The following is a 144,179-nucleotide window of genomic DNA, read 5'->3' as shown; positions in this document are numbered from 1 at the left end:
ACAGGCATACAAAAATTGTAAAAAATGTTATTTTGGTATATATACCGTGTATAATATATATGCATTAAGTAAAAAAGAGCTATTTTAATTTTACAAACATACACTCCTATTTTATTATATGGGCAATATAGAAAGAGACAAGAAAAAATATGTAATATATTTAATATCAGCATTGCATACGATACGGGTCGCTAGTCTCATTATAAAGATCAAATCAAATCGTTTCCTAATTCCTGAGGTCTTACTTAGAGATATTGATGGCAAAAGCAACATCATCTACTTACCATGATTTAATCCCAGATCAACGTAGCGTTATAAGCTCTCCAATACACCAAAAAGACGATTAAAAAATCCACATTATACGCAGCCGTTGTATTCGATCCCTCTGTACGTTTAGTCCGTAAACAAGAATATGATCAAATTGAATTGTAATTGAATTATTTGTTGGCATTTGTGAACCTGTTTTCAGCCAATATTTAGTGCTACGGTCAGTGGTACTCGGCTTCATTGAATTGTTGTTATTAATTGAGTTATTTCACATCGCTTCGAAATTGTTTCATCGGTATATATCAAACTTTTAGTGTTCAAAGAAGCGTTTCATTGTTTTGTGTACTCGTATGTGAAATTGCAGAACTGAATACTTGAATGTGTAATTATTTATTTTAACATTTTAAATATACAATTAACGTTGTAGATTAACTATCGATTTTTTAAATGGAGTACTTACAATAGAGACTGAATTTTTTAATTCACAATAAATACCTCTCATTTCTTTATCAAACATAGATTTCATATCGTTATTTTCAACCGACTTCAAAAAAGCGGAAGTTATCAATTCGTCTGTATTTTTTTTTGATTATTAATTGTTTTTATTCAAATTTAATTACTAACAGTAACAACCTGTAATTATTCCATCGTTAGGCGAATCCCCCCCTCTTTATTAGCAGAACGTGGATACACGTGTGACAGTGTTATTTATAAGACATACAGGTTTTTCAAAATGTTTACTTATTATCGAGTTTGAAATAAAATTGTAAACAAGTGAAGTAAGGAGAAGGGAGAGGAGCCTTTAGCCCAGCAGTGGGAATTTACTGGCTGTTCTTGTTGTTGTTGGCAGAAATTATAAATATTGAAAAAAACTTGAAAATCATCGACAAAGTGTAGAATACGCCGCTTCTCTCAATTGTATTACAATATTCTAGAATGCTTTGCAATTCCGAAGCCCGGCTGAAATGCATTAGGAAAGAAAATATAAATTGCATACTTCTTTGTTTCAATATGCGATATATTTTATTTCGCAGTTCAACGGAGCTTCCATTTTGTTTCCGTTGCGTGTTAGCAGTTCGGAAGTTCTTTATTACTTCGAATATCTCATACAGGCTGCTATTCTTTTAATGTGCAATGTTATATATTTTACTTATCTTGCTACTGCAGAGTAACAGAGAACGTTAATTATAAAAACAGCAAAAACAAATGCATGCAACTGAACAAAAAAACATTATGAAACTTTTAACATTACTTGCAGGCTTAAAATTTGAATCTTGTTCGAGCTAAACAGATTTTACTTCATAAATATTTTCTGTTCTTATTATGTGACTATGATTTAAAATATACTTAATAATTTATTCAGTAATCTCCTCACAATAAAGCAATATCCGTTAATGCAAAAGATCGTCGGTGAAAATTAAGTGTCTATATAAAATTGGAAGAGGTCATGTAATGGATTTTTATTTAAGTTTGTAATACTAACAAATTGAAATTCATTCATTCAATATAAAGCAATTAAATTAGTTGATAATTAAATTAATAACTAATATCGGTTCTGAAAACTACCGGGTATTTTTAGAGAAGAACCACAACATTGAACACATTTTTAATAAAAATAAACACCTAATTATACTATATACTGTATTTTCTTACAACGTGTAAATAAAACCTTTTCATAAAAATAAATGTTTCATTTCACATTTTTTTCAGTTCGAATGTGGCAACATTTATATTTTGTAATATTCGTAATAACGAGATTTGACGTATTATTTAACATCGTGTTATAAAACTTACTCAGTGAGTTTAAATCTGACATTGATTTGTGTCAGGTTGGACTGGTTTCAGGGTTCTGTACGTAAATTTAAAAGGCACCAAAGGCCAGAAGAAAAATGAACAATTTACGATATAAATTACCGTAATATTCTTTTTTACTTTGCTTTTAACTTAATTTTATTTAAAAAATGTGACCATAAATTATCTGTTCTTTGTTTGAAATTATTCAAATAGAAACATATTACAAAAAGCATGCCGAAATCACATCTTAATATTGTATTGAGCGTAAACCATCTACATTGTTAGACTCGCGCTTGGCCAATTTTCAAAGAAGCTTACTTTTATATTTTTTTCAACCACTTTGATTTTAGTCTCTTAACTTTTCAATCATGCTAACATTAAAAGGAGCCAGACATTTTCTGTTTTAGGTATTTGCGTAAAGTTAATTTGTTCTTGGAACATCGGCTTTTTTATTCAAAAAGAGGTTTTACTTATTAAATATATATTATAACATAGTGTAGATATACAATTAATTTGTTATCCAGAACTGGTTTCAAATGAAGATTTTATTCCCATAGGATACATATTCGTAGCACAAACCTTACGTGCACGCTACATGCACTCTGATTGTATACGTCACAGTATTGTTTGTTTGTTTTCTAGAATTTCCACAACACATAAATATTTGTTTGGTATCGCAATTCGAGTGAAAATCATCGCTATGAATATTGATTCATCAAGATTGGACAACATTTATTCCTATAGTGCAGGATCTGTTTTAAATGTGTGCAAAAGGTTATTATATAATTAGTAAGTTAATGGGTTAGAATATTCCATGAGTGCCTATTTATTTATTTTTTTAAATATATTATGGAACCAATCACAAATTGAATCTTTCGCCGATTCTTCACAGGTATTTTTATTTTCTAAATCGATGTTTATATATAATTTGACAATCAATGAGTATTTTTATGATTTGATTATAAAATGTTGAGAGGTTTATTCGATTTATAATAGACTTAACTGTTAATAGTAGGGGCAGATATAAGCGAAGGATTTGGTTACCCTTATTGACAGGGCTGGTATTACGTTGAAATTTAATCTCAATCGTTATGAAACACAAACAAATCATAAATTGACAATTTCGCAAGTTATTTATCTTTAGCGTAAATACTGAACCATTAATAATTAGTCATTTAAAGTGATATAAAATAATAAAAAATGTTGTACCTTTTGCTTACTAAAAAGTATTACGATTTTTTTTTAATTTGAATAAGGAACAATTAAGCCCACGAGTATGGTATATCTGCACCAATTAAAATAAGTATCGACAAAAAATATTAAACGTATTTAATTTGTGTAAGTAATGGTTTAATAACTAATAAGTGAAAACATGTAGAAATAAAAAAACTATAAAAAAGACAAACGACAGGACATTTCAAATTTTGATATGACTGTTGTTTCAAAATAGCATTTTTTATCCATAATTGTTTTCATCTCATTTAAAATTATCTAAAATCTTAGGTATATTAATTAATTTTATTTCCTTTTTCCATTGTGTATTTTAAATGATAAATCTTTATTTACTCGTTTAAAAACTGTATGAACATAATTTACGACTTTACAGGTAAACTTCAGAATAACTGTAATCAAAATTCGTTGCATTGCTTCATACATATGAAACGTGTCACAGTTGAATGTCTTAGATTTGGATCGGGACAAATATATGCAAACAACGTACCAAAGCTCGCTCCCACTAACACGGTGTGATTAAGATTCGACTAATTATACTGCAATGCATGTCTCCGTACGTTGCATAAGAGATAGTCTTGAATGCACAATTGTTCTAAACAAACCATTCGTATAAGAAAATGCCTATCAAATGAATGTCAATCGTCTATTTAGGAGAAAATAGTTGAAGCAAAGGTACAAAATTGACCACCTAATAAGATTCATATATATTTTAATTCAATTAGTTTCTTTAAAGGACTTTTGCATTTTTATTCTTTATGATTTCGTCCGGCTTAAGAATTTTATTTACTTCCCCATCGCAATGCCAACTACCGACGTTCAATCTAAACCACCCATCAACACAAAAGCACTGAAAAAGACATCGGTTCATCCGTTTTGAAAAGTTTACTTATTACATGAATATATTAAAACTAAAAGTTAGTAGGAATCAAGATTATGTATATGTTATTATTTCCCGACGTTTTGAAAATATTTATAAATATTAATTACCTAAATACACTTTAAAAAATTCTAATTTGCTAGGACAATAGTACACTTGCCTGGTAGAAAAACGGGTAAATAAGAATTGTCAAAGACAATGCACAAATAAACTACTGACTCAAAGATTTTTAGGGTTCCGTACGTCTGAATACAAAAACGGAACCCTTATAGGATCACTCGTGTGTCTGTCCGTCCGTCGCTTACAGTCAATTATCTCCGAATCTATTAGACCGATTAAGTTGAAATTTGGTACACATATCAATTCCTGTAATCCAAATACAGAGGTGTGACGTGAGCAGATGAAATCTGTATATAGGGGGTCATTTTTGGGGGGGAAGGGGAAAAATAAAAAAAACAATTCTGAAAACTGCATCGCGTGGCATATCAAATGAAAGGTCTTGTTGAGAAGATCTTAAATGTATTTTTTTGTAATTTTAAAATAAACAGTTTCCAAGTTATTCAAGAAAATAGACGAAAATTGACCATTAAATGAAATAATGAAGACATAAAAGTGTTATAGTATGAATCGTTTAGAAAAAATTAAAATAACATCGTACGGAACCCTCTTCACGCGAGTTCAACTCGCACTTGTTTTTTATTTTTATTTCGATAGACTGCCTAAAAAGACAATAGTGCTTTTGTTTTTCACGTTTATCAAATTAATTTCTTCACAGGTTTACACTAACTTAAAACAATTAAAGATTGTACTTATACAACGAAGATACGTTCTGGCGTTTAACGTTTAAATAATTTTATTTGTGTTATATTACTGTCTTCGCAAATTAATTTGTGTTTGTATTAATACTTTTTGTTTGATTTGTGTATTTTACTTGTGAGATGACGTCAGACAGAGTAGTAAAGAATAAAACAATCTGCGTCGACCACGAATAAAATTGGGATAATGGCATCAGAATGATATTTGATTTGTGTATTCTGCTTGTGCCTTAACAAAAAAAAGTAATAATAAAGTATTATAGTGTATATAAACTAGCTTAGACTCGCGGCTTTACCTACATTTTAGGCTTCGAGTTAGGATTTATTTACAACGAATTTTATCAAAATCGGCTCAATGACGAAAGCTTTACAGACCGACAAACAGGGTTACTTACTACGTATTACGTAATAGCTTAATATATCAAAAAATCAAATGAAAAGTTACTGATATCATATTGCTCGAAACACTTTTAATTTAAAACGGTTTTGTATTTTGTAATTATTATTTTACATACCAATTAAATAACATTAAGAAATATATCATTTATTATCTGTAGGTTTAAAGCTATTATTAATATAATGATATACCCAAACAGTATTAGAAAATTGAGAAACAAAAACTTAAATATAAATCTACAAAAAAGTATTTATATGTATTATATGTATGTATGTATTAGTTATATTTTACCTGTAGCTCAACTAAAGTCATCTAAAAATAATAATTTTGTAAGTAACATATAGTGCTCACTTCACACCAGCTTTGTAGTCAATTAAATTGACTCCTGTTATGGAACGAGCGTTCTCTCATGAATATGGAGACAGGAGGACGAACGCCTCGCTACCAAAATGTAAGCCAATTAAAATCATCTAGTAGATAATAATTTAACATTACGACCGTCTGCGAACCTGACAGCTTCAACGGGAATATGTTAATCTAAAATGAAATATATCAGATATTTGTCTGTAATAGTTTTTTGGGTAATATTTTCGATTGGAAAATGATTGGGATAATTCTTGAAGAACATTCGTATGGAGAAAAGATGAATAATATTTAATTTGCTATTTCTTCCAGACAATTCAGTCAAAGAAAAAATATTAATATCGATTCTGTATAAACGGATGATTAAGTCATAGATGTTTCAAAAGTTATTATAATGCACTAATAATTAATATGAATTTCATATAAATAAAAGTTATTAAATTTGTATCTCCCCACTTTTGAGATCGTACACATTTATAGACTTTACTAGCTAAACCTACGGCTTTACCCTCGCAAAATTTACTAAACACAAACTTCCACTCCCCATTTGTCGCCCTTAGGGATGGAGTTTTCGTAAAATCCGTTCTTAGCAGATTTCAACAGCCTATAATGAACCTCCCTGCCAAATTTCAAGTATGTAGGTGTAGTTGTAGATTTTTCATATTTCATGATTAATCAGTGAGCTGTATTTTGCTTTAATATATATAGTATAGGTATATATGTCGAGGCAATTTAATTTATTCTATATTCAAGTAAAGAATAATAACAAAAAAGTATTCCATACTTTTTTTGATTGAAATATGGAAGGTTTACCTATAGCACTTAATTGTATATTAAGGACGTAGTTTATGTATATCCGATTCATCCTTGTTCTCAGCGTTGATACAGGAACGACGTCACAATCTCAAGAGATGGATTATAGTTTGACATATAGGGAAAGGCTTATATATGTATGACCTTCCACCTAGCAGCAATACTTATTATGGTTGTGTTCACGTTTGAAAGGTATGTGAGTCTGTGTAACTATGGGCACAGCGGGAACATCTTAGTTCCCAAAGTGGCGTATAGGAGTTGTAAAGGATGGTGTTGGATACTGTCAGAAGAATCAATTGCCAGTCAGCCTAACCACTTTTTTATGTTGTAGGTAGGCGGACGAGCATATGGGCCACTTGTTGGTTAGTGGTCACTATCACCCATAGGCAATGACGCTGTGAGAAATATTAACTATTCCTTACATCGTCAATCTGCCACCAACCTTGGGAACTAAGATGTTATGTCCCTTGTGCCTGTAGTTACACTGGCTCACTCTTTAACGATGATGAGTACACAAATCACACAATTTTAAGTAAATAAAAAAAATCAACATTTTTAGACTAATTGGTGACAATATAAACATTACCTGTTCAAACTAAGCCGCCTCTAAATAATGGTTGTATGCTTTAGAACAGCTGAACTAAACTCGTCATCAGATAATTGTTCTCTTTGATGCAACACGAATATAAATTAGCTATAGTAGGTAAATAGAAAATCAAAGGAATTTCAACTGCAATGTTTGTAACAGTTGTGAAACGAACAGATGCATAAATATACATCCTGTCATCCAAAGCAGTAACGACAAGTTCAATATTATGTTTAGCTATTTATTTATTGGCTACTTTTAGGTAGGTTATTGGCTACCTCTACATTACCTCTACAATTTGTTTTCTTAATATAAATTACATTCAAAACCTAGTACACCAATGATGTTGTAGTAAACAGATATGTTATTAACGCGCAAAAAGTGAAGACTACAAAACGTCCTAATTGGGACGTTTGCCTTTAGTTGTTTTACGTAGTAATATGGTATAATACATCATAATTACGTAGTAATACGTTTTGTGTAATTAAAACATCTAGTTATCCCTTTTACTTATTGTTTTTATCAAGCTATCCTTTTTACTTTTAACGAAATGTAAAAATAAACTAAAATAAACGATCCCCGGCACGGCATACTTTTTTCTGTTGTTTAGTATGGATATAACATATCTGTTTATTAGAATATCATTGTAGTACACTAAAAAAAGATGATAAAATATATAAACCGAAAAAAAAGTTAGAAAAACATTAACACGAATATTATATTCTTATAAAAACAAAAATATATTATGAATAGCAAATAATAAGGACATCACAACGTCACAGTCAATTGCTTCTAAAAAAAAGGTTGGATGCGGTGCTATGTTTGAAGCCTTATACAAAGAACGTCACGAAAAAATGGATCTAACTCCAAATTTTTTGTTTGACTGACGACTCAATGTATGTTAAAGTAATCAAGTATGACGAACATTGTAACGTTTTTGTGATTGACTTACGGATTAGAAATATAAAAATACATTAATAAAACTCATTCGAATCGAATATGTTAATTTAAATTAATTCTCAAATGAAGGTATTATCTATTCTAATACTGACTGATTAGGGTCAGACCTCTTTGCGTTGACACATGTAATCTTCACAGGCTGATATAAACCTTTATTATTATTTGATATTAAATGTTACCATATATATAACATATATTGACAAAGATTTAATGACTATTTAAATTGAAGGTGTTATATAAAATTAATAAATTTTATATTAGCCACTGCATAAATGTGTTGGATATAACTCAGCGGTGAAATAAACTCCAAGCTCATTATACAGTAGGCTGTTTAAGGTATACATTTTAGATCAATCAATAAACTGAAAACAAATGATAAACTAATTTCTAAAATAGAGTAATAATAATAACACCAATCTCCATACCTATCTTTAAAAAATTCCGAATCTTCCACGCGAACTTTTATTCTAAATCTGGACCCTCTAAGGTCATTAATTTGCAAAAGTTTATACAATTCTCTTTGGCTCATTAGCAAAGTTTAATACCGATTTCCATATTTCTTACATCAAAAATGACAATTTCCATACAAAAAGTCATCCCTCGTTTAACCCTTTTAAAGTATAAATGCTTATCTATATTCCATAAGACAAGCTATCATAAAAATCATCCTCTGCGTCTAAACCTTAGGACTTAGACAGTACGTCAGTCAGTTATTGCGTTCAGACATTTCTTCTTCTTTAAAAGAGAGATGGACTTCCTGTAAGTTAACAACAACATCAACAATAACAACAGCCTGTAAATTTCCCACTTCTGGGCTTAGGCCTCCTCTCCCTTTAAGGAGAAAGTTCGGAACATATTCCACCACGCTGTTCCAATGCGGGTCGGTGAAAATCCCATGTGGCAGAATTTCTATGAAATTTTGAACGTTTCAACCCGTAATAATTAACTAATTATCATCTGAACTCAGATGCACACGTTTCTAACGACTGGGCCATCTCGGCGAGTCTGTAAGTTTAATTAAAAATAAATAGATTAAGACTTTTTCAGTGAGATCATAAATTTCATTAGTATATTCCATTTGCTGATTAATGGTTCCTTTATAGATCATCCCTATAATGAGCACAACTGAACGAGATGAACGAATGAGTGGTACACGTCACCGATCCGACAACAGTAATCCATTCAATTAGTTCGAGATCAGGAGATTAATATCAGCATTAAACGAATTATCGATAGTTTGAGAAGCACTTTGATAGAGATTTAGTTCGTGTCAACATTTCTAAAATAGGATTTTGCTGATGGAATTAATTCCGTAATTCGAAAACGGAAACTACGATTTACATAGTACATATAGTAAATAATTTTTCATAATTAATTTAGTACTAAAAAAATCACTAACATGTATTTGCAAATATTTTTATTACAGCTAAAGTTTTCTCTTTTTAATGTAGTTTTAAAACCAGTGGGAACTATAAGTTAGAATTTATTCTATTATATTTTGAAATAAAATTACTCGTTATTAAAGCCTATTTAAATACTTCAAAATATGATTCAATTCCATTTATATTTGATCAAATTATAGCTAATAATAACTAATAATCAAGATTGAATTATTTTTTTCACATGATTAAAAAAAATAATGTACCTTTTATACATCAATAGATATTCAAGAACTTATCACTCGAAAGGATTCTGCGAGTAATTGTTATAAATTAGGAGAGCGTCGTAGCGTCGAGGTATTGTGAAGAGCATGAGATATGGACCGCTAATCCCGCTTTATGTCATCAAGATTGTCACCTCGATAAATTGTCGCAGTAGAAAGTTCCATTTAGTTAAAGACAAGCCTTATCTTTGTCGATAAAGTTTCTTCTATAACGAAGCGTCCTTGTGGCTGGACATGGCCTTGCATAAATCACGTTTATAACATCGATGTAAACAAACAAAATTACCGTTGTTTTCACTTTTACATGTAAAAATATACTGTGAAGATGGTATTGATACGATATGGTTGTAAAATGTGAAACTTGTTTTTATTTATATTAATTTAAATTTTGATTTTTTTTTAAATGTTGAAAAGGAGTAACTACTGAGTTTCTTGCCGGTTCTTCTCGGTAGAATCTACTTTCCGAACCGGTGGTAGCTTCACTTAATTGTTAAATGACGATTCAAAAGTATTGTAAAAGCCCACTTGATTAAAGTTTATTTTGATTTGATTTGATTTAACATTAATCTAAGATAAAGCATTTCTTAAAAATTCTTGGTAATAAGAAAAATGTAGGTATGTTAATTTTGTTATGACATAGGTTGGCGAAATAGCAAATGGGCCATCTGATGGTATGTGGTCACCATCGCACAGAAACAATGGCGCTGTACGAAATAAAACCAATCCGTACATCGTCAATTGCGTCACTAACCATGGGAGTTAAGATGTTGTGTCCCTAAGCTAAGGGCTTGTAATTATACTGGCTAATTCACCCAGTGCCGGATTTAGGGAAGGGCAACCGGGGCAACTGCCCTGGGGCCTCCACATAAGTCGGGGCCACAAAAGCTTAAGCTAATCCATTAATCCATGATATAATTATTAGGATCTCCACGCTCCTGTTGGTCTTGGGCCTCCACTGCTTTGTGGCCCCAAGGCCTCCAGACCTTTAAATCCATCTCTGAACTCACCCTTCAAACCGAAACACAATACTGTAATAATACAGTAGGTAGTATCTACCCGGACGAACTTGCACAAAGCCCTACCAGCAATTAAAAACACGTTGACTAAGAAATATGTTATCTTATTAATCTTTTTCAATACTAATTGAAATAATACAGCCGAGAAAACAGACGATAAATTTTAAGTAAATTTTGGAACAGCTGATCAAATATTACAGACGGTAGCCGACATCTTTGAACATAGACATACAAAATCAAAATTCAATTACGAACAGAACCCATTGTGGGATGCCACAATACGTTGACGCATTGGCTCCGTCTCATATCAGGGAAACAATGTTATGGGCGGGTTTCGTATCGGAAAATGTTGAAGGGAACAAACGGCCCGTGTTCGCCTCTCATTTCGGAACAAATTGCAATTGCAGTTCAAATATTTAGACCTAGGCATTATAGTGCAGAAACATCCTTAAATATATAACACCTTGTCTAATTGTCTTTACTACGCGCAAGGCATAAGGATTGCAATTTAATGGAAAAAAATAAGGTTGCAGTTTAACAGAATTACTGCTAGAATGCGACTATTTCAAGCGACCGTGTTGTATTGTAAACATTCTTAATTTTTATTCGTATACTAGCGACCCGCCCCGGCGTCGCACGGATGCAATGCTGAAACTAAATACTACAGAATCTCTTACAATGTTCACTTTTTCTCAATCGTTCAGTTTTTCAGTCATTCTCTACTATATAGTTAATGTTTAATACATGTAAACCTTCGTTTTTAATCAATCTACCTATTAAAAAAGACCACTTCAAAACCGTTGTGTAATTTTAAAGATCTGATCATATATAGGGACAGACAGCGCAATGCGACTTTATTTTATACGACGTAATGATAATTAGTCCATTTTTATTCCTTAATATACATAATGACATTTAGGGACTGCAAATATTATTTGTTTTAATCCCAGAACTGTACAGCAGTTTAAAATAAATACAGGGTTAGGGAACATATACCCAGTGTTTAATCGTTTTTGTAAACCAAAAGAAAATAAAATCTATTTTCTTTTTTTATTAATACATTTTTTTAAATAAATTTTTGAAGTTGCAAATTTGACAAATATTGAAAAAAAGATAAAAAACGTGATAAATCAAAAATGGCTCATTTTTGCACCATGCATATGGGGATTAAAATTATTGCAAATAGTCTCCTATCACCTCTTAACGGGAATATGTCAAATTACCAATAACCCTGTATATTGTAATCTATACTGGGAACAACTTACTCATGAAGCTCAATCAGTCACGAGATAATATAAAAAAAGACGAAATTGTTTAGAAATTAAAAAGTAGTAAAAGAAAAAAGTCAATATTTGCGAAACTAACAAACATTTTGAATTGACGATCATTTAAATTTCTAAAACAGTTTGTATGTATATCTGCTTAATTCCGATCTGCAACGAACAGATCACAACTGTTTAAACCACTACGTAGACTTGAGAGGATATAACAAAAATTTACATGTATAATGTTCTTTACAATTCAAGCTAAGGTATTTCGACATACAGCCAACTAATAAAATCACGATTCATAATATAAGTGAATTAAAGTGACGTGTAACAAAACATTAATAATACAATGAACTAAGTATTCTAATATCCCGTTCAATTACTGGTGTGTAATTTATATTTTGTATTTGTATTTCACATCACGCAACTACTACCTATTTATCCTTAATACTAGATTTTTAAGCACTCACCAACCGTGCAAGGATTTAGTAGGAATTATAAATTAATATTTAAATTCCTTATTTAACCTCCTCGGAACTAAGAATATTTTAATTAAGGATTTTATGTAAAACCTTTTTTAATTAAATTAATAATAATAGCGTTAATAGAATATAATCAAATACTCAAATCAAATACTTAAAAAAAAATGGGCTTGGAAATTCTGAATTTCCACACTGTTGTGTTTATTAAAAACAGAAAAATAACAGCCAGCAGATTAACTTGAGCCTTTTTTTAATTTTTACTTTTTTTTCATTTTGCTTCAGGCAGTATAATATAGATAGTGAAGACTCGTCATGAAACCAAAATTTATAATCAGTCAGTAAATTTAACATTTTTGTAAAATGAATGTTAAAAAAAACAAATAGAATATATTAACTTTTCTTATAAAATAAATACTAAGTAAGATATTATTTTGATATTTGTTTTTTGGTACTAGTTTTGAAAAAGCTAAAATCATTTATCTTTCAACGTTAGTCAGGTTGTGTAGTGTTTTTAGATGCGTCCACCATATTTTCTTTAATCATGCCAACCAAGAAAATTTTATTTTGTCTATCCATCAAAATATAGATATATTACTCACAGTAGCAATTGATGCCTGTATAATATATATATGTACCTGTACTACATTAAGCAATATCTGATTTTTGTCACAAATTATGGATTATTTAAAATAATTAAGGCGTTTTCTAAGCAATTACATTATAAACAACGTCATACAACAATTTTAAAACTTCACTTTTATTTCGAACAACTTAATAAACGCTTGCGACGGCCCTGTTGACATGAGTTACACTGAAAATAATACAACATAAGTCGCAACCTCACCAACCAATCACAGCATCCCGTGGGAGATAGATATCTACTGCGTTGACTTACAGCAAAAGTTTTTACAAACCGTGTTATGTGGCGATGTCAGAATTTTTACTATACTGTCTACACCACGCAAGGTCCCAGGAGGTTAAAAAACAAAAAGTACCAATGTTGACAAATTTATCCGTATGAACCTCTGATCTAGAACAAAGAATCAAAACATTATCGTTTTATATGTCATACTGGCTGTGCCAGCGACCTTATACGCGTTTGAATTTAACAAAAACAATATATTGTAGCCTATGTTACTCCTTATTAAATTAGTTATCTGCCCGTGAAGGTCCCGTTAAAATCGGTCCTGCCGTTCCAGAGATTAGCCGAAACAGACAGACAAAAATTGTAAAAAATGTTATTTTGGCATACGTACCGTGTATACATACATACATGCATTGAGTAAAAAAGAGCTATTTGTATATTACAAACAGACACTCCAATTTTATTATCTGTATAGATATAGATAAATAATATATATCGTATATAATCGATAAATAAATCGTAATAATGAAGATACATTTGATATTGCTCTTAATGTTTTAGTAACCTAACTGTTGGTCTTTTTACGATACTTATATGATTTCGGTATAACACAATATAGCTTAACCCGTGAGTGTCGTAAGAGCAAACTAAAGGAATTTTCTTAAGTGTCTTTATCATCATAAAACAAATGCTACTACCCACAAGGGGCAAGAACCAATCCAACAGTGAAAGCATTACTAAGGAGAACTAGGGTGCCTGACCGCAACCGCTGGTCGTTAAAGTCTGCCAAATTATTTTTATGCTATGATATAAAACGTGTTGACTACATTGTAACTATCAGGGGCAGATATACATACAAAAGGGAGTTATGCTACTGACATAATAGATGCACTAGAATTTATTGTAAGAACACAAAACAGTTTTGTTTTTTAGGTAATACTTTGATTAGTAATCATTACGTTCACTTAATATGTACTTTAAAATAATTCACTTTCAAATTTTTTAATTACTTATTCATTACAAAATAACAAATTACTAATACATTATACAGATCTAATTTATTTTTAAAGCTCATCATAAAATCGTTAGTATAATTCTTATTCAAACCAATATTCAAAAACAATAAAACCGAGCGACAAACAATTTGTTAATTTATTATCTGTGCCAAATGAATGCTCATTTGGCCTTTATAAGAATTAGAACGACGTAATAAATTTAATTTAAAAATACCTCCAACATTTCTATTTCTACTAAATACATTCAAGTAATTGTTTCCCCGCAGCCTCCGGCGTTTTTAATCTAGCGTCTTCTGTAAGCTAGACAACGTTTATTACAAAGACTTTTGTGTTTTATAACAATCTAATAGAAAATTAAAAAGATGACAAGAGATTAGTTGGAGAATGTTCTGTAATGATTTAATTCGCTAAATCCTAAGTAATTACGATTTTTTATACTATTAGATAATATTTTATGTAAGCGCTTGGATCACTTTATATTACATTGGATTCTATAGGATTACATTCTTAAAATATAGCAAAAACCTTATCATCATCATATCAGCCGTAAGACGTCCACTGCTGAACATAGGCCTCTCCCAATGACCTTGACCGGTGACCGGGCCAGTAACCAGCGATACCGGACTTGACTAGATCGTCCGTCCATCTCACGGGGGAGGGGCGAGGCCCTACGCTGCGCTTGCCGGTACGTGGAGTCTCTATCGGCCATCAGTCCTTCGAGCAATGTGCCCGGCCCATTGTCACTTCAGCGCGCTGACTCGCTTCGTTACGTCGGTTACCTTCATTCGTCTATGGATCTCCTCGTTTCTGATCACCTAGAGAAACGCCGAGGTTAGCCCTTTCCATAGCTCACTGAGTGACTATGAAACCTTATATACAAACCAAATTAAAACAATAATAATGTGATCTTGTATCACAAAGGTATATGTAGATATCTTATATTCGTTTTATATAAATGATGTGATAAACACAATAAGATTATGAATGAAAAATAATACATATTACAGAAACTGTAAAATTCCCTCTGCTGGGCTAAGAGGGAATCATACAGTCAGCCAAATTATAAACACATAATAAATGAAACTTAAAAAATCTCTGGTGCTTGCATGGGTTTGAATTCCCAATCACCGGTAATATGTTTGCGTTTTTACCACGGTCAGAAAATATGAAACCTAAAACATTATAAAACAGTGTTTAGTCAAAACAAGTAATAAAAAAATATAGCTTGGTTGGGAGAGCACAGGTAATACCAATCAGCTTCACACGACAATTTTAGCCGCAGGAGCACAAACGGTCATTCGATTAGTGTCGCATGCGTTGCGACGTTCGCTGGCATAAAATGTTAGGCTCTCGCGAAATTTATTTGAAATCGAAATCGAACTCCCCTTTTCCATTTAAACGAAATTAAAAATAAACTTCACCTTTTTTTTGATAGTAGACTACTAATGTCATTTTGAGAATGAAAACGGAATTGAATAAAATTTACTTTTTCTATTAAGATAATTTTTTTTTTAATGGATACGTTCATTATCTTATTAAAAACTTGTCATTTTTTATTATTTATTTAAAAAGTGATTGAAATGCCTAAATTTAAAAATTAAAAAATACAGCTCGAGAACACTAATACTACGAATAACTTTATATTGAATAGCTAACAAAATATGTATTAAAATATATAATTTAATATTCACATTTCGAACGCAAATTTACAAGACTAGTCAATTTTCTTCTCTGATGAATACTTAATTTAATAATTAATTATCTTGTATTTGCAAATTTCAATCTAGAATTAAGTTATCAAATTTATTAATAATTCTAATAATAAAATATATTTGGGACTAAAATAAATTATTATTAAATTATTACTTTCTATTATAAAGAAAATAATTATAGGATACATAATTTGACTTCATAAATATAAATTAAAGTTAAAAATAGATCGAAACATTGCTTAAATAAAACGAAAATACATATATTTAAAATTATCTGTTTACAGAGTCTTAATGTTTAGAATATTCATGAAATAAAAAAGGTCCACCTTTACATAAATACATATTTTAATCCACAATACCCTCGTTTGAAGAAACTTTCCAGTATTAAAAGTTTGTATGTACATTTGTCATTAAATTTTATCAATGTTTTTAATAAATTACTTGTTGAATGAAACTTCTTTTTCTTTTTTTCAACTTTTCAAAAATCAAGTAATTTAAGAAATTTAAAACTCCAGACAACAACATACAGTATCATTGAGGCATATTCTATAGATAAGTAAAAGCATTAAATAAATACAACCAATCGTACAGGAATTCGTAAAAAAAGTCTAAATAATTTGTTTGAAACGAATGAATGGTAAATTTTAATTAACTTGAATTTATAGTATTAAATACTACAATACAATACAATTAATGAAAGAATGTATTCAAACTCCACAAGGTATTTGATATCTATATAATACTAATTTGTCTAATTATAATAACGCATTAAGCTACTTAGTCAAACAATAGCATCTAGTTAGGTAGTATTGATTACCCTAATTATAAATTATTATATTGATAAATAACATTTATGGTAAACGGATCTATATGCTCGAATCTACTAGGATTTAAATATCTTATCAGATGTGAGTTAGTACTGAATTTAAAATAATTATCCAAGCTTTTACCAGCGCTATATAAATTAAGCTTTATCTCACACACACACAAACCGTCACCGTCCATTTTACCGCCGAGGAGTGAATTAAAAAACTATTTGGAGATGGACTTCGTTTGACTCAAACTATTTCCATACAAAATTTCATCCAAATCAGTTTAGAGGATGAAGAGTAACGAGGTAACAGATAGACTATTACATTTTTACAAGTATAAATATAATAAATGCTGACTTTATTTATTTGTTTGTATTAGTACAACAATCACAGTACAAGAAAATTACGTTTCGAAATAATCTTAACAAATTCTCCACTATTAACAGGCAGTGTTGGTGTGTACGTTACATATTTAATACTAACGAAACAATAAACATTAATTATTTGAGTAAATATGAACATATTGAAAGAAATACAGTTTGGAAAAAGGTAACGTATTAAAAATAAAAACTAATCATAATAACTACGTTAGATTTCGTTCACATATTGGATACATAGACATTTGTCTTTATTTCCCTTGGGAATACTACTAATTCTTGGAATGAAAACAGAACATATGAGAACGAAGGTGAAGGTGAGGTGAGGGTATATCTGGTAAAATATTTTAACGCTGAGATATATGTATATGTAAGATTTTTTCTGATATTCTTTTTTTGTTAGGACGACACAGTTAATCAAACACAATAGAGTTTTCTCTGTAAGAAGAGAAACGACATTTAAAACTTTTTACAATCACGAGATGCTTCTATATTATTATTTTTCATGGCTAACAAAATTTGTTTGTTATGTCATGTGCGTTCGATGACGGTTGATGTTCGGAATTCAAATTTCAGATTTTTTTTTCTTTACATGTATTATATGACGTAATTATTATTCAAAAATATTAATATGACGCACATGTCATCTATTGCATTATCTGACAATTAAAAGAATGATACTGTCGTCTTTAGTACGCTTGAGTGAAGTAGATCGAACTACGGCGACTTGATTAGTGGTTACGGGTTGAGTGCTGTCATTAGAAAAATAAAAGAATTATCAAAAATAAAAAAGACAATAAACGATTTTAGAAGAATAAAATATTATTTGATTAGGTACGATGTTTCGTCCATCTAATTAAAAATCTGATAACGAGGTCCCATTTCCCTCCCTTAAATATATTGTTGGAATGAACGAGCAACATCAGAGTTTCGTCACACAATTCCCTTTAAAAAAAAAGGCGGGAGTTTTGTGGCAGACTCCTTTGGATCGCCATTATGATTATTACTTTGTAGTGTGATTATTGATGGTTATTTGTGTAAATGTTTTTATTTTGTGATAGTTTGGCTGTTATTGTAAATTAAAGATAATTGTTTTAGAGATTAGTCTACTTCCTACTTCTGATTCTAAAAATATTATTTACGCAATATCTGTTAACGTTCAAAGGAATTCCCCTTCTAAAATGATGTAAGGATATAACTGAACAAAAGTGTGAAGTGAATTTTAAAATATTTGAAACTCCTTTAAATTCAGAGTAAAAAGCGAATATTTTCTATCGCTCAAGTACTTAGCAACGACGCGTTTGCCTCATGTTCAATATCTACGTTTGAGTAACAAAAGTTTTGCGATGTATGCAAAAGAATTTTCGATTTCAAGTGCATTTATTTCAAGTGTTCCTTTGATATAATATATCTTTCACTTAATATTTGTTATATGCAAAACAAATATCTGTATATAGGTAAAATTAAATTTATTCTAATTCGGTTTTTTAAAAAATATTAAGCTCAAGTCAAAAAAACATTACTCAATATATTTATACTCATACAACAAATATACTCAATACAAGAAGATGTGAATGATAAAAAAAAATATGAAATTAGTGTTTATTGACTGCGTTATCAAAAATAATAATAATAATAATAATAATAATAAAGAAGTTTATTCGCCAAGCATAGAGGATGTTAACAAATTTCTTACTACTAAATAAAAAAAACACAGAAGAAAAAACAACACATTAATCTATGCTGGTAAAAAGGTCGTAGACTCAGCTTAAAGCTGCTTTTCAGTCTGCACCTACAAACAAATGCTGCCAACACAAAGTGTAAACTAGTTATTTTATACTAACAAAGTTTAGAAGAAAATAAATATAATATATATAGGGTAACAAAAAAATTGTGATAAATTTGAAGTTAGTAGTGAGCTGCGTGAGATAAAATTTTGTATTTAATGTAATATAATAAATCATATAAAATCTTGTAACAAAAAACAAAAAAACTGTCTGTTAATGTACAATTTAAAGTAAGTATAGTAATGGAATCATGTGGGTAGTCTCGCGTTTAGCCAGTTTGACTGCGACTTTTGATATTCAGTAAGCCATTTTTTGCAAAGTTTCCGAAATGTAAAAATAGATGAGACAAATTTAATCGGAGGTGGAATATCGTTCCAACATTTTGATGCTGCAAAACGGAAACTACCTCTAAATGATACTAAGCAAGGACGGGGTACAACTACATTTAAAATACGGGAGGGGCGGTGAAAACCGGAATCCATAGAATTTAGCCAGTTCAATTTTCGGGCTAAATAAGGTGGATACTTTTTCTTTTTCAGACTATATACAATAGTATTCAATTTCAGAATACGACGGTGCTTCATATTTAATATATTATAACTATTTAAAATTGGAGTAATATTGGATCCACGTGGAATATCATAACAGAACCTCATACAAGAGTTCTGTACCTTTTGAATCTTAGATTCTGTTTGTTTTAACAGACAAGGTCCATAAACTACATCGCAATAGTCAAGATGTGAGAGTACTAAGGAATCCACCAGTCTTCTTCTAACAGCAATACTTAAAAACGGCCTAAATTTGTAGATCATCTTAAGGGAGGCATAACTTTTGGCAATTTTTTCTTGAACATGCTCCTTAAAACGTAGCGATCCTTCAAATAGTACACCGAGATTTTTAACTTTAGACACCTCTTCGATGGGGCAGTTGTTGATCAAAATAGTAGGATTGCTTCGATGGATTACATCTATTTGTCTTTTTGTGCCAAATATCATAAAAGTACACTTTTGTGGATTTAAAATAAGATCATGATAATTTGACCACATATGAATTGATGCTAAATCTTCATTTAAACTGTCAATATTTTTAGTAAAATCTATATTTAAGTTTAATTTCATTAAAACCTGTGTATCGTCAGCATACATATGTACTAAAGAAGATTTTGTGTAGTTAATTAAATCAGACGTATAAACAGAATAAAGCAGAGGACCCAAGATAGATCCTTGCACCACGCCTCTAGTGATACTTAGGGGACTTGATCTAGTTAATTTACCATTCCTATCCATGCACTCTACGATTTGAAAACGGTCTGAGAAGTAATTTTTAAACCAATTACATACGGGCTCATCACATCCATACATTCGCAATTTATTAATTAAAATATTATGGTTAAGGCAGTCAAACGCGCGACTATAATCTAGTAATACCAAAACACACGCACTGTTATCATTTGATGCTGACAAAAGTTCATCGACTATATATAAAAGCGCTGTTGTAGTACTATGCATTCTACGAAAACCAGATTGTTGAAGTGGTATAATATTATTGCTTTCAAAATAATTTGATATTTGATTATATACTACTTTTTCTACAATTTTAGATAAAACCGGTAGCAATCCTATGGGTCTTAGATCTTTTATAGTTTCGACACTGGCTTTCTTTGGAAGTGGTTTAATCAGGGCTGTTTTCCACTTGTATGGGAATTCGCTGTTAACTACCGAATAATTCACAATATGAGTTATTGCATCCAATGAATAAGGTAATGTGAGTTTAATCATTTTTATGCTCATACCATCAACTCCCATAGCATTCGAGCTTATAGAATTTATTATTTTGAGTACATCTTCTGAAGATACTTTATGAAAATTAAATTTTTCTTTGGACTGATCAAACTTAATAATGTAATCATTATTAATATTTTTATTACTTCCAGTAGTTGGAATTGTTTCTATAAAACTTTTATTAATTTTATCTGGATCGCAAAGATGAACTGGTAACATATTATTTTGTGATGAAGAACCTAGTATTGTTTGCAGTTCTTTCCACATTTTGCTTGAGTTCCGGATATTTTGATTAATTTTGTGAGTAAAATAATACTGTTTTTCAGTACGCGAAGTCGAAAGTACCAGATTTCTATATAATTTATAAGTATTCAAATCACTATGATTATTTGTTTCCTTTGCTCGTTTACACGCGCAATCTCTATCAAGCATAATTGATTTTACGGTATTTGTTATCCAGGGAGTTGGAGGAGCAGTAAATTTTTTAGTTTTTAAAGGTACAAAGTGATCAAATAGACCGAGCATCAAAGATGTGAAACAATCCACCATATTGTTAATATCTTTTATTTGGAGTACCCATTCCCAAGGAGTTATTGAAGAAGCAAATTGATAAGTTTCAATATCAAATTGATCAAATGGCCTATAGTTTACAGTTCTTATATCTGTTTTGTAAATTTCAATCGGGAAACTGGCTTGAACAAAAGCGTGATCACTGAGGTCATCGTTATGTTTTAAAATTACTTCATCTGGATTTAGTTCAACACTACAACAAATTACATCTAATAAAGAACGACTATGAGGTGTTATACGCGTTGCATCACGGACTATCTGTTGTAAGCCGTGCTCGGATAATAACTGTTGAAATTCCGATTGATTAATGCCATCCTTACACAATAAATTGATATTGATATCACCTGTGACAAATATATAATTATAAGTTGGACCTATTACAGATAAAGAATTTTCCAATTCATCCAAAAAAACTTTAAAACTACACTTTGGGGGCCTATAAAATACACCAACTGCAATTTTATGTCGAAAAAGGTAGAAAAGAGTAAAAACTTTAGGGAAACTTTCCAAACTATTGTCAGCTTTACAATTAATTCAACATTGGGCGATCTGACGGTAAGTAGTCACCACTGCAAATATACATTGTCATTAACACTTCAACCATTCCATGGCTTGCCAATGCGCCAACCAACCAAGAGAACGAAGATTTAACCATAATGCCTGTAGTTCCATTGGCTCATAACAATACTACATCTTAGGGATTTTTTTAGTAGAATGTAGGTATGATAAGTACACGTTTATACTTTATTCCAACCATAAGAGGAGAGAGAAGAGAGAGGATAAGTTAAATAAAAAATATTTAACAGCTAATTGACGCGAAATAATTGATCGAGAACTTGATTAATCTATAATATTCTCTGTGGATTTTTTTAAAAAATGTCGCTACGAAAGTCAACAAAGCTGTTATCGAAATTTTTGGAAGTAAAATTAATGTAGTTATTAGTTTTTAAATGCAATAATAATGTATTACAAGTTAAGTTATATTAATCAAGAACACTTAATAGTGAATTAAGAGTCGGGATGGCCCAGTGGTTAGAACGCGTGCATATTAAATTTCGGGTTCAAACCCAGGCAAGCACCGCTGATTCATGTGCTTAATTTGTCTTTATAATTCATCTCGTGCTCAGCGGTGAAGGAAAACATCGTGAGGAAACCTGCGTGTGACAAATTTCATAGAAATTCTGCCACATGTGTATTCCACCAACCCGCATTGGAACAGCGTGGTGGAATAAGTTCCATACTTTCTCCTCAAAGGGAGAGGAGGCCTTTAGCCCAGCTGTGTTAATTTACAGGTTGCTGTTATTGTTGTTGTGATAGTGCATAGTAGGTATGAGTTGTTAGTAAATACGTATATCTAAGGTTTGTTAATTTTTTTTCCTACTTCAATTAAAATATGTCCTAACACCTTATAACCTCCAAAACCACAAAACCTTTTCCGTTTTAACTATAGTAGTTTTATATATAACAACTGTTACATTGGATTATAAAATAAAGTCCTACCAACGCGTCTGCCTGCGATAAATTCAAAAACTACCAAACGGCTTTTTACACGGGTTTCCCTAATGGACTGGGTTATTCATGAGGAAGGTTTAAGTGTAAAATTCATTACGATTTTTTGTAAATTGACAAATATATGATCATTGAAGCTGTCGGAAAAGAATATGTCGATGAATTAGATACATTTATATTACCTACGTTATAAGCATTTACAGTAGTCAGACTAGTTGCTAGTAAACGTGAAAGTTTATAATAAATAAAATACATATTGGACAACATCACTTACATTACTCTGGTCCTAATGTAAGTAGCTAAAGTAGGTACTTATGTCATGGAAAATCAGTAGTAACGACAGTATCGTAAACACCCAGACACAAGACAACTTAGAAAATTTACGAATTTTTCTAAATCGACTCGACTGGGAATCCAACCCGGGACCTCGGAGTGACGTACCCATGAAAACCGGTGTACCTACACACTACTCGACCACGGTTTATAATAATACACTTTTGCGTTATATGGAGCAACGCCGTGGTCTGTTATTAGTGCATAGTAAAATATTCGGTGTAAATCTTTTACGTCTGTCAGTGAACAAAGTCTTCGGTTTCCTCGCTCGTTTTTTATTTACAGCCCATTTAACGTATAGCTTAGTCTTATATTATAGCTGTTACTCCGATCATAAACATGTAACGCCCTCTATAAAGTTTACTGTCCACGTGGCCCACATAATGGAAACGCAATTTGTAAGGGGACAATTTATGTACTTGTGAAATGAGATGAAAACAGCGAAACACGAAGAGGTGCTTTGAATCTATGACTTTTGATTTTTTTTTATAAAATAAACAATTTCAATAGTCACTACTGCCATAGACAATGACGCTGTAAGAAATCCCAACCATTTCTCACATTATTTATTTAATTCTTGAAAACTAAGATATTATGTTATTTGTACCCGTATCTACAAAACTAACTCATCCTTGAAAGCAGAACTTAATAATACGTAATTCAGTTTGGCGTCAGAAAATGTGATGAGTGGTCTACTCGGACTGTCACAAAGCTCTACGACCACACAAGTAAAGTAATGTGCTCGTAAAAATCATTTGAATTATTAATTATTAAGACGTAGTTCACGTTAAAGCAATTGTTTTGTTACATCGCGCTGAGCTGTAGTGTTAATATTTTAGAAGTGTGAAACGGATGCAGCGAGGCGGTTTCTTATGTATCTTCAGGGTATTTATCTTTATCTCATGAAAATAAGACTTGACTTCGCAACAAAACCACTTTATTTGTTCAAAATTCTACTCAATTCTACAGTTTTAAGCTTTGTTTTGTCACTTGTTGTCCATGCCGACTTTGTTTAGATATTTTTTATTTTATTTTGTTGACACCGACACTTTATATTAGAAGAAATATATTGAGTTCTATAAGCTCGATGAGCTGTTTAGCGCAAAATATTCTTTCAAATGCGTTTTTTAAATTTTGGGTTTGTTAGTAAAGAGACTTATTAGTATCGATGCTAAATACATTTTCAATCAGATATTGATTTTTAAATGCTTCTAGATGAATACCTTTATATTACTAATATTCGTTTTTCTAAGTAAAGTAAAAAAATGGTTTAATATGTATTGTGGATGAAGAGTTACATAAATCTGATATGACATCATTTTATTACAATATAAATAATAACGAAAATCCGTCGCGATGTTTCTCGGCGATGTCACCATAAATAATTTTATGCAACTCGCTTCAGAGAGAACGAAATTGTCAGGAAAGTAGCTGAAGCGAAAAACGACGAGATTCAATTTCTTTCAACAAAAACACGAGTTCACAGTGACGTGCCTCACATACTGCATGCTTACAAGAAAATTTAACCTTTAAGTACTTTTTCTTTGCCGAAGGATAGTCAGTAAAGAGTTACTAACTATCTCTTGGCCAAAGTTATCATGGTGGCATAGTTTCGTTTAGTGGCATCAACAACAACAACAGCCTGTAAATTCCCACTGCTGGGCTAAAGGCCTCCTCTCCCTTTGAGGAGAAGGTTTGGAAAATATTCCACCACGCTGTTCCAATGCGGGTTGGTGGAATACACATGTGGCAGAATTTCTTTGAAATATTGTCACATGCAGGTTTCCTCACGATGTTTTCCTTCACCGCTGAGTACGAGATGAATTATAAAGACAAATTAAGCACGTGAATCAGCGGTGCTTGCCGGGGTTTGAACCCGCAATCTCGACTCTTAGTGTCATCGTTTGCCATCAAAAACAAAAAATGAGGTTACCAAATAATTAAGAGAATGCATTTAATAGTATAAAAGTAGAGTTAGCTCTATAGCTCGTCTTTTAAGGAGATGGTGGGGGTGCATGATCTAGCACATTGTTCTAATGTGTATTCAAACACATATGTGTTACATCATCGGACACATGCTTGCATGCCATTCGTGATGTTTTCCTTCCCCGCCAAGGATAAGATAAAGTGCGCTTACCTCAAGATACTCTTGTTCAAACTAGGGATGTTCTGTATTTGATATTTCAGATCTGCATATGAATAGATACATAAGAAATTATTTCGATTTATCCTTTTTTTTTTATAGTTTCAATTACGAATATTAGATTATTTAGAAAACGTAAAAGCAAAAATTAACAAGATGACGGTTTGATTTCATTTTTAAGCTGACATTTGGTATAACTATAAGAAATGAAAAACAAAAACTTTGTAAAGCAATTTTATGTACAACACTAAACAAAAAAAATCGGATACCCAATAATTTGGGTTACGGTTGCAAAGCTCCATAACATACCTGATTCTAACCACTAGACCATCCCGGTTTTACTTCAATGAATACTAAGAAGCAAAGAAACAGCCTTTTAATATATTTTTAATTTCTGCTTTGTACAAAAACGTGCCGTGTTTCAGTGCGCTCATTGTATTTTAATTAACTCGAGGTGTGCTTTCGTAATGTATAGTTTTAATTAAATAGGAATGTATTATACAGCGCGTTTCAGCGAAACAAAAATTTCCGCCGTTATTTTTATAGATTTATGCTAAAGTAATTTAGTTCCAAACTGCAGCTTGCCCGAGAGAACGGTATGCGGAAATATTGATAGCATCCAGCGTGTAAAGCAGTGAAGCGAATATTAACGGAACAGTTCTTCTATTCGAATATTTTGTAGTACAAAAGGTAAGACTTGTATACTGGCGACTTGGACCGACTTCGTTCGGCTAAAATATTTTATTTTCAAGGAATTTAAGCTTCATGTAACAAAAAAATACCATGCATTTTTGTACTGGATTACTGCTTGTATTGTGGGTTCAAACCCAGGCAATCACCACTAAATTTTAATGTTATTTGTGTTTATATGTAGATTAACTATATCGTGTTTATAATAATTTTAAAATTATTATAAAGAGTGTCCTATATGTGTCTAATTTCAACGAAATTCAACCACACCTATATTCACCGCCCCGAATTGGAGCAGTGTAGTGAAATTCTAAACCTTCTCGTCGAAGGGAAAGGAAACCTTAGCCCAGTCGTGGGACATTCATAGGTTTTCAATTTACTTCTATATTAACTCCGTTAACTGAATTTCAGCCAGTTTGAACAAGAATGAGTAGTAATGAACAATAATTATGAAAAATAATATTATATTAATTTGGTCTATTCTCGATATAAATAATAAATAGGACTACAAGAAAGTTTATTAAAAATATATGTACCACCGAAACGAAGTAGCTTGACGATATTCGCTATGAAAACTGCTCTACTACTTATGGATTATCGTAGTGAGGCAAAGGTGTACTCTTTACTCGCTCAAATGGTTCGTATCTACAGGCCAAAGGCTTTTACATATTCGCTGTTCCTTAGCAGCAGAATACCAGGATGCTCACAAAATATTTGTGGACATATAATTTTATAAATTATATTCAGTTGACCTAAGGTTGTGGGACAAGACAAAAGAAACCGAAATATTAGGAACTTGTTATTAATTAAGTACATATATTATAATATCGCGGATATATTACACTATATATCTATGAGACATTGTGCAAGTCAACAAATCTTTCAGTAAAAAGCTGTCTTAATTTTCATTGTAATATTTTTTTTCTTTGTTAAAACCCTATTTTTGTTGACTGTAATTTGTTCACACTAATAATAACAACGAACAATAAAAATTATATTTGTTACTTCTTCAAGCTAAATAAAGTAATTCTAAAAGCCATTTCCATAAAAAAGATTAAAGAATACTGTATTTATTTGCTCTGTAAGTTGAGATTATTGAAGTTTATGTATAGTGCTACACAACTTAGATGTAGCATCGGCAATTTTAATACAACCGATTACTGCTGATTTATACAACCAATAGAAATAGAATAGCTCCCCATAGCGCCTTTAAACGCTATTTGTCGCTATAGATTCTCGTGAAATCGATGTGTCAAATTGACGAACATATATATAATAGTTACTAGCTGACCCGGCAAACTACGTACTGCCACAATCGAAATACTTAAATAGTCCAAATGTGATGAGCATAGAAACCATTGCACACAGCAACACTGGTGATCTAACAGTAACAGTAAATAACTGATAAAAGCGACACTATCAATATTTTTTTCTATATTTTCAATGACACAGAAATCATGAGGTTGTGTGATAAATTACCATGTCGCTATAATTAAGTCCTTACAATATAAAGTTTGCAAAACCATTTATTGTAAACTGGCTATACCATAAGTTTTAATTTGAAACTCATTTGCAATACAAATCAATATAATTTCACTAAATACAACATAGATAAATGATATAGGTGGTCAAGTTTTACTATGGTGATGTTGCTTATAATATTTTGAAAATATTTTCTGACTTTTATTGCTCATAAATAGTCACGATACAACAGTTATATAAATTAAAAATTTAACAAAAAGAAAAACCGACTTCAAACAAAACAATATTTTTAAACAAACTAATATGCACTAAAAAGTAATAAAAATAATTGCGTATTCAAAATATTTATCAGAGTCCTCCTAAATAAAATAAAATGAAAAGCATTAGAGTACTCAAAAGTCGATTTACGATTATATTAACGTAGTTTTTGTTATTAATTTGAGTTATTATTACAATTATTGTTATTGTTGTTGTTGTTATCGAGTCAGTATATTATCGTATAAAACCGAGCCAGCCAAGAGCTGACACCGACTCCAAATATGACGACCTCCGTGGTCGAATGGTGTGTACACCGGGTTTTATGGGTACGCCACTCCGCGGTCCCGGGTTCGATTCCCGGCCGAGTCGATGTAGATTATCATTAGTTTTCTACGTTGTCTTGGATCTGTGTGTTTGTGGTACCGTATTTACTTCTGACTTTCCATAACACAGTGCTTTAGCTACTTACATTGGGATCAGAGTAATGCGTGTGATGTTGTCTCATATTTATTTATTTAATTGACCTTAGTAAAAAAACTTTGCAAAACAGCTAATGTATGTCGTACATCATAAGGTCACACATCATGTTGAAATGCAGCAACGAACGTAAGCACATTAAAATTTGACTAAGGACAATAACCCACCTACCGCACCCTCGCTGTAAGCTGTTTAGGAGTTGCATTGATTATCATATTCGACTATGACTTGTTGTTGTTGACTTGTATTACTTGAACACGTTACGAAAGGTAACTCAAATGTCCAAATAACCCATATAAGATTCCGCCGAGTATCGCTAACGTGTTCCTCAGAATTGAAGAGTTTCGTTACTTACCCATGCTCAGAATCTACTAACTTTCACCCCTTAACAGTACCCTTGAAGTATATCCTTTCTAATAAAAAAAGAATCATCAAAATGGCTTGCGTGATTTTGAGTTATTTACCTATTTATCGCGCACAAGCTAATGCAAATTTAAGACTTATGTGGTTTTCATATGGATACCATCATCAGAATTGGATTAAATTAAAATGGGACCACACGGGACCACAGTTTCACTGCGTGTAATGGTTTAACATCTGCGTTTTTTTGCGACTGGAAGAAATTATTAAATTCGAGAAATAGATGTAACGAACTCATATGTAGCTCACCGCATGGACCATGTATCATATTTTTAACGACAACGTGAAATAACTCTGGATCAAGAGGTTGATCTGGAGTTTCAGCTGATATAACGTTATCAATTTGATCCGGAGTTATTTTAAGGAACTGGCAAATTAATACATGTGCATTAATCAATCCCCTTTTTTGCTATTCAGTGGAGTACATATGGCACCTCTCCAAATATACATAATTTTACAATTAATTCCATAAGTGTTTCAATTTTTTCCGAAAAACACGTTCTGTTATTTCATGACGATCAGTTGTCGACTGTTCTTTAAATAAATTGTTTTTAATATCATCCCATTGCGGATTACATGTAAACGTAATGAACAGATCCGGTCGACCATTTTTCGTACATAAGAAATTGCGTCTTGTGCATATTCGCTCATATGCCGTAAGCAACTAATAAACGAAGATGGCAATATAGTCAATCGCACGATGTCATTTACATTAGCATCATTCGCTATCGTATCTTGCAAATGAATATATTCTTCGGATCTTAATTTTGCTTGGTTAACGATTAAAATTAGGACGGTCAGTTTCTATTTTGGCATACATATCAACGATGTACTGATGATATAGTTTACTACATCTCGAGATATAATTTTGTGCTAGTGGACGAACTATCAATTGATACGAATAAAAATTCATGACACTAACCTTTATTATGCATATTTAGACATGAACATAAATGCGCACGCTGAACGTTTAAATGTTTTTTTTTTGAAATAATAAATTGAATAAAACTATTTATAACGGATGAATCGCGTATATTAATTAATTTTAAACATCCCGACGTTTCGAGCACTTTGCAGTGTTCGTGGTCACGGGCAGACTAAGATGACATTTGTCTATTTGAAGAACAAAGGAAATATTATTAACAACTACCGCCAACGATTTCTCAATTGATATCTTGAGTTATAATAATAGTTTGAGTTATAATAATTAAATAAAAGTAATAATATTTCCTTTGTTCTTCAAATAGACAAATGTCATCTTAGTCTGCCCGTGACCACGAACACTGCAAAGTGCTCGAAACGTCGGGATGTTTAAAAATAATTAATATACGCGATTCATCCGTTATAAATAGTTTTATTTAAATGTGTAATCATCGCGAAAATTTAAGACAACATTATAATAAATTGAAATAATACGTATTACCTATTGAAACTGGTGGATGAGTGTACTCATTTTTAATTAATACTTACTTTTATTTTGATAGCACAATTCCCCGTCTAAAAAATCTCCATTAACAAAATGACCCGCCATTTATTGAATTCATTTGTTACAAAAAACGTGATAAATGAAGAACCACTCGACCGATTTTGTGCAAACTTCACATAAACCATCTACTAAATAGTCCGAACAACCCCTGAAAATTTGGTAAGGATAGGTGAGCCCGTTCTTGAGTTATAAAGTGACATCGAAAATGCCACTTATTTTTATATATATAAATTCGAAAAATAGATGTAACGATGATTTAAATAATGCAAAATATTTTTTAAAACATCAATGTTTTACTGTCTAACATCGATAACCATAGAAAATCAATGATAATTCTCTAATAAATCTATTTCTAAGGAAAAACAAAGTTGTTTTTTTTATTATATTCCTAGCATTTTTATCATACTTACTCACCTTCTAAACCTTCCCTGGACTTCCACAAATAATTCGAGACCAAAATTAGCCAAATCGGTCCAGCCGTTCTCGAGTTTTAGCGAGACTAACGAACAGCAATTCATTTTTATATATATAGATTACGTTTGTGTAAAGATCAAAGTCACATAAGAAATCAATATTGATAATTTGGGATAGCGTACTTAATTCGGATGTGATCAGTATTACGAATTTTGCTACACCTAAGTTGTGTCGTACTATAGTTTTTTATTTTAACGTCTAATACTCCAGTCTGAATACGATTTCAAAACATTAGTAGTTTTACAGCGACAAAGCGCTTTAAGTTGTTGGAGAAAAAGGAAAAAAAAACATTCGTTTGAACTTAGCGCTTCAAACGTTTTTTTTATTGCAACTTAGTTGTCTACATGTCTCGTGTTGCAAGAGGAAAAAACTTTTAAACAAAGACGATAAATACAGACGGTAGTACGCGTTTACTTAAGCTTAGCATACTTATGGGGTATTTACTGTTCATCATCAATAAGTACGAGTTGTTATGCGAATTGTTGTAATCGTATTTTATACAGAGATACTAGTAATTAAAAGTAAAAATTAAAAAACTTTTTTATAACATTTCATTAGTAGAAATAAAACGTACCAACTTAATGCATTTGTACAGGCACAATCAATAAAATGATTTTATAAAAAAAAAAAAACAAAGAACGATTCCAAAAAATATGTATCTACTCTGTTGTACATACTACCGCAAATTCTATATATTGTTGTGCCCATAAATTATTCGTGAAATCACCTTGGAACTATACTGCACCGAAATAAAAAAAATCCAAATCCGACTTAAATAAAAAAAAAATTGTGTATAAAAAAACCTACGCATAACATTTGTTATCATTAAAAAATGTATAAAGACGAAATCAGAAACTTTTTTATTGATATCCGTTGAAAAGTGAATGTGTCGTAGTCAGTAGACCTGAGGCTACGACATGACATGTAATTATAACACTCTTTGCAATATTTATACAAACATAAACATAGATAATTAATCAATTGTGATGTTAGATATTATTATAAGAACATAACTCATCCTTTCCAATATAACGTCAATTAATTATCTGTGAGCATTTTTCAATAATAATTAATGACTTCACAGATAAAAGAATCAAAGAGACTGTATTAAAAATCTATTTAAAAAAAAGAATTGAAACAAAAATGTCATTAACCTTAACTTGCAGTTTTGTATTAAATGACATTTCTAGCTTTTCTGTACTAACTTCGCAGTAGTGTTTATTTTATTGCGGTTGTCCCGAACAGTCCAGCGCAAACTGCCGGTTAGTGGGAGACTACCGACACCTCGCACATTATTTCAGTAATAGAATTTACACTGGAATGTGTGTTTCTGCGACTAAATGTAAGTTTCAGTTCGCTACGGACCATAAAATGAAACTTATGTCGTGCGCCCGACACTGTGTTTGGCCAAGTCTTAATATATTATTCTCACACATTTAAATTACGTCACTTCTGTCATCAATTATTTTTCTAAACAATTAATAAGCAACAAACATGTTTAGAAATGATCATGTATACTAATATTATAAAGAGGAAAACTTTTTGTTGGTTTATAATGAATAGGCTCAAAACTACTGAATAGATTAAAAAGTTCTTTCACCATTCGAAAGCTACATTATCCACGAGTAACATAAGCTATATTTATTGATAGGAATCCTTACTACAACTTAATAGTAAGTAACGTAATACAAGGTGGTAAAAAAGATCATGACCACCCGTGCGAAGCTAAAACAGGCCGCTAGTACTAAAATAAAAAGGTAAATTTTGATTACAATTTTTTTTACCCAATTTCTTACTAAAGCCACATATCCGATTAATATGGAACTTCTATTTTTATTTAATTAGTAGTTTTGGGACGAGCAGACTTAATATAATGTTTACATATAAGTATTTTTTTAAAGGTATAAGCTCACTATGTCATCGTAATCTAAAAAAAATTTAAATATAATGATTGTTTACGTACCTAAAGCCTAACCGTCATTTATTTTGAATAAATCTAATTGAACACAATGTTTAGGAGATTCAAATGGAATTTTATTACCACTTCAAGTCAAATAAGTTTTTTAAATAAAATTCACAATACTATACACATAATCATTTATAAAGTTAAGTAACACCCGGTACATGTCTCAATAGGCTAAGACTGAAAAAGAATGAACATGTTAATATTTATATCACAACATTATTTATCTCCATAGATTATATTATTTAAAATTTTGTCCAATGGCATCAGGTAAATTAAGACTTTAATTGTTTATTTTATAATCCTCATTCCATTGAGATGGACTATACACGTATATACAACTGTCAAGCCCAACTGTGTCTTGTCGTATACAGTGACAAGTATGACGGACGTGTATGTAATTAACAAATATTAATCAATCACTCTGCAAAACATATTTTTAACATATGACTTTTAATTCCATATACAGAACAAACTGCACATTTAAACTTGGAACGGATAATTTGAAACAAAGCTATTAATTACTTCCAATTTCCGTTAAAAAGTTATTATATGTAGAAATCGTTTTTTAGGAAATACTTGAGTTATAAAATAAACCTATGTTCCAATTTTCAAATACACTCAGTAGTTGGTTTGCGTTATAGAGAGTGACTAGATTAGACAAGATTTAAAAAGTAATTATTGTTACAAAAACATCAATGAAAAATGTAAATTGAAATGTTCAAACACAAATTTAAGTGCTTGTTCAATTACGTTTCCCTACAAATTGTATATTCATCACGTAATTATCTGGCGTTACGCTGTCTGCGAACTCTCCATATATCATTTAATTAGTATAATACAACCCATTGTTATGGTCGTAATATATCAGCCGAGCTCTCACAATGCGGGCGTGAGAGGCATAAAGCTGTAAGTGTAAGGTTATTCACAACCTTAGAAGTTTACGTGTCCTTTATAACTCGTCTAAATGTGAAAGTGTGTTTGTTGCTTTATCGGTTTTCCTCTCACAGAGCAACCGAACTACGGATCATTTTAGTTGTTTTGCATAGAAATGATTTATGATACAAACAGTGATTTTTCACACCAAATAAATAAACCGTAGTATACAATTGGTGATAGTAAAATTCAGCGATTCAATTTTAACACTCGAACGGTTTAATGAATTTTGATGAATTTTTTGCATAAAGAACAGAATATTTCCATTCCGTAAACTATTCTGCTCGGTGGAATGTTAAAAAGCTAAAGTCAGCCAGTTGAAATGTATTTTTTATTTGCAATTGTAAGTTTGTATTCTTTGTGAAGACGCTATTTGAATATTTATTATCGTTACAGTTCAATATAGCCTCGTCTGAGTGTATTGCACCCACTTACTACAGTTATTTCACTTCCAAATAACAAATGCTTTCATTGCTATATCCTGAAATGAAGGGTCAGTACGATACAATAGGAATTGCCTTTATTGTACGCGGGAAAAGAGAAAGAATAAGTAATATATAAAAAGAAAATTAATACAATAGGCGGTAAGTATTTAGAAGTAAGCCAACGAACTTAATTAATATTTTAATGTGGTGACCACTTTTTGGTAACTGTTATGGTACTTGTTGGTAACTTGGTGGCTTATATATTTTACTAAATAGTCTGTATATTTCCCACTGATGGTCTAAAGCCACGTGTCCCTTTGAGGAATCGTTTGAAAAAAAATGGGCAGAATTTCGTAAAAATTAGACAAGTGCAGGCTTGCTCAGGGTGTTTTCCTTTACCGCCGAGCACGAATTATAAATACAAATTAAGCACATGAAAATTCAGTGGTGCTTGCTTGGTTAAGATGCACGCGTTCTAACGACTGGGCCATCTCGACTATCATTAAAAGCTCTACATAAAAATCCTATAACACCCATACATTATTTAAAGATGAAGTATGAACATGGCAAGTATTTGGAAATACATATATCGTGTGTCTACCATATGTTTTAAATATTTTCTTTCCTTTCTAAATGTACATGCTTTTTCTACCAAAGCTGTCCGTGTAATGAGTCCCGATGATCAGCTATTAGAGCGTGAAGGTGCGGGAAAATGTGATGCATGTGAACGATCCGCATGTAGTGCGGTTGCCCCCTCTCATTAAAAGCGAGGGAACGTTGCAACGAGAAATAAATTGCACGTTTTACTTACCGAACGTTTAAAGAAAAATCACCTTTATTAATTGCATAAAATGATCTCCAAATATTAATGATTTAACACTATTTGCTATGAAAACGAAAAGTTAAGAGGTATTACGATAGGGTTCAATTTACATTGACACTTAACACGTCTGTTCAATTTTGATTATATCGTGTAGTACATTGTGTAAGGGAATATTCAATAGAAATCTCAATCAGGCCACGTCTTTTGATCTCAAAATTTGTTTTGTTAAATTGTATTGACATTGTATGTTGAGACTTCGTACACACATAATTTGAATATTCCATGTTGCCACGCAAAGAGGTAGAAAACTTCACTCATCATTAGTTTACGAGTAAACAAAGTACTTTTATTTACCTGAATAATCTAATAGATAATAACCACTCAGTGGCTGATTTACAAATTTGCCGCTAGTAGGCTAGTAGGCTATTCAATTTTTGCCGCCCCTACTGACTTTTGAAATTCAATAAGTTAGTTTAGTTCACAATTATATTAATTACATTTATTCTGAAATTGCAACATATATAATTTTGGTCTATCGTCCTCATTACATCGGCTTTTTCCCGTTATTAGTATGACTATAAACTAGATGATATGATATGATTTTTTAATTTCTGTAAGATAATTTGCCGCCCTAGGCTCCAGCCTAATTAGCCTATTGCTAAATCCGCCACTGTAACCACTCAATGCTAAATTAAAGTTAAACATAAATCCTCAAGTTTAAGTTTTTAAGCCTTACTTAAGTAAATATTGGCAAGTGCAATGCTAAAATTATGTTAGAGATAACTTACGATTGGCATTGGCAGTAAAAGTAAAATTATAGAGTAAAGTAATCTTAACCTAGTGTGATATTTACCTACGTATTGTACTAAGTACTGCCAGTGAGCTCAGGGCTTTCATTAAAGACTAAGGAATTTTATTGAAACAAACTAATTTTATTCAAAACATACAGGTTACCCTACTATGTATACCTTCACAGTGCATAGAAATTTCAGCGAGCCTTGCCTGGATTTGACCCACCGTCGTCGGTTAAATTGCACGCGTTCTAACTAATGGGCCATCTCTAAGACGTGTATAAATATAGTGACTCCAAAATGTTACAACTAGTGCGCTTAATATTATGGATCAAGTACCACAAAGTCACCATCCGCATTTAACAGTGAAATGTACTTACAAGTTACGACGCTTTAAAAAATTAACGCTTATTCCGATTAATTGTATAAGATGAAAGTTTTCACTTTGCATTCATTAACTATCGCCGAGTTAACTACGTTTCTCGCTCACTAATAGCTAACTAACATTCTTGAAAGTCTTAAAGAATGCTTTCCCGGAGCGACGGTACTTCTTAACGCCTTAAAGATTTAAAAAATTCGCTTTTAAAATAACAGCATATTTTTAAAAGAAAACATTCACTGAATTTTAAGAGGATTTTTTTTTAATTAGTTTTATCTGTGACTTCTCGATATGATACTCAATAAAATGTTATGTCCACTTTACCGATGTCGTCCTCAAGGACTATTCTCGCCTATAGCCTAGACTATATTATCAGTTTCCTCACTTTCTTAACCCGATACACAGACGAACACATAACCAGGTCGAGCTTAGACGCAGGATAGATAGCAACGACTTTATCTGCTTTCCACGGCATCGGATTGTCAATACAGACCAGAACAATATATTCCAACTGTTTTTATAACGCGTCATTTAACTACATAAGTAACGACATTATATACAACTTTTTATTTATGCTGTTTGAAATTTTCCTCGACCTTAAGTTTTCAAATATTTTTACACGCGTCCTAATAAATCTCTTTGAACTTCAGTTGTAAAAGTATGAATAGTTCTGTCATTTATGATATGCTATAAAATGCGTTATAGGTACTCAGTGTGTGTTTTTTTATTATCTATATACATACATTTTATAAAATTTAAGTGTCTGTTTGTAATATTAAAATTCAGCTTTTTACTAAATGGCACGTATACCAAATTAACATTTCCTTCAATTTTTGTCTGTTTGTTCCACCTAGTTTCTGCAACGACTGCTCCTATTTGGACGGGATTTTCACTGGCAGATAGATGATATAATAAGAAGTAACTTAAGGTACAATAACAAATTTTTGATAAATCAAACGAAGAGAAGTAGAAGAAGTCGCGGCCATAGCTAGTTTTCGATATAATTTGAAGCGTCAATAGCGCAATACTTTACGAGCCGCCTGGCGATATAAAAAATGGCGCGATCGATCCTAACCCAATGGCCTATTGTCGTTCCCACTCCTAACACAACTGATAAGCTTAGAGTGATGAATTAATAGGAATATCAGTCATTTCTTTATTAATTTGGGGACATTGCTAACTATGCTTTAAATATATATGCGGTAGATCTTAATATATGGATAAATATTTAACAAAACACCTCTCCATTGACGACCTCCGCGGTCGAGTAGTATATACACAGGGTTACATGGATACGCCGAGATCTAGGATTCGATTCCCGGCATTTTCAAGAAAATCTTCATTACTTTTCTATGCTGTCTCTGGTCTGAGTGTTTATGGTACCGTCGTTACTACTGATTTTCGATAACACAAGTGCTTTAGCTACATTAGGATCAGAGTAATGTATGTGACGTTGTCCAATGTGTATTTATTTATAAAACACCAACTTAGCAAAGATTACGAATAAAACAGTCAACGTAGAAGATTTTTATACCAAATTTAGGCCTCACTTAAATTATGTTAATGTAAAATTTATTTTTGTATAACATTATTCTTATTTAGGGCAAGACATAATTGCCTTATAACGAGTATTTGAGAAAAAAAACATGTTTCGTTTATAAAACAATCTGTATTAATTATTTATATTCGGAAAAAAACAATTTTTATTTCAACACTTTTAATGGTTATTATAATACAGAATCTTATAAATATATAATGTAGTAACGAATCTCTGTAAATATAATATTTAAAAATATTTGTATTTATAACAACCATTTAATAAATAAAATTTAATTAATTATCATTTGGTAAATATTAATTGTTTTCAAACTGTATTTTACTTTTCATCAACGCACCACCTTGTCCGAAATTCCACAAAAGCGCGATTTCTTAGACATTTTCTGCCTCGCACAAACACATTATGTGGAACCAGCTTCCGCCGGCGGTTTTTCCGAACCGATACGACATGGGAACCTCCAAGAAAAGAGCGTACTCCTTTCTTAAAGGCCGGCAACGCACCTGCAAGCCCCCTGGTGTTGCAGATGTCCCAGGGCGGTGGTATTCGCTTTCCATCAGGTGAGCCTCCTGCTCGTTTACCACCTATTTTTTTTTTTTTTTTTTTTTTTTATTTTATTTTATATTGTCATAAAAAGTACAAAAAACAGTGTCAAAAGTTGTCATTTTAAATATCGAATAAATAAATATATTTTTTTCACATCATTTGTGAAGCCACGGCATTGCAATTCATTTCTTTGCAAATAATAATCCGATCGTATAACGTACTATGTTTTTCAAACAAATTTTAATGAGAACTATACAAAGTTTCAACTAAATCGAATGAATAGTTACAGAACGCATAGCGAACATACAAAGAGGCACTATTTACCGCTGTCTGTCCTTATGTATGCTTAGATCTTTAAAGTTACGCAACGGATTTTGATTCAGTTTTTTTTAATAGATAGAGTGATTCGAGTGGAAGTTTTTTGTACATGTATATTCAAACATGGACAATATAGTAAAAAAAACTCTGATAATTTTAGAAGTTTCTAATGTGATGTCGTAAATGAACAAATTCTTTAGTAGGTATGTATATGATTAGTATAGCACCCGTTCGAAGCCGAACGGACGCTAGTGTACAATATAATAACAAAAGTGCGCCAACTATCTTTACTCTCATAATCCGATAGAAATGTTAAATAAATACTACTTACTTTTACTCCGTACTGGTATTGGGGATTTATCGACGATACAACCCATTTAAATTGCTCACCCGAGATTTGGACGCAGAACCTCGGTATCCACAGCTCTTTGAACTATACAATATACCACACAGTAAAGTCCAAATTATGTAATATAGATAAATCATCAAATCACAAAAAAAAACACACACACAAAAAATATCTATAGTAGTTAATAAGCTGAAATCTAAGATAAGTGACTAATATATCTAAAATGGATGTAGACTTTATTAAAAAGAAAAAAAATACAGTTCAATCGTAAATTTTACACTTTACAAAATTGCCATCTGGAATAGTGTCCGTAATATTTCTATATAGATATACTTTTAAAGTAACACGGTATTTGAGTAAATGAATCCCAAGATTATATTATATAATAATTGTTATAGTTACGAAATATAAACCTTCCGATGGAATAAACAAGAAAACAAAATTCCAATAATAACAACCGATATTATTCCAAAGGAAACTGGCTCGACCTCCAAATAATAAAACAGAATAGCGTTTACTTTCCCTGAACATTTTAAGAGAAATTCAATTTAATTGGTCCTCTTCATAAAATATTCTGACGCCGCAGAGTCAAGGATAATTATTGTCAATTGCTTTTATATAAGCGAAGGAACCGTTTATTAAATTTATACTAGAACTCGGTACAGAATTGCCGAACGTTTGAAAGTTATTGCCTTTGATAATTTAATATATTTTTCAATTAAAACACTACGCAAAATAATATGACGTTATAAACACGAATATTTTCCCTTATAAATTAAATAAATGAAGTCGGTGTCAGCCAATAAAACCCTACAGTATATCTATCAAAAAACAATACGAGAATACTTTAACAAATATGTTTTTTACAAATTACCTTTTACACAATAATATACTGGATCAATCAAGGGGCTCGTATCGCTTCTTTCTTTTGATTGTTGGGGCAAGGGCACCGTGGCTGACACCGGCTCTAAATATACCAATAACTATAACTACATGATATAATCGTTAATCGACTTTTAAGTAGTCTAATATTTTTCATTTCATTTATGAAATAGTGTTTGTTTGAAGTCGGTTTTTCTTTTTGTTAAAATTTTTATTTATTTAAATGTCAACTTTTCCGTTTGCTGTTCAAACAATCGGATCGAAGCTTGGAGTAGTAGTGAAAACCAATTTTTAAATCATAATACTCCCTCTTGTTGCCGCCATTGGTGATAAGAGGGCTGATTCATTTTTCGCCCTAAGCATCAGAATTACAATTCAACGGGAAATTGCAGATAGCATTCTTGCTACCATTCCACGCAGTAATGATTTTTCAACCGACTTCCAAAAGGAGGAGGTTATCAATTCGTCTGTATTTTTTTTTTCTTTTTTTTTTTTTTTTATGTTTGTTACCTCATAACTTTTTACTGGGTGGACCGATTTTGATATTTTTTTTTTGTTTGAAAGGTAGTGCTTCCCGTGGGGTCCCATTTTTTTTATTTTTTTTTCCGATGATGGTATCCATGTGAAAACGACTTAAGTCTTAAATTGGTGAATAACTGAAAATCACGTTAACCAATTTTGATAATTCTTTTTTTATTATAAAATATATACTTCAAGGGTAATTTGGTGAAAGTTTGGTAAGGTTCTGAGCACAGGATCCATGACAAAGTAACGGAACGGAAGGGAACGGAACAATTCTGAGGAGCACGTTAGCGATACTCGGTCGAATCTTTTATTTATAGGTTATTTGGATATTTGAGTCACCTTCCGTAATGTGGTTATGTTTATGTAATTATCATAGTCGAATATTTTAATCAACTAGCTACCCACCCCGGCTTCGCACGGGTGCAATTATACTGATACTAAATATACTACAGAATTTGTTTATATACGACATCACATCGCAAACTTCTAAAATTATCAGTGTTTCTTTACTATATTGTTCATGTATTATATACACAAACCTTCCCCTTGAATCACACTATCTTTTAAAAAAAACCGCATCAAAATCCGTTGCGTAGATTTAAAGATATAGGGACAGAGAAAGCGACTTTGTTTTATACTATGTAGTGATGGAACTCCTATACGGCTCGCAGTTAGGGTGCGATATGGGGCAGAATTTCTTACTATATTTAATCAAATTTTGTGTATGTGATGTGATGTCATATGATGTACGAAATATAGTTGCTGTTTTTTTGCTGAGTTCGATTACAGCTCTTTCGAGGGATCCTTGTAGTTTAAGCCGCGTGACGTATTAAATCCGCATTTTCGAAAGTCTATTTTTACTTTATTCGAAAGTTACCTTTGAAATTGTCCTCGAAGTAGTTTCTGACTCATATAAACGGAACGCTTAATCTATCCATATTAAAAAAAATTAGTTAGTCAACATCAGCTTCACTTAAAATCAAAAAATAAATAAAATTTTAACAAAAAGAAAAACCGACTTCAAACAAAACACTATTTTTTAAACAAATGAATATGCACGAAAAATTAATAAAAATAATTGCGTATTCAACATATTTTTTAGAGTCTTCCTGAGTTAAATGAAATGAAAAATATTAGACTACTTAAAAGTCGATTAATGATTATATCATGTAGTTATAATTATTGTTATATTTGGAGTCGGTGTCAGCCAATAAAACCCTACAGTATATCTATCAAAAAACAATACGAGAATACTTTAACAAATATGTTTTTTACAAATTACCTTTTACACAATAATATACTGGATCAATTAAGGGGCTCGTATCGCTTCTTTCTTTTGATTGTTGGGGCAAGGGCACCATGGCTGACACCGGCTCCAAATATACCAATAACTATAACTACATGATATAATCGTTAATCGACTTTTAAGTAGTCTAATATTTTTCATTTCATTTAACTCAGGAAGACTCTAAAAAATATGTTGAATACGCAATTATTTTTATTAATTTTTCGTGCATATTCATTTGTTTTAAAATAGTGTTTTGTTTGAAGTCGGTTTTTCTTTTTGTTAAAATTTTATTAAAGAAGCATTTTTTATGTCGTAGAGATAGACGAAACAGAAAGTGGGAAATATGGGTAATAATAAAAATAAATATTAATCATTATCAATTTAACAATGTACCACAAACCTCGGAAACTAATATGTTATGTTCCTTGTATTTATACTGGCCTACCTATAATTACACTGGCTCAATCAATTTTCGAATCAGAACACTATGACTATGTTATTTGGTATTTAGCAATAAAATATATGATGAGTTGGTGGCACCGTGGTAAGCTTGTACAAAGCCATATGATCAATAGAATGATATAACTTATATTAATAATTATTTGTGTTTTTATAAATAATATAATTGTTATTTTAGTACATTATTTAGTTATTATTATGATTTTAGTACCTGCACTAATTGAAGTCAGAATCAAATATCAAATTATTTGTATCAAATGAATAAATAATTAAGTAACATAAGGGCTTTTACCTACTTTTATAAAGACTGGCTAGGAAATAAATAACTCGGAGAAAAGTATTCAGGATTGCCCAAGGACAGTCGCATTATAGAAGGCATAGCTTTACTCAATGCGCTTCCTAGGGCTTAGGTAACCCCTTCTTCCTGTAATGGTATTGACTCTTTTGTTTTATGTATATATAGCCTTTTCGCTCGGCTTCAGAATAAATATCAAACCTAGCGAGACGTCTGTAATGATCCGCAACTACTATTGCTCTTCTGTTTCGTCTTAAAGAATCATAAGCAAAATAAGTTTCAACTAAATATTTAATCACAATTAATAGTACAAATAACCCTTCATGGCTAAGCGGAGGCTGAAAACTAAGTTTAAGATTTATCAGAGTAATACAGAAAATGTACCGAGATCATTCTCATCGAAGACTAGTGACCTGTTTACAAATTTATGAGCAAACATTTGATAATACTTTAATATTATCCGGACGAATTCAGAAGGGTAGTTTATTCACAAAAAAATCTTAAGGTAAGTCCTTAGACCTCACTCCGCTTTGAACGTGTTAAAAACAAGAGATGAGAAGCAAATAAGCATTCAAGAAGTTAGATGAACTACAGATGTCATATGGTAAACTAGCACAAATAATTAAAATACAAAGTGATAATCTGATTGCTACGGAAAAGGAAATCGCAAGCCCCTCGTATATTGGGTTTGAACTTGTTTGAAGTAAATTGTAACTAAATTTATATCGAAATCGGACCCAATATATGAGGGTGAATGTAACTATTCAGTCCTTTTCCTCAAGTGACCGTTAATAATATTAAATGAGATTCACGCAGATGTATATTCCGAGTCAGTTATTCAGAAAATAAAGACTTCGACATTTGTAATGATATCCGATTAATACCACAAAAGTACTACTCTCTACTAAAATAGTAGATATTATTTCCTGTCAATCTATGTGAAACACTGTACTGTTACGTGAAAAAAATCATAGATTGTGTCTAATTTCAATTTTTTTATTTCACATATTAATTATACTGTATCGATAAATAAATTAATTTAAATAAGATAAACTCACAAATGTAATCTAATTTGTATATTTTTTTTGTTGTTTTTAATAAATTCATTATTTTTTTTTGATGGGATTTTAAAGTATGACAACGTGTAATAAATAATTATAAAGTACATAATATTAGGACCACTCGTTCCGAATTTGTTACTACAAATTAAATATAATACACTTACATACAAATACATGACTGTGTACACGATGCCTGAAAACAATACATTACTTTTTAAGCAGACGTTTAAAAATGGAACATCATAACCAATCGTAAAAAATGAAACCGTTAGCAGCTTTAAATATTTTATTACCTTTGGAGCTACTAAAAACATAATGGAAAAGTCAGTAATAATTACCAACTTGATGACAAATAATTGCGAGTGACGTTAGAAAATTTTGCTGTTAGTGACAACACCGTCGACCTTGATTCAGAATACAAAGAGCTGACAAGTATTTACATTAATAAAATCATTGATTATTTACAATTGGCAATATTTTTAGCAATATCGAAAAGAGGTTTAATTGAAAATATGTTCTGGTGTTTAAGAAAGATTTCTTGAAAAACGTTTTCTACTACATATTTAACAAGTTTTTATCATTTCATGTTACTAATACTAACGATTTAGTGTTTTATTAAATATAATATTTTATTTGCTTTGCTTTAAAACGTTTTTGTTTTCAATAATATCATTTTACTAACGATTTTATTTTAAGTTTATTTATATTCATCGTATTACTATAAAAAAACTTGAATAATTGTTAAATGCTGTTAATTATCTTTATAGGTTGACATTTCTATAAATAATATGTAAAAAAAAAAAATCTTGTACACTCTTTAAAAAATTCTTTATCTAGTAGGTAGTTTAAATTCTAAAAGTACACGCCGTTCCAATCACCGATAGTCTTTTTAATAGGTCGTATAAACGTTTCTTCCTAAAGAAGTGTGATAAAGAAAAACAGTAAAAAAACGTTTCATTATTCATGAAAATTGATACACCAAGTTAACATAGGCTGCCATAGTGTATTTGCAGTTACGTATCGCGTGAAACCGCCACGCTGAATGGCATACGCGAGTTACATTTTACAGCTTCTGCGCGACACTGCCTTTTATGACACGTTTGACGTAGCCCCTGTCGGTTAAATAAATTGCATGGAGTCTTTGCATTGATTCATTCACCTGTAGTTACTGAAAATAAGTGTAATACCAATTTCTAAACGGCTTTCACAAAGCCCTGTTCAAGTACTTATTACATATTCTATCGCTATCCACTAATTACTGTGTATTCTCGTGTATGGCTTAGAGACCACAAACCATCCCAAGGTCAATATTATCTTTGTCTCAATGTAGCCACCAAAAATGAGCCACATAGTTAGTTGATTATCAGGTAGCAGTGAGATAATCCGCCTACTTAATATTATATTGAAAAAGTAAAGTTAATCGTTAACAGTCCACAAACATACTAAACTTTCTAACGCTGCAGCTTCTTTATTATGTAGTAGATTATTTCTTATTTTTGAATATAAAATTGAAGGACGCGTTTTAATTAAATAAATGATATATAATAATTTATTACATTATATTTAGGAATAATTGTAATGTTACTTTATTAATCCAGTAATTATAGATCTCATCTGGAATCGCATGTTAATTTTGCTACACGACTTAAAACCTGAATTATAATGTTATTATTTGTAGGAAATACGATATAATTTTGACGGACTTTACATTCGGAGAATATAAAATTGGTGGGAAAAATAGTACCAAAAAATACTTTTTTTTAATCCAAAACTTAACTTTTTATATTACAAATGTTCTTTATTTTTTATTTTGTTAATATTGACCAACAATTGTTATTGTTTATATTATTAATTTAGTTATGATACATAGTCGATACGATATACATAATATACATACATTAAGCAGCATATTTCAACTCGCACTCTTAATATATTTACTAATAGTAAAAATAAAACTTAATTTATTATATCCGTAAATCAATTCTCTGAAAAATACTTGAAACTTTAAGGAAACGACCCAGGAACATCGCTCAATATTTTTCAAGTAAGCTTGATGTTAATTAAAACATAATAAAAGCGCATTAAAATGTGGCTAACGAAGCCGACATTTTAAACAGACGATCCGAAACCGTTGCTTTTGTTCTCTTCGCTTGTAATTTTAGTAAATGCTTCACCGGCTTAATTAAAATTTTCTGGACCGCTCCTGCGGTTTCTTACGACTTACAAACGCGTTCTCGTAATCTTTATCTAGCGACCTAATACCTTCCTAAATCCTTTTGAACTTACATTTAATAAAGTTGCGAGTGTGATTTCAATATATTTACATAAATATTGGACAACATCGCACACATTACTCTGATCCCAATGTAAATAGCTAAAGAACTTGTGATATGGAAAATCAGATGTACCTAATGACGGTACCTTAAACAACCCAAAACCCAAGACAACATAGAAAAGTAATCAACTTTTTCTCCATCGACTCGGCCGGGAATCGAATCCGGGATCTCGGAATGGCGTCGACCATGGAGAGTATCGATATTTGCAAAAGTATTCCGCTTAGAATTAAGTAGAAACTAAAATGGATATTAGCGTAAACATAAAATACGAGACTGCTTTCTAATAAGTTAGATAGTGAAACTACTTACAAATTGAAATGAAAAATAAATTAATAATTCAATTTTCACTTATACAAATGCAAAGCCTGTCAACCGTTACGGACATGATTGAAGTAATACGTCTACATAAGACCGCTCTCTACATTACTTAAATGAACTGTGAATGTGAAACGACACTATCACGCTCCGGAAATGGAGGACACTATTATCTTAAATAATATAATAATATATAAAACGCTTCGAGTTCATGTCTTAATGAAAAAAGACAGTTGGTGAAATTTTTACTTTGACATAGTTTTACTAATAAGTAAATTTAAAGACAGTAACGTCCCATTGTTTAATTAAGACGTTCCCTAATTTTGAGAAGAGGGATTGGAGCAAATTGTACTACTCAGCTTTAATGCGGTTAGGTGGATACATACTGGTAGGTGACAGAATCACTGCTTGTAAAAGTCTGCTTGAAAACAGTATATTTTGCTTTGATTTAATACGCGGCAGAATTTCATCCTAGACTTACAGGTATCCTTAGGATGATTTCCTTTATCACTGAATATGAAGTTAATTATATACAAAATAAGTCATGTTAAAAAAATCCTTAGTAATTGACCAAGTTTAAACTCGCAATCTTCTCGTATTTACATGTTGTATCAATTAGGCCCTACCTCAGCTCCTTGACGAGTTAATAAACCTACCCAATTAACTAAACATAGAAAATGTATTTGTCGTATATTATTAAGTACGTCACCATCAATCTGTGCAGCTTGTTTCTGATTGGCTCATTTGTCGGTGTATAGCGATGCAATATCGAATATTTGCCCACGTCATGTGCAGCTTTGACACATGTGTCGATGCAGAGGCGCGGGGGAACGCAGCGCCGATCGAAAATGCATGCGCTTCTCTTTGAATTTTAAGCGCACTTTGAACAAGCATTTTAAAATTCAATTCACATTTTCACTCCGTCATATCCCTGCAGTGTTTTTTAATCGGAATTCTTTTCCGCCGCCAGGTGTGAAGCTTACACTAATTTTATGGATGCAGCTATAATTTAATTTCTTGCTGAGGAAATTTACATTACAGTTGAAAATATTTTTACATGGTAGGTATATTGTGTATTGTTTATCAACATTTGAAAACACATTTGTTGGAACAAAATAATATACTAATTCCATTTATAACATGCATATCATAATCAATGAATATTAGCAAATGTATTTAATCCCTGAAGCGGATCTAATTATGATATGTAATTTAGTACTTAAATTCGGAACGCTATAAAATTAAATAACTGTTAGAATTCAGCACAAATTCTAGTTCACTTGTTACGGCTACCGGTGTTTTAATAAAATAAAATATAAATTATATTTTTCGCTGTCTTTACTCTTATTCAACTTACAAACACTAAGTCCTATTTTAAGAATACGATAATGATGCAAGACCAAAAATTAAATGAACTGCGCATAAAATAACAATTTTAGAAAGTTGTAGAAGTATGTGATGGCAGTTATTTTGGATATTTTACAAATAAATACGATATGTACACATACAAATATATACGAATATGATTCGAGATAGCCCAGTGGTTAGAACGCGTGCATCTTAACCGATGATTGCGGGTTCAAACCCAGGCAAGCACCGCTGATTCATGTGCTTAATTTGTCTTTATAATTCATCTCCTGCTCAGCGGTGAAGGAAAACATCGTGAGGAAACCTGCAAGTGACAAATTTCATAGAAATTCTGCCACATGTGGATTCCACCAACCCGCATTGGAACAGCGTCGTGGAATATGTTCCAAACCTCCTCCTTAAAAAGGGAGAGGAGGCCTTTAGCCCAGCAGTGGGAATTTACAGGCTGTTGTTGATTGATTGTTGATTGACAAATAAATACACTTTTACGATAAACAAATTAGGAACAATCGCTAAAAATCGGTTGTAATTATTATTTTTTGTCTCGGAGCAAAACAATTTTACGCAATACCACTGTTTTTGCACAAAAAATACAGACATACGAAAGACACTAGACACTAGTAGCATATCAAACGAAGATTACTCGGATGTGTGATAAAAATTGCCCCTCTTGTCGAACGATTTGAGCGGTACGATATTATATAAGAAAATGTGAAAAGTAGAGGCAGTTTGTTAAAAACGAGCACTTTACTTTTCCTTTTAGGAAAATCCATGAATTCGATCCTAACTGGCAACACTTTTGAGTTGTAAAGTAATATAAGTTGAATATTTATGTTCAAACTAGTTCATTTCTCTAATATAAATTTATATTTAAAAATTTAATTATGTTTTTCGAATTTGAGGATTTTAATCAGGCTAACTTTAATATTTAAAAATAATTCAAAAAAATTAACACAATATATTCTTTTAAAGTTCAGACACAATCTGTATTATTTTTAAAAAAAATTTCGTATTCCGAATACTTTCTGCCGAGCCCAATAATGCTATTTAGGTTTCATAAGTAATTAAATCAAAACAATAATTCTAACGAATTAAAATAACAACAGGAAATAAATTCACGATTCGTTATTGTATCATATTTTGAATAACCGTTTCCCTATTAAATATTCATAAAAGTATTTATTTAATTATACATATTTCCTATAATTAATAAAATTAATATCTACAACAGAAATTGTATGTACCTAATAATTAAAATCGTATTACAATTCATTTTTTAATATTAATAAATGAACGCAACAAAATATATATGTGTAAGACACACATAAATAAATCATTGGTATTAGAAGAAAAACTGGTCGTATTCTTCCCCGTTTGAGTAGGTAAGATTACGACTCGACTACGACGCCATGGCAACACTTCCGCTAAGGAAATTGCTCTTCTCGCTCTCATAAATCAGCTACAAGATAAAGTTTAATATCATTGCCTCGAATGGGACGATGACGGTATCGCTTCAAAACAATCATGTCTAGAATTTCCGTATTTTATTTCTTTAAAATTATATATAAACTATTTCAATTATAGCAAATCTTTTTAATGCATATTTAACGGAATGATTCTGGATTCAAATTATCGTAAGCATGACTAATGTTCATGAACGTAATTTATATATTTTACTCAATTCGTGAGTCGTGCTGATAAAGAATATGTCGGGTGAATATGGAGAGACGAGGTATGTTGTAATGTTCCAAAACATTTACCATATCAGAAAAGACAATATCGGACGTTTAGCACGTTGTTTATAACTGTAATTTGACCTTTTCACTCTTAATAGTAAATTTATTATTTCTTCATTTATTAAAATATATATTTAATTATTCATCTAAAAAATAATTTATTAAGTGAAAAAAACACGATGCATGAAAACGTCTAAAGAACTCCGCGCTGTCAACAAGTGTTTCATTTCGACTTTTAACACGTAAGTTGCACACTTAGACTCTGCAACATTTTAGCCAAAATTCTTGAAGTGTCGACTCGTCTCCTCTACGTCACTTCTGTGATGAATACGAGCGTTGGAATCTAGAAAATAATTAATAGAATTAAAAATTCAAATCTAAAAGAAAAGAGTAACTTTTTTTACCGATTACTCGGTACATTCAATAAAATCAGAGGAGGTGGTAATCAAAAATCAATCCTCCTTGAACTGATACCATAAAAAACAAAGGACGATTCGAATACTAACCGATATTTTTTTATACATTAAATTAAATGAATTTTGTATTTATTTTTCTGTAAAGGAACCGAATTCCATGTACAATTAATTAATATTAATATTACATGATATTTCTGAATTGTTGTAAGTTGTCCTATTAATTAGTTAAATAAGAGATTAAAAATTAGCTAATTTAAAGCAAATAATTTAATCGAGTCAATATCTCAAAAGCTTTGTGTAGCGCATTCGGTACTTCAGTCATAAAGCTATTTTCAGATGAGAGTACACCTGCTTAAGAACTTTCGCACTTACAACCTGCTATGCGCACACAATTTATCCATCTAACTAAAATTCTTCATAAAAAATGGATAATAATTTAAAATATTACTTTAAGAATGGAGAAAATAACTACTAAACCAACAATTTTAGTAAAAAAATTCTTTATAATATTACCAAAAGCTCACAAATTAAAATACATTTTATTTACAAATATTCAATTTAATAGTAGCGAGAGCAATTTGTAATTCAGCATAAAATGTGGAACGTGGATTTAAAACTTGTACGAAAATCAATAAAACGCAGACAAGCCTGCGGTCACCCGCTAGTTATTTTATTCGACATCAACTTACTCTGAATTCATGAATATTTATTCAGTACAAAATGTTAATTAAGAAAAAGAGGAGAGAGACTATTTAATTTTGCACAGCAATTATGATTTTTATCAACCATACTGTGGACAAAATGTTATTTAAATTTATATTAAGGTCTTAATTAGTAACATAAGTTTATCGTTTCAGAATAAATACTCAAAGTAATTACTGAACGAATTTTCAAATGACAGCTATTGAATGTATTCTGTTACAAAGAAAATATAAGTTAGTAAATGACTCCTTTCGGCAGTTTTATTACATTAATTATACCCCACTAAAGACTATTAGCGATGCCCTCGGCCCGAATCTTAAATTATAAATCCAATGCCTCTTTTAACTAATTTAATTTTAGGGCGAACTTTTCGTGACTAATCCGAAGTAGCAGGATTTTCATCGAACGAAACTGAAACTTCTTAATTAGCGCGGACTCATTACTCCCATAAGGAAAGGTCAATAACATGACACATTTGCCCTGAAACCGCAACCGTTCCATAACATCTTTATTCTATTTTTAAAAATGTAAACAATGAAAAGCGGGTGTTTTCTTTCTTGTTATGTTTGCCTTCATTTTCCAATGACTAGTTATCAAATACACCATCGCATATCACATTCTGACATATCATGCCCGTGTTCTGCAGTGACTTTTAACTTAATTAGAGAATAGCACTACCATTCTACAACGATATTATATACATACGAATACATGAGAAAAAAGAATAGCAATGATATACATAATTATTTATCCGGAACATAATTGTATATTTGGAAAATTTCGGTAATCCGAAAATAAAATGTGACTCTAGTGTCAGTATTTACTATACTTATATTTGATACTTACCAAACATTTTCAAAGGTAAAATTTTAATTCAAAGACTTATGTGACGTATATCAATGCTCTCAATAAGAAAATTGAACCGTTAAACATTACTTAACTACTGATATTATATATTTTCTTTGTCATGTGATACTAGTGCACAGTAAGAATATTTATTTTTCATCATCTGAGCATATTTTTTACTTTATTATTAATGCCAATTTTTTCCACGACCAAAGTTTAATAAAAGAACATAAGCAGAATTAATATTAACATCATTGTCCTGAGATTTCCCGTTTTTTTTATTAAAAGATAAATAAAAAAGGTTTTGAAATTCAAGATCTACTTAGGTAGGTTATCAGTGTTAGGATTTAAGTAATTAACCATAACTTTCACTGTAACATAAATCCCAACAATAATTCATATTGAATATAAATACCATATAAATACAAAATTTAATTTGCGGTCCAACAAATTAGAATCCATTTAGCGAGTAACTAGCCTGGATTCTCTAGTGAATGTCGTCACACTAACGACACGCGCGCTAATCAAATGACCGCTGCTGCCCAGGGAAATTGCTGCTTCCGAGTTAGCAGCAACAGCGTGACGGTGATCGGCTGCAGTTATAAACATTCCTCCCTGGATACGAATAAATTGCATTCCCATTTCCCACTAATAGTGTTCCCACAGAAGCCAAATTCTAAAATAGGTTATTTGAAAATGCGAAAAATAAATTGTGAATTATTGTAATCAGTGCATAATATGAGTTTAAAAATGGTTATTTACTAACGAAACTTGAAAATAATACTTAATTTATTCATAAATAAATAAATGAAAATGCATTTTTTCAAACGTTTGTCACGTGACACAAAACGCTCCTGATTGGCTGGGCACTTTCTTGTAAACCTTGCTTTATATAAGTGACGTCACCGACCCCATTGTAGCGCCATATTGTCCAAGTAGCGTTTTCGAGCGTTATTTAAATATGGAATTTTTAATATGATATTTTTCGGCAAACATGTACTAGAAATAAAAAAGACAATTTTTACTGGGTTCCTTAACCTTTACTAAATAATATAAATTGCATTTTAAAAACCAGTCAAATAGCATATAATAATTATTTCTTTTATACCAGATTTTGGAAAACGCAACTAGGTAGGAATTCCATTACATCGAGACTATCGTTATTATACATCACGATCAGTATGAAAGTAAATGATTTGGACATATGTCATGATAGTCGCCCTCGATTCAATCAAAAAGTAAAGAATTTTATTAGTACTCAATTTTAATCTTATATTTTAATATGTTTTTATTATCTATTATATAATTTTAGTTTAAAAAATGTTTAATTTATATTTTCGATTATATTGTAATGCATGATGAGACTACCTGTAAATAGTAGAACTTCTACCTTGATAAGTTTGAGATGTAATTTATTTTTTGTATGTGATATTGTATCTACTGTTGGTTGTCCTAATGAAAATAAAATAGAATTATAACTTTGAGGAAAGCAAAAACAAAAATATGATCAGTTAACAAACAGAGGAGAAAAAGGTACTATCGTACTGTCTAAGCTTATTCACATATTACATTTTTTAAAATGTTTTATAGGTACATAATATTTCAATAACATTATCATTTCAAATGTAATAATTAATTGTTAATTATGAATCGCTGTAATAATTTACACGCCTTTGTCTTGTGTCAAATGTTTAGGTTCAAATCTTACCTAAAATACATTTAATATTTTACTATTTATTTTCTAAAAATAATCAAATGTTAGAAATAATTAGCAACGAGGGTAGAAGTTCATTTGTCACTAATTAAACGCGCCTGTGTCTATATGGATATAGACTTAGGACTCAGCCGTGGGGCGTGTGCAGTCTGTTTCTCGTCGCAAAATATATTTAACCGCTCAGATATATTATTTGTTGCGAGCAAAATATTTACTTGCAAAATACTCGCAGTGGCCGGCAAATGAATTATTGCGACCAATTTAACTGCGTGAAAAACGTGTTGCAGCTAACACTCGACGAGTTAAAACATTTAAAAAGATTTTTTTATTAATGTTTATAAAGTTTTAATTAAATTGCAAAAGAGAGGAAAAAACCCGACTAATTTACTTCATAAACAAAATATAATAAATTTATTACACTTTCGATTGAAAATTCGTAGATTCGATGAATCCGGAATTGACCTGCTGACCTCTTGGGTTATTGTGGTAGGGGAGGGATCAAGCTTTACGATTGACTGGATTGGTTTCGAAATTAAATCGCCTCTTGAACTACACACAAACTTTCAATACAGCTATTTAAATGAGTTAACTCGAGCGAAATATAACGATGAAAATTGTTTTAATCATTTCCTATTTTACAAAATATATTTGAGACAGTTTGATAAAGTGCACGCTTAAACGAAACCTGATTTTTATTTAAAAAAAATTGTGTCGTATACGTTTACTCCCCCCTCTTTCCTGGTGAGAGAACTGTTCAGCGTTCAAGGACACACAGCACAGACAGACAGACAGAGAATTTTTTATCTGATTTCAATAATTATGGGTAAAAAATGTGGGATCTAAAAAATGTTACAAAGAAGATAACGAAGTCAAAACTTCCAAAATAATTGGCAAAATATAGTCACGGCTTTACTGTGTGTACAATTTTGCATATCATATTGGGCATGGCTGGGCACTGTACACAAAATGGAGTATAGTATTATCGACACGGTTGTCTATTTAGGCTCAAAGCTCTTCAGTGCTGGCCAAGCCTATATTACTTTAGGTAGCTATACAAGTATAGAATTGCAAGTCACAATGAGGTCTGCTTATTGAAGAAATTATAAGTCGTAAATAAGCAATGTAAAGATCGAGCAACAATTATGTAATAAATAAATAAATATTGTACAACACCACATACAGTATAGTACGACACAAATAAGATGTAGCATCAGAAAATGCAATGAATGAAAATAAAACCGATCACTGCCGGTTTACACGACCAATAGAAATAGGTCCCAATCGCGCCATTGGTCGCTATAGATTCACGCGTCAGAGAAAGCAAGTGCATGTAAATCGACGCGTCAAATTGACGAATGTTTTAGGTCATATGATATTACAAGTTATTACGTTTGTGTAAAGATCATATTCGCATCAGAAATAAAATTTTGATAATTTGGGATAGCGTACTCAATTCGGATGTGATCGGTTTTACTATACTATGATCCCAATGTAAGTGCCTAAAGTATTTGTGTCGTGAAATGAGAACCTAATCGTTTATTTAGAAGTTAAATAAAAATGCTAGGGATTTACAACCTTATCTCAGCTACTAGACCAACTAAATAGTTTAATACGTTTCAAGTAGTACAAGACCTAAAATATTAATCAAAAGTATTTAAATTAATAATGAACAATAATTTCAAATATTCAATAAAAAATGTACGTTATTTTTGTCCTTTCTATTGGGTTATAAAGAAGCCTTAAATTAAAAACCGGCTTCTTATAAAACGGCCAGTTGTAGGAAGGTATGCGAAACACGCTGAAACCTCGAATCTTATTAAAAAAGTTTCTAATCTTATTCCAGCACGACGTAGATTTTTCAAGCAGGAAAGCAATTTGTAATCGCCTTATAACCATACATGCTGCACACTTATCACATAAATTATAAGCATTTTTTTCACGCGGGTAATAAATAATTAAACATATTTATGTTAAAAGTTTTGGATCCTGAGCAAAGAACTCAGTATCCACACGAGCAATTTAAATTTTTGTAAAACATTTATCTCGTGTTTGGCATTGGAAACCTAATATTTGACAAAAGTCAAATGGATATCGACCAATGCATGTAACATCGAAATCTTTAAAAAAGAAACCCAGTAGAGGCATTATATAGATGAATATGAAAAAGTCGAAACTCACCATTGAAAATGAACATCAATATTATAACGTGATATGCGACTTTCACTATAATACCTAAATAATCACAAAATTTAAACGATACACGTGACAAAATAGCGTATCATCGTAAGTCGCTTGACAAAATTACACGAGTAGCATGTGAGTTAAATTCTAACAGAATCACACTGCAGGTGTGAAACATTTGTAGGCTGTTACTGTTCTGAATACTAAGATAAGTGTTATTAATAACATTAGCAATTACAAAAATAGACCAATTATAAGATGAAATTATGGAATTTTATACAAATATAATTGAGATAGTACAAAAAGAGACGTATGCGAATAAAAATAAAACATAACTACCGTCAAACGTTAATTTGATTGATAGCGATCATCAAAGACAATTTACTTAGATCTTTCTTGTTTATTGCGTACATTTATTCTGAAACTTTGTCGTGAAGAGCAATCACAGTAGCTATGAAATTTGACGTTTAATTTATGGAACGAATACTTCATCTGAAGTTTCTGTGGAAAATCGCTAGGCGAAATTTTGTAAGTATTTCGAACAAATTTGTCCGAACCCAATTATATTACATAACATATACTTAAAAATATTTCAATGTTGGTAATATTGAACCATTAAGAAATCATGACTAGTTTCATTTCATTTCGATTCAGAGAAAAGCTTATAGGGACCCGCTTTTGAAGCAGTTTTTAAAAATAGAAATTCAATATTTTTTAAACAGGACAAATCGATTAATTCTGATTATTTTTTTTAATTTGTTTCTAATATTACCCGTATTCGCAAAGGCATACTTCCACATAATGGTAACGTCCGGGACGAAGCCTCTATTAAATACAACCATTTTCATCTATAATTATAATTTTAATTGTATAATAAATTACTAACCAAGAAGTATTCAAGAAAAAAATATTATTACTTAATTATTTTCTTTTGCAGGTACAAAGCAAAAATAAAAAAATGCCCATGATTTCCGGGGTAAATTGTTATAAATACAAACAGCACAACACATACAATAGGTGAATATTGTAGTTTGCGAGTTCTCACACTTCAGTAGTTTTTGCCAAAAAGCTGGTATCAGTTCTTAAGGTATGTACATAATAATTGTAAACTTTGACAAAGACTCTATCGCTTGCTCGTATCTTAAAAAAAGTCATAAAACCTGATACTAATACCTAAACCTCCGAGCAAAAACTATAAATAATCAATAAGAAGTTTTATATGCGATGGTCTGTCTTAAAAAAAGGATATAAAATATAGAACAGATTTGATTCAAAGACCCACGAACAGTGCAATCAGGAAAGAATATTTATGAACTAATTCATAAAACACGGGTTATATTTCAAGCGAAACCCATATTAAAAAGTATTTTAAAACGTAGATTCTTTGCTCGAAAATATTTGTCTAAAAGATAATTTTAAAATGTTCTTTTTTAAATGACATTTTTCTAACCTAAGGCCTGGGAATTTCTGCATTCTGCATTATACGCGCGTTGGATGTACATAAATTTTAGAATATGCGATAGTATTTCAAACAACAACACTTTAAAATATTGTTTATAAATATCTATCTTACACTATTTTATATATATTTTTAATCTATACTAAAGGTATAAAAACGTGTACGTGAAATTTACACAACAATTCCTTTGACAAAATAATGAATATCGAAAGTGGATAAAGTTAACAAATTTTATTTAATTGTTTTTTAAAGTTACACGCAAAACAACTTATTCGATTGATAGGGAATCTTCTTATAATTTTAGTTAAAACTTGCATTTTTCATTATTTGCTATTCGCAGTGATAGCTTTAGTATTAAAAAAAACATGCGCTGTCTATACATTTCTAGAGCACTTTTTTTTTATAGCATGAAGGACTAGCAAATTGACCATTATAGTAATTGATGCTCGCTCTGATGCTGAACATTGTTGGATGTATTAGTCATAGCATACATTTATAACGCATAGTTGGACATAACGTCAGACAATAGTTGTCTATATACTTAATATATATAGTCTAAAACTACACTAGTCATTATCTATCTTTTATTGTAATAGCTATGACTACGAAGGCCTCATTTTTATATTATCATACAAAAGTTAATAAATAAATTACAAACGTTACAGTTTGTTACTTGTTAATAAAAATTAAATGAAACAACAAAAATATAAGCTTGCCAAGTGTAAATATTCACTTAAAATGCATTTAAAACAATTGAATAACAGAGGTACGAATCTTTGACGTGGATACGTCATACACGTCAAAGAAAGATTATAAAAGCAGTTAAAGGGCCAAAAATTACAAACTTCTTCAAAACTGAAGTAAAGCTACACTAAGTCTCGTTAAAACTCAAATCTGCCGCTCCATATTCAGGACCAACTGTCCGCTAAATCTCCATCATTTAAGTGTGATCAACGCGCTCGCTTCGTGCATATTTTATCAGGATCAGGCCTATGGAGACTTTAATGTTTTAAATGTCTCATTAATTTTTAAGCAGGGAGAGCATTAGGGATTTATAGCTATCGAATAAAATACCTCTATCGAAATATACATTTAGCAAATCACTACTAATTTTAAGTCTACGGTTCTATTCTATTTTAAATGTCTCACTAAATATTGAACACAACAATAAAAAAAAGTAGGCAAACATATTTTATAACTAAGAAACTACTTAACGGATTGCGATTAAGTGACTGAATTCGTGTTTTCAAATTATTTTCTTCTTACTTCATTTGCACAGACCCTTACCAGGGTTTTGTAAACGCCCGTATGCGTAGGTATAGGTAACAATCAGGCACACATTTTTTATCACTAAGTGGCAATACTTACCGTTGCTTTGACATGATGTGATGTTTAATATAATAGTCAGTAATAGTTGTTATTGTTATATAAAGCCAAATTATCTGTAACTTCTACATTTTTAAACTGGCAACATAGATATTGACAAATAACTGTTATGGCGGGAAATTGGTTTAATTCTGAGTATCGTCGTTTTATTCCTAAGTTTTGACCAAGTATAAAAAATACGTTATATTTACGATAAGTTTTGATTGAAAAGAAAATCACGTTCAATAAAGCTATCTAAAACGTAAAACTGACAAACTCTTCCCGAGGACAATTTATCGAAGTGACAATCTCGATGACGGAAAGCATGATTTGTGGCCTATTTCTCAAGCGAGAGCTATTGTAGAGTGCCGCGACGCTGTCCTAATTGATATCAATTACTCGCATAATTTATACAACCCTCACTCCAAACCTTTAAGATCTATCTTTATAGAGATGGAAATAATTTATCTAATAGAACCACGAACATCGCTTTAAAAAATATTAATATAAATTTTCGAAATATTTGTTAGTTCATAGTTTTTTTTTTTTTTTTTTAATATAGTCAAATATATTACCAACTAATGTTATCTTTACAAAATGGTAACCAGTAGATTTAAATTGTTGTCTATGGAAAAGTCTATGAATAGTTGATAGTTATACAAGAAAAAAAATGTGATTCCAATATATTTGTTTTATAGAATTACATGTGATACATGTTTATATATTTATTTATAGTGTAAGTACTTATATATATAAGTAGGTATATATTTACTATTTTTCAATAATTTTGACATCTGGCTACGTCGGAAAGCCAGCGTTGAGGTTTTATCCTCAATACTGAGCTGAGTGGTAAACCTATTTATTGCGTCATATTGCTTTGCAACTTTAAATAATATTTGTTATTTTTAAAAATGTTTCATTTTCTAGACAGGTTTTATTTCATATCTATTTTGTATTGCTGTACAAAATAGTTGTAATTTGTTGTAATGTTTTGTACTAATAGCATTTTAATCAGCTGTTTTTATTAAAGCGTAGTTATATATTTTCATTCAATTATTGCCAACACATATGTTGATCATATTTGAGCAATAGGTATTATACACGACGAGAATCGTCGTTCCACTGAATCGGATGATGCCTCAGAAGACTGACTCAAAACTACAGAAGGTGTCACTGGGACCACTTTAATGAAATTTAAAATAAAATTTTCAAAACTTAACCCAACAAATGAGCCACCTGATAACAGCCATAAACAATGGTGCTGTAAGAAATAATTACAATTAACCATTACAATAAAATAAGTATAAAATAAGATATTGTGTACTCATCGTGTGCCCAGACTTCAAGTATATCATGTAATTTAATGCGACTGAATCTGCGATAGACGGCAGTAGGCGGACGGCGAAATGGTCAGAATCTGGTGATGATGCATCACCAACCTTGGGAAGAGAAGACGTTATGTCCCTTGTGTATATAGTTACACTGACTTTCATGCCCTTTATGCCGGAACCCAATTATGCTTAGTATAATTAGGTTCCGGAATTAGTTGGTGGTAGAATATGTGATGAGTGGAAAGTACATGCCAAACGTTCATGAAGTCTTACCATCAAGTGACATACGGAATGATTAAAACTTATTACGTAACTAATTCTATAGTGGGAAATGTTCAAATCGAATAACACATTATATTAATGAAGCGGTCATTAATCACCAATGCCACCAATTAAATTTTCTCACGACGGCTCATTTTAAATAACTTCTCAACAATTACTTACAAAGTAATTTATAATGTAGAGGCATTAACATTATTTTCACTTACAGATTTCAAAATTATCTTATTTTGAAACAACCCCGAGTAATATCTAGGTAAAATATTAGATAAATTTTATTATATAATGGCGGACCTCTTCCTTAATCACACAATATTGTATTTGGGGTTCAATACGTTGAACAAGGGGTTGGGCCATTGTGAATTTTGTCCGTTATGTGAACAATAATTATACACGGAAGACTTTAATAAGCAAAAGGTATTATACACTGAATTCTGTCTATTAATAACGTTTGCTTGCTATCTTACTTCTGAAATAAAAACGATATCTAAATATATACTATTGGACATATGATAATTCGGTCTGTCAATACTATATGCTTTACAATGGACCTCGTAATTCTTCTAAAACAGATTTAAACACGGTCTAAATATTTAGAAAGAAAATGCGCTAAGACCAACCGATCTCCCGGAGAGAAGACTGAGGTTGCGTTAGCGTTTTAGGGTGTTGGATGTCATGTGTAAGACAAAAATAGAAGCCTATGTTCTTCTTTGAAGCTTAAGAATGATTTATACCAAATTACATCAAATTCGGTTCAGCGGTTTGTGACAACGCGACAGACAGACAGACAAATAGAGTTACTTACACTTATTATGCTGGTTGGTTGTCATTTAGCAAAACTTGATTCAACGTAAATAAGTTTCTACCAATCCATTCCTACACCGTCCAATCTGAAGTTTCATAAAACAAAAAAAAATGCATGTCTGCTATGCGTTCCCGACTGCCATGAAACTTTAGTTCAAATGTTCTGCGTGAGACAGCGGAGGCACTGACCCGAAAAAGAAAAATCAAGATTCTATTTTCTTTACATCTTTGTCCTTCAAGATAAACATTTTATGTAGACCCTCATTCAACTCGTGCGAAGCTGAGACGGGTAATTAGTGAATTCATTTGTTAAATGTCCATCAACATTAAACAAACTAAGCTCATGAAAACTCATTGTTGGTTTAAATCCACAGTCTTTGGATAAGATTCGCTTGTTTATACGACTTTTATAAATATAAATATCGGCTATCGTACGCCATTTTGAAATACAATATTAAAAGAAATGTAAATACGAAACTCTTTGACCACAACCGTGTCCAGTAAAAGTTTAATAGTGATGTATTTCTACAATAAATATATTATAACCAAACATACACTACATACATACAAAGTGTATATTAACATCAACCGTTGAGGAAATAAAAACATGAGGAGCCTCAACAAATATGTTTTATTGATCCCTGGATTCAATTACCCTTATGTTAGTCACGTTTGATAGAACGCTCGGAAACGTAGTGTTTACTATGTAGGAATAAAAAGAGATGGAGATGTCAAAAAAATCATTAGAAATCGCAAAGGAAAATGTCTTTGTAGTTAGTTTAAAATAGTTGATATTCTAGTGATATTAAATTATAACTCGCTTAAGCGATTTTAAGAATACCAACAATTGAAAATTCAATAATACAGAATTATAAAATGATAACACAATATAAATAAACACTAATACACTTAACGCAAACTATAATCGTACACAGACCATACGATTTGAATGAAAATATCACTGACACTTACAAATAGGACATTATTTAGTAAAAGTCAAGTATTCACATACAATTTAGTTCTCTCTATATACATATATGAAACTAAAACGATCCTGCCAATATATGAAAATATTGTTTCAAATTCGGCTAAATTCTTTCTCGTATTCCCTTGTGAGGGATATATCGTGTTCCATAGTTATTGTATATAGATTGTACAAGATATAAATGTGAAAATAAAGCCAAAGATCAGAAAATAATATACCAAATATCACTTTGTTTTAATTCACTTTGTATAGAATTTTTGTGTCGCCTTCGTCTTTAAAAAAAAAAATATATGTTTAAAATACACTATATAAATAATTAAAATGCATGCGAGTCGTATTTACATAAGTTAACGGACTCATTATTTTCTCGTCTAGTCGGAAATCCTAATACTAAGGGTACTAAATTTGAAGTACTGTTCCAAAAACTTCTAACAACCCATTTAAAAGGACATTAATTTACATATATAGATACGAAGATAATATATTCTACATCAATCAACTATTATCAAAGACAGAACTGTTCAGGTCGTCATACATATATAAATTCATATTTTTTAATTTAAACGTCAGGTTCGAACATCAGATGATATATATTCTTGTTTGTTATATAAAAGGTAAGGCAACATTTAATATAAATGAGGAAAAAAATGGACCGACTATAAGTCCCTGAGGAGAGCCCTCATTAACTGGGGTCTCTTTTCATTAACATCAATTCTTATTGCCCAATATTTTATTACACAGTTTTGGAATCATAAGAACTAACTAACTATTGCACAAACCAACAAAAAAATTGTTATTTTTTGGTGCTTTAATAGTTTCAATATCTATTACTCTTTTTTATACATGTTTTTATACAAGTTACAGTTTTCGATATTTTCATAATTTTGTTTATTTCACAGTTTTTATCAAAACTTTCGATAAATCTTAATCAAAAACGGTACCTAAATAATCCATAACCATTTTTTTATATTTGTGATTGATATGTTGGTGATATGATGTTGGAAAGTATATTTTTTTAAACAATGGCAATAAACGTGACAATGTTCGATTATTACAAATTAGATGTAGCATCGGAAAATGCAATGGAATGAAAATAAAACCGATCATTGCCGGTTTAAACGACCAATAGAAATAGCTCCCTATCGCGCCATTCGACGCTATTGGTCGCTATAGATTCACGCGTCAGAGAAAGCAAGTGCATGTAAATCGACGCGTCAAATTAACGAATATATTAGGTCCTATGATATTACAAGTTATTACGTTTGTGTAAAAATCATATTCGCATCAGAAATAAATATTGATAATTTGGGATAGCGTATTCAATTCGGATGTGATCGGTTTTACGAATTTTGCCGATGCGACATCTAAGTTGTGTCGTACTATATGCATATTAAGATCGCTCATCCTTTTTCATTAGAATGACAAATTGGCGACAAAAAGTTTCCAATGATTTTTATACAGGGTTGCCAATGTGTGGGGAATCCCCAAATTGCGGGGAATCGTAAGTCGATCAGGGATTAGTATGTGGATTGTCGTATGTGGGGAAAATGTGAGGAATTTGTACTTATGCGTTTTATACCAAAAAGATCGGTAATTGATTGTTTACCCGTCTTTTAGTTAGTAGAAAAATTGAAATTGTAGTCGATTATTAGTTAGCATAGACATTAACCACGACTAGCCTGATTCAAAACGAAAAAAAAAAAGATAGCCAGATCGGCAGTAACCACGACCAGTCTGATTCAACGAAAAAAAAAAAAGGTCGTCAGTAATGAACGATATATGTATAACGAAATTTACTGATTTTATTGTTAGGAAATGAAAAACAAACATACAATAACATGATTTTTTTCCTTTATTTCTATGTGGAGAATATGTGGGGAATTGGGATATTTCTTTTCCCCAATTTGGGGAATTTCACTATTATTTATTTTTGGGGAGTTAGGTGAATAGGCATTGGCAACCCTGTTTTTATAGGATAGCAGAGGAAAACATGACACTGTATAAAATAGACCAGCCAGCCACGACAGCCTTAACGCAGAATAAGGCATAACTAAATGATTTTACCTCCACTGCATATAAAATAAGGATCAATGAGCAATTTGTTAAAACTTGCTGTTGTTTTTTATATAGCATAAAAAACCTGGTTGGAGTACCGAATAATTAAAAATGCAGTTTCATGTAAGACTTGATGGATGATAACAATTTCGTGCATTCAATAAATGGTATAAAAGCGTTGACCTGTATATTTTTTCTCAGTATTATTAATTTCTTTATGGAATTAATTGATAAATAAATTACTAAGAACTAATGATGAACCTGTAGGAAAAAATTAACAAGCTTAAATGTGTATCGAGTGTAAAGCCAATGGGCTTTACACTCGATACATACATACGCAGTCATTTTGATAGATTATGTTTCCCGAAACCTTGTTTCTTATAGTAAACAACAGGAAAAGCGATTTTATTAGGATTTAAAAGAATGTAAGATATATGACAAGCTCGATGAGCTGATCATATGATAACGGATTATTTCTGGAGAATGCAAAATTGTCTCAAGGACATGCATAGTAGTCGAAAAAAATATTCTTCATGGAGAGTAAGACAGTAAAACAGTTAAAAAAAAGAAATTCTTAATATTTCAGTATATGCTATATCACAAAAAGTACATGTACTATTGAAAAAAAATTATAATGTACACTCACGTGTTTTCCACTAACCCGCATTGGGATAGTGTGCTGGAATACGTTCAACCTTCTCCTCGAAAGCGAAAGGAAGCCTTAGCCCAACAGTGGAAAATTTACAGGCTGTTGTTGTTGTTGTGCAATTTGAGTATATCGCAAAAAAATATGAACTCATACGTAAAATGTGCTGAAAACCATCAACAGTCTTTACTTGGACTTTTTAAACCTTTCTTTTACTGCTACATGATTCAACAAAACTACAATACGCCAATGTATAATAATACTGACAAAGAATATAAAATAAAATATTTCTTTACCGATCATATTATTTTTGAACCCCAAGCGCAAACAGAAGAACGCATATAAAATTTGAAAAATATTGTAATCGAGTAAAACACTTTGACCAGATATGTAAGTTTCAGCTCTTCGTGCTATTTTTAGCAGGTAACTAGTAACTAGGATTGAGCAGGCATTAAGCTACTTTTTTGCTTAATAACCATCTCAACATTTTATCGGGGGTAGATGCAATATACCTAATCTCAAGGAAACAAGAATTACTATTATTACTATTACTATAATACACTTATTTTTGAAATTAAAATAAGTGTATAACACAATAATGGAATAATACCATCTCTGCGGCAATCAACAAACTTTTATACTAAACTTCATCATACATAGAAAGCTTTTCATATCTTTCGTGTAAACGGCAACCTTATTCTATTTCATGCAAGTAGATGGCGCTCTAAAGTTATTTATTCTATTGACGGGGTGAATAGCTATTTGTGAAAAGTAAAATAAATTACTAAGAGTTCAAATTTAAAAATAAGCAATAAAACTTCTATTTGTGCTAAAATCTTATGTAATTTAAAAACAGGTGGTATAAAGGAATATTACTTAACTATACTAAATATGTTTTAAAACTAAACTCAACAATATAATATTAATTACTTTATAATAATAAAACAATAAGCTGGAACAAAAGTATAACAATCTATTACCTTTTACAAGAGGAATAAAAGTCACTAAAAATATTAAATTGAAAAGATATAGCTAAGAAAATATCTTAAAATGACCAAGTGACTGATTGAAAATAATTATATTTTTTTTATATACCCTTAACATGTACAAGAAAATGTATTTTATTCCGTTCTTAAATAAAAAAGACGAAAATTTTAAATAACACCTTCAAACGAAACTTTAATATTAATTTTCGATAAATACTTAAGAATTAATATGTGCATTATAATATTATTAATATTTAAATTAGGTTAAACACAACTTAGAATCTAAGTAGTTAATTCCACTAATGGGAATGAATTATCATTTAATATTTAGAAACAAAATAATCACAGATTTTAATTTTAATTTGATGTGAATACCATAGTTACATACAACAATAATGGAATATGGATATGTCACATTAAAATTTATTACTTTGATGGTTTACACAAAAAAAAACAACTCTTACAAGGCACTAGTATTTTCAAATATGAAATACTTATAATAAATAGATTTATGACAACAATGAAAACATCAGACTTAGAATATATCACTATCATTACCTATGACTAGCTTCCTTAGCCATATTCAAGTATTACTTTAGATTCAATTTCATTTCAAATACTTTTAAATGTAACTTGATGAAAGTACATTACAAAGCGACTTTGCTTGTTATAATTATCTTTAATTATTATTATGACTATTCAAAACTAGTTTGGCAATACACTAAAAAGCTCAATAGATATAAAGGCAGTAGATTTGACAGAATAATAAATTTAATTCAAGATCATATTTTATCCAATTTTAAATGCAATACTTTAATAATTCAATATATGATAAAATTAATATGTTTCATAATATTATAAGAACAGTTAAACAAATCCCGATTTTACTGAATGATTAGAACTGCTCATTAGCTTATTTTTATTATGTTCAGATACCAGTTTTCCATACTGAATTAAAAACTAGTTTGAAAAAATTTTTGTTTCATTTTGTTGAAATTAGTTTTCTGTAATCATTTTATTGATAGATATATCACAATAAAAGTTATTGCTTGGATTATAATCTCAGGATTAACTCACATCACATATAGCCCAATCACAGGAGGAGAGATAAACAAGCCTTTCATTTATTTATGCAATAAAAATTTTAATAGATAAACTGTTTCAGTGAAATACTAATATCAACTTTCAACAAATAAATTCATTTGAATTTAACACCATAATTTCATTTAATTATCAAAATTGTTTATACTCCTCCTGTGACCATAGTAAGCTATAATTGTCTTATAAAATAATAACAGTTAAATTTTGTATTTTAAACAATTAAATTACCAGTCATACACCATAGGTGCAAATCTTACTTAGGAAATATTAATTTATTTTTTTTATAAATAAAATGGTGTATGTAATATCTTACTTTATTTATATAACTATGATAATATGACTCTAATTGTTCTTTCTATCATTGTTCTACACATTGGGCAGCCTTCTAATTCATTTTGTGCGCATGATTGGCAGCAACACATGTGACCACACGGTACAAAAACAACTTCAGACCTTGCATCCATGCATATAACACATTCACCCTCTACATTTGAGCTTTCTTTTTCATCCACATTCAAAATACCTGAACAATTTTGTACATGTTCTGTAGGAGGGGCACTAGGACTTACTTGTACACTACCAGATTCAACATTATTTTGGCTTTTCTCTTCCACATACAATTTTAAAGCTCTTAAAATACTTTCCCTATCCGAACTCAAAGATACTCCCCTCTCTTTCAAACTTTCATGACTTATATTCAATAAAGATTCACCACATAAAAGAGACTTTGCCAAGAAGGGCAAACAATGAATAACTCCTTCTTGCAAGAGATAATTTGCAAAAATAGGATCTAGCTTTCCAACATGAAATAAGGATTTTGGGGCAGAATCTAGGAGTTTTTGATAGCTTTTCAACCAAAAATCATTAGGGATATTGTTTTCACTTTCTGCTTCCTTCAAAGTGTTAATTAATTGCTTTCTGTGTTTATTTCTCTGGTCCAAAAGATCGTCTAAAAAGTCCACTAACTTTAACCTCTGTGTTAGAAGCTCATTATAATTAAATGCAATTTGCATTTTCTTTTTTTCTTGTTCAATGACACTAAGTCTTGCTAAATGTGTTGAAATAAGTGATATCTCTTGGTTCAAACTCCAACTTTTTGAATCAACCCTGTCGAGAAGGGATGATACCATAGCTTTTTGAACATCTTGATCCTCTAAAACCTGTTGAATTAATACTGTCCGAGATTCATCTTTAGCATTTAATAGTTGCACTAGTTTCTTTGTTCCCTCTGATTCTTGTGATAGTAAACTTTGCTTGATATTATTTAGATCATCCATGTAATTTTTCTTGTGGTATTGAATATGATAATCATTTTCTATTAGTTTCTCCATCGCAATTAAAATATCAGCTTTTCGCACATTATCATAATTTTGCCTAGTAATTTCAAGTAAGCGATTGTGTTCCGCTTGTTCATAAGCAAGTTGCTGTTGAACAACTTCTGGTTTAAGCCTATCTATCTGGATAAAGTTTTTAACCAAGCACTCTATGTCTTCCTCTTCTTTCTGTATGGATCGCATTAGTTTCTGTCTTTCAATATCTCTGATTCCTTGTACTTTAGCTATTTCACTGTCTAAATCTTGCTGTTCTTTTAAAAACTTTGATAAAAACTTTTCTCTCTGCATCTGATTTGCTTTATGTATTTTATTTTCCTGTTCAATCATTTTAGCTTCTTGTTCTTCCCAAGTAATGCTTACTTGTTTCTCAAAAACATTGTAATTAGTGCTTGGAACTTGGGTCGGTGAAATATTTGGATTATCATGAAGCGGAGGTGTATAGTCAACATTCATTTCTATACACAAGAATTTCATAATTTCCTCTGTTCCTTTCGTAGTTATTTCAGCCGGTGGATAAATAAAATTATCACCATCCAGTTCAATTGAAACCAAATTTGTAGCAAAACATAATTCCGGACACAGCTTATTTAAACTCTTATTATCAAAGATTTTTAATACTCGGAGACACTTTAAATTACCCAATGCTGAAATTAAACTTCTCAATTTATTATTTGAGATATCTAAAACTTGTAAACATTCTAAAAACTTTATTCCTTCTGGCAGAGATTCGAGATAGTTGTTTTGGAGGTAAAGTTCTGTTAAACTTACCAGATATCTTATATTGTCAGGTAAACGTGAGAAGTGATTATTACTTAAATTTAAAACTTTAATCAATTGCAGATCTGACAGCTGTCCTCCATCTTCAAGCGATTGCAAGCTGTTGTTGTGAAGATATAAATAGTCTTTTCTAAATACTTTGCATATCGAGAATATACCCGTAGGCAAGCGGCGTATCTGACAGTCAGATAAATCGAAATCGGGCTCAGGCGATTCCCTGGCTAGGTACAGTTTTCTTTCCAACTTCGCTCGATTTTCCTGAGAATTATTAGTTTGTCTACCGAACAAAGACATTATGGGCTGGATCCCTGATACCGCACAACCCATTAAATATCAAATATAAAATATCACAATGCATACAGTTATCACGTCATGTATTAGATGTCACCGGATCAAAATAATCATTGCGGATTATTTTATCGCTACGTTATCAAAATAGACACACTTCAGAGGATTTCAAGCTTAACAAGTAAAAATAAAATTGAAAAACTCCGAACACTTGTCAACAAATTAGTCATTTCAATTTCAAAACACCAATGATATGCCATGACTATTGACTAATTATTTAATGTCAATATCTAGTGTCTAGTGTCAAATGTCAATGCCACAGATTCCAACAGCTTACCTACTTTTGCTTTACATTATTGTACATACCTACTTTTTATGTTGTTTTGATTTTTGTCAATTTACATATAGTTTATTTCATGTTAATTACATTTTGTAGGTATAAATTCAAAAATTAATCGATTTTATAAGCTTTATAAAATAAGAATGCACCTGACATGTCAAAAGCAGAAATGACAAACGTACTTATTAACCACTTAAGCACATAGGTACATGCAATGATGTTGTAGTAAACAGATATGTTATTAACGCGCAAAAAGTGAAGACTAGAAAACGTCCTAATTGGGACATTTGCCTTTAGTTGTTTTACGTACTAATACGTTGTAATACATCATAATTACGTAGTAATACGTTTAGTAATGGCGTAATGAAAACATCTAGTTATCCCTTTTACTTATTGTTTTTATCAAGCTATCCTTTTTACTTTTAACGAAATGTAAAAATAAAATAAAATAAACGGTCACCGGCGCGGCACACTTTTTTCTTTTGTTTAGTATGGATATAACATATCTGTTTATTAGAATATCATTGGGTACATGTTAACTGCAGATTATGTTTCACTAAACTAAATTTTATATCCTTAATTTTGCTTAATTCTTCTATAAAATATGCTTATCATAATTTCCTCTCATGGTGATGAATTAAAATATCGTGAGGAATTTCGCATGTAACGTTTAAAGTTCTGCACTACGTGTACCAGCCGCATTAAGGTATTAACTAATTCTTTTTCGCTTGATTCTAGCTTAATAAGAAGATACGTACGTATTCCTTTAGTTTATTGCGCCTATTAAGCTTTCGCGGAAAATAGGCATAAAATGAGGACCACAAAGGAACATATTGTAGCTTCACCATATATATTTAATCGTATTTAAATTATAAGGAACACCTTGCCTTATAAAAAGATTTCTATTGCGCCATAAATAAAAGTACAGTAGTATAATTTCCTCCTCGATTTCATCTCTATTTTACAATGTAGTCTATGCACTAATGCACTGCAAATATAGATTTTATTAAATAGCTTATCGTTACTTGCTTATGATCAGATATAGAGTTGTTGATTATCATAACCATTATCAGTCCATTTTTACAAGTGGTCACAATATTAGTCGCCTCTAGTCCACTGTCCAGCCTTAACTTAACACCAAACGACACATGTGGCATAATGTATACTATAAATTGTTGTGGCCTTCGTCCAGTATCTCCAACCTTCCGTCATGTGCAGTCTGGTTTTGAAAAACATAGTAGCGTGATACACCCTATGGAATCCTAGTAAGTCTCAAAAACTTACTAGGTTTTTAAGTGATCACGAAAAAATAAATGGTATACTTTTTTAACATTGATCCATTCTTGTGCTCGCAGTTGCCTGCGTCCTTTTCAATTTTTTTACTTTCAATTAGGTATGGTGGTTTACGCTTTTACTATTTTATTAAACTGCAGATCTTCGCTGGAGTTGGGGTCATAGTCCACCTTGAAAGATACAGAAGACACTGACCGATATTTTTTTATGTTATATTCTAAATATAGATATTGTTATATATTAATATTATAAGGATATAATAGTAATAACATTTTACTTTTACCGACACGTAAATGATTAATGAAGCAATTTAGAACATATAAGTGCGAATATATTAAAGTTCTGAGAAACTAATCAGCCATCGTAAATAATCATTTTAAAAATTTGTTCGCATTAATTTTTTTATTTACTAATAATGTATTTTAAAAACATTGACACTTAACGAATAAAAAGAGCGTAATAATGTTTTATTTTTTATTTATTTATAATCAATTATAAAAAAACAATTTTCTCTAATGTCTAAACTAATCGTAAAGTCTTATCTATAAATGTCTAGTGTCGGGTGTCTATCACTGTAATGTTTATGGTTAAATTCATCGTTGTGATACCACTTCTCCTTCCTTGGTATGTGATGACCGAACAAAGTGTAACTATCATGTTCTTTGTTCGCGAATGGATTAAAGTGTGAACCTAACCTAGGAAAGTAATTGGATGTTACTACGTCCTTAGGTTTAGACGGAGTTTCTTCATCTTTGACGACCAACTTTTCAAATGAATACTGTTCTCTTAAACCGTCCCCGTTTTGTCTTTGTTCTGAATGCTCTTGCGGTTTTATTATTTGTGACAATCTATAAAAAGCATCGGATAAATCTTCATCAAGTTCTTCGGATGGCTTTTCTTTAGGAGTATCACGTTTTTCTTCAGTGTACGGCTCTAGAACTGCAGGTTTTCTGTCATTTGCTTGATTTTGTGGATTCCAATTAAAAAAAGCTTTTTCGTATTCCTCTATATTCGGTATAATAGGAGATTCGTAAAGTGTCTCTGTTACTTCCTCTCTAGCTCCAGTTCCCTGAATAAACGTTGGTTGCAGATCTTGCGGCGTTTTACTAAAATAATCAAACATAGAAAATTGAGGTAAATCTTGTATTTGATACGCTTCGGCGGCCTTGGGTAATTTTATAATCACTGTTTTACCTTGCTGGTAACCTAAGCCGTGGCCTTCAAATGGCTTATTTTTGGTTCTTTTCTTTTTCTTTGGTGTTTTAAATGTGTCACTATCAGCTAAATTTTCTGAGTCTGCATCGCAGTACATCTTGTTTAATTTCTGTGTGTCCTTCTCCGACAAACCGATTCTCTGACCAATTTCGGCAGCAAACTAGAAGAAAAAGTTGTATTTTTAAATTTGTAATTAGTATAATTTATAGTAGCTATGAATGGCATAGTGTGTTGAATCACCTTTTTAGGAACGAGTGTGTCTTCACCATTCAAAGAGAAAGCCTTACGACTATAATGCAAAACACTATCATAGTCGTAGCCGACGCCAAAGTCAGAAACCGCAAAGGAATTATATTTGCGAAAGTTGTGTCTCGCATCTGTAATTTAAACACATACATTATATTTTAAATATGTCGTGGTCTGAAGCAATCCAATTTCAACCTAAATAAGCACGTTACGCCTCAAAAGACGTCTGGTGGTATAAGCCTGCCAAATTATTTTCTAATTGATAATAACAAGGGACAGAGATGATATTTATGATAATAAGTGAATAAAGGAAGCCTCTATCGATGAGTTGATTATTAAGACATTCGTTTTTGATTCGAATTAATTTAATCTTTAGCATTCATCGTTACATAAAATTCCTAATACTTATTTTTATGAGATATATATTTTTCTTAAATCGGCACCTCGATTTCATTGAGCTCTGCAGTAAAAACCAACAAAAATATATAATTTACCACTTCTTTCCTACTATTATACGTAAAATCGACTCGACTGACTCACAACGGCGAGCCTTAAGTACTAGATTTAACAACATGAAATTACACAAAAAATCGTAAAATAACATAAGCAATACGAAAAGGTTTCTTAAATTCAACCTCTAAGGGTTTTATACATTTGGTAGGAGATTTGTAATATCTGAGTTAAGAAATATGAAAATTAGTATTTAGGTTTACATTAATTAGTTAGTAATAGAGTTCATCGCTGTTTTGGGTGAATTTAAGGATGAAGTTTATATGGAAGTTCACCAAATAACTCACTAATACTGTAGATAATTCAGTAGTTTTCTGTATAATCTTTGTGGTGAAGTATTTAATTTCCTACTTGTATCTGTTACGGTAGAGAACAAAGCATATTAGTATTCAGGCCATACAAAGTGAATTGCTAACACCATAACCTAAAACAAGGTTCCCGTATGTTTAGACAAATATAAATAAATAACACATATCTAGAAAGCACATTTTTTTTTTATAAAATGCTATTTCTATTTACCTGCTTTGCCTAATAAATTGAATTAACAAGATTGACATATGAAAATAAACGATGAGAATTGAAATGTAAACACATAATAAATGTGTCTTATTTTCACCTTTTTGCTGTGAACTATTTAAAAAAAAAAAACAATGACTTGTTATATCGTCCACACCGTTAGCGATGGGAAATGGTTCAGCTCGTCTATTGTTTACTTACTTTTAACAATGTTCTCCCATATAACATCAATATATTCGTCCCGGTCGGAGCTGCTCTGCATGTGATAGAATCCCAAGGTATGCAGCATTTCATGTACGATGGTACCGTGACGGAAACATCCCCGTCCTGCGGGATGGCGACCTGACAGATTCAATACTTGGTATCCTCCTTGATATCCGACTTGAGAGAAGCATCCTCTTCTACTACCCTGGAATATAACAAAGTAGGTTAATGTGAAAATGACGGTGGTTATGTGTTAGATATTTTACTATAATAATATATTAATATTTAAAAATATTACACCACACTTTATTAATTTGATAACCACTTTATTCTTCTTGTCGTAAAGTAAATAAAATAAATGATAATATTAAAAAATGCTTTCTCTATCTTTTATTGACGTATCACCAACATTATTCATCCTCATCATCATTCGATAGTTGCTAGTATTTTTTTTTAAATATTGCTTAAAGGTGGTAATAATAAACTTTTGTAATAAACTTTAATTAATTATTATTAATTACCTGTATAACCACTGCGTCACGATCACCTTTTACATAAGGTCTGAATTTAACGCAAGAAGCACGAGCTAAGTCATCTATGCCATTCTGGATTGCTTGCAATTGGTCGCTTGCTGAAATCAAACTAACACTGTAACGTATTTTTCCTTTGTATGCTTAATTAAAAAATAAAAAACTTAAATTACAACTTTATTTTGCAATAACAATACAACAATAGTGTCTGTTGACAAAGTTGTTTTACTGTATTTGCGCGGCAAACCATAGCAATGTATATATTTTAATTTGCATTGCGATATTTTCGTAACTGTTTCAACATTTTCTTTATCATGTCAACAAGTGAATAAAAAAAAAACGTGTAAAACCAAAAACGAGTCGCTGTCTAATAGAATATAAATCTCCAGTTATTAGAAACAACCGAAATGAATTATCTTTAAAAATGTATCTGTTTTTTTTTATTTAAAGTTCAATATCTAATCTAATAAAACTTCCAGTGCCATCTTATCGCATTAACTATGCCTTCGTTTATATTTGTGATAGAGAAAAATATAATATAACTTACAGAAATGTTCTGCTTGTATAAAATAAATAACTTCATTATTCGGCCAGCGTTTCGTTGTATCTGAGACTCCATTCCTTGCAAGTCCTTCTGCGACACTGTTGACTATCATCCGCCTCTGCCTTTCGTTTAGGATCAAATCGCCTTCGAATTTACCGCTCTCCTCCCAAGCATGGTCAGATATGGGTGTATCGTCGTCATCGTCATCCGGAATACTGCCTTTTAAAAATTCTTTACAAATTTTAGTAAATACAGATAAAATATTTAAAAAAAACTATTGTCATTATTAGCATTCTTGCAGTCCTCTTGCTAATGGAATACCATTAGCTTACAATGAGCTAAAATGTAATCTTAAGTGTAATAAGAAGAAAAAACATATATAATCTTGAAAAATTATATTGTTACTTTAAGTTTAACATTTAAAGCACGAAGACGTACAGACAAACATTATCAATTTATAATTTTATATTAATTAATAATCGCATATATCTAAGTATAATTTTATCATCCATATGAGTACAACTGTAGTCCAGCTAAAATTATACCTATATGTATATAAGACTACGAGGAGAGTTGAGTCCTGTCATACAAATGATACGAAAGTTATTTGCAGCTATGATGCAAAAGAAAGTTTGATCACAATTCCCACGTTGAAAGATATATTGGTAATTATTGGTCTCAGATCTATTAAATGGTACTAAATACCATACATTTTATTCACTGTTGTACAGATAACAGTATTTATATGTTAAAATTTTATGTTTTTACAACATTGTCACGACGTATTATGACTAGGAACGATACATACCCGATTAATCTCTCTAATTGAATTAAGTATTCGAATATTTCGAATATAGTCCAGACTAAACTGTGTATGTAACGAGGGTGAGATATTTCAACTGACTGACTACACGAAAGTACCTTGCGTGGTGTTTTTTTCTACCCAATAACAAAGGGCGCACTTTTTAAACAAAATATAATGAAGGGATAAATGGATCTTAATATTTACACATAATATGTTAAAGACCTTACTTTTTACACTTTGATCCAACTGTGAAGTCTCTTTTAAGAAATTACTAAAATCTTCAAGTTCGCTCGTTGTCATCGCCAAACACTTCATCACACAAACATGGCATACAGCAAGAATGCCGATCAACCTCATATTTAAATATCTACTTAATATTAATATGTGAAAATGAAAACAAATAGTACATTAGTTTAGTCCGCTCACAAACGATAGTTCAAATATTCGGGCGTAAAGTGTGTCATATTAACGGTACAGCCACATAACACAGTTCGGATAAAGCTACAACGAAAACGTGGTGAGTTAAAGTTTTTGCGCTACGCCGCGAAGTTTTTGTCTAACAAAACCCACCGAGGCGGGTCGGGAATTAATATAGTGTTAGATACGACCATTTCACAAGGTGTTGGCGCGCTACTGCAGAAGCATCTTGCGACAGCGCGCTCGTGCCGTGGCAACGGCCCACGCCTCCCATGCAAGAATCAATTGCTAAATTTACTGCTCGACTTACTCTATCATTGAGGAAAACCTTGATTTCTATATTTTTTTTTCCTCATACTATCTTAACTTTTGTTATTCTAATTGCAATATTTACCAAACAAATCGATTAGACGTTGAACCTGTCATTGTTGACTCAAAACTTTATGGTAGTCGTAATATATCTGACGTTGCTGAAGAAAACAAATTACTTCAAATTCTTCAATAGCTCTAAGCTTGAATATGATACCAAACGTGGTATTCATATAAGAGAATACGAATGCATATTATTTTCATTAAGAAATTATATGTTAAGATTTATACATTATGCAAAATTATCTTCATTACCTCGATCAGGGAAAATATTTGACCGTCAAACATATTCAGTCATTTTATATTTAAATTTTAAGTCTATATTGTTTCGGTTTGTCAGAGCAGTAACTCAAGATAAAATATTTATTAGTCTTCGTTACGCTTTCACATTCAATTGACGAATTAAAACAAATTAACACAAGTCCTCGATATCTCTGAAACTTACAAATGTTGCAAAATGTACCTACTGAAGATTTAAAGAAATAAGTGGTACAGTGATTGTACGGACAACAGGCTGTATGGCGAATAAATAGCTTCTGTTTTTAAAATGGATGTTCCAAATACATTTAAATAGCCGCCCCGCTATCGCACGGGTGAAATTTATTTATGAAGGGATTTGTATGAGTGTAATTTATACACTATAGCGCTCAGGAATAATGTAGGTTTTCACTTGTATTTTTTTAATTAGTCATTATTCTGAATATTTCTCTTTACAGTATGAGAACACATTTTATTATTAGATACAATATTCAGACATTTATTATAATTACTACAAAAATGACTGAGAATATTTTCGAGTAATTTTACTTTTTAATAGAAATTTTAGTTGATTAATTACAAAAACGAATAAAAAAATATTGTGATAAGTTTGTAAACTCAAACTCAAATAACTTTATTCAATATATAAGCATTACACTTTCTTATTGATGGTCAATTGGAACACTACCACCGGTTCGGCAAAGAAAATACCCTGACCTGAGAAGAACCGGCGAAAAAAACTCAGCGGTTTTTTTTTAATTTTATTTGTTTCATATATTATTTAGACAATTTAATATGAGATGAAATGAGTACCTAGTTACGTAGTGTACTACGCGATCTCTTCAATAGAGACGCTAAAAAAGGACGACAAGTTAACTATTAAAATATCATATATGTGTATAAATAGTAAAATACAATGATGGCATTAATTTTAGACGTTAATTAATTTTATAAAAATATTTAGAAAAAATAAAAACAATAAAGGAAATTCATTTGTAAAATAATAACTCCACTCCTTTATTACCCCAAGGTCTGCAGAGCTCTTAATACGAATACATACTATGAGTATGTAGTTCAGATCCTAAATAAAATAAATAAATGTGTATAATATAGATAAATACGTAACATATTCTGAATTATTCGCATATAGAAATAACTGTTTTGATTACCTAAGATATGGAAATTATTTAAAAAATATTTTAATTTCCAGTACTTATATCTATTTTATATCCATAAAAATATTACTTAAATATATATTGAACATAAATCACGTAATAGACAGGAAAAATAAAATACAAAACTCTGGTGCAATGCATTTTATTGCATATAATTCCATCGTTAATTATCATCGAGGGTTCCGTAACATTTGATATAAATCAATTTTACTTAAAGCACACAAAACACTTTCCAAATTAACAACTATTTTTTATACCATGTAACTAATAGATTCGTCATCATCACAATACATTTTATTTAGTTTCAAAATATCACTTTCCGACAGTCCTTTTCTTTGTCCAATTTTTACGTTTTCCTATTAAAAAAAAAAAAAAACTTTTTTTTATTTCTGACGATTTATTAATTACTAATCAATTTCAACGTACGCTGTTATGACAAATCAAACTGGAGCGTTAAATATTGCAAGAAACTCAATATTGGCACGCAACAATAAAATAAGTGTGTATTTTATTGCCAGTATAATTGAGACAGTTATAATATATTGTCTGTTATTTAGGCTAAATGATGTAATGTAATGTTTACTACATTTCATAAAACCTACGGAACTACTAGCTAAAAACTATCTTAATAAAAGGTACACTTCTTATAGTTCTGCTAACACTAACACTAATTTAGTATTTTATAATGTTTTTTTTTACTAGATTTTTTACTAGAAGGGGCAATAAAATTGTATTAAAATGTGATCTGTCACATTTTTAATATATTTTTAACCGTAATTGACACACGACTTAAGAGTACCATTAATTTCCTATTGAAGTTGAATATTATTTTTTACTTGTATCTTAATTTTCTTTAAATGTTTGTCTAAAGACTAAGATAACTCCTTTGCTAACTATTACGGCACATTGACTAAATAAGCAAATAATTAAAAATTACAACAACAATTGCACCTGCTATTTTTACAATTTGTTTCTCGCTAATCAATAAAACAGGTAAATTTGTATCATCATAAACGTTTCAATTATAAAATATATTATATATAATAAAATAATATAAATAAAATAATTACCTTCAAAGGTATTATTGTTTTATTTCCGTTCTTTGAAAATGCTGTCTCTGGATAATGCATAACGCTGTCGTAGTCGTACAGTACACCGAAGTCGGTCACTGTGTCGACGGTGTATTTTGCGAAATTATGCTCCACGCCTAATAAAAGTAATTAATTGATATTATATCTATTTCTGTACAAACATAAATTACAATTGTTAAGCACGAATTGCTCAAAAGGTTGAATAAAAACCAGAGCACGTTAATATCTACAGAATTGCAACAACAACAACAACAACAGCCTGTAAATTCCCACTGCTGGGCTAAAGGCCTCCTCTCCCTTTGAGGAGAAGGTTTGGAACATATTCACACGCTGCTCCAATGCGGGTTGGTGGAATACACATGTGGCAGAATTTCTATGAAATTTGTCACATGCAGGTTTCCTCACGATGTTTTCCCTCACCGCTGAGTACGAGATGAATTATAAAGACAAATTAAGCACATGAATCAGCGGTGCTTGCCTGGGTTTGAACCCGCAATCATCGGTTAAGATGCACGCGTTCTAACCACTGGGCCATCACGACTACAGAATAGGAATATACTTAAACAAATAATCGATAATAAATTTAAATTACCTGACTTAATATTTTCCCACACTATCTCTACAAAATCATCTCTGTCGTATGTGCTCTGCATGTGGTAGAAGCCGAGAGTGTGGAGCATCTCGTGTACGACCGTCCCGTGCTTGAAGCAGCCCTTCGCTAAGTTCAACACTTGGCGTGTTTCCTCCTCTTCTTCTCCTGATTCATGCTCGTCAATATTTAAACCTACATTAGAATAACACCCGTTTTCCGAACCCTGTTTATACAAAAAAAATTATAATAGTTTATTTTAATAGTCATATATTGTCTTTTTCAAATACATTTGATAATTTTGGGGGTCATACTTATATTTTACATTAATTAGGTGACCGCTAGTAGTTAGTAATCCATAAACATATTTTACAACAATTGAGATATTCCACCGCCAAACAGTAGATACTTAATATTGTTGCGTTCCGATTTGAAGGGTAGATGAGCCAGTTTAACAACAGGGACAAGGGATATACCATCTTAGATCCCAAAGTTGGTAGCGCATTGGCAATGGAAGGAATTAACCATATTTCAAACAGAGCCAATGTCTATGGGCGGTGGTGACCACTTACCTATCAGGTGATAAATTGTATTAAATATAATGATAACATTAAAGAATAAACATATTATAAGTCCAAACCTGATTGTCAACATACGACAGACTCAATTACATATAATGTCACTTGAAAGTGAAAATGTTCATATATTCACGTATCATACAAATAAAATATTTTTAAAGTCATAATCGATACGCGGGAAAGTGGTTCGTTCACTTTCATGTGTATAAGGATCTGAACGTACTCTCGGAACCAGTTTTTTGTACATATATAGCCTTAAAATATTATAACTTTAAATGATCAGACTCTACGTCATATTATTTTAATGAGCTATACTAGTAAAGATGTCTTGGAAACTAAAAAGTGCAGCTGGTAACATTATCTTCATTGTTTCTGTTTGCATACTCCTGTATGATCTATTAGGAACTATTCTTAAAAAAGATATTTAAAAAAAATTACAATTTTACATGACAGTATAATATATTACATCATAAAATTGTATGATTCCTTATAATTCGGTTCCCAGATTAATGACTGAAGTCATGAAATTGAATTTATACCGGCTCGAATACTCCCACATTAGTGCTCGTGTTTTGTATAATAATGATCTTTTTAATTCGTGGGCGTTTCTATACCCTTCAATTCCAACCAACCCAATAGTAAAATGATCTATTTAGCGGTAGAACGCACAGGCAGACTTTACCAAATTCAACAAGAAAAATATAGTTTTTAATAGCATTTTAGCATTTATACGGTAACTATTTTAACAAAAATAGAAACACATTAAATATGAAAAGTGAATTGATGTTGGGTCTGTGTTGATGCACTGAATTACTACAAATATAGTACATACGTGTAACGCACCTGAATAATTACCGCGTGTTCATTACCTTTCCTTGAACGAAATGTTAGGCAAGATTTATTAGCTATATCAGCCATTCCCTCTTCAATCATCTTTACTTCTTTGTCATCTGTAAAATATATTTTTTTATTGTTTATATTATTAGTCGATGTTCCCTTTATGAAGCGTCGCGTTGCCTTTGAATGTTTCGATAAGTCTCTACATAATAGATACGTGTATAAATATTCAGACACAGTCACATGTTAAAAGTTAAACGCTGCAGAAGTTGGATGCATAGTCGTTAGAAAGGATAATCGATCACATGATGCTTAGTGGTCAGCACCACCAATACCTATATAGGTGGCATATGCCACCAGGCACGAAAACCAAAATGTAACATCCCTTGTGCTCTAAATTGCACTGACTCATTTACTATTCCAAACCAAATACATTATATTTGATTTGCTGGCGGCAACACAAACAATTTATGCACAGGGCTCTACCATCAGTTAAATAATTATAATATAATTATTTTTAGTTACATCTTATATAATACCAAAATTATGCAATACCGGAAACGACTGCTTTCATTTATCATAGACATAATTAATTATATACCATATAGTTTACAATGTATAAATATGACTAATGGCCTTACAGTTGGCGTCTTAAAATTTAAATTTATAATGAGGTTACGTGCATTTATCAAACACCTATACAACTTAACTTTTACTATGTAGTTTATATTATTGGCAACCAATATTATGTATCTAAATGTCGATAGAAGTGATTTCAGTAAAAACTGCCAGTCTAATCCAATCGAAGGAATAAAGATAAACAAACCTTTCATAATATTTCAGCGATAATATGCACTACTTATAGATCTTTAAAAATATTTCATTATTAATGACTTATCCACTTTAGCTTCTACAACGTTCAAACGCCATTTTTGCGAATAAATAATGAATATCAAAAACTATTGACGCTCCAACCATTGTTACTGAGCCATTTAGATGGCAAATGTTGTTTATTTAGCTTTTGTCCTCTTGTGGTACGATACGGGATGGTGAATTATGGCATTTTACTGGTATTTATCACACTCCTTAAACGTTTTGCTACAAGACGATATAATATAGAAGGATACATATCCAAAAATTCAGTTGAAGGTTATGCATTAAACTTCACATTCATTTTCATTCATTCATATAAGTTAAGTTCAAGTAAGTATACAAACCAAAATCATCCTCAACGATGTGATAAACAACAGTGCGGTTGGGCCATCGCTTGGAATTGTTTCTCAGACCATTGCGTTCAAAATTAGCGTTTTGAACAGCACGCATCTGCGCCGAAGACAACACCATATCACCTTCGAAATGTTCGCCTAATTCTGGGTCGGTGCTGGAACCTATATCTAAAAGAAAGTTATATTTAGATAATAATAGTTATGAGTTATCAATGTTTACAAATTAATTTAACTAGACATACAATCATCATAAGCCTTAGACACTGGCAGTTGTATCTATATAATGAGATGTTATGTACTCATCATGTGTCCAGCAAGTCTAATATCTTGCAAATTAATCTTCTTAATATAATCTTATTAAATATTAATCTGCGGCAGACGGCTGTAGGCGGAAGTAAGCCACCTGATGGTAAATGGTCAGAATCACCAATGCACCACCATCATTGGAAGCTAATATGATATGTCCCTTGAGGGTGTAGTTCCTCACCGGAATACAAGTTATACAATAATAAGGGACATACCCACTAGCTCCCCAGGTTGGTTGGGCATTGGGGTGATTTTTTTTATGGTATAGGTTGGCGGACGAGCATATGGGCCACCTGATGGTAGGTAGTCACCATCGCCCATAGACAATGACGCTGTAAGAAATATTAACTATTCCTTAAATCGTCAATGTGCCACCAACCTTGGGAACTAAGATGTTATGTCCCTTGTGCCTATAGTTACACTGGCTCACTCACCCTTCAGACCGGAACACAACAATAGTGAGTACTGTTATTTGGCGGTAGAATAACTGATGAGTGGGTGGTACCTACCCAGACGGGCTTGCACAAAGCCCTACCACCAAATAGATGTGATATAAGGAATAGCCAATATCTATGGGAGGTGGTACTTACCATGAGGTGACCCATGCCCTACCTATTACAAAAAAAAAACATATGTATGTCTAAATGTTATAAACGTATTTCATTCATTTTTTTTATTTCGTAACTATGGGTTTCTCTTTTTCGTTATTGCTTTACCCAAATGTTGGTTAGTACATTTCTGCACAATTCGGTTCAATCATTGTAGATGTTGTCAATACCGCAGATAATTTCCAGTAGAAACGGACTCGAATCACATAATACCTTTACCTTTACGTTACATTCTTATGTAAGAACGGACTAGAATCATATAATAGTCTGTTCATGTCTAGTCCGTTTTTACATAAGAATTCTACGGAACCACAACTTTCATATGACATGTCAGATTAATCCATGAAATTCTGTGGAACGGGTTTCAAATTATATTCAAATTCAAATGTTTTGTAAATAAAACATTTTTCATTCAAAAAAACTAATCGTCATATTACTCACTATGAGGTGAAAAAAATAAAAGCTTGTAAAATAAATACTGGATTTATTTTCTTAATAGATCTTTAGACAGATCGTAACGAACTGATATTAGGTAAATATAATTAAATGACATTTTAAAGATAAAATCATTTTTCGTAAATAGGATTCGGTTAACAATTTCACCTGCTTTCAGAAATTTACGTTTGATTTCTTTAACAATAATATATATTACTTTATAATAATTACTCATATTATAATCGAAAACGAATGTAAATCATTTTTGAATATACATTTCATAAAAAATCATTTTCATTAAAATAGATATACATTTTTTTGAGAATATGCAGATACAAAAAAAAGTACAGTACATAAGCCCTTAAAAATTCTATGGCGGTAGTGACTTGAAGAAATAGGTTTGCTTGGAAGAGGTCGCCAAAATTGTATGCCTTTTTTATTAAAGCTGATTCTATGTTGTATTTATTTATTTTTTCTGTGTGGTATACAATAAAGTATTAACTATAATTAAATATTTACCATCATCGGTCAGAAATTCGTTAACGCTAAATTTATATTGCTCAGCAACTGGAGCGGCATTTGAAAAAACCGATAAAATTAAAACTACACACAACTTTACAATCATCGTGAAATATAAAGTAGCACTACGTGTACGTTAATTACTAAAGAGTGCAATATTGTCGCCTCTTTAAATAGAACTTGAGGGACGTATCGATCACCTAATTAGATAACTAATCTAAGCACATGCTGTTGTAATTAGCTACTTTTGTTTCACCACAATGATTATCTATTTTACGTTCAGAACCCTGCGGTGAGCAAGGATATCTGTCGTCACACACTTAACGTTTAAATAACTTCTACATAACTAAGAATGTAAACTAATTAAAACTAGTAGTAGCCCGCGGCTTAGCTCGCGTTTTATTATGATGGTTGTCATGTGTTAGGCAAAAACAGCAGCCAGCATATGTCTTGTCTTTGAGTTCATGTTTGCTTCATACTAAATTTTATTAAATTCGGTTCAGCGGTTTGGTCGTGAAAGAGAGAAAGAAAAATAGACAGACAGACGAGAGTTACTTTTACATTTATATTATTAATATAGATAGATGGAGCGATTCGAAGACGTCAGTTTCAAAAATCTATTTATTATTTTGAACTAATAAAAATAGAAAACTATGAGTGGGGCCAATAGTAGTGTACCTGTATATATAATTCAGAATTATTCAATTTTGTTTTGTCACGTATACTTAGCATCATATACAAACAACAACACATTGTGGATTTATCCACCAATCTCTCATTCTACTGACAAACCATTAACAGACAACACACAATTAAAAAAACTTAATTATTAGTTGCTTAAAAGCCTTATTTAATTTTAGTCATATATTTTATTATTTTATTTTATTTTAGGGAAACAAACAATAAGATAAACTTATGGGATATGAATATACAAAATTACATATATCATTTATTGACACATACACACCTTTACTATAACTTTTATATATTTTTTATTTTATTTTTTTATTTATTACCTACAAATTATTTTTATTATTTCTATTGATTTACAAAGCACGTTAAATATTCGAAATTGCCTGAATATTTGTTGGAATACGCTGAATAGAAGATAGCTATAAAAATATAGATATGGTAGAAAAATATTTCAAAATTATATAACCATAAAGCACTTCACGACATTTATATTATTAGAAAGAACCATCTGTCTTAGACAATATAAATCAATAAAATAAAAATAAACTGCACATCAATGATATTCTAATAAACAGATATGTTATAACCATACTAAACAACAGAAAAAAGTGTGCCGCGCCGGGGACCGTTAATTTAGTTTATTTTTACATTTCGTTAAAAGTAAAAAGGATACCTTGATAAAAACAATAAGTAAAAGGGATAACTAGATGTTTAGTTACGCAAAACGTATTACCTACTACGTAATTATGATGTATTATTACGTATTACTACGTAAAACGACTAAAGGCAAACGTCCCAATTAGGACGTTTTCTAGTCTTCACTTATTGCGCGTTAATAACATATCTTTTTACTAAAACATGGATGGGATGTAAGGGGGCGCAGGGATGTAAGGGGGCGCAAATTACATCTTAGCGCCCCAAGCCAACCTCACCTGCCCGTGGTGCATCCTGCTAACTAGCAAACGAGGCTCTGGCGACCGAATGATGGCGGTATAACCTTCAAAATAAACGTAGCTAAATACCACAGGCCGGTGACGGGCAGCAGCGTCACCGGTGCGAGTAGCTACGTTCTGCGATCGCCAACACGCCTGCCCAGCGTGGCGATTATGGGCAATATCCTCTATATGCAGCACTCACACAAGCCACGGCCCCCAGTTCCCGGCAGCCCCGCTATTCCTCGTCATGGTGGCGATGATAGTAACGGCGGGACGGGGGGTGCTAAGAATCACCGGGCTACGGGAGGCCACCACAACCGACTGACCCTTGCGACGTACAACGGACGCACGCTACGGCTTGACTCGCATCTGGCGCAACTTGAGGTAGAACTTGGGAAAATTAGGTGGCACATATTAGGATTATGTGAAGTCCGGAGAGAGGGAGAGGACACCGTAACCCTCGATTCGGGCCACCTAATGTACTTCCGAGAGGGAGACCAACAATCCCAAGGTGGCGTTGGGTTTCTGGTAAATAAGTCCCTAGCTGACAACGTTGTGGAAATCTCCAGTGTGTCGAACAGGGTTGCGTACCTCATAATAAAGCTCACCGAGAGGTACAGCCTCAAGGTAGTGCAAGCGTACGCACCGACCTCGACACACTCGGACGATGAAGTGGAAGAATTATTCGATGATATATCGAGGGCCCTCCACTTCACCACGAAAACCCACTACAACGTTGTCATGGGGGACTTTAACGCTAAAGTGGGAGTACAGAATTGCAGCGAATCGGTAGTAGGACCCCATGGATTTGGAAGTAGGAATCATAGGGGGCAAATGCATGTCAACTTCCTCGAACGGGGGGGGCTCTTCTTGATGAACTCCTTCTTCAAGAAACAGCCCCAAAGGAAGTGGACGTGGCAAAGCCCCGATACTATGACCAAAAATGAGATAGACTTCATCATGACAGACAAGAGGCACATATTCAGAGACGTCTCTGTGATCAACAGGTTCAATACCGGTAGTGATCACCGACTTGTCCGAGGCTCTCTGAATATCGATTTTAGGGCCGAGCGCGTCCGTTTGATGAAGTCCACGCTCCGACCAAAGCTGCTCCAACCCATTGCGGGATCTGAAACGTTCCAGTCAAACCTGGAGAACCGATTCGCTGCCGTGAAAACCACAACAGACGTAAACCAGACCCTAGAAAATGTAGTTCGAATTCTCAGGGAAGAAGGTACAAGATTTTTTGGCATGCAGCGTAAGGGCAGGAAGTCCAAACTTTCAGAAGAGACCTTAGGGCTAATGAAGAAACGACGTGAAAACCCATCTGTCACTTCGTCAGAGAAGTGGCAACTAAACCGAGAGATCAGCAAGCGCGTACGACACGACCTCCGGTGCTCCAATACTCTTACGATTGAAAGAGCAATCGAGCAGAATCGGGGGTCTAAGGTGTTCGTACAATCTCTTGGAAGGAGCCACCTGACGAAGTTGACCACATCAAGTGGAGAAGTCGTTTCTTCCAAGCCGGCAGTTCTTTCGGAAGTAGAGGACTTCTACGGCCAATTATACGCATCGCATGCACCTCGACCTGATCCCGAAAATGAGGATTCTAGAGCTACATTAACACGCCATTTCTCAGAAGACCTGCCTGAAGTCAGTGTTGGCGAAATCGAGATTGCTCTTAAACAGCTTAAAAATGGAAAAGCCCCTGGACAGGACGGTATTACTATAGAGTTATTAAAAGCAGGAGGTAATCTGGTACTCAAGGAACTCCAAAAGCTTTTTAACTCTGTCCTCTTCGAAGGGAGAACTCCGGAGGCGTGGAGTAGGAGTGTGGTCGTCCTGTTCTTCAAAAAGGGAGACAAAACCCTGCTGAAGAACTATCGTCCCATATCCCTACTGAGTCACGTCTGTAAGCTGTTTTCAAGAGTGATCACGAACCGTCTTGCGCGAAGATTCGACGAATTCCAACCCCCAGAACAGGCCGGGTTTCGGACCGGATACGCCACCATAGACCACATCCACACAGTGAGGCAGATTATACAGAAGTTCCAAGAGTATAATCGGCCTTGCATTCGTGGACTATGAGAAGGCCTTTGACTCGGTTGAAATCTGGGCTGTTCTGGAGTCCCTGCAGCGTTGCCAAGTTGATTGGCGATATATCCAAGTGATGAAATGTATCTACGAAGCCGCCACCATGTCCGTCCGAGTACAGAATCAGCAAACAAATCCCATACCATTGCATCGAGGAGTGAGACAAGGGGACGTTATTTCCCCCAAATTGTTCACTAATGCAATGGAGGATATGTTCAAGACGCTGAACTGGAAAGGACGTGGCATCAACATCAATGGCGAATACATCTCTCACTTGAGATTCGCGGACGACATCGTCATCGTAGCAGAAACGCTGCAGGACCTACAACAAATGCTGAACGATCTGGCTGATTCTTCTATGCGTATCGGCCTACGGATGAACTTGGATAAAACCAAGGTCATGTTCAATGAACATGTTCTACCGGAACCGATTGCGATACACGGTACCGTCCTCGAAGTTGTTCAAAAATATGTCTATCTTGGGCAGACTCTGCGATTTGGTAGAAACAACCTTGAGGACGAGGTGAATAGAAGAATTCAGCTAGGTTGGGCAGCGTTTGGAAAATTACGTCGAATCTTTACATCGTCGATCCCACAGTGCCTTAAAACAAAAGTCTTCAACCAGTGCGTCCTACCCGTCATGACATACGGAGCCGAAACGTGGACACTTACGGCAAGGCTGGTCCACCAGTTTAAAGTCGCTCAGCGTGCTATGGAAAGGGCTATGCTCGGCGTTTCTCTGCGGGATCGTATCAGAAATGAGGCGATCCACCAGAGAACCAAAGTCATCGACATAGCCCACCGGATTAGTAAGCTGAAGTGGCAGTGGGCTGGCCATATTTGCCGCAGAACCGATAACCGTTGGGGGAAACGTGTTCTAGAGTGGAGACCGCGTCTCGGCAAACGTAGTGTAGGACGTCCTCGGGCACGGTGGAGTGACGACTTACGCAAGACGGCTGGCAGGAGCTGGATGCGAGTAGCCCAAGAACGATCTCAGTGGCGTGCAATTGGAGAGGCCTATGTCCAGCAGTGGACGGAAATGGGCTGATGGATTGGATTGGATTGGATTACTAAAACTGTAAAAGTGAAAGATTTGAAAGTTTTCGTACCTAGTCTGTGGTATAAAGCATATATACATATATCTAACGGCACGATGCTGGTAACTATGTCTACGTGATGCGTGATATGTGTAATGACAAGAGTCGAGATGGCCCAGTGGTTAGAACGCGTGCATCTTAACCGATGATTGCGGGTTGAAACCCAGGCAAGCGCCGTCTTTATAATTCATCTCGTGCTCAGCGGTGAAGGAAAACATCGTGAGGAAACCTGCATGTGACAAATTTCATAGAAATTCTGCCACATGTGTATTCCACCAACCCACATTGGAACAGCGTGGTGGAATATGTTCCAAACGTTCACCTCAAAGGGAGAGGAGGCCTTTAGCCCAGCAGTGGGAATTTACAGGCTGTTGTTGTTGTAATGACAATAAAAAATATCACGATCGTTTTCGGAATCATACAAAGCTATTGAGTTTTCTGTCGAAAAAATTCTCAGTAACAGCCCGGAGTCGGCGATTGTAAATGCATCGTTAAGCCGTTGTGCCTGGGCCTAATTTTTTTTCAATCGTATCAAATTTATCGCCAAATTGGCTTTTAAGAGTGAGGGAATATAGTGTACCTATGTTTGCGCACCCAGTTGTTTATTTACGTCCTGCGTACTCGTCTGGTCTCCCCGTAAGGCAAGCCAAGGTGACCAAATCAGTCAGGACATCATTAAAATCATTCGATACCATTATTTGAATATATACACGAGACAAAAATAAATAAAACAACAGACTTTATCAGATTGTAAATAACGTGCTATATTTATATTACAAAATAATTACAAAGAAAACTTGACACACAAATGTAAACTGTACAAATAAGCATGCAATTCAGATACAATGTTACGCGAAACTAATTAAGAGAAATGTACAAATAAATCGTATTTATGTATAAAAAAAATACTAAAGTAAACGTATAAGTAAACAATCGCATATAAAACGAAATAATATAAATCCATTTGATACAAGTATGGCATTACTTTAAACATAATACTGAACTTGCTAATACAACAATGTAAGCTGTTCTAAAGTGACATCGTTATAAAATAAAATCAATAAATATCGACATCGCTACTAAACAATTACCATAGAAACTACAATACCTTCGTAATAGGCGATTCTCTCTAAATACTTGTAGTAACAAACAACTACAGTGATATAATGAAGACGTTCGAAGAAACGCTGTCGCTAGTTTACACATCAATTATACTGAGTTATTAATTTAGGCAGTCTTTAATATATTTCAATTAATTATGTACCAAAATGTTACAGAATATTACGGTACGCTAAATAAATATATACGATACAAGCGACCTCCTTACGTATCTTTTAAAAGTGACTATCGATATTGGACTAATCGTTTCATTTATAAATAATTGGCTACGAATTATCTTCTTTTTTATAATTATAATAATAAATAGCCTTTGTTAATTTCGTTTATGGATTTAGTCTTCAATAGTGACGGTCTCTTTAAAACGCTACGAAATAGGTCAAAAAAAAAAAAACAATCATAAAAATGGTAACATACCTACCAACTTAACTACGGTTCAAATTATTTTTACATACAAATTACAATATCAGCACATCGTATCAATAAAGCACTGTAAAATATTCTAAATATTGGTCTAGTTATTTATTGCGTGGGCTGTTTATCCCAAAAGATACAACACTACCAGATCGTTGTTGTTACATTATCGAACTACACTGCGAAATACATCATACCGTGTCATGACAACTATGCCTAAACATTTCGAAATAAACGATATCGTGACAAACCTCGGGATCGATAAATAATATAATTAAATAAAATAACATCGGCTGCTTATAAAATTTCAATAATTTATTTATTGAATAAATTAATTTATCTAATCACATCACTATCTCCATGGTCGACGATGGAATACTCGGCGAGGTCTGTCACAATAACACAACATAAACACAAAGTGTTTTGTCTCCGACGAGCTACTCGTATCGTTTACGTTAATAGTTCATCGAAAATGAATTAACGTCTTACTATTATAATAGCGACCAAAGACGTAATCGTATCCGCAATGATCCGGCGGATAAATGGGGTTTATGTACGCTTAAGGCTAATATTTCTCTAATATAAAATTTGTCTACGTATAGAGGACGTCAACCGAGTAGTAAGCGGCACTCGAACGAGTGATCGTTATCACAAATGTGCAGCGATTCTACGATAAAAAAAATTATTGCTATTTCAAGACTCGATCGTCTTAAGGCAAATCAATTAAACCGTGTACGATTATTTTGTATTATCGCTAATTACCATTTAAAAACGTTTATTGTATCTATGCATTACTCCCATAGAAAAATTCTATTATAAATAGAAACAATCGTTTACTAATTAGTCTATCGCTACAATAGATCCTTGGCTGCGTCCTAAGCTTTTAATAAATAGTAAAATGACACAAACACTTCCGTTAATAAACAAGTTTAGATCTCAAAAGTATGATTTCTCGTAAACATTTTGTCACCTTGGAGGCGACAATTTATAGGAAAAATATAATTTCTGATTATCAAAAATAATAATATGTATCAAATTTTATTATTAGAACACGCGTAAAATATTGCGTCGCATAATATACTTAGTATAAATGAAATCTGCAGTATATAAGCTGTGTTGCCGTCTCGAGCTTTGCAAAAACCACAACGAGGGCCGAGACGCAAATCTCGCCGTCTCAGTACATCGACTGTTCAGATTGTCGCATTATAAAAACTAAATGTGAAACTATCAGTTGACACGTAGCATTAGTGCTTGAATTCTCTCAATAATCTTTTTTTTTTATTAAGCTATCTAAACAATTTGCGAAGACGCACTAAATGTTCGATTATTACAAATACACAGTATGTAAATTTATTTATAAAATAGAATAGCGAGAACCAACCTTAACTGACCTAAGTATGTTGCAGTAGCATTTTTACACATCTCTACGACCGACCAGACGAACGTAAGTGAAAGATGAAACAATAACTTAATATGCACCTAACTCTGGTCAGTCACTTGTACTATGAAAATAACTGCAAACTTTTCGAAAATATATATTTCTATTTGAAATGGGACATTTCTCGATATCGACATTTGGCACACAATATTATTGATATGTATAGTTGATTATTTCGTGAAAAATAGCACGGGGTCGTGTTCAGTACCATTATTAGCTATGGAAGCCCCATTTGACTAGATGTATACAATTTCAAACATTTTTCAACCTCTATAACTTCCTTGCTCCTTGTCATTCAAACGGTTCATATAAGTTAACAGTATGTCATTATAATCTTAATCTACAAAGGCGTACATTTCTGTAATACATTTTAACTGTAATTTCAATTAATTATTTTCATTGCTAATTTTGTTCAATTGAGATTGACACTGATTGTGAAAGTCTGTCTGTCCTTATGACATTGTAAACAATTTCTATTCTTTCTGGATTTTAAAGGAATTGTCCCATTTCTTATTCACTAAGGCAGAATGTGCACGTTACGTTATGTATAATTTAACTGACATTACAAATTTTTTCGCAATTCAAATATCACATAACAAGTCGAAATTTTCTGAAATGTAGATACAAATACACAATACTACCATAACAGCGAAAGATTTATAATGTTTATATAAAATGCACTTTCAGTAATCACTATATGTTGATTATTTATCATTAAATACAAATTTCATGAAATTAGTTTCACCATGCGCTACGCTTAACACTATCACTAATTATATAGCAACTCGTCGACTACTTACAAATTTCAAAGGATTCCTCTAATTCGATGTATTGAAATTTAGCTTTCGAAGTCTGTGTATAAATTATGTTTGAAATATTATGACATCAATGGCAAATCACAACAACTAGAAGAATATCAGTTATACTATTCTATGCGTCGTATTTCATTGTAAGAAACTATGCAAGTCACATGCTGATATGTATGCCAGTAACGGTAGGAATACTGATAGGGATTATTCAAAGATATCTTTCCAATAAATTGATACGATTTGAATTTTTATGATCAATTTGACTTTATATGATGACAATTATTGATTTGGTTCCAGATCACGTTAATTAATATTAGCGCTCATCGTTTTGACTTTTTATGATACAAATTGTGTTGGTAATATAGATTTCAAATATTATACAGTAAAGTCTCAAACCAAGTGCTAGTAAGCTAACATGTTTTAAGCGTTCTATACACAATCGGACCAATCACAGTTTTAATCGCATTTACCAATAAATACACTAAAAATAATTAGGCCATTTTAGGACAGATAATCACAATATTTTATCTAATTTAAACAATTCCTCATAGATAAAATCTCACATTTATGTCGAGTCGTTTCTTCTCTTTCTTCTCCATCTTTATTCTTTGGATTTGGTTCGTTTTACCTGCGAAAAGAAACAAGTATAATATAGTATAATCATAAATGTCACGATCGTGTCACACTCAATATATACGACATTCGTTCAATTACATCTAATATTCAAAATAGCAACAACAACAACAACAACAACAGCCTGTAAATTCCCACTGCTAGGCTGAAGGCCTCCTCTCTCTTTGAGGAGAAGGTTTGGAACATATTCCACCACGCTGTTCCAATGCGGGTTGGTGGAATACACATGTGGCAGAATTTCTATGAAATTTGTTACATGCAGGTTTCCTCACGATGTTTTCCTTCACCGCTGAGCACGAGATGAATTATAAAGACAAATTAAGCACATGAATCAGCGGTGCTTGCCTGGGTTTGAACCCGCAATCATCGGTTAAGATGCACGCGTTCTAACCACTGGGCCATCTCGACTCACAGCATTTGCTATTCAAAATAGCAAATGCTCAAAATAAGCGTAATCAGTCGTTCAGTTTTTGTGAGCTAAAAAGTTGCATAGACCACTCTATTCTCTCGCTATACTGAAAAGGCGCAAGGTAGCGAGATTTGGGTACAGACGAGTGTGTGGGTACTGACGAGTGTGTGGGTACAGACGAGTGTGTGGGTACTGACGAGTGTGTGGGTACAGACGAGTGTGTGGGTACAGACGAGTGTGTGGGTACTGACGAGTGTGTGGGTACAGACGAGTGTGTGGGTACTGACGAGTGTGTGGGTACAGACGAGTGTGTGGGTACTGACGAGTGTGTGGGTACAGACGAGTGTGTGGGTACAGACGAGTGTGTGGGTACTGACGAGTGTGTGGGTACTGACGAGTGTGTGGGTACAGACGAGTGTGTGGGTACTGACGAGTGTGTGGGTACAGACGAGTGTGTGGGTACTGACGAGTGTGTGGGTACAGACGAGTGTGTGGGTACTGACGAGTGTGTGGGTACAGACGAGTGTGTGGGTACAGACGAGTGTGTGGGTACAGACGAGTGTGTGGGTACAGACGAGTGGTGTGTGGGTACAGACGAGTGTGTGGGTACAGACGAGTGTGTGGGTACAGACGAGTGGTGTGTGGGTACAGACGAGTGTGTGGGTACAGACGAGTGTGTGGGTAAAGACGAGTGTGTGGGTACAGACGAGTGGTGTGTGGGTACAGACGAGTGTGTGGGTACATACGAGTGGTGTGTGGGTACAGACGAGTGTGTGGGTACAGACGAGTGTGTGGGTACAGACGAGTGTGTGGGTACAGACGAGTGTGTGGGTACAGACGAGTGTGTGGGTACAGACGAGTGTGTGGGTACAGACGAGTGTGCGGGTACAGACGAGTGTGTGAGTGTGTGGGAGTGTGTGGGTACGCACGTGGCGGCCGTGGCGGCGACGGGCGGCGCGGGCGGCGCGGCGGGCGGCGAGGGCGCGGACGCGTTGCGCGAGCGCCCGCCGCGCGGCTTGATGGTCTCCGAGATCTGCCACATGGTCTCCTCGCTCAGCACGTCGTCGAACTCGTTGAACATGGCCTGGATGCGCTCGTTCTTCTTGAACTTGTACTGTCTGGAAAGTAAATTAATATTCGCTTAGTGTTTTGTTCGATTTGAACGGAAAGCGCAATTAAATATGTCTCAGAGGACTCACTCCTTGTGGAAACGCTTCATGTTTTCCATTATATTATACTGCTGCCATCGTTTCGTGAAGTTAATGCTGCCATCGGGGAGCAAATCCGGGTTACCCACGTGTACGAACGTAAGATCTTGAAGGAAGAGGCCACTGTGAAAATATATGAAACAATAAGATTGCATAACAACAACAACAACAGCCTGTAAATTCCCACTGCTGGGCTAAAGGCCTCCTCTCCTTTTGACGAGAAGGTTTGGAACATATTCCACCACGCTGTTCCAATGCGGGTTGGTGGAATACACATGTGGCAGAATTTCTATGAAATTTGTCACATGCAGGTTTCCTCACGATGTTTTCCTTCACCGCTGAGCACGAGATGAATTATAAAGACAAATTAAGCACATGAAACAGCGGTGCTTGCCTGGGTTTGAACCCGCAACCATCGGTTAAGATGCACGCGTTCTACCCACTGGGCCATCTCGACTCTTACTTAGTTTGCATATCTAGGTCCCAAATAATACATTTTATTTATATAAAGTGCTAGTCAATCTAGTGTGAGGGGGAGCGTCATGGGCGTACATGTAGGGTATGCAGGGCGGCTGCGTGTCGGCGAGCGCGTTGCGGTAGGCGCGGAAGGAGTGCGAGGAGTCGATGAGCGCGCAGTGGTCGCGCAGCGCGTCGGCCACGGCGCGCGGCCAGCCCAGGCGGCGCACGGGCGGGCAGTCGAGCGCCGACACCAGCGCCAGGTACGAGTTGAAGTTGTTCAGCTTGCGCAGGGCCTTCATCACCTTCAGCACCTTGCTCGCGTACTTCTCCCGCTCGCGCGCCTCGTACTGTGGAACGCGAGCGTATTATAATCTCTTGCGGAAGAATGTGCACAACACATAGTTGTAAACTTTCAACGGATCGTCGATTCTCTACTATTACTACTATATTACTCACAATTTTAATTATTAACAAAATACGCTCACTTTGATTGCATCTAGTTGATGTATTATCCTCATCGATTCACAAAGTATAGTCTGTTCGCGTTAAGAATGCAGTGAGTTGTCATTGTTTACCGGCCTGACTCCGCCCCCTTTGACCAATCAAATCTTTTCAAATTACAAAGTCAAGTTCACATTTAATTAATTATTAACTGATATTTTTATTTTTATAATTTAAATTTTTTTTATTTATATATTTATATTTAATTTATTAAAGCTGTACACGTAATAATTAATGTAACCTATAGCTACTAGATGACGTTATGTCAAAATATGTAAATTTCTACATCACGATGGCAAGATTCGCAAACGATTGTATATAGTGTTAAGAATTTTGTTGATTAAACACCCCGATTAGATTTTTTATTTTAATGTGTATTTTTTAAATTCATTATACGTAGTCATTAAAACAAATATAATTTGTTGGAATTTTAACACAAATATGCATACACCTTCACCCTGCTGTTAAAAAAGATTTGATTGGTCAGGGGGCGGAGTAAAATGACAACTCACTGCATTCTTAACGCGAACAAACTATAGTAAAAACTCACTTGCTCTAGTATCCTGGAGCGGGCCCAGTAACTCATCTTGTTGAAGTGCTCGGTAAACCTCGTCAGATTGGGCGAGCTCTCCTCAGACTGGTCACGTGGCCACGAGAGCACCTCCGCAGTCGTTATACGCACGAATAGAGCCGAGTCAAGCAACGTCATCTGCTCGGCTAACTCACTGGCTTTGAAGTCTAGTAACGTGTCCCGACGAAGGGACACGGTACCATAACAGGGCATGTCGTATTCGTATTTGTTATTTGTCTGGAAATTAAATAAAAAAACATATTAATTTATACTTTCAAAATATTCACACTGTAGTATCAGTAAATACTCACATTTTGGAAATGTAATTGTTTCTGTTTATCGACTAGTATTTGTCTTAGAGCTTTTGATATAGGGAGCTCCTCCGTTTCGACAAGCCAATAAATGAATTCCATAATTTCTTGCATTAACGTTCGATCTAGGTCACCCATTCTAAAAATAAATATAATCTTATAGAAAAACTTAAAGAGATTTGTTGGCATTACAGTATTGAATGCCGTAATAGCTACTAAATATAATTTCATGATAAAGAATTGACCTGAATATTAAAACAAATTTAGTTTTCGCAACATGAATAATGAGATAACAATCTCTTTTGAGTGCGCGCAGTAGTGTGTATGCCTTCAGCACAGAATGACTATACTGAATATGATGATAATTAACTCAAACTCAAATAACTTTATTCAATATAGAAGCATTACACTTTCTAATTGATGGTCAACTGAAACACTACCACCGGTTCGGAAAAGTAAATACCCTGACCTGAGAAGAACCGGCGAAAGAAACTCAGCGGGGTTTTTTTGTTTGTTTCATACATTATATAAACAATTTAATATGAGATGACATTGTATATAGTCAGTATAAAGCAAGCACCACATAAGGGTGTACTCACGTGAGGTCGGCCACGACCCGGGTGAGCAGGCTGAGCGTGGAGCGCAGTTCGTGCGGGCGCGGGCGGTAGTGGTGCGCGCGCCGCACCAACTTGCGCACTAGCTCGCCCGGCGGCACCCACGTGCGGTACGTCGCCAGGAACGCCTCCTGGTACGCGAAATCTGCGCACATACACGCGTGCTGAGGTCAGGCCGCTAAACTTGTTTGAGCTAACAGCTGATGTAGACGAGTACAGTAAGTGTTCTTTTTTTAAATTACCGATTTAATCCATATACAAATACATAACACATACATTAGTTGATTAATCAAATAATGTATCTTAATAAATATAGCTATAACGGATTTGAATCGCGTATATTAATTATTTTTAACATCCCGACGTTTCGTTCGGGTAGACTGGTCTTCCCGTGACCACGAACGCTGTAAAGTGCTCGAAACGTCTGTATGTTAAAAATAATTAATATACGCCATTCAAATCCGTTATACCTATTTTTATTTCAATGTGTAATCGCGTAAATTTAAGACAATGTATCTTAATACAGTAATAACGCTTCTAATATCACAAAAATGTTCTCTGTACCGTTTACATCAACGTTATAAAAAGGCCAAGCCAAATTTTCACACTGGTAACACCATTTTGTTTGCAAACTAATCTCACTAAAGCTATTTCAAACAAAATGTGTCCCACTAATGCTAAGCTAAAGCCGTGTGCTTCAAACGTTATGCTATTGTTACTATTTATCATTATATAATTCATAAATACGAATACAAATATTTTATCTAAATTTAAAATATATCATGCTCTTTTCTTAATTAGTTGTGTGAGTCTCAACGCCAGCAAATCGCGTGTAAATTTAGTATATCCAGTAATACAGTACTTATATAATTAACAAATCAATAGTGCCTCTAAAAACCATATGAAGCGAGACCAGCTAAGCTATAATAATAATATTAGTATTCAACCAGCTAGTGTCTGTCAGCCCTCATACTATGATTCACTTACACTCGTCCGTTTCTGTAAAGTGAAAGCATGAAAGTTAAGAGGTTAGAAGCGATGCCAATTCTCTCTTTTTTTTTTAAATATAATTTTTTTTATTATTATTTAAATAAAAGTAAAAAGTTTTCATTTTCTTAGTGCCATAATCATATTTTCTTTTTATATTATAATACTATGACATGCTTTGTTATCTTCCAATGAATGTTTAAATCCCTTCTCCACATTAGTTAACTTATTATATGGCATCAATTGTGATTAGTTATTGAACCATGTCCCAATTTTGGTAAGACTAATGATTTAGAAAAAAATATTGAAAAAAAATAAATAACAAAAAGTACCTTTGGTAGCTTTAGTGGCGAGTACTATTAGGGCGTCCGGGTGACCACCGCGGACTTCGCGCACTTCGGAGCCCTCTTTGGTGGTGCCCTTCAGAAGGAGCCAACCACTAACATCCGTCTGCAGGATAATATCTTCAGAGTCGGATGTGATTGTGTCATTTGTCTCGGATACCGGTTGCACGGGCTCAGTGCTGCTTTCACTTCTCTGCAAATATAGATATTGTTTTTGTAGGCACGACCAGTTTATAATCATTTTTAAAGATTTAAATAAATATAAATAAATATGAGACATCATCACATGCATTACTCTGATCCCAATGTAAGTAGCTGAAGCACTTGTGTTATGGAAATCAGAAGTAACGACGGTACCACATACACCCAGACCCAAGACAACATAGAAAACTAATGGTAATCTATATCGACTCGGCCGGGAATCGAACCCGGGACCTCAGAATGGCGTACCCATGAAAACCGGTGTACACACCACTCGACCATGGAGGTCGTCATAGAACGTCGTTTAGAACGTCATTGCTTTAATCCATATGTGTATTAACTTGCATAAATATACCTGCGAGGGCACGGGAGAAGGCAGAGGCACGAGTCTATCTAACTCCTCCTCATCAACTGGAAACTTGCCCGGGGATGACGAACTCACATACAAGTCGTCTGTACTCTATAAGCAGAAAACGCATTTGTTTAACTGATTTTATGACTTTATTATCGACTGCACGTGCATTATTTTATTTAAACAAAAAGCAAGTAAGACAATTAAAAAATAATATTAATAAAATAAATAAATATGAGACAACATCACATACATTACTCTGATCCCAATGTAAGTAGCTGAAGCACTTGTGTCATGGAAATCAGAATTAACGACGGTACCACATACACCCAGACCCAAGACGACATAGAAAGCTAATGGTAATCTAAACGACTCGGCCAGGAATCGAACCCGGGACCTCAGAGTGGCGTAACCATGAAAACCGGTGTACACACCACTCGACCGTGGAGGTCGTCATAACATAAATTATAGCGTACCACGTTATTGAGCATGGATTCATCAGCTGAACTGTTGTTCGACGACGGCCGCGGTGATGGTGGGGGTAGCAGTTCATTACTCGAATTCATTGATATCTGAATAAACAAAAAACATCATTAACACTATGCGCTATACATTCATGTAGAGTTAGTATAAGAACGTACTATACCTGTTTAGTATAGTACGATCTGAGATGGCCCAGCGGTTAGAACGCGCGCATCATAACCGATGATTTCGGGTTCAAACCCAGGCAAGCACCACTGTATATATGTATGTGCTTAATCGTGTTTATGATTCATCTCGTGCTCAGCGGTGAAGGAAAACATCGTGAGGAAACCTGCATGTGACAAATTTCATCGAAATTCTGCCACATGTGCATTCCACCAACCCGCATTGGAACAGCGCGGTGGAATATGTTCCAACCCCTCTCCTTAATGGAAGAGGAGGCCTTATCTCAGCAGTGGGATATTTACAGGCTGTTACTTTACTTTACTTTACTATACCTGTTTAGTCTTATTCATCTTTGGTGGCAGAGCTGGAGGCTCCGGGGGTACTGGACTAGTTCTACTCGATGTCTTCATACTGACGGAATCTTCAGAACCACTGTTAATAAAATATTTAGCAATATTTTTAGTCGCTAAATAATTGTTGTTCCAAATGATTTGGCAACAATATCTTTAGTCTATAATTAATTATTTAAGCTTTCACAGTGTACAAAATAATAACAAGGCTATCGAAATACTAAAAAAATAATATTATTGATAAGGAAACAAAACATTTTAAAATAATTTTAAGTTGATTTTGTATACTAGTTGAAAGAGTAATCAAATATTATTCGACAATTACAAGTATAAACAATTTTAAGTTTATGTTACAACTCTTTATCAAATAAAACATAAATTTTTACAAGATAATAGGTCGATAAACAGGCGAAAATTGAGTGTTCATTGCTTTTGAGTAGCATATTATATAGATTTCTATATAGTTATCTGTGTATTTGAATTAGTAAAACAAATGATTCAAGAATTTCTTGTAGGTTCTCTCTTTTCTCTACAATTCTCTATGAGAATAAAGTATATTTTGATTTTATTATTATATAATACAAACCTCAAAGGCGGTGTACTCAAGTGTTGAACCGTTAGCGACGAAGCCATAGTCCTTTGCATCTGGTGGTGACCCACACTTATTGTCCCCGTACTAGAATGTTGCGCACTACAAAAACATACACGCGTTATCAAATACGCACAAAAACATTAGGACTAATAAAATTAAATCACGCATTAGTTACTACTGGAATTTACTCATAAACAAATGATTAAAGATTTATTGTGCATTGACCCACATATAATATGTGTTAATTAACAATGTCATCAGCTGAGTTTAATTTTATTATTTGTTTCCTAGATAAGAAATACAGTTTCTTTACCATATGCAATAAACGAATTTCACAATAAATTAGTATGTATGCGAACACTGATACAAAATGTCAAAATTTTAATATAAAAATGTTACCTCGTCAAATTATATGTGTGTATTGAATGCCGGAACATATCCGGCGGCGCCTCTGGATTGATCGGAGGATGAGCGTTGAGCGTATGACTGCAGTTTCCAAACATTTCCATGTATGCCATTACTGGAAAAATTAGTTCGAAATATAAAATCACGACAAAATAAAATTGGCAAAAAAAACGTTGTCTAGTAACAAATGCGTAACATGTTCTTCTATGCCGCCTAATAAAACAGCAAAGGCGCCGTAATGAAGCGTTAAGTACATTCATCATCTCAGGTGATAATTAACTATGCGAAATTCCGTTTACGTTAATAACTGACACAAAATAAAGCAGTGTAAGCCATAAGTGATAAGCAAGCAGTTTTACTGTTATTAAAATGTATCGTGAAAGCTAGAGGCACATGATGTTCTCCAATCCGTCCAACTATTTGGAGTCGACGAGTATCACCGCTAAATTACACTTAGATACTAACGGTCCAACCAGTTGACTGACTTTAATTTGATTGAAATTGAGTCTATTTATGCGTATGCGATATATATACAATTCATAAATTACTTTTATATTATTGACATAGTATTGTAACGTCATAAAATAATCAGTTTGTAGCGCGGCTCAAACGCGTTTATACTGCCAATGTAGCAACTGATTGGGCCCCCGTATCCTCGGGTATAGCGGCGCTAGGCTGAGGCATCTCGTGTCTGGCGAGCTGTGGGAGGCGTAGCGAGCATGCATTCCACTCACCGCTGTACGCGACGCTTTGAAACACTGCGGCGCCGCACCGGCACAACAGACAAACATGCCGTTATAACCCCCACTTTATTAAAACATTAATAAACCCCGATTGGCATACGAGAGACAGTTAATTCGGCTTAATCATAACAAATGCGAGATAAAAGAATAGAGACTTGTACCCCACACACCTTTAAACGCCATTTATATAGATCATTAGTTATTTCTTTAACCGAATTAACTGTGTCAACTTTATTATTGGTCCCTTTGAGAAATTCCCAGTAGCCAAACATTAATATAGGACAAAGTGAAACAGTAAACGGTACCGTCAACACAAACATTTTGGTCATCATATTATATTCAAGAACTTTAGACAAATTAGAAATAGAAAATTAGACACACATACGCTTGAAAGTCGTGTACATATTCAGAGATAGCATTGATTCGTGAAATAGAAAAGATTCCACATTCTCACTTTCAACAAATATGCTACATGCAGTCAAAAATCATGACTATAGTGACATTCATACATACATCTAAAACAACAACACAAGAATTATTTATGCTAACGTAGTTTGGACTTGACGACAATGATCTCAGATAGCTAGTATTTAATATTAAAACCTCCATTTATACATCATTAATTTTTACACATAAAAAAGGAACTTTCGTAGTTATTGCTATTATATTCTATATGCAGAATATTTATTATTCAAGGATTATGATTAGTATTCGTTTTGATATTTCCGATCACCCGAAGCTTCAAGGCATTTCATTAGAACTTGTAATAATTATTTAAAAACCCAAAACCAAGTAAAAAATATTAAGTATTTTTACAGTACAATCCGGATAGAACGACTTTCAAATAAGTCGTAGCGTAAACGGATTATACTGTACTTTTGAATTACTGTTTATTATGAAATTCCTGTACAAGACATCTATAAGACTATTGTACAAGTTTTAATGAAATGTAGTATATATATTGTAGACATATATATATGTCTAACAGTGGGCGCATTATTATTATACAGATACTGACTGTGTTTCTTCTTGAGAGGCAGCGGCGGCGGGCGTTGATGGTTGTGCTCTGCGAGAGTGTGCGGTCGCGCGTCGTGCAGCGAGAACGGTGGCGTCTTCCTGTGTGAGCAAAGGGTTGGCTTGTAAATTTACAATTAATTTATTGTATATACGAAGAATAGAAGCTTGACCCGGCTTTGCACGGTTGGATATAAGTTTGATTTTTATAGTTTTACCTTTTATTTATATTTGCTTTTTTTGTTTCTTTCCGACGTGTTTAACATTAGTCGTTCTATTTCAACTTATTTACACAAAAACCTTAATAAATTATACACCTCAACCTTCCTCATAAATCCCTCTGTCTACTAGTGGAAACCGCATGAAAATCCGTACAGTAGTTTTGGAGTTTATCGCGAACATTCAGACACACAAACGTGGTCGGGGGACTCTATTATATAAAATAATTTAGTGATGTTATTACTTATCATAATATGTCTAAGATTACTGAACTCCTAATACATGAATATAATATATTTACTTGGTGGTAGGGCTTTGTGCTAGCCCGTCTGGGTAGGTACCACCCACTCATCAGTTATTCTTCCGCCAAATAACAGTACTCAGTATTGTTGTGTTCCGGTTTGAAGATTGAGTGAGCCAGTGTAACTACAGGCACAAGGGACATACCATCTTAGTTCCTAAGGTTGGTGGCACATTGACGATGTAAGGAATAGTTAATATTTCTTACAGCGGCATTGTCTATGGGTGATGGTGACCATTTACCATCAGGTGGCCCATATGCTCGTCCGCCAAACTATAACATAAAAAAATAAAAAATAAATTATATATATATATATATATATATACATGAGTCGATATACCTGATCTCGACGTTGGGGAAGTACTGCTGCATGTCGGCGCGCACGGCGCGGCGCGTCTTGACGGGCAGCTCGGGCGGCGTCTCGCTGTCGTCCGACGTGATGCTCGCCAGCCTGCCGACAGGCGCACGTGTCACCATCACGACCACATTCACACCATATTTATTCTAAAATTCTCAAATATCATATAACAAAATCATCGACGACTAAAACTTACTTTAATCGAAATTATATTCTATTTTTAAAATTACGACATGGATGATAATTATCATACTACTTTACTCAGATGTTACTCTACTTCGTCTAAGTTTGCTATTAAATCTATTATCGTTGCTCCACGCGCAATGGAAATGAAACATACATCTTTGCAACGTGCAATTTGTGCTACTAGTTAAGAATATTAGTGACAACACTGTCTATTTTATTTTATTTATAAAACTGTGCTCTACAATTTCATAACTGAACTTTACACCACTTAAATCTTTCGCACTATATATATTTTCCATTTTATACATTATATTAATGGATTTATCAAAAACTATATAGACAGCCAACTAAATCAAGGCCGAAATCCCAATATAATACAAAAAATGAAAAACCGTATTAGTAAAAAAAGTATAAAAAAATCCATCCATTATACCATTCATCTTAAGTGAAACTAAATTCAAAACTGTATGGCGGGAAGGATCACATTCAAATCGGTGTAATGTTCGAAGTTTAAATATGGTCAAAACCAGGTGACAAAGCTGTAAAACAGATGTGGCGAGCGACACTCACTTTGAGGAGTTGTGCGCGGCCACCGAGTTCACACTGAACATGCGGCCCTCAACGCTCTGCAGAGTGCACTTCATTTCGCTCACATACTCTGTACTTTCAAAAGTACTGCAAACAATAACAGGAAGCATGACACGAGACAATCGAAAACAAACGTGAGTCGAGTTAATTGTGAAATTTATTAATTGTTTCGGAATTTCATCTGGCATATCATTTTTAATACTTTTTTTTGTATCGAATAAATTATTTACTTACTTAAAAAATGTTGGGTATTTTTACAATAATAATAAATATCGATTAGTATTTTTACAATAATATTATATACCAGATCAAATACCCTCAGTGCTATAGAAAATGTAATGCAAACAAGTGAGTGTACAACATAAAACAAACAAGTGTCGGATCAAAACGTGAAGTGTGTGCATTGTTTGTCACCTGTCCGTATGACTAGAGTAGTGATGCGAGGAGAATGTCGATGTGAAACTCTGTTCTGTCGATATCTCCGAATGACCGACAGACACGAAACCGGATTCGTTGGAGAAACTTTAAATTAAAAGAAAAACGCACAATAAATAGACTGAACAAAAATATAGGAGAAAGATAAAGTAAATTTATAAGTTATGCAATCGAATAAATAAAACTTGCAGAGTTTAGAACGGTCTGGCTACTGTTCACTCACCGATTGTGGTTGGAGTGACTGTGGACGTTGTTCATATGAGACTCGTGTGACTCCACTGAAGTGCGCATTTCATTCATATTATTGCAACTGCACATGCCTGTTATCGATAAAAATATATTTTATAACATATCAACAAAATAAATCCCTTATAATTTTACTTAAAATTAAATTAAAGAAAATAATTTAATGTAAGCGTACTAAATCGTGATCAAATAATTTCATATTTGTGACTTAACAATACTGGAAAATTATCTTATAAATCTTTATAACATGCAACAACTAACTGAATTACAATTAGTACCTTATCAATTCTATTGGTTTATGTTACATGTTACAAAAAACAGCAATAACGCTATAATTTAGTGTGATGTAGTTTAAGTTACTTACCAACTAAATCAGAGTTAGGCGGAGTAACAAATACTTCATGGTTCATAGAATCATGTGTGTTCCTGTCTTCGTCGTTAGACACGTTGAGCATTGAATCTAGAGAGCCACTGCTGTGGGACTGGAGAGATAATCTAAAAAAAAAATTTGTTATTCATAACTTAAAACATATGTTCTACTAAATATCTAAAGTAGTTCATACTTAATATTAGCATTATTTAAATCTTAAAAGATAGTGGTCAGCAGCCCGCACTAAGCTTGATCGATGGAATTCAAATATTAATAACGCATTCAAAGGCAAAAGCGTCCGCCCATATACATGTATGTTTATATGATTATTGAATGGAATGTATTCCTTAAAAAAAATATTTCGCGTTGCGAGCACCGTTATCGTAGATAATTTTCACTTTCCCTGACGAGAAGGGAAGTGAAAGCGATCATAAAGAATTAAAACATAATATCTAATTATACCTGTCTATGGACAGTCCTAGTAAGGAGTTGTCGTTTGCTGACTTGCGCTTTGGCGGCAAAGGAGGGGCCAACTCGATTTTCCTGCAATAAACTTTCACTTTAACCAACCAAACCCGATGTCAAATTATACAGAGAAAAGTGAAATTCATTACGGCGATGTCAAGGTCACGCAATGTGGAGATAAACAGAATTTCTAATATATTCAAAATCTTAAATTAAAATTTTGTTTTATTTAAATTAATAAAACTTAATATTAATGTAGTATTTATTGAACAGAGAAAGTATTCAAACTACAAAAGAAATATAATTTAATTGCTTTATTAATCGGTTGAAAGTTGACTATTTACGACTATGAATTTAACATAACTGTATTTATATATTTAATTTTATGAAATTAAATATTTAAAAATTAATCAAAGGCATCTGGTTATTAATAAAATAAATTAGTTACTAAAATATTTGACATGAAAAAATCTACATGAATGTAAAATATTTTTTGTTACAATTTTTATTACATCGAAATAATTATATTGAAATTATCATATATGTATACATTTGACATATTATGTAGTATTTTTTTCCTTAATGTTACTTTATTGGTATAATTAATGAATTCTGATTTTAAGGAAGTAATACCGCGGAATATTTCCGTACATTAATCATTCCTTATATTGCCTTTTCTTGCAGTTATACTTGTGGATTATCCCTTATAACCACAAAACAATAACATCGAGTATTACTGTTTGGCGATAGATTATCTGATAGGAAGTTGGTATTTACGCGGGCGAGTTTACCAAAAGCTCTACCCCAAAGAAATATTAGCGTTTTAATTATATATTATAATATGTCATTTAGCTACTTTTTTGAATTACTACCTAATCACTTTTTATTTCAATCAACTATTTAAATATTAAAACTTGTGTAAACTTTTGCTTGTATTATCAAATACATGTTTATATTTAAAACGAGTAATAATCGAAATTATACTATATTATTAATTTTGCCAGATGTTTAAAATTGTCACGTCATAATTGTCAGTGTCAGAGGCCCTCCATGGTGTACTCCATTAAGAAGGAATTTGTAAGAGTATGTACTTCATTTAAAAAAAAATATTATTGAAATTAAAATTTCTAGTGTAACATTAATATAATACAATGTGGCGAACAAAATACTCTATCGTTTCTCGTGACTATTTTTTCTATCAAATATTCTGTCAAAATAAAAAAGATACAGATTAAAAAAAAATAGATAATTCCAAATATTTGCATCTGCTTTAGCCTCCAATGTATAAATACGATAGCTATATTATTGACTGACCGGTTCGGCCTGGCGGGCTTGGGCGGCGGCGAGTCCGGCGCGTCGAGGATGGACTCCGACGAGTGCGACGCGCGCACGCCGCTCGGCTCCGCGCCCGCCTCGCCCGTCAGCAGCGACAGCTCCTTGGGCGTCAGGGGGATGTCTGGAATCAAATACATATATTATGAGTGACCAATAATATGGAACCCACTTTTAAGTAAATATATATTTTTTAGATATAACATACGAGGAACTAATGAATATTAAACTTTATAGTTTGAATTTTCTAAAACCTTAACATAGATATAAAAAACGGTCTTAAATATGTATGTAAATTACTGTTCTTTACAATTGACAACATGTAACGAAATTTTACTAATTCAGAAACTGTTTATTATATAGAATAAGGTATCGGTCTCTCGTGGGTAACGGTAATAAATATGTATGAAAATTACCGTTCTTTTCAAATGACAACATGTAACGAAATCTTACTAATTCAGGAAGTGTTTATTATATAGAATAAGGTATCGGGGGGGCGTGGGTTCGTACCGGGCAGCGAGTTGCGCTGCGTGGAGGCGCGCGGCGACACGAGCGCGGGGCGCGGCGACAGCGCGGGGCGCGCCATGTGCTGCTGCGCCAGCCCCGCCACCTCCTCCACGGCCGCCGTCACGCCCTTCACCACCGAGCTCACGTGCTCCGGCGACAGCGCCGCCGTCGACGTCTCCATCTCCGTGTCGTCGGCGTCGGCCCGCAAGCTCACCACCGTCACTTCGTCGCAGAGCCGTATCAGCATCGCCAGAGCCGTGCACAACCGCTTGACTGCGCTCATGAGCTGCGGCGACCGGCTGCAGTATGGTTTGATTGCTGTAACAGAATCGATTTAAACGATTTATTATCGGTTCGATGACCTCGATTTTTTTTTTTATGGTATAGGTTGGCGGACGAGCATATGGGCCACCTGATGGTAAGTGGTCACCATCACCCATAGACAATGACGCTGTGAGAAATATTAACTATTCCTTGCATCGTCACTGCGCCACTAACCTTGGGAACTAATATGTTATGTCCCTTGTGCCTGTAGTTACACTGGCTCACTCACCCTTCAAACCGGAACACAACAATACTGACTACTGTTATTTGGCGGTAGAATAACTGATGAGTGGGTGGTACCTACCCAGGCGGGCTCGCACAAAACCCTACCACCAAATAAGTCGATAAAATGAACAAAAGTAAAAAATAAAGTTTCTGTGAAACGGACATTTTCAATACGCACACAGACGCATATACAATACCCCGTGTTCGGGTATGTGTAAACAAAACACAAAAAAAGATCATGCGTTGATAAAAAAAATGCATAATGAATTTACCTTTGTGTATATTTGCGATCGATTCGAAAACAATAGTGCCGTTGTCCGGCAACATTTCCAGTTTCCTCTTTGTGATGACATCGGAGAAATGTTTTAAACCGAATGTGACCTGAAATCGATACAATGCCTTCATCAAATCAAATCACATATTATAAAGAACTAACGGCCACGATATATTAGTTTACCTTGAAAGACACATTTAAATAATATTTATTTATTTATATGTGTAAATGTTGTATGTGTGAATTAGTATAGTTTATATATTTCGTCTGTAACTATTATATTACCTCTTTGACTAGCCGTTCGAGTTCTTTGGCAGGTGTGATTTCACCCTCCTCCGCCGTGACGGATTTGGCCCCCATGTTCCGAGGCTTCGGACTAAGTGGGGAGTGCGATCTGAAAAACAATGAAACAATTTCAATTATTTTAAATGTTAACACAAACGACACAAACATATAGAATATTTTCACACTTCGTTATTAAAACACTTGTTCTTAAATGTGGGAACCACATTGTTTACTTCTTGCTGGAATACACTCTCGTCATGACATAATGAGCACCGTAGCATTTTACTCGAAATAATTATTCGAAAAATCTTTTGTTTTGTTCGGTCGATTTTAGCGAATACAAATTTAAATTCATCAAGATTGTTGTAATGTGTTTTCCGGCCTTGACTAATGCAGATAGAAATCTCTTGTTCAGCAGTTTTACTCAACGTTAAAAGTTGCAAACAAAATAAGTCTTAATGACGGAGTGCTGTCGTGAACGACCGCTTTCAAAACGAACTGCGTAACTATGCGACATGACGCTGCGTATACAATTAGCAATTGGGCAATTCGATAAAAATTATTAAGTGGCACCGTTACATAAAAAATATCACCCGAATTCGCGGCGACTGGAATATTAGTATTGCGAAAGAAACTGCTTTATATGCAAGCCAGCACTGCGCGAATAACAAAGCTAAGCTGTATTTGATATTCAAAGTCCCGGTTCATTTTACTAACGCACAATAAACATACATATTCATACAAATAACATTAGCTCTAATGACACTCGTGTGCGTTTGTGAATTTATTTGCATTTTGTCACATGTTGTTTAGATGTTCCTATTGTATCCATTTACAAATATTGACAATTGTTTTCATAGATAAAACATTTTTAGAACATATGAACTCGTTTTCACTGATTAGAGGAAACTTAAAATGCTTAAAATAATTTTAATACTGGTGAACAATATACTTTATAAAATATATAAGATACAAAGTAATAAATTACATAATGATATTAACGACAGTATACCTAGTGTAGACTTCATATATAAAGAAAAATATAACTCATTGGTCACACTAGACAAAAAATAAGGTCAAGCCTGCAAACTTTGATCACGAGCTCGATCGAAACGTACAATAAAAGAATAACGAGCCATTTCGAAAGATATAGCTTGTACCGTTATCAATCATGATGCGACTGTAACAAACGTTATACCATGTTAAAACTTATTCAGTGCTTAAACGATATCCGATGTTTTATGAACCTTAAAAACCGTACCGTTTCCCATTGTAGACGAGACGTTGATGAAGCTTACTCGTACGCTTGTTAATCCAGAATCCGACAGGCGACCGTACCGCGTTCGACATTTAGACACACCGACAAAATATCTGAACCGTAACGACACTCGATCACACTAGATTTTATATTCACACTGCAATTTACTTTCAAATAACCTCAGATAGTAAATAAGCACTCGGACACACTAAATAAAACAATTCACCCACTGACGGTCCGGTCGCGGACATTAAAATGTAATCACTTAACATTGCACGTTCCGAACTAATGAGATTTCAGCGGACAATGTCATTAATGCGAGCGACAGTCTAGCCGTCCGTGACTCACAATAAACGCCACATTAAACGCATTAAACATCACAATATAAGTTTCACAATGCCTTACAGGGCTATAATTAATACTTTAACATCATATTCGTATTCGGTCAAACAATATTTCATTTAATTCGACCTTAGAGTCGAGATAAACTTGTTATAATGAGCGACACTTTCTTGAATAGCTGCCAGTGTGATAGCTGAGTTATGTACGCATATGCAAGACTATTATCAATACAGATAAGAAGCAATAGCTGGTGTAAAGATTTCATTGCTATGTACACAACTTGGAAAGATAACATTTTGTAGTGACAAATAGATACAAACCTTAAGATAGTGAAATAATTACTTGTCAAAATATCGAACGACGCGTAATATATAATCAGTTTCATTCGATACCTGTGGTTATTTATCAATACATTTTATTCTTTAAAATACATTAACTAAATAGGTACCCAGTAGCAAACGTAGTTTAATTTGCAGTGAGCTTTTTATACATTGATCTAAAACCTACATTAAAGTAATCGATTTGAAATTACTCAAATTAGCAAATGTGTTTTCCAGTAGTATAAGCATCGAATGATTGATCAATTAATACTGATAGCCATCATAAATGCAGGCTAATATTCCGAGTGTGTAATATTCAGTGTGAGTGATAATGAGAGATTTCTATTTAAATTTGACTGAAATTAAAATAGGCCATATATTCCGCTTGTTCTTGCATCTTGTACCAAATCCCTGTCAACGGACGCGCGAGTCGCTAGATAACGTACTGACCTGATATTGGAGGCGAGATGCGGCGGATGGGGAGGCTGCGCAGGCGAACGCATGTTCGAGATGCGCTCGAGTAGGTCGTCCTTGAAGGAGCGCGCGCGCCGCGCTAGTTTATTGGCGCCGCGCAGTGATCCGCGGTGCCCCGAGCCCGCTTCACCGCAAACCTCGTTATCTGTAACCATATACAGAGTACTAAAGTAGATGACAACCTTAACAGCCATCTCATTTATGGATAACGAGACCTTAGTAGAAATCCTTCAAATATTTATCACAATCAAAGGCCTCTCTCCTACGCCCAAATGTGATCTCCTAAATATGTCCGAGTATTTTGTACCGTACGTTTTAATTCCAGGCTACACAATTTAAGGATAACTTATGTAATATTAATAATCAGGAATTTCATTATGAAACATCAAACATGTAATACGTGACGATTTTCATGTAAATGGATAATTCTCGGGGTAACTGCTATATGCTACCAATAAAATTACGGAATATCCCACACAGAACGGATAGTCATACGTATTTGGGGAACCCATCAAAACAACTTTGCGATCGATTCGCATAATAATCGCTATCTATTCCTCGTCTATTACGAGACACAATCCAGGGTGTTGAAGTACATTCTTAGCCCGTCTCTCACTATCGTGACTACAAGTCTATTAGTTAAAAAATCCAGACGAGTGTATTCAGCAATTGTCGATGCGATTGTGAAGCGTCAATTGTTGATCACGTAATAAATCGAATTCACGCATCATCTGACAAAGGAAATCGTCAATCGCCGTGTGGCTTTGTCTAGGCTCACTGTACAAATTTAAAATTACATACAACAAAATCGGCACTATCATATCCAATCCTATCACGGTATTTATATTGCCATGGGAGCTATCATACTAGTTTAGGACTAAACATTATATGCTACGTGACAAGTTCTGAAAAGTCGAGATGGCCCAGTGGTTACGCCTGCATCTTAACCGATGATTGCGGGTTCAAAACCAGGCAAGCACCGCTGTTTCATGTGCTTAATTTGTCTTTATAATTCATCTCGTGCTCAGAGGTGAAGGAAAACATCGTGAGGAAACCTGCATGTGACAAATTTCATAGAAATTCTGCCACATGTGTATTCCACCAATCCGCATTGGAACAGCGTGGTGGAATATGTTCCAAACATTCTCCTCAAAGGGAGAGGAGGCCTTTAGCCCAGCAGTAAGAATTTACAGGCTGTAGTTTACAAGTTCTGGCCACGGCGGCCAAAGACAAAAATGTCTGTCTAGTAACCTGCGGAAAAGTAATTATAGCGAGTAATTGAGTGCGCACACAGATGCGCTCTCTATTCACTCTACATAGGCCGATGGGACGGAAATCCGATACGACCGGAAAGAAATCAAGTGCAGGACCAACAGCTTTACAAACCGATTCTTAAAACATTTCAAAGTTAGTTACATTTATAAATAAAGAAATAATAAATAAATATGAGACAACATCACATACATTACTCTGATCCCAATGTAAGTAGCTGAAGCACTTGTGTTATGGAAATCAGAAGTAACGACGGTACCACAAACACCCAGACCCAAGACAACATAGAAAACTAATGGTAATCTACATCGACTCGGCCGGGAATCGAACCCGGGACCTCAGAGTGGCGTACCCATGAAAACCGGTGTACACACCACTCGACCATGGAGGTCGTCAAATTTTATACTTATACTTATATTTTATACTTTAAAGCTGAATAATCTAATCTAGCAGTAATCTTTGTTAGCGTAACAATGAATAGTTACATTAAAACAACAAACATAAATTAAAAAGCAAGTATTAAAAAATAAATTCATATTTAACTTTTAAAATTTTATAAATTTGCGTCCGTACTATTCGTCGAAATGTCGCGTTTAAATTTAACACAAAATATTTTTTATTCAAGGACGTAAACAAATAAAACATTTTTGAATGGTCGTAATAAAATTCGATTTCTTCGTCGATTAATATGAATTGATTTATTTCCAATAAATTTTAAAAACATCCTCATGTAAAGTTGGAAATAATTTTGTGGCGAATAGTTGAAGTATGGTGGAAAAGTAAGGGATTCGTCGCGTTTTCAGCACGGTGTTGTCCCGTTTCAGCAGGGCCTTTAGAACGAATTGGAATTTATCGTTCGTATATAACTCATAATACCAATTTACGGAACACTCATTTTTCATTAGTTAAGAAATAAATCCAAAAAAGAGGCTCTTAATATTGCCTCCTTTTTTCTACCTACTCTACAGCTCTTAATTTCTTCATCGTAACAAAAAATGTTATCTTGAAAGTTTAATGAATTCAGGTTGGAATTTAAGTAATTAACTTCTGGACTGTCTTTTAATTTCATCAATAAACTTTTTTTATTGATGTTAAAGTTAAAGAACATTAACGTGTCGTTTATTTCCTCAACGACACAATTATTGTAACTTAATTATGTAATTGATAATTTCGCGATCACTTCCAATTAACCATATCTAACGAAGTAGCCGGAACAAAATTATAATATCTATTACTAATAAAATTATACTTTATTTGCTTTAACGAGCTACTTTTAGAAACTTCCAGTCATTAGATGTTTGAGTAATACAGAAAATATATTTATTAAGTTTTAAGAGCGTAGCATTAGCTATAAACAGGAATAATTGATATAGCAACTTCCCAGGTCCATAAGTATGTGAAACCGACAAGTATAATCGAAATTTATTTGATCATTGTATGCAAGCCTGCCTGCCAGGTAACACCCACTCATCACTTATTCTGCTTAGTGCTGTTGTGTTCCGGTTTATGGGGTGAATGAGCCAAGGCACTTATGGGAACGAGGGATATTATTTAATAGTTCCTAAGATTTATGGTAAATTGGCGACCTACGGAATGGTTAATATATCCTCCCGCGCCAATAACTGGCCAATCGAGAGCGCTTATTCCACAGGTATTCCAATTTCAAAATCCATCTATCTATCAGTACTAGCTTAAAGTTATTTATTACGATGCTAGTAATCTGTTTACTATTCGAGATAATGAAAGGAATTTGTTTACATGTTTAAACAAACACAAATGCATTATAGTATAAGCATAATACAGAGACTTAATAACCAAATGCCTTATTTAAACATTGTTCAAACGACGTGACGCATATTTCAACAAGAACAAATCAACGCCGAGGCCATACAATCAAGGCAGACAACGAACTTTAAAGAATACCCAAACCTTATACGGTAACTCGTATTACGCATTACGACTTTGCTATTCACTGAGGAGATAATAAGAAACAAAACAATATTTATTATTACACTAATTCTCATCCGACTATACATACATATATACATAGGTGTTAAGTACTCCATGTCCTGAATTCAACTCTGTAAAATGACGTATCAAAAGTGCTTTGATGGGCCTACTTGAATAAATATTATTTTTATTTTGATATTTCTGTTTCCCTAAAACAATGTATGCATATGATAGTTGAGTGGTAAAGACGAGAAAGCGTGACTAACTTACTTTCGCATTTACAATATTAGAGATGTCACAGAAACCGACCAAATACAAAAAAAAAATTGCCAGCATACACGAAAATCTCATTATAATACAATTAACTAACGTATCAATTATAAAAAGCTAATATTGTAATTATATAAAAAATACCGCAATTACATTTGGTCCACATATAGAGCTATAAAGTACAAATGAAATTATTTGTCATCATACGGTCTATTTGTTAAATCATAATTAGATAGTGAGCTAATGATCGTATTCAACAGATCTGTTATTCTTATCTCGTTACACGATGTTTGTATTTACAATCATTTTAAAGTTCGTTTATGTAACAATGGCTCTACGTTTTTGGTTCTGTGCATTGTTGACGTAATGCTTCTAATAAACAAGTCTACGGTTTAATAATAATTCCGATACGAAGTACACAGTATTATTCCTATGTCCTTATCGAATATTTTTAAGGAATAATTTAAGGATAAACTGAACTGAAATGAGAATAAATTTACATTATTGGAATGTATGCACATTTTGTTTTATGGTTATTTAACACTTAAAAAACTCAATTAATTTAGAGACAGACACACCCATCCTTTCTCTGCCTGGCCTCCCTTGCTATCTTTAGTTATAATATATAGTATTCTCGATAATAATGACTTTAATGTAGAGATTACCCCCAAGGTTTTAGTATACATTTAAGTGGACCATTAAGTTGCTACGTTCGAAGAATATATTTAACAAACAAGGTCTTCCATGCCACATTATATGCAGGTCAAAATCACAAATAAATTTTCCTTATACGTATAAATACATTGTAAATTAATCACCAACTTAACCCGTACGTATATTACGCGAGTATTTGTTGATCACAATACATTTCTTTGTACAAAAACTGATTATATCACACTCACTTCTTTGTAAATAACGAAATATCTTCCAAGACTTATTATGAGACGCGTTGGAGGATAAGTAAACACAGTTTTATCAATGACGGTCGAGTTTAAAAATACACGCGAAGGCGACAGCAGGACGCGCCCAAGCCGCGCCGCGTGACGACTGAGACAGGCTACGCTAGTGTGGAGGAGGACACCGCACCGTCCCGCGCCGGACGGACGCCGGGTCATGCCCGCTTCCTGGGCTCGAGTGCGTCATACATATCATAAACAAAAACTAAAGCGGAGAACTCACACTAAGTCATTTATTTTTACATATCATTTAAAAAAAATAAAACATACTGTCATTATTTTGAAATACATTAAGCAGTACGCACAATAGATACGTAAGTACAAATAAAATTAGATGTAACAAAAATCAACCAATAAATCGCTATTCTGCACTAGGCCTTAGACCACTTAGTATTCATATTTAGCAATAAGCTCTGCGTTTGGAAATCATGTTACAACTTTTTCAAAACTAGTTATAATACTTAGCTCGTCTTCGCACTAACTTGAATGTTTCATTTTTTATTTTTAATCAGTGATTTATAAGAATGTAGAACAATTAGTATTACACAACACGACCACGCGTGTTCAAACCTACACAAGCTAACAAATTTCTATCTTACCGCGTACGCCCCTCGACTCTCTACACTACTCTTAAATATTTTGGAATATAACATTAACGAGTATACCCGATTTGAATACTTCTCAAGGCAATTCGTCTTACTAAAGTATACTTTAAATTATTACGATGTCCTTTGTAGTCACAATAGCGTTCCTTTTTAACAAAAAGCCCCAGACTGAAACGTTTCCTGATACTGCATTGCTTCAGCTGTCTTTTAACAAAAATACAAAACATTTACGGTTTAAGAACATCTTGTTGCCTAAACTGGTGACAGGAGCGGTGGTTACCAGAGAATGGGAATTGCGATTTACGGAGAGATGCACGCTCGCTGACATTCCAACCATCGTGAAATGCTTTATGATTTGTAGTTATTTTTCTTTCGTCTTTGTATATTAACACAGAAGTCTATTTGACAAAAATATTTTAATACCGTTCCTTTGAATATAAATTGTGCATGTAGGCACTAATTTATTTCAGAAAAAAAACGCGATACTCTTTATAGTCCTGATGTAAATAAATATGCATATGATTATTTTATTACTTTAAAAAAAAACATACACAGCGGAAGAATTATTTTGTATGAACGCGCTTATCTCATATTACCAGTTAAGATACCGATTTGAATAATATTTTTGCGTTAGATAGCCGATTTGAGGAAGGCTATACACATCACGACACGCTATAGCCAGCGCGGTGTAGAAGTTGGAAATATAAGCCGTGTGTAACTATATCGCATTGTGTGTAACACTTGAATGGTGTCAATTCAGACAAAAACAAGCAGACATGTTCTTTTATATTAATATTAGAACAAAAACCAGATGAATATAATTCATGAGAGCTTAATAAAAATACATAAGGGGTAACAAGATATTACGCCTCGACTAAACAGTTTCTTATTATAAAATAAAAGACTAATGTCTAAAAATAATATGTTGCATACAATAATAGGGTAGTAAATATGTAAAAGACAATAACTTTATAGTCTACTTATAAATGTGGTATGTAAGTCAGAAATAACGGCGAATGATTAGGCACGATTTGTAAGAATTTAACATTACATTACCGTTTTAATAATAAATAGATACAAACGACCTCAGAATAATATAAAAACTTATGCACGTACACACAGGACTCGAAAGACGCTATCGCATACGTGGAAGAAGATTTAAAACATTTATCTAGCCTTACTATTTACACAACACAGTAGACTAAGTATGTACACGTATCATCATTACATAGTAGAAAACAAAGTCGCTTACCGCTGTTTGTAAGCTTAAATGTATGATTAAATCTTTAAAATAACGCAACGGATGTTGATGCGTTTTAATATGCTAAAGAAAAACTGATAATTTTAGAAGATGGAAGTGTACTGTAAATACTTTTTTGAAAATGTACAGATCTATGCGCAGACGGGGTGGGTAGCTGGTGTATTATAAAGGTCATTATGACGAATTAACTTCAATATAGTGCATCGATTATTAACGTATTAGGAATAATGGTTATGATATAGACGCAGTAACGGCTATGGAATAGTTTAACTTATTTATATAAACGAGTGTTCAAATACGCGTTACTTTTACTACTTAGCTTGAAGATAGCCTTAACTTTTACCAGTTATTTTTGAATCATCATTTTACAAGATCAATAATACGCATCCTACTTAACTTTTACAGACACTTTTGGCTAGTCATTACATTCATAAAACCTTAACAGCTACCCAAATACATCCGATTCGGTGTGTATAATCTACTCATACAAGAGGAAATTATTAAATACTCCAGGTATTAATAGAGCAAAACTCAGCATTGACTCTTTTATATGTGTTTAATTTACTTTTATATACAAAAAATACGATTTCCAAATCCTGGTATTGTTTTTAATTTCTTTTTTTAATAATACTTAAATTGATAATACCTAATGCTTATTTTTTTCGCGGAGACTGAAAAAAGCCTCGCAGAACAGTCAAAAACTTAAGCTTGTTGCAATCTCTCCACACAAAGTCATGGCACATAAAACTCGTCAGGAAAAACTATATTTGAATACTATTAACGACTTTTTCCAACGGCCTTAACATTACAACAACAATAGATACAAATACACAATGCCCCGTTCCCGCGTATCTTACGTTTTATTATACAATATCAACTACCTCGTTGTACTCAGCTCTGCGATACAACAAGAGTAAGAAAAACCGAAAGCATTTCACATTCTCTTCCGTTTCGTATAAGGAAATGAGATCGCGATTTAAATGTATTCTGAATATCTTATATATATTATTAGCGCGAGCCAATTTTTGTCCCAGTGATTATGGGACAATAGGTGCACATAACAAATCCGTTATGTATTCATTTTGAAGAGCTCCAGGCGTAGATGTGCAGAAAACTTAAGAGGAGTCTTGATTGCAATTTACAAAATAGTTACAATTTAACAAAGAATAAATTTAAGAGACCGGAAGAAGGTACAGGCCGGTTGCAGAACTCTACGACTATAATACATGTCATAATGGTTTCAAAATTTCCAAAAATATATTTTGAATAAACGGAAATTTCGAGAGATACATTTTGAAGATTAATTGACAGCCTAGCTGATGTTTAATTTTAATATCGACGAATTAAGTAGTTGTATATTTTTATGTAGACCAGTATCAAATTGATTATCAAATATGTTTTTGTCAATGTTTACATTTCTTAGTAATGAAAATGTGAGCAGAATGTACCAAGCAAACTTAAGTAGCTTTTGAGGTTAGCGCGTAACATCAATACTGTTAGACATTCAACATACAAGCTTCTTTTAAAATACGTAATTCAAGAGTATACTAAATTATGATAATCGGATTTTTAGAGGCATTTTGAGTACCAGCACAACCACTGACTTACAAAAGAACCATATAAAACAACACGTATGTGCGATCGTAAAAACATTTTGAAATAATCTAAACATACCGTTCAAATGATTATAAGCGACCGCGTCTCCACATATTTTCCGATAAACACCGACACCCGGAACCGCAGTGGTCCGCGAAAAGCGGCGTTGCACAGGTCTCCGGCGAGCTTCCACTACAGAATAGGAATTTCTCACATCTCCCTTACGAGTAGTTTTACAATCTTCAACTGGCGACACGAAATGTTTCAAACTCTCATCGTGCAACAAATTTTGGAGACTGGTTCCATTTCTTATCTTATCTTTTATAGAATCCTTCTTACCCTTTTTCAATGTCAAATTATCGAAGCTCTTGCATGGCGTTAGCTGCGGAATATTATTGTTACGTATATCATATTTCCGCGGATCGAAGGTACTGATGCGCGGATAGTGGCTCACTAATATGTCGGGCTTTTTACATTTCGTTACAATCACAGCTTGAGACGCGAATGACTCTGGTTTATATCTGTTACTGCGATGCTTAATATTCATAATATTCCGTTTTATTACAGAAGTTCCTCTTTCTTCTATAGCGTGTATTACATCATTAGATTCAAGGAAACCCAGAGGGTGTAATCCTGTCTTGTAAACATGGTAGCTCCGTTTATTTCTTCTCTGGTTCTGATTATCGTCGTGGATAAAACTCTCATCGTAATGAGGCATCTTGGCACAATACATAGTGACCTTTCCAAATCATATGCGGAGTAATATTTATTTATAGAATAACGTTATTATCACATTTTCCTTTAATTGAAGTAATGGAAAAGCTTTGTAATTAGATATTTGCGGTTATAGAGAAAGGGAGTGCCCTTAGAAATCTTCGAAAGTACGCACTACACTCTCAACAAGTTTCTCCTCTGAATATTGATGAAATACTACACTATCGTCGCAAGGTGTTGTGGGACACTGCTTGACATTCAAAATCAGATCAGCTAATAGCGATCATTCAGGAACCGAAATAGCGAAGACGTAAGGTACAATTAGGTCATTATTTATTTACAGTTAGCGTCGCAACAAGCTTTATGTGCGCATCGCTCGATCTTTTACCGACATCTGTCCAATATGCATGGAGGACCTTGGCAATGTAAATTTAACTAATTTAATTAAAAATATTTGATAGTAAATTTAATTAATTAAAAATACGGAAAATATTTAAAATTACGGTATAATAGAAACGCCATTATGAATCCACATTTTATGGGTTAATTTGTCATTTCAAAACTCTAGAAAGCTACACTGTTATGTCATAAAACATATTTACAAAAGGAACACTAGACGATGGAATTGGCTACTTTCTCTGCAAATACAAACGGCAATTTTAAACTTCACTCAATCACTCGACTTGTAGGTATGTCATAAATAATATAGCGAAAAGTCCCCACTTAACAAACACTCATTACACATGTTGCCGTAAGTTACGAAAATCCACTGTGTAGACCGTCTCGCACTGAGATAATTTCGTGTAAGCACGCCGTCTTTATAAAATACCTATTCTAAAAATAGTTAACGTTTTTTCACAACCAGATCTCGATATTCAGCAGAGCAACGAGTAGGCGAGGTAATGGGCAGCAGAGCATAATATTGACACAGGATGTCGAATGGCGGATCGGCTAACGAGATACGCGGCAGAGAACGGTGCGGGTGGTGCGGCCGACAGCAGCGGCGCGACGGCACTGCGCCGGCTGCCCCTGGGCCGCTGCTGTCGCACCAACGAGAGTGAAAGTGCTAGATCCATGCATCTCCGCGACTGCGCCCGCGTCGGCGCACCTGTCCTCACAAACGCTGGTATTACGATAATATACGATAGTTAATATCTGTTATCTAATACACGTAAGTTCTCCCGCTCCTTACACTTAACTGTTATTTTAACTGATTGAGAATATTACAGCGGCCGGTGATAAAATATATAATTCTGAAACATGGTGTGTAGATTTGCAGTTATTTTGCACAACACGCCGTGCATTGCTAACTACGTGATAGCGTGATTGCGCTCTTTTGTAAGTATAAGAAACGTGTGTCGTAAAAAACAATTTATTATAGCAATTTTATAAATATTTTTCGAACGCAACATAAAAAATCTCATATTTTATCCTATTACCTGAATATTAATCAAAATCAATCTAAATTTAAATTGAATAATATACTAAACGATTAATTCTTTTATACTACGATAAACGTAAATAATAATTGAAATAGAAGCGTGCCAAAGATCTGTGTCACTTGACCATTACCAGACCGCCAGGGTTACACGCAAGGCAATTGTAACCGTATTAACACGCAACTTAATTAAATAAAGCTGAAAAATCATCAAGATTACAAATTGCAAGTTTTAACATCATGAATATCATTATTATGTGAAAAACATATAAATAAATGTTCATGTAATGATTTGAATTAAATTTATACTTATGAAATGTTTTTCCGTTGACTGACTATTAATAAACAGTCAAAAATACCGAGTCTAGGAAGGTGACATTTTAAACATAGATTTATATTATATATCGTAAGCATCCCCTATAAAAGGGGTTGTAGGAAATTTCAAATTAAGGGCGAAGAAATGGAATTTGTCATTTTATATGTAAGTCACGAATATATACGAATAAACTTATTTAAAAAAAAATACAAATGAACTAAGTAACGTAAAAAGTTCAAAGAGGTTATATATAAGAACTGCTGAACTTTCAACTTTAGTCGGGCGATTTTTTTTTAAAACTATTGCCTATAGTACACAAACGTTTGACCTCCCTTCAAGGAGTGAATTTACAAAATAGCCTATGTACTAATCAAATCATCTCCATACCAAATTTCATCTAAATCGGTTCAGCTGGTTTAATCGTGAGGTTGCAGATAGTTACTGTCGTATGTATAATATTATTATAGATATCACGATGACAAATTATCTTCACAAATTCGTCATACGGTAAAGCTATTCGAATGAGACGTTATAGCAAATAATAAAAGCCACTCTTGAACTTGTAGCTGAAGTGTGTTAGTATTTTGAATGGTATTATTATTCGGTCATATTAACCTAAATCCCCTACACCTAAACTAGTAAAACAAAAACTAACATTAGAATGATAATACGATTTTATTTTTACATTTTATTACCAATTCCTCGTTTTTCCTAATTCTATTACACGAAGAAAAATCTGTACTATATTAAGTATAAAATATTGTATATAAAGCTCAATAACTGTTACTGACAATGGCCCTACTTGTCCCTTTATAATATTCATCCTTAATAGTATTTCGTCGAGTTACGATTAATAAATTGAATGGTTAAATTTCAATGTTCAAGTAATATTGTATATTAATTAATTAATGTATCTAGTAAGGAAAACTTTATAGAAACTTTTCTATTTGAAAATAATAAACATAAAAATATTTATATATAATTTAATTTTAAATTGATTTAACTAATAAATATTTATTACAAACTAGGAATCAAAGTACATATTTTTAGTAATTATATTTAAAAATTTCCAAAACTCGATGATCTACTACAAAAATAGACGACTGTGGATCGACTTCCATATTAAACTTTTATTGAGTAATTTTTATTGGATGTTTAAATTTAAAAAGAGAGTTACACGCGAATAAATAAAGCAATAAATATATATCGATTAATACTTTTTCTAGCAAGTGCAGGAAACTCACACAAACGTTTGCTCGGCCACCGGCCACGGTCCAAGCAACTCACTTTCCAATAAACTAGCCCGATCGCGATACCTAATCTAACGGGATCGTATTACTCCTAGCCTTCTACTTAGCTCGCCCAACCATTATAGCAGGGCATCTTTCAATTATTCGACGTGTAATCATTAAGGTATTGCGTAAAACAATAAAATAACTAGTTACATCATTACGAAAGACATTCATCATGCTTTACTCAACATAGCGGTGACAGAAGACCCATCACGACTCCTAATGATAGCGAATTACTTCAAACCTTGAGTTAGATACAGGCGATACAGCGATGAGCAGATACAAAGGTATCATGTATCACGTAACTGCCAGTCCAGCAATATAAGAAAAAATAATTTAAAAAATTACGTAAAGACAAACCGATGACGACGAAAACTTGTATGATCCAATATTATTAATGATTGTATAATGGTTACTAATATTATGAATGTGAAAGCGAGTCTGTTTGTGTGTCTGACTTTCACATCTCAACGTTACCGATTGTCGTCGATCAAATTGGCATGTATCAAGTTTTAAGGCACAAGAATAGCAATCGGATACCATATTTAGATACTAGATCAAGCAAGCAGGTACTAGAAATTGAACGGGGAAACATCGGACGACAGATAGTAATATAAAGACGAAGCTATGAAGCAATCGGTGATTATTTCACAGTTCACCTCTCACGTTCAGTTAACAATGCATGTCATTAAGCTTATCAATAACAGGAAGAGAACATGTGTGAAGGTCTATCTAAATCTCAACCTGAGAAACAAAAAAAAAACAACAATTATAGTTTAGTAACTAGTTTAAAAACGGCGATTCTTGATACTGTTAGTGAAATACGTGTGACAAATTGCACTTTGGATGTTGAATGACGATTAGAAAAATGTGCGAAAATTACACACCTGCACATAACAGTTGCAAAAGTTAAAAGCAGTTTCACATTGTATGTCAAGAATTAAAGATAGAATGAAAATGGGATCTCAATTTTTGCAAATAACTCGAAAACTTTAATAGTACTAATCTAACAAAAAAAACTGGAAAAATCTCGTAATTCAAAATGATCTCCATTAAAAAACATTTAGCCTATGAACTATACTATTAATCTACGAATATTACAAGTTATGCAATAGAATATTCATACTTAAATTGGACGAGCCAGGGTCGCCCAGCATACAGAACGCATAGTTGACCGAAGACCACAGTCAATGATTAAAATACATGGAAGAGTCTATGCGTTATTCATGTTCTAAACTTTGAATTTATAATTAATATTTTGCAAGGAAGTAAGAGAAAACATCTTCGAAATCTTGAGACGGTGTATCCGGATTGGATTTGCAGTTGTATTGGAATATTCTCCAAGTGTATCTCAGTAATAGGACAGGTAAATTGTTATATGTGGGAAGTTTACGAATTTTATTTATTATTGCCAATTATCCGTAAGTAAACATAAAAACAAATGACTTCAATGTTTGAAAAACAATTCTAATGAGACAATCCATTAAAATAAATATCAAGTTTTAGTCATCGTTTGAGATAACATAAAGTAATTAACCAATCTCCATACGGTTATATATTGATGAAGAGATTGTTTGTTTGTACGCGCTAATCCCAGTTTCTATTAATCAGATAGGAAAATATTTGCGTCAAATAGTCCATTTATTAAGAAATGTTATAGACTATATAATATCACACAAAGGCACACTAGAGACGGAACAATAACATTCAATTCGGATAAAACCACGCGGCGCAGCTACTCCTGTAAAGTATCTCATAATATATAAGTTAAGATAATTGCTTAAGCGCATGGTTAAGCAAAGCACTAAGCAATTATTAAGTATTTTAGGTATCGTAATAACCAATTAATCGATTTGCTTCGACATTTAACAACGATCAGACTTAGCTGATGCCTAGAGTTGCATTTTTATTATTACATAAAGATTTCTCTACTAAATGAGATACTAATTTTAGTCATTACATAAGATTAAATATAAATTGGTGTAAATCCCACATCATGAGATTAACATCTTATTTTATGCGTTACGAAATCATTGATTCACGCAAAACAACCCATCAAATAGCGTAACGACCTCAGCAATTAGATATAAGGTCGTTATAATACAAAATCATTCGACTGTGTCGACATTAGAGCTGTGAGCAGATTAATCAAAACATTAACCGTATCAAGTGTCATTCATTGCTCGCGTTTGATATCAATAAGTTGAGGATAATTAGAAACTAGATTTAAAGGACTCGTTTTGCCATTCACTTTCGTTAGTAAATACGACGATCGACGACGGTGCTTTTGCTACCGATGGAGTCAAGGTAAAGTAATCTAGCACCTGTCGCAATAAGTCTATAAATCAAGATCCACGCATGAGTACATCGTAACATGCAAACAAACGTTTGTGTAAACAGTTCCATGTGAATAGCTTAAGGTAATTGAGGAAATAACGACTTGTACCGAGTACGAATTGGTTCCCTATAACGGATCTTCGGAATAGAACTTTATGGCATTCGAATAGCCCGAACGGCACGTCGGGTCATTGTAAATGATTACTTGTAACTTAGGATTCTAAGCATATTATACAAATATATTTTGTTTATTTAATATTTTCTTTTACATTACCAACAAGCTTTGGTGGAAGGCTTGATTAGTAAACCATTATTCTCTCATCAAATATTTCATCAACAATACTAAATACCTTAAACATCTAAGATCCGGAAAGACGAGGTTACAGGTTAAATACTAAAGGTATCCTTATCTTCATGGTTTAGGGATTATTTCACCAGCGCGTTGCTGGGATAATATGTATTAGATTTCATTCGGCACGAACTGGCTTTATTATTAGCATGGAATGAACTACATATAAACACGTATTAAGCAATAGAAAATTCAGTGGTGGTAGCACAGCTTTGAACCCTGTAATCATGGTTTATGATTCACACACACTCAGGGCTCTAGAAATATCCGTTGTTTGGCTAAACAACAAACATAAAATATCTGACCCAAAAGTTAGCAGAATCGAGCTTTGCCAACTTTTTACTATCACTTTATTACAATTAATGAAACATCATCTATAATTACAATTTTGGGCAAAGCTAATTATTTACTATCATATACCGGTGACTCAATAGTACGTCTGTCTCCTAAGAATGTCAATAATGTAAAAGAAGTCTTCCGCTTCATAACTGATTCACAAATGATAAAAAATATCTCAATACTGGTTAACTACTTAATTAATCATTATATTAGTTTACATAAGAAACGACATTGAAATTATTTAAGAATATTATCCTAAACAATCTTGATAATTATTTTAATAAACAACATATTTGTAACCTTGACTTAACGTTTTATGTAATGTTTTAATACATGTGGGAAAATGAACTCCGTATTGAATGCGAGGGTCACATGTGGTCATAATTCGCCTACTTTTTTTAACGTATCAATTTTTACAAATGTTGTTTATTGCACGAATATTATACAGTAATTTTGGAATCATATGAGATTAAATAAAGGCATGTATTGAGGAATATATATTGTAATACAACACTGGCACCAACGCAAAAGTGTAGTAAAAAAATCATCTCGATCATTTATGTGAAAATAGTTGCAACTTTCAGTTCAATAAAAAAGCTTATAATCGGTGTTCACGTATTTATATACCGATATTCGAACTAAAAGCTTAGAATATAATAGCACGTTCAAACACTAAGGAAATGGAAGCTGGGCATTTGAACTCTTGTCGACAGACGAGGTCCCGTTACAGTGCCTTAGCAGATAGGCCAGAGCACGCTGAGCTAGAATCTACCTACATAATGAGTATTGTGCATATCGTAGTCATTACTTACATTAAACAATACACAAATACATATTTGTATAACTTTATACGATTTTAAAAGAATACTTATATATATTATTCAATTGCAATGAGGCGAGCGGTTTTAAATGAAGACGACATTACAGCCAATTATACTCCATGGGGTCAGGATCAACCTATGACTTTTACATTGCGAACGGCCTTATACAGTTAAGCTAGTAAAACCAAATGATAATTACTAAGCTTGATTTTTTATATAATTACTGATGATTCTATGAATTCTGATATAAGTGTTATTATATATTGAATTAATATAACACTTATATCAGAATAAATTTAATTAAAAATTATGTCATATTCTACAATAACATTTCATTTCCTTTTAGATCACATCTTTACATAATTTTACATAATAGCTAACGAGTACTACTTTTAAATAATTTGAAAGCATTTATTTATAAAATGAATGCACATAATGATTTCTTTTTTATCGTACATCTTGAAAATAGTGTAATCACACTGATGTGGCTTTGGCAAGTAAAGTCGGCGAATATTTTGTGCTTGTATTCGATTTGCTAATGTTTTAGCACTAGGAATTACATTTTAAATCAATAAGATACGATTTGGTCCGGTAAATTAATGTCTACGTTGTAGTGTTATATTGCATAGATCTACTAATTAATTCATCTCGTTCGAATTAATGTCTTAAGCGTTGTTCATTGAAAGCGCAGCGGAAGACATTTTTTTATCTTCTACATTGTTTTTTAATAGAATAAGTTAGGTTCGTTAAAACTTAATAATTATGTGAATTGTTGATGGATACTTTTTTAGATGGTTTTTATTGGAAATACATATAAAATACATATTTGTTGATAATAATATCATTCACACATGAACTCTTAACAAAATAAATAAATAAATCCATAAAAATCGTAAAAAGTCATGCTAAAAATCGTTATAGAAGCTACAAAAATCAGGGCGAAGACGTAAAAAGTTAAAAACCTTTTGAAAAAACTAGCTTTAATCACGTTCAGCGTCCGCTCTCAATCGATATCGATTGACTGTCTTTCACAATGAATGATATAAAAAAAAAATCTTTCCTATTTATTTAACATTAATGCTGATGCTTTCACACTAGTTTGGGAACATGCAATTTGTATATAACTTTGATATTCTCAAAACATCTGGGTCTAGAGTTTATTAAAATTTAAATCCGTTTATAGTAATTTATTGCAATGAATTGTAAAGTACATCGTTGTTTAGAACTCGACCTCTTTTCGAGGAAAGCTAAATATCTTGAACGGCATTATACGAGCTGTCGGGCGGGACCGGCACGACGGCGTGGCGGTTTCCAAGCGCTAACCGCAGGAATATTAATAAAATAAGTCGGACGAACTGCGGCACGAAGCGAGCTGAATAGCATACATAATATCGCGTCTCCAACCTCAGACAGTGGACGTCTAATTCTGATAGTCTATTCGAGAATAGTGCCGTTATACCTACGTCGAGTATATAAAACCGTTTAGACTTAAAAATGGTAATTTTGTTTGAAAAGATTTAATGATATCACTAATAATTATATAATTGTAAAAGTTTAATATGAAAATTGTATAGATATAACTGTAAAGTATTTTCAAATACAAAGAAACAATATAACATTCATGTAGATCAATGTAACGATTTATATTCTATAGATCATTAAAATATACATTTCTTTGTACAAGAATAATTAACAAAGCGGTACTTTCGAACAGTTTACGTTATGTTAACAACTTCAAAACAAAAGTTACTATGTTTTATTTTTTACAAAAACAAATGGAATTTTTAGTAAAAACATAGATGTCACCGCTTTTCACTTCACGGCTAATTTAAGTGTTCGGGGAACCACAAAGAAAAACTTTCACAACTGACTAGAAACTAAAATAACCCAATCGAATCCGGCAATGTATTGGCACACAAAATGCTCAGCCGTTTATTTACTACGTACTGTGAATCAATTACGATTCTACCAGCATCAGAATACGAAAGTTTACGCTTTTTTATATCTGTAATATATTATTATGATATCCTGATAAAGATACAATATATCGTTAGATATTCCGCATAAATATTGGCATTTCCGATTATTTCAATTATATTTATGTCTAGAATAAAAAAAGGGGTCTATTTTAGATTCTAGTTAGTAATTTTATGGTAACTTGAGTTGAATACTATTAAGTGCAGCTATAAAATTAATCAGACACAATTTGTGCATTATATTTATGAAAACCAATGTTTGATAATATTTTCGAAACAGCACTCAATAACACAATAATACTAATAATGATAATAAAAATGTAGGCTATTTGTTCTATTCTAGACATTCTTGTTAAAAATATAATTAATAAGAATAATATATTAAATTATTGATATGGTTTTTTATAATATAATAATAAATAATTAGACATTAATAATTTACTCTGAGGCATATATTAAAGTAAGATTTCCTAACTAAACACTGATCACTCATTGCTTATTTCGCCAGAAACCATTGACCTCTAAACTTAAAAGTCAATCTGACTTATATCAGCATTACTAAAACTGTAAGTAAAAATTTGACATTAATTTGTAATTTATGAAAAGGAAACATAATTATATTGTTGCCTTCATTTTAAACTTAATTTAAAAAATATAATTGATAAGAACAAAAAATATTGCCAAATTTATGTTTAATATTAAAAAATTAAATTCCATACAAAATACAACTTAAGGTATCACCTCATTTAAAAAAATATATTCTTTAAATTGCATCTAATTATTTTTAACATATACTTTAAATTGCTGTAACAAATATGTTTATAAATACAAAGATCGCTACAACTATACAATGGTAAATAAACTTAAAAGACTTTTTTTATATATTTTATAAACTACTTACCAAAAATTCAATTAACGAAAATAAGATTTTACTATTAAATTAGAAAATCTTCATTAAGACATTCAACCTATGGTGCATAGCTGGCCGTTTCATAAAATTAATTATATAATATATGGTACACTTGAAGAGTAAACAACTACTTGTTTCTTTCTTAAGAAAAACTTTTGAAAACTAGTATTGGCCAACATATGTATATGCATAAATATCTATGGAACAAGCTAAAAGGTGTGAATTATTTTTTTTGAGATGCTTTACAATAGTATAATAATGAATAAACAATTTTGGACTAAATTACTTATAGCCATATTACAACAGGTAATATCTAGTCAAAAAGTAGCCACTTTCACAAGTAAAAGTAAACGTGAAATAATATAATTATTATGAATAAAAGAAATAATATTGTGTATGTTATACATAATATAATAAAATATTAGCATTTTACATTCACGCGTCAATGATTGATTAATTTACATTTACACTACGCACTACGAAAAATCGTATTATTTGTTGAAAGTATTACTAATTTTTTACTATAAGTTTATACGAAATAAATATGCATAAACATAAAATGATTTATATAACAAATTATGAAGCACACTGCTAGTGATAGTTAAAGTAATATTATATAAAATGTCTTTCTTGTTTACTAATAACGAAACTTTAATAACAATTTTGTATATTGAAACTTCATAGTTTCCTACATCCGAAAGAAGAAACAAACCATGATTAGTTTATTTTTTCGTATTTATCTAAGCTTAGTGTAAGAGAAAGAATTTTAGTTAGGTATTTAGAAACCAACAGCGCATTAATTAATTAGTTAAGTAGTTGATCTAATACGAAGAACCGGAGTAATTTTTATAAAAGAAATCAAACATTTGGTAACTTAAAAATAAGTAATTCAATAATAAATGTAGTAACACTAGTAAGAAATCTATAAATCGGAACTATTTATAAAGACAAAGTAAAATACTATTCAATTTTTGATACCTACTCATAGACGAGATGAAATTAATGCATAGCTTACCTTGTCCGCATTTCTCTGACTTGGGAGTCGAAGTCATCATGACTTTTTCTTTAATTTACAGTCATATTAACACAAATAATGTTGTTTTAGATAGTTTAAATAAGTTTTAATAAATGCTAATAAAATAAGGATCGACCGGCAGCCATATTAGACACCATATTTTATTTTTATTCTGTCAAATTTTTGTTTATGCATAAGGTTCAGCATACATGGACGATCACCAATTATTAGTTATATTATATTGATTTTTGAAGTATTAAAATAATGTTAATGTTAATTAAAAAAATAAAGTTTATTTAAATGAGAATACAAATTTAAATACATTTCATTTAAAACTACAGTAAACAAAATGCACACGTATGACGGTTCATTTCAATTACTTTTTGTATTCAAATATTTATATACTCTAATTAAATAGGTAAGCATGTGATATGCAATTTAATTTATATATTTTTTGTCTAATGCTAAATTTGCTTAGAACCATGTGAAATTCCGGTCAACTGGTAAAATAGATATGAAGTCTGTTATTATGTTTTATCTGTTGTTTTTTTATTTCACCTGACAGCTACAACTTGAACATGGAGTGTTTGACACGGTGCTTGAATTGATTTAGTGTTTTATTTAGAAAAGTTCTTCTTCGAATGTTTTCAACTCTTAAAGAATAATGTATTACATACAATAAATGTGTATGAATTATTAAATATTTTTAATAATAAAATAACGTTTGCAAAGTGCTCATTACCGCTAATAATACGACGTAATCATGGCGGATCCTTTAAGTTTACTTCGCCAGTATAATGTAAATAAAAAAGAAATTATTGAACGTGACAACCAAATTATTTTTGGTGAATTTTCGTGGCCTAAAAATGTTAAGACTAATTACCTTAAATGGGGGTGAGTAGTAATGTTTTATACTGCTGTTAAAATTAAGAAGAAAAAAAAAACGGATAACAAACAATTATTCTATTTTTAAACAGATCTGGAAAAGAAGGAAGTGATAAAGAATATTATACCCTGGAGTGTTTGTTGTTTATACTCAAAAATGTACTTCTGCCTCATCCAGTTTATGTTAAGCAAGCAGCTGTAAGTATTTCGAGATCAATGTTATAGTTTGTTGGTAATGAGTTTAGAATTATACAATTTTATATTACAGGCTGCTAATATTCCTCCTGTACGGCGTCCTGATCGTAAAGAATTACTCGCTTATCTAAATGGTGAAACAGCAACTTGTGCATCTATAGACAAAAGTGCACCTTTGGAAATATCAACACAGGTAGAGCATTTAATCAATAAATGTGGCAGTAAAACCCGTTTTATAGTAGTTTGAGTATTGATTGCTATTTGTTAAACTACACATTTAAGGTTAAACGCACTCATGATCATGATGGAGGTGAATCCGAGGCTAAGAAGCCTCGCATTGAGGAAACACATGTTCAGAAAGTGCGAGAACAGCTGGCAGCACGTCTTGATGCACCTAAAGAAGCTTCTGTTACAGTTGATAATATCAAGTAAGGTTTTGATCAATATAATACAGTGATCTTTGTTACAAAGTTCTCATGTCTCAATCAATCTCATGTCAACTTTAATTGATTTTAAAGGTCCTTATCGGAGGCTATGTCTGTGGAGAAAATTGCTGCCATCAAAGCAAAACGTTTAGCTAAAAAAAGGACAACCATTAAAAGCAATGATTATTCAGACACTCTTGGTGTTGTGGGTTCTGACCTCAGAGCCATTCTTGACTATGATGTTGACCTCACTAAAGATATTATAAGTCGAGAGAGGCAGTGGAGGACCAGAACTACAGTATTACAAAGTAACGGGAAGGTAAGCATGTAGTAGTAGAAATGTGTCTCTTCCTAACAAATGTATGCATATGGTTTGTTATGAATATTTATGTGTCAATTTTAAGAATGTAATAATTTATAAGTTAAAATATATATTTGAAGTAATAAAAATATTATTAGGGGATAGTCAGTATTGGCAAAAGTCATAAATAAACAAAAACTTTTATAAATAATAATTGAATTTTTGATTCCAATTCTACTTGAATTCTATTTGTTATAGGAAGCATTTCTATCAATAGTATGTTTCAAGTTACTACCTTTATCCATTTTAATTATGATAATATTATAACTCAAATTATTTAATTTTCAGACTTTTGCAAAAAGTATTTTAGCTCTTCTCGGTAGTATAAGAGCCAGGGAAGAGGGCAGGCCAGGAGCACCCAGACCGCAACCAGTAGTCATGCCTCCACCAACAGCCATACCTGCTCAGCAAACCCAATATAACAGATACGATCAGGAAAGATTTATCAGGCAGAAAGAAGGTTAGTTTTAATATAAATAACCTACAAATATATAAAAGCCTTTCATTATTATAATTATTGGTATATTTTTCAGAAACGGAGGGTTTCAAAATTGATACTATGGGAACATATCATGGTATGACCCTGAAGTCAGTGACAGAGGGTCCAAGTGTGCCAGCACCAGCTCGTGCTCCACAAACACCAAATCATCCAAGACAAATGCCACGTAAGTTATTCTTTGCACTATCTAGGCTTTGATAAAGTAAAAACAGAACTGTATTTTTTTTTAAAATAAATAGAAGCTTTGCTTATTGTTACGTTATGACAATTATTACAATTTCATGTTCTAATTACTGAAAATAATTAAAAAATTGAAAATTAAATTACTTTATACTCTATGGTAATTCTAAAATATAAGCTACCATTGAAATAAAACTAGCTATTACGGATTTGAATCGCGTATATTAATTATTTTTAATTCGTTCGTGGTCACGGGTAGACTGTCTACCCACGACTAGTCTACCCGTGACCACGAACGCTGTAAAGTGCTCGAAACGTCGGGATGTTAAAAATAATTAATATACGCGATTCAAATCCGTTATAGCTAGTTTTATTTCAATGTGTAATCGCGAAAATTTAAGACAACATTATATAGGCTACCAATTAGACATGATGTTTAGATGTTTTTGTTCAGTATTTATGTCAACATGTTAAAGAAGATTAGAATAAAGTCTACCCGTGACCACGAACGCTGTAAAGTGCTCGAAACGTCGGGATGTCCAAAATAATTAATATACGCGATTAAAATCCGTAATAACTAAAAAGTAAAAAGTAAGTAAAGTAACAGCCTGTAAATTACCCACTGCTGAGATAAGGCCTCCTCTTCCATTAAGGAGAGGGTTTGGAACATATTCCACCACGCTGATCCAATGCGGTTTGGTGGAATGCACATGTGGCGGAATTTCGATGAAATTAGACACATGCAGGTTTCCCCACGATGTTTTCCTTCACCGCCGAGCACGAGATGAATTATAAACACAATTAAGCACATATATATAGTGGTGCTTGTATATGAACCCGCAATCATCGGGTAAGATGCACGCGTTCTAACAACTGGGCCATCTCGACTCCAACATGTTCAAGAACTTTAGAATATTAGAATGATGTTGTCAATGTGTCTCAGAGAGCGGCGCGGCGGGCGGCACCCCGCGGCGGGAGCTTCTGCCGGTGACGGCGGCGCGCCCCCCGGCGGGCGGCAAGCGGCCCTCGCGCACGCCCATCATCATCATCCCCGCCGCCGCAACCTCGCTCATCACCATGTACAACGTCAAGGACATGCTCCAGGAACTCAAGTGTGTAACGTCTGTTTTATTCTATATTACGACATGCATGAAAAGTATGCATTTGTATGCACTTTATATTACGACATGTAGGAAAAGTATGCATTTGCATACACCTAATATTATTGTATTGGTAACTTTAATAGCTTCGTTTATGTTATTTATTATGGAGTAATGCTACATTGTCTTACTGGTTGAGAGCTATTTTAAACTATGTGAACCGAAGTCCCAAAGTAAAATGTCTATAAATAACATAGATAAACAGTAGATCAAGTAGATATTATTTTGATTGATGAATACATGCATTTATATAAATCGCTCAGAATTTAGAAACCAATATAAAATATAAAGAAACTTTACTAAATTATGAGGATTGAACTTTTGTTTACATTTTATTTACTGATATGGAACACACTGTTGCTAATCACTGCATGTGACGTATGAAACATGATAAGTGCATAATTTGAACTTGCAATTTGATATTGATACAAATTACCAATTTTCAAGTGTCTTTATCTGTGATTTATAAAAAACTAATTTACTCAAATTCATAAGTGAGCACTTATTTTTATATTTTGTCTGTAAGTCTGTCCAATACCATGCCTTGTTTTATATGATGAACAGATGCTTTATTTATAGTAATTGTTAACATTAAATTAGTAATATTTGTTATTTTTATAACAACAGTCAGTAATTTTTTTCACCCAGAGCCGTTAATAGGAAAAACCAACTGGAATGTCATGCTTTTCAAACATGTTTTGTTTTGTTAAATCAAGCTGTCACAGTTCGTTATTCGAATATATGTATATTATTTGGTACAGTAAATAAGGCTAATTGCTAATGCTCCAGTTGAATTTACTGAAAAAAATATTGTTTAATTTAATTATATGGACTGTTTTTTGTCCCAGCTATTCCAGAGGAAAATAAAATACTCTCCTTTCAATTAATGATAAAAATGTTTGCAAAACTTCAAAAAGCCAATATACAGTAATCATTTAACAGATTTGTACCAGTTGAGCAGAAGAAAGCAGAAGGATCAGTTCGGGAAAATGAAGTATTATTACAAAGAAGGAAAGGTCCCACCGGTGATCAAGTACCAAATAATGCGACTACGATAACGGTTTGTAAAATGTTTTTTTCCTTAATATCAATTTCGTTACTACCTTTCTCTCTTTTAAGTGATTATTAAATTCACTTGTTGGTAGAACTTTATGCAAGTCCGCCTGGGTAGGTACCACCCACTCATCAGATATTCTACCGCTAAACAACAGCAGTATTGTTGTGTTACGGTTTGAAGGGTGAGTGAGCCAGTGTAACTACAGGCACAAGAGACATAGCATCTTTGTTCCCAAGGTTGGTGGCGCATTGACGATGTAAGGAATAGTTAATATTTTTTACAGCGTCATTGCCTATGGCTGATTGTGACCACTTACCATCAGTTGGCCCATATGCTCGTCCGCAAACTTATTCCAAAAAAAAAGGCATCTTCGTCACTAAAAAAAGTTAACTTTAGCCATTGCTATCAGAAAATTCAACCATTAAAAACCATTTGGTTTACTAAAAATCCTTGTGTGAAAAGTATTTATTAAAAAGAAAACAATCGCTATCGAATTAGTCGCGCATGCAAGGCCGTGTCATCAGTGATCCCGTGTCAGGGCTGTCACGCCGTCCCTACTTTTATAACTATAGCTTAGTTAGCGATTATTTGTATACATAATACACTAACGAAGGCGCGTTTCTCCACGTTACATTATAATCGGCGTGTTCATTGTATGGTATGCGTGAGTGACGCACGTGCTTACGAGTTTTCTTAGTGTGAGTGAGACGACCAAGAGAGAGAGAGAGAGAGAGAGAGAGCAAAAAGTACGAATTAGATTATATTTGTTGATTTTGTTAAAGAATATTTAATTTATCGTGGAGGACGTTTTCGTGAACGAATAAATCTGATCCGTACTGGATAAAACAAAGCGTTGCGGATGCAACTTTGCTGGTCATAATTCACATGCCAAATGATGGAAACCTCCAAACAAACTTTCCGACCAAACTGAAATTTAAAAAAGTTAAAAATAAGAAACTTGTATGAATCATACGATGCATCATGCAGCTCATACATCTCAACTCAGCTCAAGCATCATGCATACGACGATGTGCATAGTATTTACTATAAGTAAAAATTATAATGTCAAGATTCATAATGAACTCTCCGAACTACTAGACAGGTGTATTTTCGTGAATGTTATGTCTATATGTTAAATACAAAGTATATAATTAGCTCTAAATAATACTAAAAATATCTTCAAAATGGAGAATTGAATGTGGCATATGTACTTATATACACTTGTTTTATATGAATCGATACAGGTACCTTATCGAGTAGTAGACAACCCAGCGAGGTTATCTGCTGCGGAATGGGATAGAGTGGTTGCTGTATTCGTCCAAGGCCCGGCATGGCAGTTCAAAGGCTGGCCATGGGATGGAAACCCTGTTCAGATCTTTGCTAATAGTAAGTAAATAATATGTCTTCTAAATTTAAATAAAAATCTGACTAACTAATCAGCTAATAAGACTTCAGTGGTTTAGTTGCTCATTCGTTTCTCACTAATGTTTGATAATTATCAATTGTTTTAATCAGTATATATTATGAGTTTAAAAATGTTTATTAATTAAAGAAAGCTGAAAATAATAATTAAGTTATTCAAAAATCCATAAACGAAAATGTATTTCTTTAAACGTTTGTCACGTGACACAAAACGCTCCTGATTGGTCGGGCTTCTGATGACGTCACTTGCTTTTTTACCTCGTTTGTTCTGGATTAGTCATTTTAATAATTAACTTAAAGAAGACACAATACAGCCGCGTTTCAGCTTAAACAATGTCATTTTCTGACCTTTCTGACGGTTTATTTCCCCTCGACAGTATGCGCCTTCCACCTGAAGTTCGACGAGATGAAGCTGGACGCGAACGTGGCGCGCTGGGCGGTGACGGTGCTCAACCTCAGCCGCACCAAGCGCCATCTCGACCGCGCCGCGCTGCTCGCCTTCTGGGAGACGCTCGACAAGTGCGTACAGTATAGCTCGCGTCATGTAAAAAGAACGCTAGCAGTCAACCTGCGCACTAGACTATTTATCGGTCAATTTGGTGGTATGAGGTGCGGCGGGTCAAGCGCCGCATGCTCGCCGGTGCGCTATTGGTTCGTCAGTCGACCTTTGCTATCCACGCTGTGTCCACGTTACGTTTGTTCTCAAAATACCATCACGCAAAAAAGTTTTTATTACGAAATGATTTTACATAGGAAAGAAAGAAATAATATTTATGACGTAAATTGTTTTATGAAGAGAGAGGATGATATTAATGCAGTTGATAATAATTTATAACAATCTATAAAATGGTGGTCTGTTTTATAGATTGGTTCGAATCTAAATATTAAAAGGTTCAAAAGATTCGGAATTTCTTACTGTCTTTCTAACTAGCGGCAAAAATAAAAGAACTGAACAAAGCCTGCCTATGGTGTGCCTATCAAAATTTAATTGTCAACCCGCGAGCGAGGCTACTTTAAAAATAAACAATATGCCTAGTACTTTCTTGCTCGATAGTACACATGCGCAAGCACACCCCCTCCGCTTTCTTCCAGCGTTCTTTTTACACGACGCGGTCTATACGACACAACTTAGATGTCGCATCGGCAAAATTCGTAAAACCGATCACATCCGAATTAAGTACGCTATCTCAAATTATCAATATTTATTTCTCATGCGAATATGGTCTTTGTACAAATGTAATAACTTGTAATATCATATGACTCGTATTCATACGACTCGTACTGTATAGTACGACACAAATTAGATGTAGCATCGGAAAATGCAATGGAATGAAATTAAAACCGATTACTGCCGATTTACACGATGAATAGAAATAGCTCCCTATCGCGCCATTCGACGCTATTCGTCGCTATAGATTCACGCGTCAGAGAGACCAAGTGCATGTAAATCGACGCCTCAAATTGACGAATATATTAGGTCATATGAATTTACAAGTTATTACATTTGTGTAAAGACCATATTCGCATGAGAAATAAATATTGATAATTTGAGATAGCGTACTTAATTCGTATGTGATCGGTTTTACGAATTTTGCCGATGCGACATCTAAGTCGTGTCGTACTATACCCTGCGCCACACGCTAGCGACTCGATAACTATCCATAGCAGAAAACCGATATTCAATTATTTATAAATATATTGATATATAAGTGGTTAGAACGCGTGCATCTTAACCGATGATTGCGGGTTCAAACCCAGGCAAGGACCGCTGACTCATGTGCTTAATTTGTCTTTATAATTCATCTCGTGCTCAGCGGTGAAGGAAAACATCGTGAGGAAACCTGCATGTGACAAATTTCAAAGAAATTCTGCCACATGTGTATGCCACCAACCCGCATTGGAACAGCGTGGTGGAATATGTTCCAAACGTTCTCCTCAAAGGGATAGGAGGCCTTTAGCCCAGCAGTGGGAATTTACAGGCTGTTGTTGTATATTGACCTATAGTGATGAGTAAAAGATGGTAGGTGCCCTAAGAAAAATTACATATAATACAATCTACGACAGCAACTCGAAAATAAGTAAATAACTCCATCTATTCAAAAATATTTTATATTTTTATACGTAGTGAAAGTGAAAGGTAATAAAAACCAAACCTTTGTTAAAACTGTTATATCTTTTGTTTCAGACACATGATGAAGAATAAACCGCACCTTAGGTTTTAAGTATGTTTTAGAGTTATAAAATTTTATCCTATAGACTATTATACCGTGTGAATATCCAGAAGCCTTAAACGCAATTAAAATCTAAGTCAATCGTACCATTTAAAGAATATTTTGGTGATATTTCATCGTAGCTTTATAATAAAGTTATATTTTTTTCCTTTTCCATACATTATTGTTATTGTCTTTTATTGTGATGAAAATTTAATTTATATGACATACAAAAAGGTATCACGATATGAGGTCGGTTATAATCAATGATTAAAGTTATTCAATGACATCAATTTTTAGTATTTATGAATAATTCATTGTTTAAAGTAAAAAAGAAAAGTGTAAATAATGATAGTGACTTGGTTCAACATATTGTATAAAGAAGTATGATATCTCACAGTGCTCTAATAACGGTTGTTAGTCCCTAATATGACGACCTCCGTGGTCGAGTTGTGTGTACACCGGTTTTCATGGGTTCCCGATGGAGATCCCGGGTTCGATTCCCGGCCGAGTCGATGTAGATTACCATTAGTTTTCTATGTTGTCTTGGGTCTGGGTGCCGTCGTTATTTCTGATTTTCCATAACACAAGTGCTTTAGTTGCTTACATTGGGATCAGAGTAATGAATGTGATGTTGTCTCATATTTAAAAAAAAGTATAATTTGTTATATCAACAATAATTTGTGCGCTTATTTTAAAAATACTGCAATATAAACTTTGAAATATATTTCTTATACAAACATAGCCCACGTTTTGTATATATTATTGACCTAGATCAACTTACATATGAAATAGCTCAAGGCCTCTGCAATCTAAATATAAAACAGTAATCAAAAATATCTTTTTATAAAAAGTGAACATTTTACGTGAACGTTACACAAAAATGAATTATGACCGGGATTTATGGACCAATCTTGTTTGCCTTGAATTCGAAAAACTTCTTAAGAAAGTAATGGTAATAGTTTTATACAGTTATGACATTCCGCAAAGTAATCTGAAACACAGTACAGTGAATCTGAAACACAAATTGAAGCTTTTAACTTTTAAGAAAGTTAATAGAATTTTCTTTTTAAATATTTTATGTTCTGATCTACTTATGAATATTACTTAAACTATATATATATATATACATTAACAACATATTCTTATTATATATAAGGTATATAGATATTTTCTTTCAAATAATGAAAATATTCTATAAAAAATCTACAAAAATTGTGGACATATGAAAGTAATAGATTAAAATTTATTAATTTAAATATGAAATATTTCATGATCCCTGTTCATTATAGCTTAGTTTATTTGTTATCTGTGTATCTTATTGTAAGATTGAATGTGAATTAGTGAAAAAAACACTTATACACTCACCTTTATTAATTATGTAAACTAAAATTCCTTTAATTCTTATATAATTGTAGTATAGTTATAGCACACAATGCCCTGTCTTCTTCTTTCGAATCTCAACATGCTGGTGGCAGAAAGAGACAGTTTGGTGTCTGTAACTCTATCTTTACTTAGTAAGATTGTCTGTAAAGATAAATATCTCAATATTTAAAACACAAGTGCCATGTCCCTTTAGCAACAATAAGTAATAAATCATTTGATTATTAGGACCCAATTATGGTGTCAATAAATGTTTATAAATATTAAAGTTATGAATGAAGAATGTATGTTCATGTAGGTTAGTATCAATTTATGAACCTATCAAATTTACAAATATAAACAGCTCAACTCAGCCATTTTTGTTGACACTCTTTTAAATTTTCTTTTTAAGATGAGCAATAAGGTTCAAGTGATTGATTCAATGTTGCTATTTTATTAAAATAGTATTTTGATTAAAAAAATAAACTAAGTTAACCAATGATATTTTATAATAGTCTTTAAAAATTTCAGTTGGCAGCAATTATCAACGATGGCTAGTAGCCTTGATAATAATTGGTATTCGTACATTCGAGGCCGCTTTTAACAAACTCTGATCGAATAAATTACGTTTCAATTATAATTTTCGGTTAAATATTGGTTGTAACCACGTGTCTATCGTACTCACGTGTTACTAGGTTATATAAATAGATGTTCTTTAGTTTTAAAGTATCTAAAATACTACTTAATGAATAAAATGCAATAGTCACTTTTTATTACATAAATTCAAACTAATACAGATTATATATTTCATAAATTATTTAATTAGAAAATCTAAAGATTATTATTCAGTTTTCAAATAATAAAAGACAGTAAAAGAAGTAACTTATTTATTTTTTCATATGCATCTCAATATGTGCCTCGTCTATGGCATATGTGTATATTAGATTTCTTCATATATAAAGCCAAAATATTTTTTTAAATGGTATCGAAATGTTCAAAGATCTGTGATCTTTGTTTATTGACAACAATAAATTGTTGAATATTTGACCTTTGACTTTTATTTCGATATTCCACGCCATACACACACCCGAATTCCAACAATAACAAGACTGTAACAAATTCCAACAAAGTCTGTATGTTTCACAAATCATTTTTAAGTGTTTTTTTTTTTATTCTATAGGTTGGCAGACGAGCATATGGGCCACCTGATGGTAAGTGGTCACTATCGCCCATAGACAATGACGCTGTAAGAAATATTAACTATTCCTTACATCGTCAATGTGCCACCAATCTTGGGAACTAAGATTTTATGTCCCTTGTGCCTGTAGTTACACTGGCTCACTCACCCTTCAGACCGGAATACAACAATACTGAGTACTGTCATTTGGCGGTAGAATAACTGATGAGTGGGTGGTACCTACCCAGGCGGGCTTGCACTAAGCACAAAGTCCCAATTCTACGTTAAGTATATTTGCCGATATTAATGGTGATACATCATGATTTAATTATGTATCTGACATCATTACATAGTATAAAACAAAGTCGCTTTCCGCTATCCATCCCTACGTATGCTTAGATCATTAAAATTATACAACTGATTTTGAGGCGGTTTTATTATATAGATAGAGAATGAGTAATGAGGAAGGTTTTTGTATATAATACATATTCTATTGTGTTAACACTTGTGGGTTTTCAGAAATAAAACACTTAACACACTCTCAATTTTATATACTCGTGCAGCGTAACGTTATACAGGTATATTTTGAAAAAACAGAATGGCGTCTCTATTGGCGCGTCCTATCTCATTTAATAAAATAGTCGGAAGTCAGTTGACGAACTAGTGAGGTTAAATTATTGTTAATTTAATTAACATGACGAATAACGTTATTATAAATAATACATTATAATAATAATAAAGTATAGGTAAATAAATCAGGATATAATATATTATTGAGAGTTGTTATTATATGCCTCCTCAGCTGGGTACCTATGTTCCACTTGTTAACATTCGGCCATCCTGTGTGGGCTGCGTCCCGCGGCCCGTATTCTGTTCTCCACTGGCCAGCCCGTAGTCCTGAAAGTAATTTTATGGCAGTAACTAGTTGTCTTAAAATGTAAACTCTGCTAACCTAAGATAAATGTAGAGGCCAATCACACAGTGGTCATTATAAAATAGACTTGTTCACACGGCCGTCTCTAGAAATTAAGACATGATCACACAGATGTCTCGTAAATTAAATATTTGATCACACAGTCTTCCTTATTTATCAACCCAGACTTGATCACATAGCTGTCCTTTCCACAGACTTGATCACAAAGCTGTCCTTATTCACTTAGATTTGATCACACAGATGTCCTTATTTATACAGACTTGATCACACAGCTGTCCTTATTTATACAGACTTGATCGCATACACTTGATAAATTGGTTTGTTTAAAATTGTTCTTATATGTATGAGTAATAGACTATTCATTGTACATAAGATTATAGAAATAATAATCTTTACATATTTCACTAATTTCTTTTAATTCAAGCATTATTTCTGTAAGAATCAATGTGTACATATTTTATTGGAGATTATATATAAATAAAAGTTTAAAAGTATGGTATGTAATAATTTTAATATAATTTAGTTTTCATTCAATTGTAAATTACAATAGACTTTATATTCCTAGTAGGTATAATAACTAATTTGATTCGTATGACTAAAAGTAGAAGCAGTGATACAGAAATAAAGAATCACACATTTGTAACAATTAGCTTTCAAGAAGATCAATTAGATCATCTCTGTCTACTTCTCGGTCACTACTTGAACTGTCATCTTCAGACAAGGTTGGTTTGTAAGGTCGGAGGGTCTCTCCACGAACTACTGCACTAAACTTTCTATATCCCTTCATACCCTTTATACTTGAGATAGTGTATCTGTCTAACGAGCACTCCGCTTTGCACACTCTGTAAGGACCTGAGTATAAGCCGTTAAGTTTCTTAGTAACACCAGTCACGGCATCCCTAGCTACACCTCCTTTCCAAAGAACCAATTGACCTACGGTATACTTAATACACTGTTTATGTTTTTTGTCGAATTGTTTTTTCATGATGGTCATATTTTTGTCAATACGAAGTTTTGCAGTTTCCCTATTAGCCTGTAGTTCATCAAATTGACTTTCAAAGGTTGAAGCCGCGTCTGAAGGGAATGACGGATAACGAGAGTTTTTGTGGCCAAACATAAGATTAAAGGGTGAAAAGCCGGTTGTCGCGTTAGGTGTGTTATTGATTCCCCACACGACGTCGTCCAGCTTATTGTCCCATGTACATTCATCTTCTGACATAGTGTTTAGACCGTTCAGCAGAGTACGGTTTACACGTTCAACTTGACCATTTGAACGAGGGCTAGCTATTGCGTTTAAAATATGTTTAAATTGAGTTTCTTCGGCGAATTGCTTAAAATACCTACTTGTAAAAGCTTTCCCCCTATCCGTTATAATTCTTGTTGGGTAACCAAACTGGATAATTATTTCTTTTAACAAACGGATAGTCTCAATTGAACTACAATTTTTAGAAGGTCGGGCGAACACAAATTTGGTAAAAGCGTCTATCACTACCAAAACATAAGTATTCCCTTTCCGAGTTTTAGCAAAAGGACCCAAATGGTCAGCGTGCAACGTGTGCATGGGTATAGCTGGCTTGTTAATTGGGTGTAGTTCACCTTCCAACTTACCATGATTACCTTTGTTAAATGCACATTGCAGACAACTGTTTACATATTTTCTTATGAATCTCGTCATTCCTTCAAACCAGAACTGAGACTTAATGGATCGTTCACATTTTTCGAATCCGGGATGACCTATTTGATCGTGAAGTTTTTGTAATAGACCGTATTTTGCTAATTTTGGGATAACAAAACGATCACCAGCGACTGTTTTTCTAAAAAGCAAGTTATCTTTGATAGTGTAGTTTGCAATTAAGTTAGGGTCAGGATTGTCACGGAGTCTAGAAAGAATGTTTTGAATATTATCATCTTGTACCTGAAGAGTTATTAACCAATCTGAATTATCAATCATGAGTATTGTGTTAGTTACCGGGTTTCTACTAAGGGCGTCTACATGCCTCATACGTTCGCCTGGCCTATACTCTATCTCTAGATCAAATTCTTGTATTGTAAGCCACCAACGAGCTATTCTCGGAATTAAATCACGTTTCACTAGGGTAGTTCTAAGAGCTGAACAGTCGGTTACTATTTTAACTTTAATGCCTGTAAGATAAATTCTGAAACGTTTAAGAGATTCAACAACGGCCAGTGTTTCTAGTTCATAACTATGATAGTGCCTCTCTTCTTTACTCGTAACCCTACTGAAATAAGCTATAGGTTTTAAACTACCATCTGCTTGGTATTGCATTAAAATTCCGCCTAAACCAACCTTACTAGCATCACAATGTAACTCAGTTTTTGCGTTACAGTTGTAAATGCCTAACACAGGCCTTTCAATCAACCGTCGCTTAAGGGTTTGAAACGAATTTTCTTGGTCAGCACCCCAATTCCATTTTACATCTTTTTTTGTACGTTGAGTAAGAGGACGTGCAATCTGCGCGAAATTTTGAACA

The 144,179-nt window shown here is 32.9% G+C and overlaps 5 protein-coding genes across 14 annotated transcripts; 1 reads left to right on the top strand and 4 right to left on the bottom strand.

Annotated features, from left to right (window-relative positions):
- Nucleotides 1–65,559: 65,559 nt before the first annotated feature.
- On the bottom strand, nucleotides 65,560–68,761 carry LOC124538232 (E3 ubiquitin-protein ligase LRSAM1-like). The gene has a single exon (XM_047115218.1). The coding sequence runs from the start codon at nucleotides 68,382–68,384 to the stop codon at nucleotides 66,273–66,275; it is 2,112 nt and encodes a 703-aa protein (XP_046971174.1). The 5' UTR covers nucleotides 68,385–68,761; the 3' UTR covers nucleotides 65,560–66,272.
- Nucleotides 68,762–70,440: 1,679 nt separating this feature from the next.
- On the bottom strand, nucleotides 70,441–75,200 carry LOC124542505 (seminal metalloprotease 1-like). 3 transcript variants are annotated; one of them, XM_047120462.1, is made up of 7 exons: nucleotides 74,776–75,200; nucleotides 73,747–73,974; nucleotides 73,191–73,300; nucleotides 72,667–72,874; nucleotides 71,434–71,570; nucleotides 71,173–71,353; nucleotides 70,735–71,084 (listed from the first exon to the last, which is right to left on the bottom strand). In XM_047120462.1, the coding sequence occupies exons 1-7, from the start codon at nucleotides 74,903–74,905 to the stop codon at nucleotides 71,023–71,025; spliced, it is 1,056 nt and encodes a 351-aa protein (XP_046976418.1). In that variant the 5' UTR covers nucleotides 74,906–75,200; the 3' UTR covers nucleotides 70,735–71,022. The 3 variants fall into 3 exon arrangements, with proteins under 3 accessions (XP_046976404.1, XP_046976411.1, XP_046976418.1); XM_047120448.1 differs by having other exon boundaries at nucleotides 70,441–71,353; XM_047120455.1 differs by having other exon boundaries at nucleotides 70,441–71,353; nucleotides 73,747–73,962.
- Nucleotides 75,201–76,900: 1,700 nt separating this feature from the next.
- LOC124538977 (zinc metalloproteinase nas-4-like) lies at nucleotides 76,901–83,239 on the bottom strand. The gene is made up of 6 exons (XM_047116273.1): nucleotides 82,957–83,239; nucleotides 81,080–81,256; nucleotides 79,869–79,975; nucleotides 78,451–78,673; nucleotides 77,838–77,974; nucleotides 76,901–77,123 (listed from the first exon to the last, which is right to left on the bottom strand). The coding sequence occupies exons 1-6, from the start codon at nucleotides 83,060–83,062 to the stop codon at nucleotides 77,019–77,021; spliced, it is 855 nt and encodes a 284-aa protein (XP_046972229.1). The 5' UTR covers nucleotides 83,063–83,239; the 3' UTR covers nucleotides 76,901–77,018.
- Nucleotides 83,240–88,518: 5,279 nt separating this feature from the next.
- Nucleotides 88,519–129,983, bottom strand: LOC124537485 (guanine nucleotide-releasing factor 2). Of its 7 annotated transcripts, none has more exons than XM_047114351.1 (29): nucleotides 119,630–120,096; nucleotides 118,392–119,443; nucleotides 110,380–110,548; nucleotides 108,010–108,118; nucleotides 107,723–107,831; nucleotides 106,905–107,219; nucleotides 106,377–106,518; nucleotides 105,060–105,140; nucleotides 104,592–104,722; nucleotides 104,205–104,301; nucleotides 103,961–104,068; nucleotides 103,529–103,633; nucleotides 102,755–102,865; nucleotides 101,899–101,996; nucleotides 100,872–100,895; nucleotides 100,132–100,252; nucleotides 99,727–99,831; nucleotides 99,123–99,222; nucleotides 98,619–98,714; nucleotides 98,146–98,250; nucleotides 97,578–97,782; nucleotides 97,246–97,257; nucleotides 96,244–96,403; nucleotides 95,645–95,783; nucleotides 95,313–95,570; nucleotides 94,355–94,608; nucleotides 93,794–93,925; nucleotides 93,524–93,712; nucleotides 88,519–92,180 (listed from the first exon to the last, which is right to left on the bottom strand). In XM_047114351.1, the coding sequence occupies exons 2-29, from the start codon at nucleotides 119,044–119,046 to the stop codon at nucleotides 92,177–92,179; spliced, it is 4,134 nt and encodes a 1,377-aa protein (XP_046970307.1). In that variant the 5' UTR covers nucleotides 119,047–119,443; nucleotides 119,630–120,096; the 3' UTR covers nucleotides 88,519–92,176. The 7 variants fall into 7 exon arrangements, with proteins under 7 accessions (XP_046970307.1, XP_046970314.1, XP_046970346.1 ...); XM_047114358.1 differs by having other exon boundaries at nucleotides 118,392–119,112; nucleotides 119,890–120,096; XM_047114390.1 differs by lacking the exons at nucleotides 118,392–119,443; nucleotides 119,630–120,096 and adding an exon at nucleotides 129,821–129,983.
- Nucleotides 129,984–130,366: 383 nt separating this feature from the next.
- Nucleotides 130,367–138,684, top strand: LOC124537529 (parafibromin). 2 transcript variants are annotated; one of them, XM_047114411.1, is made up of 12 exons: nucleotides 130,367–130,714; nucleotides 130,798–130,903; nucleotides 130,974–131,093; nucleotides 131,183–131,328; nucleotides 131,419–131,644; nucleotides 131,975–132,146; nucleotides 132,220–132,351; nucleotides 133,309–133,477; nucleotides 134,468–134,585; nucleotides 135,827–135,968; nucleotides 136,382–136,523; nucleotides 138,190–138,684. In XM_047114411.1, the coding sequence occupies exons 1-12, from the start codon at nucleotides 130,584–130,586 to the stop codon at nucleotides 138,224–138,226; spliced, it is 1,641 nt and encodes a 546-aa protein (XP_046970367.1). In that variant the 5' UTR covers nucleotides 130,367–130,583; the 3' UTR covers nucleotides 138,227–138,684. The 2 variants fall into 2 exon arrangements, with proteins under 2 accessions (XP_046970367.1, XP_046970361.1); XM_047114405.1 differs by lacking the exon at nucleotides 138,190–138,684 and having other exon boundaries at nucleotides 136,382–137,147.
- The last annotated feature ends 5,495 nt before the right edge of the window (nucleotides 138,685–144,179 follow it).

Source organism: Vanessa cardui, chromosome 2 (genome assembly GCF_905220365.1).
Source record: "Vanessa cardui chromosome 2, ilVanCard2.1, whole genome shotgun sequence".
Taxonomy (NCBI): domain Eukaryota; kingdom Metazoa; phylum Arthropoda; class Insecta; order Lepidoptera; family Nymphalidae; genus Vanessa; species Vanessa cardui.
Note: the sequence above shows the minus strand (reverse complement) of the source record. Positions and strands in the feature narration are given on the sequence as shown.

What these genes read in the sequence shown, in the direction of transcription:
- LOC124538232 (XM_047115218.1), bottom strand. Translation starts at nt 68,384, where the DNA reads ATGGGTTGTGCGGTATCAGGGATCCAGCCCATAATGTCTTTGTTCGGT.
- LOC124542505 (XM_047120448.1), bottom strand. Translation starts at nt 74,905, where the DNA reads ATGAGGTTGATCGGCATTCTTGCTGTATGCCATGTTTGTGTGATGAAG. An exon ending in GTTGGATCAAAGTGTAAAAA is followed by an intron (nt 73,975 to 74,775) that starts GTAAGGTCTTTA and finishes AAATTTGTAAAG; the next exon opens with AATTTTTAAAAGGCAGTATT. An exon ending in GTGACGCAGTGGTTATACAG is followed by an intron (nt 72,875 to 73,190) that starts GTAATTAATAAT and finishes GTTATATTCCAG; the next exon opens with GGTAGTAGAAGAGGATGCTT.
- LOC124538977 (XM_047116273.1), bottom strand. Translation starts at nt 83,062, where the DNA reads ATGATTGTAAAGTTGTGTGTAGTTTTAATTTTATCGGTTTTTTCAAAT. An exon ending in CGAATTTCTGACCGATGATG is followed by an intron (nt 81,257 to 82,956) that starts GTAAATATTTAA and finishes ACTTTCTTTTAG; the next exon opens with ATATAGGTTCCAGCACCGAC. An exon ending in GTGGGAAAATATTAAGTCAG is followed by an intron (nt 77,975 to 78,450) that starts GTAATTTAAATT and finishes TACTTTTATTAG; the next exon opens with GCGTGGAGCATAATTTCGCA.
- LOC124537485 (XM_047114351.1), bottom strand. Translation starts at nt 119,046, where the DNA reads ATGTATTGTGCCAAGATGCCTCATTACGATGAGAGTTTTATCCACGAC. An exon ending in GCCTAACTCTGATTTAGTTG is followed by an intron (nt 104,302 to 104,591) that starts GTAAGTAACTTA and finishes TATCGATAACAG; the next exon opens with GCATGTGCAGTTGCAATAAT. An exon ending in GCCGCGCACAACTCCTCAAA is followed by an intron (nt 102,866 to 103,528) that starts GTGAGTGTCGCT and finishes GCCTGTCGGCAG; the next exon opens with GCTGGCGAGCATCACGTCGG.
- LOC124537529 (XM_047114405.1), top strand. Translation starts at nt 130,584, where the DNA reads ATGGCGGATCCTTTAAGTTTACTTCGCCAGTATAATGTAAATAAAAAA. An exon ending in TTTATGTTAAGCAAGCAGCT is followed by an intron (nt 130,904 to 130,973) that starts GTAAGTATTTCG and finishes TTTATATTACAG; the next exon opens with GCTGCTAATATTCCTCCTGT. An exon ending in ATAATGCGACTACGATAACG is followed by an intron (nt 134,586 to 135,826) that starts GTTTGTAAAATG and finishes GAATCGATACAG; the next exon opens with GTACCTTATCGAGTAGTAGA.